This window comes from Myxocyprinus asiaticus, chromosome 29 (assembly GCF_019703515.2).
Source record: "Myxocyprinus asiaticus isolate MX2 ecotype Aquarium Trade chromosome 29, UBuf_Myxa_2, whole genome shotgun sequence".
Lineage (NCBI taxonomy): Eukaryota > Metazoa > Chordata > Actinopteri > Cypriniformes > Catostomidae > Myxocyprinus > Myxocyprinus asiaticus.
The window spans coordinates 8,090,326-8,234,504 of record NC_059372.1 but is presented as its reverse complement, the minus strand read 5'-3'; the positions used below and the strand labels follow the sequence as shown (position 1 = coordinate 8,234,504).

The window sequence follows — 144,179 nt, the reverse complement described above, 5'->3', positions numbered from 1 at the left end:
AGCAAGGCAAGGTTACATGTATCATTCCGTTAATGCATAATACCCAATTATCTTAAATTAGGTGAATTATGCAAAAGAAAATTAGAATTTGGACAGATAATTTGGCCAACTACTGCATTAATGCCAAACCCAACTGTCAAGTGTTTTGCCCTATTAAGCAAACATTAAAAATCAATTAATTATGCTCTTACTATTGTGTTTGATAATTATGATGGTAATTACACCTACAGTGATTTCTCATCTAAGTCCAAATTTCTAATTTTTGTTCCTTTGTGAAATTTATAAAAGTGTAATGACACAGTGGCAGTTATGAAACAAGTCACACAGCTTACTTACACAACTACAGTGTGTATGTGTGTTTCTAAAGACAGAGACTTCAAAACATGATCTACTTTGGATTTTTCTTCATACATGTGTGTCTGAGACTAGAATACATGGATATACTGTACATGGTAAATTATTAAGGTCAAACAAATTATGCCCCTCTGAAAGCCTCTCATTCATACGTATCTAACCAAAATAGGCTGTTGGTGTGTACTATGCAAGGACAGATATGCAACTGTTTGAGTCAAGTGCAGGGGTGGAAAGAGTACTGAAAAATAATACTCAAGTAAAAGTACTGTTACTTCTTAAAAATTTTAGTTTGAGTAGAGTAAAAGTACCTGTCCTAAAAACTACTCAAGTAAGAGTAAAAGAGTAGCTCATTTAAAAGTACTCATGAGTAGTGAGTATTGAGTACTGAGTTGCAAAAGCTATGCCCCTTTATAATAAAAACTTGATGCTGCAATTTAAAAATGTAGCACGCTGCACACATATTGTAATTTACATTCCCTTTTATGGCTGTTTGCCAGAAAGAATAAAAATATAGGTATTTTATAGGTGTTTGTGACTGCCAACTTTTAAAATACATCACTTATCTATGATACTGTAAACACTGCATGAATCTGACTTAAAAAATAAAATAAAAGGGCAACATGATTACAGAAATGAAAAGATAAAAACGTTATTTTCAATATCATAATGTATGAAACAATTACATTAAAATCAGTTTACGTGCAAGGTCTAAATTTCCCTTAATGCCGACTGAGAGAGTTATTGTTGCACATAAAACGTGTTCAAAAAATGCAATGAATGCAAAAAAAAAAAAAAAAAAAAAAAAAAAACATTAAAAAAGCTGGGTCACTTGGCACAATAGAGGCAGTAGAGCAGTGGTTTGGTACAGGGGCCACATCGGGCTTTAAAGGGATAGTTCACACAAAAATTAAATTAAATTCTCTCATTATTTAGTCACCCTTACGTCATCCCGGATATGTATGACTTTCTTTCATCAGCAGAACACAAATTAAGATTTTTAGAAGAATATTTCAGCTATTTTGGTCGATACAATGCAAGTGAATGGGTGCCAAAATTTTGAAGCTCCAAAAATCACATAAGTCAGCAAAAAAGTAGCCTAATCCATGTGACTCCAGTGGTTAAATCCATGTCTTCAGAAGAGTGAGAAACAGATCAATATTTAAGTAAATTTTGGCTAGAAATTCTCCTCCCTGCTCAGTCAATCTCCATTTTAACTTTCACTTTCTTCTTCTTTTGTTTTTGGTGATTCACATTCTTCATGCATATCGTCATCTACTGGGCAGGGAGAATAATTTCTAGCAAAAATTGACTTAAATATTGATCTGTTTCTCACCCACACCTATCATATCACTTCAGAAGTCATGGATTTAACCACAGGAGTCACATGGATTAGGCTACTTTTATGCTACCTTTATGTGCTTTTTGGAGCGTCAAAATTTTGGCATCCATTCACTTGTATTGTATGGACCTACAGAGATGAAATATTCTTCTAAAAATCTTAACTTGTGTTCTGAAGAAAGAAAGTCATAGACAGATGGCATGAGGGTGAGTAAATTAATTTTCATTTTTGAGTGAACTATTTATTTAAGTAGCACATGGGGGGCCACATTGTCCTCCTTTTGAGATACAATGTTCTACATTGATTTAGTTCTTGTATCTTTTAAGCCCAGCAATAGTTGTGTTCTCATTCTAATGCATGATGCACAATTTTCAGAAGTTTGTGACTGGTAGAATATTCTGCCTGAAGTATTGCTCTACAAAGGTTGATACTTTTCTATCAGGCATTAGAAAAAACTTCATAAAGGCTAAGCATAATTATAAATTATTTTATCATCTCTACTTTCCTGGTAATTTATTATACAAATGAACACTCTCTACATCCGGGGTCAGTATTATTAAAAAACGAACATTATTTAAAAAAAAAATATTATTATTACATTTATTACATTACATTAATACTTTTAAAGCTACTCAAGTTATTCAGCCAAAAGTAGTGAGTGGTTTTCTCGTTTCCTTGTTATTGTTGTTTGATTAATAGTCTTTATATGACATAGCCTACTAAACAGTGCTCAATTCGGTTACATGTATACTTCATGTCTGACATTTTGATGCAAATATGATTTTTGTCCCACTGTTTATGTTCACTTTAGACCAAACCGACTGCTTTTACATTAATGCCTCACCAAGACGGGCATTGGCAGAATTATAAAGTGTATTTGATCATTTATGCGTGAACCCGCATTAGCGCACAAACATTAGCCGCCTGTCAATCAAACAGCATGCCGCTACAGACGTCAGGAAATAAAAAGTCAATCTTTTATATTTTATCTAGATCAACCAATCAGTGGTGCTCTTGCTATCGCGATCGATGTAATGAACACCCCTGTTCTAGACGTAGAACATGGGCTAAATATAGAAAATTACTCAAAAGTTTATCATCGATATCGCGGACATCTCTCTTCTTTTTTTTTTTTTTTTCAGATAAACATCAAGATTGTTTTATCGCCAAGCCCTACTGATAACATTGCCTTAATCTCTCACATCAACCCAATAATCTCAGTGATAGATAGCTAAATTACAGGCTACGTTATAGACACACATAATTTAGTAAGCAGAAATATGAAATTTACCTCGATATGTTTCTTCAAATTAGAGGCAGGATTAATGCTGATATCTGGCTTGAGCAAGTTAAACTCACATGACACAATCAAGCAATTGGCCTTTATCACTGCGAAAAGCCCTTTCAGGTGCCGAAGAGAGGTATAACAAATGGTGCCGTATCTGCAGCTACTGTTCAAGTTTTTTAAGTGTGATTTGATTGGATGGGAGTCACGAGACTCTCCCTGGCCAATCATGTTGATAGATAAAAATAAATTCAGGACGGGGAAGTAGCGAACACAGACGGTGGGAAAATAGCACAGTAAAAGTACAGTTACAGCACTTAAAATGTACTCAAGTAAAAGTAAAAGTATACCATTTTTAAACTACTTAAAAAAAGTACAATTATTGGGAATAAGTAGTTAATTACACTAACGTGAGTATTTGTAATTCGTTACTTTAAACCCCTGGTCAAGTGTGCATGTCAGCTTCCCCAGAATACATTAGATTATGTTTTGTTCTGTTGTCCATTTCAAGCCCATTTCATTTACCAAAACAAAAACTGTACAACTCAATGAAGGTGGAATTAAATATATGAGACATTAACGGTGCTGTATATGATTTTTTCATGGAAAGGTATTCAAAAAAATGTTTTACTCCCTGAAAGATATTATTGAAACAAGTGTCGTGAGATATCTCACCGGTCTCTGTGACATCTCTAGACTCTGTAAACAGCAAACAAAAGTGACGCTTTCTGCCTGTCAATCATTTTGCGGTTCTCATAGTGTTGTAGTTGCAGCGAATTATTGAGGCTTACTGCCATTTTTATGCCATGTTGCTCATAACAGTTGTCAGTTGAGGGTGCTATTTTGCTGCTGTTGTTTTTGACAAACGTTTCTGCTCAATGTCAGTCTCAATAAAGCTCATTTAGTTTCTTTGGAGTGCTGGTTTTGGAAAGAGGGGGCATGGTGGAAATTCTAGAACACAAATATCGCTTACAGCACCTTTAAGCAACCAGTCTCTTACATTAGGGTAATAACTAAATGCTCTCTAACAGTCAAACAAGATTAACATAAGCAATAGTTCCTCAACTAAACAATGTTAATTAGTCCTCCCATGATACAGTAGTATTAACCAGCCACCGATCTCTGCATGTATAAACATACAATAAGAACTACGTTATAAAATGTTTTTCTAATTTTCAAATAACTTCATTTGTATTTATATTTATACAGTACATATGTGTGCTCATAAGCTGCTTATTGTGAAATTGCTCAGTTACAGTTCTGCCTATCAGTTCAATTATTCTAAATATCAATTATACTACCAGAGCAATTATACTAAAACTGCAATTTGTATTTGTTTGTATGGAGACTTTTTAATGACCTTCAAATGCTTTCAAAGGTTGCTTTTCACATTAACCTGTGTGATTCACCTAAAATTCTTCCCTCCCATTTATTATTCATGTGAATTCTTTACACTTCAGCTAATTATGTGGATGGGTTGGGGATGGAACTGTGTATATATACCAGGCTTTTCCAGAGAGAATTTTACAGCGAAAAAAAAGAGCTTGATCTATCAAGACTTCATTTTCACTGACTTTAGTAAGTGTTCTCGAAGAACAATTACTCTGTTAACAAACAGGGACAAGGCACTCTTCAACCTCAGACAAGAGAAAGAACTGCTAACATGTAAGTAATCAGCTTTAAAATGCTTAAATAATCTTTTTGAGTCTTAAATGAGAAGCTAAATGCAATTTATTATATATTTTTTGTAATATTTAAAGCATGAATGGTTAACGTATTAATGGTTATCCACCTACAGTATGAATAGACAACAACTAATACCTTCCTCTCATGCTTTTTGTTTTGCACCTCACAGCATGTCTATTGTAAAGTGTGGCGTGAACAAGAACTTCTGCTCTATTGGCCGTTTCCCAGCCATTAAACTGGAGTCTGGCCATTTCAGGAGCGGGCCGTGCTACATGCCGGTTTGCGATGACCCTTGCGTGAAGCCCTGTGAGAGTCCTAGTGTGAAGCCCTACGTGAGCGTTTGCGAGAAACCTTGCGCAGACCCTTGCGCTAAACCTTGGGTGTACCCTAGTGTGAACCCTTGCAACTATATGACACCATGCCATGATTATGACTGTAAGGAAGTTTTCCTTAAGGATTGTTTTGATGATTGCCATGGCAAGCAAGTCTGTGGAGGTAAGAGCACTGCATGATGGAAAATGTGTTCTTTTAAGCATAGCATTTAACTAGAAAAATACAAATCGTCAGGACAAACTTTGAAATTGTCTTGAAAAAACCCTGGCCTGAAAACTTAAACAGTTTTTAAAGCTTGAAGTTTTGGAGGTTTTACAAACCCAGCGGTCAGACAAAGGCAGAATAGCAGAGGGAAAAGAAAGACAAATAGGTAAATCAATGGATGGATGGATTAAGGCCTTGCACATATTTGTGTTTGACAGTTTTGAAAGTTGGAGCTTCAAATCATTCTGATAAAGTATTGGCCAATTTGAACAGCCCATTTATAGGATTGTATGCCTCTTTTAATGTGTGTTACAAGAAAACCATTAGTCCGATCAGTTAGAAAAGATATAGCACACTAAGTCAGAACAGGCTGAAGGTCTGTGCCACATTTGTTAGATGTAGCTTGAAAGCTCTAGGAGGAGTTAGAGTTAGAAATGTTGGTCTTGGTTGAGGGATTTGGGAAAAACCATAAACTAAGTGTGGGGTTTGTTTTCTAAAGCCAACATAACTAGGCACTCTGACTAATTAATTTCTTCTTTCTGTTATTCAGATGTGGCACTACAGGTACGATGTGTTGACCTCATCAAATCCTGGAAGTGTCAGAATCGACAGGAGCATCACACAGATTGTTACCGTAGTGATCACCTCATCATCCGAAGAGGACAATGTTTCCAGATGTGGATTGAGCTGTCCAGGCCTTTTAATCCAAAGACTGACCAACTTCACCTGGAGCTGAGACTTGGTTAGTTTATGCCCCATTAAATCTTTGTGATTAGTTGCAATCTTGCTATTAAATCATGTATACTGTGACTCATCCTGAGACATTGTTAGATATAGTAGATAACAACAACATGTGAACAGAGTTTAGTACATTCAAATACATTAAAAACATTGGTAAGTGGCTAAATCAACATTAAAATGTTTACTTTTTTTTAAAGGCAAATCTTCACTATTACATTTTTGTGTTTGTTTTACAGGTAATGTTCCATCAATATGCAAAGGCACTCTGGTGATTGTTCCAGTTGTGGACGAATTCAAGAAAAATCGCTGGGAGGCCAAGATTGTCGAACGGGCACAAAATCGAATCAAACTGAGCGTTTACTCCCTTCCAACTGCTTCTATTGGACGTTACAGGCTCACTATTGTCACGTGTGGCCCAATGGGTAGAGCCACTTCATTATGCAACCCTTGCAATGACATTTACATGCTGTTCAACCCATGGTGTAAAGGTATGGATGAATAAAGAGCTTTTTCATTTGTGGAAAAAAAAAAGTTGAAAATTCTTGAATAAGAGCAAAATTAAATGAAAATGAAAAGTTAAAATTTTAACACACTCTCTCTTTTTTTATTAGATGACTCTGTGTACCTGGAAGATGAAGCACGGAAAGTTGAGTATGTTTTGAATAGCATGGGCAAAATCTACTATGGAACAAAGCATCAGATTGCTACCAGAACCTGGGACTTTGGTCAGGTACAAATTATGCTTTCAATTACATATAAATGCAGGGTTTGACATTAAGGTTTTCAGTAAGTAAAGTGATGGGTTACTTGTCTGAAAGCCTAAGTCAATTTTTCGAGAAAATAAAAAATGGAAATGAGGCATCAGGAATATAAAGTCAACCATAGTGATCCAGAAATGATGCATGATTTTCACTACATGACTTTATTAGATCATACTGATTATAAAGTAAGGTGTTTTTACATTCTCTTTGCTTTTACAGTTTATTTCTGGAATTGCAAAAAAACATGAATGTGAAAACAAAGTGAACCTGGAGCATAAGCAAACCGGACAGCGACTAAAATTGAATGAAATTAGTGATGCATATTGTATGAACAACATAGTCGCTCCGGCAGAAATAATTGAAATAAATACCCCAGCGTCCTCTACTGGCTGTCCAGAATCAGTAGTTGCAGCGCATTACACTATTTCCCGTGACTGTGATTCCTCTTTAAATACATTTATGCCTCATCTGTGCCTCATTTAAAATGTCTGTTTCATTGCACTTTTTCTATGCTGCGTTTACAGCATAATATGACTTTAGTTGTCCGATCAGACAACCCTATTTGATGTTTCAGTTGTCCAAAATTATTTATTGGTTTGGCTGGACAAGGGACGACCATTAATGTCAAGCCCTGGAATGAATGAACAACAAAGATATGAAGTGAAGTATATTTTTCTAAAGTGCTAAAACACAAGTGTAGCATGGTTTTTTCAGGATCACCCCATTTTTATATTTAATTTCAGGCATTAAATATATATATATATATATATATATATATATATATAATTCCAAAATCATACATTTTAAGATAAAGATAGCATGGCAGTCACACTGTCTTAATCTTTAATTTTATTCCTTTCTGATCTGTTATTCTTAGTTTGATGAGGGAGTCTTGGCAGCGTGTTTCTTTGTGTTGGAGAAGAGTGGTGCTCCTTGCTCAGGATGGGGAAGTCCCATTAACATTGCCAGAGTGGTATCTGCCATGGTGAGTCTTCACTTTACTTTCCTTGTGTTGACATCCAGATTTTCACACTTACATAGCTAGGGGTTGGGAACCGAGAACCGGTTCTTGTTCAGAAACGGTTCCATTAAAAGAAAATAAAAAATATCCGAATCGTATGATTTTCATGACTTTTGGTTCCGTTAACTGTTCCCAAATGTGCAATTTTCAGCCAATGCAGATGGGACGCTGTAATAAATACTCTGACCGTGTTTCCTTCAGAGCAATTCAATGGCAACACTGCCCCGCTACTGCATCTACAGCATGAAACACAAAGTGCTACTAGTGTACTAATGACTCAGTCGAAGTAAATTTGACTGAAGTTATGACTTTCATCATGTGTGACTCAAAATTAAATAAGAACTGTTACTGTGTTTTTGTAATGGTGTACTTAATTGAGACTTCAACAATGTATTGTTAAAGATGGGACTACACATTTCAAGAATTTTGTTTTTTTTCTAGTTACGGTAGGATCAATTATTGGAGTGCATTAATGCCTTAAAAAGTCTGTGTAAATACACATTTTACAAGAATTTTATTACATTTATTTCTGATTTGTTATATCTGCTCTGAATCTGAAATGATCAAATCATTTGGCAACAGGATGCTAAGGGCTGCATGCAATTTACAGATTATTCCTTAAAAGTACTATAAGGAACTGTAAAAGAACCGGAATAGTTAAGAGGAATTAGAATCATTGAATTCCTTAGGATTCCCATACCTACACCTAGCCAAACAAACTGCCTGATTGGCTCACCAGAGTGCTGTTGTATGCTGATATCAATTTTCATCTTTTATTGGTCTCCCTTTGACAGATTAATGCCAATGATGACTGCGGTGTGTTGATGGGTAACTGGTCAAACTGCTATAGTGCTGGAGTTTCTCCTACATCTTGGTGTGGTAGCAGTCCCATTCTAAACCGGTACCACAAAAGTGGAGGAATACCTGTCAGATATGGACAGAGCTTGGCCTTCGCCGGAGTCACCAACACGGGTAAGTGTTTGCGCAAAATGGACAAGGAGAAAAGGCTATAAGAGAGCGATGTGGTGTAATTCACGTACTTTTTTTTTTTATATCTTTCTCATAGTGTTAAGATGCTTAGGCATTCCCGCTCGTCCCGTCTCCAACTTCTGTTCTGCTCACGACACTGACATTTCTATGACAGTAGATGTTTATTTTGATGAAAACTTTGAGTTAATTGATCACCTAAACCGTGATTCAATCTGGTAAGATTATGTGTGAACCTAATCAGCTATAGCATCATTAGGGCCCAAGCACTGAAGACATCTTTCTTCTCCTTTTTGTGTAGGAACTACCACGTGTGGAATGAGGCCTGGATGACCCGGCCAGACCTGCCAGCTGGGTTTGGAGGTTGGCAGGTGGTTGATGCCACTCCTCAGGAGACCAGCCAGGGCTTCTACCGCTGTGGCCCCACCTCTGTTGCTGCAGTTCGTAGCGGGCAGGTCTTCCTCAAATATGAAACGCCCTTTGTTTTTGCTGAAGTACGTGAAATCCTTACTCATAATGATATATTCCAGCATGTATGGTTTTGATGTAAAACATGATAATTATGATTTCAGATTTTGTAATTTTCACAAAAATCTGTTTTTATGTCCTCATCCACAACTCTCACCCTCTTTATTTCTCAGACCCTTAAGCTCTTTATTTTTGTCTTACCATCTCTGTCTCACACAAACACAGTCTCACTACATTGATTTATATATTGTAGATTTATGCTGAATTTTTATTTTCTTGCTCTAGGTGAACAGTGATATAGTCTTCTGGCAGCGGACAGCTTGTGGAACCTTCACTGTGGTCCATGTGGACAAGAACGCAGTGGGTCACTGCATCAGCACGAAGGCTGTTGGATCAGACAAACGTGTAGATATTACACACCACTACAAGCATCCAGAAGGTAAATCGTCTCTCACACACAAACACACATCTCATACACATCTGACATAGGAACATCCAGGAAATCTCAGCTCCAAAAAAGGTATTTAGACACTCAAGCCACTTAGAATTGAAGGACAAACACACTTTTCAAGCCAAGCATTTCACAGAAAAAAATCTTGTTAGGTTTCAAATAGATATATTGTTCAATATACACTCACTGAGAACTCACTACAATTGTACAGAGTGGTTATCTGCGTTACCATAGCCTTTCTCTGTCATCTCGAACCAGTCTGGCCATTGACCTCTCTCATCGACAAGGCATTTCCGCAGAACTGCCGCTCACTTGATGTTTTTTATTTTTTGGCACCATTTTGAGTAAACTCTTGATTTTCTGTTGTGCATAAAAATCCCAGGAGATCAGCAGTTACAGAAATACTCAAACCAGCCCAGCCAGATGGTTGATGTGAACATTAACTGAAGCTCCTGACCCGTATCTGCATGATTTCATGCATTGCACTGCTGCCACACGATTGGCTGATTATATAATTGCATGAATAAGTAGGTGTACAGGTGTTCCTAATAAAGTGCTCAGTGAGTCTATATATATTGAACAATATATCTATTGCTATAGAAAAAAAGTATTTGGAATCTTTCTGGTTGTCAGACGTTAGTGGAACATGTCCATGGTTATAGACTGGTTAAAAGTCAGTGTTTTACTTTCTGTCTTTATAGTTTTTATTTCAACTTCTCTTTCCTTTCAATCCTACCAAATCCATCAGGCTCAGAGGAGGAGCGCAATGCTGTGGAAACAGCCATTCGCCACGGCTCCAAGAGATGCATATACCCACTGACCTGCGCTGAGGATGTAGTCTGTGAAGTCACCATGCAGGGGGATGGACCATGTGTCGGCAAGGATGCAGTTATTTCCATTGCCCTGAAGAACAAATGCAGCTCGCCTCGTAGCGTCACCCTCCACAGCCATATGGCAGCCATGTACTACACTGGAGTACACAAGGCCTTGGTGAAGAAGGACCAGACATGCTTTGAGCTCAAGGCTTGTGAATGTGAGGAATGAGAGAAACTCGAAATCAAGTGTTACAAAAGGGGGAAAACAATAAATGACCTAATCATATAAAATCATGTTACTATAACTACATTTTTGCAAAATTATTTTTTCTTGTAAATATCGCAGCAGTTTACTGGTGTATTGAACACTAGAGGCTTACTTTCCATATCACATTTGCTTTTTATGACATTAATGGTTAGTTTAAGGTTTAGTGGATGTAGGTCGGTTATGTTGATTTAAAACCCAAAAGAGCATGAACCTGAAACTCGCTTTTAGTGCCACAAATTGGACTTTTCACCTCGGAACTGCTGCGATACGCGTAATGAACCAGGTAATGTTGTTTTGCAAAAATTTTGCCGCAGTTACATAATTTTTATTGGTTCCACTGTGTAAGTTGGAGGCTTGGGATACTTCTACCTGAACAGTATGAATCGTCTGGCCATTATGGTTACAAAAGCTTCACAATCAGATTGCAGTTTTGTGAAAATATATTTTTAAAAGCAAACTTACAGAGAATTACTATTTATCCAGTATTTCTCTCTTTTCCATCTTCAGCCAAGATTCTGGATTGGACCCTGCGATATGAGGATTATAAGACCCACCTAGTGGACCATGCAGCCATGATGCTTACTGTCGCTGGACAGGTCACTCAGACTAAACAAGTTGTGGCCAAACGGTTCAACTTTAGACTGTGCACTCCCGATCTTGTTATCACTGTGAGTTTGAACAACAAGTACTGTATCTTTTAAAACTTTCCCTAAACTAAGATTTCACCTTCTGGTGTTCATTTGCGTTTAGCTTCAATCAAGAAACACAAGTTTTAATGCGGCTTGCATGTGACTATCTCTTTCAGCCTGCTTGTGATTGTGTGATGGGCAAAGAGGTGCCAGTCAAAATCACATTCCAGAACCCACTGCCCTGCGTGCTGAAGAACGCGATTTTCCGTATTGAGGGACTGGGACAGAAGCACTGCAGAATGATTAACTATGGGTAGGACACAAGAATATTTTATCAATTACACTTTCATTTTGATCATTTTGTCAAAATTTGTCAAAAGGGAATAGGATGTGTTACTATTCAATTTTAGTGGTATATAATGGTCTTTGTCCCGCTCTTTCTCAGTGACATTGCAAGTCTGGCCACAGTGAACCTGACGGAAACATTTCTTCCCAAGTGTCATGGCCCACACAAACTTCTGGCATCCCTCGACTGTCCTCAGCTGACTCAGGTGCATGGAGTCACCAACATTGTTGTCAAAGAAAAGTGAAAACGCACAAAAATTACCAAAGGAGAGGAAGCTTCCTCAATGAAAACCTTTGATTGTGCTTTTCACATGTATTGATACCAAATGGTGCATTTAATCGTAGTCTTGGCTCAGTCATTTAATCATTGTTGATTCATCAGTTTATTTGTGGAAGTCATATTTTGGGATGTGGGATTTATATAGTTCAAGGGAGATTGCAAATTTTCAATCATTCTAAACATTTTTGTAATCATTCTAATAATTTAATCATTAACTTTAATGCTTAATTTTTTATTTTGTTTGCATACTCAACCTACCAAACTGAAAATGTGTGGTTGACAAATTTTCTCATTTTAGCTGCATTAATAATCTGTCCTTCATGTAGCATCAATAAAGTCTTTTAATCACAGTACATCATGTGTTGTTGTTTGTGATGCGTAATTCTGAATCCATAGTTCTCCATTCAAGTTTACAGTATTAAAGTACAATTATCATCATGCTGAATAATCCAGTTTTGTTCTGAATATGTACACACTGTAATTGCTGTAGTTAATGTTACAGTACACTTCTAGATTTTTCTTTTTCTAATTCACTTAATGGGAGGTTTGACCGAATGGATCCTTTAAACAGGTGTATTTAGTGTAAATCTTGCAAACTTATTTATTTTTTATATTTTTTAGTGTTCATTTATAACATTATGCTTTGTGATATATCACCCTGGAATTATTTTAAAAGTACTTGTTACCACAGCTACAATGGGGTTTCTAATACAGCTGATGAGGGTAGTGACAGTAAATCTGACATCTTCTCTCTTCTGACAGTTGTAATCCATCGCTCTCTTTTTTTTTTCTCTCTCTCTCTTCTGGAAAAATAATAGTGGATTTTTTTCTTTTGCTGTCAGAGCAAACGGGTTGGCAAAAATAATATTCCATTCACCCCTATAGAAGTTTACCCTGCAATAGTTTACTTATTCCAAACTCTGGTCTAGGAGGGTCTGGTCTTGACCACAACTATCAGACATATAACCATATATTTAAATTTAAATAAATAAATAAACACTATTTAACATGATTTGTGTCTTCCCCTCACACACAACAATCATACATCTTCAGAAAACTTGGGAATACAGAGAGGTCTTATGTACTACTTGCTTATGTTATACAGAAACAAAATGAATATGGGTTTGGACAACCTTAGGGTGATTTAAATGACATTTTCCATTTTAGGTGAACAACCCCTTTAAGACAACAATACAAATCCATAAAAGGTGCTTTTTTTCATTTGTCAAGAATGAGGCACCCCAAAAATAAATAAATAAATAAATTCCAAATCAAGCACTGCCATTTAATAGCACAAATTAAGCACAGAGTAGTGGAAGATGTTGAGAGAATATACAGATGCAAGCAGTAATAATGGCAAATATGCTAATACTCATTTTATACTTCTGGACCTGGTTCTTAGAGGGTCTGGTCTTTACCAGTCTGATAGCTCTGATATCAGCCATTTATATATATATATATATATATATATATATATATATATATATATATATATATATATATATATATATAAACACATATTGTTCAATCACTAGTCCATTTGACCCATGCACTATATTTCAAGTCATACAGTGACTTTGTGACCAAGGACGACTGTAAATTTTCACTGAAAGTCGCTGTTCACTGACTTTTGCCATAGCTCTACAGTCTCATTTGTGTTACAAAGGAGCATATCCTAGTTTGGCAAATTGCGACCAATACCACTCTGAATAACTGGCATCAAACACGTTGTGCCATGTCTTGATGTGGCATATTTAATTATACACAAAAGTGAAAGAGATACAGTGGAGATTTAACAGTGAATAATTAACAAAATAAAATAAATAAATAAAAATACTCTGACACACAATCACACAGCTCCAGAAGACTTGGGAGTACAGAGATGTCACAGCTTAGCTGTCATTGACACACAGGAACTAAAGGACTGTTGAAAGCAGCATGTAACCTATCCATCTTAATTTGCAATGCAGAAGCAAAGGATTGCATATCCTACAAGTGTGATGAAGTTCTATCAGGAAGATGTACAGACTTGAGTACAGTTTTAGATTTAGACATTTATTTGATGAATATAAAACAGGAATGTCATGTCTCTCTTTGGCGTAAGCCCCGTCTTGCGGTCCGAAGAAGCTGTACTTGGAACTGTCAGGTCTTGCTGGAGATAGGAGGCAGGGGCGAGGAGCCTACCCCTGTGCAGGACGGGACTCAACTAGTGGTGGTGGGGTGGTGGAGGTTACCATGTTAGCACACTGAAACAGCAATGTGATAGATTGTGAGCAGACTTATAAAGCAGTGGCTTACATGTGATTGGCTAAGAATATTGTCATTAGCCACAGTGTTAAAAACTAGAAGGAGAATAATACCAGAATTTAGTGGTGTGGGCTTATAAACTATCACACAACCCCCCACAACAGCAGAATAATGTAGGAAAAATGTAGGATCCCTTTCTAATGACAGTCTAAAATCATTCACTTGTTGCTGTGTGTTGTAATAAAAAGAGATAAAATTAAATCTGCTTCATGTCTCCATGTAAACCTCCATTCATACTTGCATAACCTCTGATGCTCAAACATAGACTAAAGTAAGTGAAAGCTGCGTTAGTCATTACAAACAAGGCTATTATGTTTCGAATTTTAATTTAGTTTTTATTTCTACTTCATTTTCAATCTGTCAATTCAATTTAATTTAGCTTTATTTAAAATTATCCCTATCTAAAGAAATAATAGTCTATACTGAGATTTCTTACTAAATCTTTTTCCTCTATCTGCTGACTGATTTGAGAAAATACAGTACATACAAATGAGTCAACACAGTAGTTATTAGCACTCGCTGAGAAGTTACATCTCACGATTTGACTGCAAATGCTACATCCAAAAACACTGGAAAAGCCCATTGATAATATTAGGGCCATGTCGTCACGAACATGATTTTCTAGTTAATTTGCGGGAAACCACACAATGCAGGGCAGTTCTGCATGCTGCTTATGTACCTAAATTCCTGATGTGTCGGTGTGCCGCAGAAGATAAAAAAAAAAAAAAAATAATAATTGATATTTGCTTGAGCAGCAGCCGCTTTGGTCTGCAATCAGTTTGAAATCTTTTAATACCAACCAAATAAAATTTCAATGAGCTTCTTTAACCATGAAAACATGGAGAATAATAATTTTGAGTCATAAATTTAACAGAATTGTCCTTCAAAATTGAGATGTAGGCTAAAAAAAGATGTGCATAAGTTACCAATAATAGATTTACAATACAAATTTAATTAAACTTAAAAATAAAAACATCATAAACAACTAAATTAATCTTGTAACGTGAAGTTTAGCTTCATATACAAACTCTGTCATTGAATAATACATTTATTTTATAGTCTATAATTAAATGATAAACAAAACATTTTACTGCCCAAAATATCCTAATATTTAATTGTGCATGGTTGAATTTTGTGAATGTTGGACAAATGCTGTAAAAGAATGTATTTTAAGCAGCTTGTCAATGCTATGAAAATAGTCAATCAATTATAAATAGGTGCTGTTTATCTGTTTAGAGATGCTGTCTGCTTTAGCAATAACGCTTTTTCCCCTGACTATTTAAAAAGTTACACAGTTAATTCATCAAGCTATTATGGACCAGTTCAAGCTGACAACACTGCATGGACCACAAGAGACTACAGAAGCCTACATGTGCAGATACATAACGCCTAAAAATACTTAATATCCAATATTAATACTATTTGTATTTATTTTTATTTTGATATGCTGTTTTTAGTAAACTGTGAGAGACATAATGTGTATGACTTGACTCAATGAAGTTCTAGATTTTAAGTTTTTAACCACAATGAAACCGCAATGCGAGCACCGTCTTGGCTGCACAAACGCCACACGCAATTTTATCAGTTCCCATGTCGTGTGAAACTGCCTTGTTTAGTTTCTATTACATTGGATACATACCCGTCTTTATGTTTTCGTCATGCCAGCCACCTTGGTAGTCAATGTTACACAGTAGTCTCTGTAGTAACATTCAAGCGTATTGGTTGACTGATGATTATGCCTGTGCACATGAGTATGTGTTATCGTATATTTTCATTTAATCATTCAGTTAGTCTATTTTGATGATTGCATTAACATGCATGCAATATACAATGATCTAAAAATGACAATGTGTAATCAATGTACTACGAATAACTGCATTATGAATGTTATTCATTATGTTAGATATTAAATCATTCATTTATTGATTTAATTATCATTTACTCAGTTTAATAATCAAAGTGCAAATCAATGGAAAAATGCAGCTTGGCTTCTCTAGGGAGAATTACAGTCTCTCTCTGTGTCTCCTTGTAAAGGCCCTTTCTGTGAATGATTTTAATAGAATAGAGTCCAACAATGCATGATTTGGTGCAGACAATATGTGGAATTGGGAGTATTGGGATGAATCGCGATGCTTGCATCAAGAGAAATAGGGAGTATTGGGGTGAATCGAGATGCATGCGTCAAGAGGAAGTCTCAAGGATGAAAAACACCACCTATGGCATCACACACTTCTTCTCACAGGCATGTGTTGTGTGTGACAAATAAACTGAAATAAGGGAAATCATTTAATATACTAATCAAATTAATGCAGAAAGTAATGATTGTTAGTTAATATAAAATATGTAACCATATGAAGTGATTACAGTGTGTTTTATGCATATAAAATAAAATAGTTATGCTTTTGCCACCACTGAAGTAAGTTAAGCCAGGATGTCCTGTTAGAAGGTGTGATGACATAAATAATCAAGGCATAATATTTTATTGGATGATATCATTGGATGATATCATGGGTTAATTTTTGGACAAAGAGGCCATCCTCAAAGAGAACAGACACTGTATAAAAAGGCATGTTCTAAAATGTAACTTCAGATGCTTCATGAACCATCTCGGCTTTGTTAATTTTAGAATAGAGTCTAGTTTTGGAATCAGAACTTTGCGCCTCTGAGAAATCTTTGACTTGACTGAGCTTCAGTGGCGGTTTTGGGAAATCTTCCACGACAGTGTGTGTGCGTGTGTTTGCTTAAACACAGTGAAACAACTCTGGCTATGTCTACGAATTCAGGGGCTAATACAGCTGCATGCAGACAGAAATGTGTTCATTAATTTCTGTTTTGTTATTTTATTTTATTTTTTTCATTGCATCACAAATGTCATGGACTTGGCTGGACTCGGAAAAAAATCCCAAAGGCTCGAGTCCAAGTCAAGTCATAGAAAAAATGCATCCGTGTCCGTGACAAGTCCAAGTCAATTAAAATTGGACTCGTGACTCGGACTCGAGTCCGAGTTCAAATTCGAGTACCCCAACTCTACTACTTGCACTGAGCCTCATGACGTACTTCCGCTTTGATATAGTACGACCCACTAGTTTCCGGTTACATGTGTTTACATGTGCTGTAGAAGTTGCCTAGTTCCCGAAACACCACTTAAAATGAGTGTTCAAATGAGGATTTTAAAGTACGGATCTTTTCAGTGTTAGGAGAAGAAATATTCTGAACATTACCGTTCACAGCTTCTTCAAAATTCAGTGGAAGAACAGTTTTCAGAGCTTTAATTCAGCCCGAGCTGATTTGAGAATGTAATGGCTGGTATATACTCCAATCCAAGCACATTTCACAGTTTCTCTTTACACAGAGGTCTGTAGCAGACATTTAACCACAGATCAGCTCAAAACGCAATGAACGCATGCATCACCCTGTTTTTATTAAAAGTGTTTTAATCTTTATTTTCTGTCACTGTTTCACTGCTAAGTACTGTCTATTGATAAATGTTGAAACGCAAATGCATAAGAAGTGCTGCTAAAGATGATGAGTTATAACGTTTGAAATAGATTAATTATATGTATGGTTAAATATATTTTAGCGCAATAATTTATTTATTTATTTAATTTGATAATACAACTGCTTCATTCTGTTCTGAGTGATTTTTAAAGCATGGTCACAGTAAGATAACGGCTAATCTATTTATAAATAAATACATCTGGGACATTTATCCAAAGAAAGTCATTTGCAAATCGTTGTATGGTGGAAGTTATCATTGAATCTCAACTGGTATGAAATATCATCAATATCATCAACAGCCAGACTGCTCCAGGTAATACGTATATGTTTGTTTTATTATTCAGGAGCTGAGTTTATCTACATTTGGAAAGGAAAAAATTTCAGCAAATTATAAAATTGAGACGTCACGTTAGCACCAAAAAAATGATTTATTGATTTAATTAACTGACAGCCCTAAAAAAAAATTAAAAAAAAAATAATAATCTGCCTTCCCATGAATAAATCACTGTAACCGGAAACGCCTGAGCCACACTACATAGAATGTGGAAGCAGTTGTGCAAGAAGTCCATAAAGGTTCACGCTGAAGGCACGGTCATATTTACCTTTGCACGGTGAAATTCCGCGGGCGAATAATTTTTTTTCTTTATTTTAATAAACAAGTATTATACAAGAACAATGCAAACATGATCCATGCCAAGGGAACCACATCACATCAGCCAAATAATATCATAACCAAATATAATATCTTGCCAAAAACAAAAAAGTCAAAATCAAGCAAGAGACAAAAAAAATAAAATAAATAAATAAAAAGAAGATACACACAGCACCCACACAAGTCATCTATGCCTGGAACCCAAAACATTAATAAGGAAATAATCAATTACCCATAATCAATTACCCAAAAACACCAAAATGTAAGCACACATTCCAGGTCTTAATAGTTTTTTGTTTTTTTTTGTTACAGGAGGTGGACAGATATTTGCCGCATAGACCAATAGGAAGTTGATTGGTTTGGAGTGACCTCTGTGTGGGCGGTGCTTCGTATACAGCTACACTAAATATTCACAGTGGACAAGGATATCATTTTAGCAGTGAGTTTCTGTTCAGCTTTACAAAGAGGCTTTTTTTTGCTGGTTTCACACACTCAACGTCTGCCCACACTTCCCTCGTGGAATTTCACCATGCAAAATGTGGCCGTGCCTTAAATTGAGCATCATCATAATTTTGTGGAGTTATAAAACTCCACAAGGTGATGTTAAGTGGAGGGAAAAATGTTTCCTATCTTACACAACCATTTGCCAACATAGTTAATTTTTTCCATGGAGCTTATGCCACATTAATTTTCATGGTAAATTAATAAAATAGTTTAAAAAACACTTATCGTAATCGATATAAAGATCGACATGGGCGGGCACTTGACAGAGCGAAAGCATTTGAATGGTGATTGACTTTTGCTGGAATTATCTGACTTTTCAAATCCAGACATAAATTGCGTAAGCAACAATGGTCAAGTCATGTTTGTCTAGAGTGCTATGAATCTCACTTAAGGAAAAGTTAACACAAAAATAACAATACTCTCCTTCATTCCAAATCCAAACCTATTTACTGTTAGCTGTTTTTTTTTTTTTTTTTTGGTCAGGGGAACACAGAAGGAAACATTTTGAAGAGTCTTCACACAGCATACAACTTGCATATACAGTGCATCCGGAAAGTATTCACAGCACTTCACTTTTTCCACATTTTGTTATGTTACAGCCTTATTCCAAAATTGATTAAATTCATTATTTTCCTCAACATTCTACAAACAATACCCCATAATGACAACATGAAATAAGTTTGTTTGAAATCTTTGCAAATTTATATAAAAAAAAAAAAAAAAAATATCACATGTACATAAGTATTTACAGCCTTTGCTCAATACTTTGTTGAAGGACCTTTGGCACCAATTACAGCCTCAAGTCTTTTTGAGTATGATGCTACAAGCTTGGCACACCTATTTTTGGGCAGTTTCTCCCATTCTTCTTTGCAGGACCTCTCAAGTTCCATCAGGTTGGATGGGGAGCGTCGGTGCACAGCCATTTTCAGATCTCTCCAGAGATGTTCAATCGGGTTCAAGTCTGGGCTCTGGCTGGGCCACTCAAGGACATTCATAGTTGTCCCGTAGCCACTCTTTTGTTATCTTGGCTGTGTGCTTAGGGTCATTGTCCTGTTGGAAAATGAACCTTCGCCCCAGTCTGAGGTCCAGAGCGCTCTGGAGCAGGTTTTCATCAAGGATGTCTCTGTACATTGCTGCATTCATCTTTCCCTCGATCCTGACTAGTCTCCCAGTTCCTGCCACTGAAAAACATCCCCACAGCATGATGCTGCCACCAACATGCTTCACTGTAGGGATGGTATTGGCCAGGTGATGAGCGGTGCCTGGTTTCCTCCAGACACTTGCCATTCAGGCCAAAGAGTTCAATTTTTGTTTCATCAGACCAGAGAATTTTGTTTCTCATGGTCTGAGAGTCCTTCAGGTGCCTTTTGGCAAACTCCAGGCGGGCTGTCATGTGCCTTTTACTGAGGAGTGGCTTCCGTCTGGCCACTCTACCATACAGGCCTGATTGGTGGAGTGCTGCAGAGATGGTTGTTCTTCTGGAAGGTTCTCCTCTCTCCACAGAGAAACGCTGGAGCTCTGTCAGAGTGACCATCGGGTTCTTGGTCTCCTCCCTGACTAAGGCCCTTCTCCCCCGATTGCTCAGTTTGGCCGGATGGCCAGTTCTAGGAAGAGTCCTGGTGGTTCCAAACTTCTTCCATTTACGGATGATGGAGGTCACTGTGCTCATTGGGACCTTCAATGCTGCAGAAATGTTTCTGTACCCTTCCCCAGATCTGTGCCTCGATACAATCCTGTCTCTGAGGTCTACAGACAATTCCTTGGACTTCATGACTTGGTTTGTGCTCTGACATGCACTGTTAACTGTGGGACCTTATATAGACAGGTGTGTACCTTTCCAAATCATGTCCAATCGACTGAATTTACCACAGGTGGACTCCAATCAAGTTGTAGAAACATCTCAAGGATGATCAGTGGAAACAGGATGCACATGAGCTCAATTTTGAGTGTCATGGCAAAGGCTGTGAATACTTATATACATGTGTTTTTTTTTTTTCGTTTTTTATTTTTAATAAATTTGCAAAGATTTCAAACAAACTTCTTTCACGTTGTCATTATGGGGTATTGTTTGTAGAATTTTGAGGAAAATAATGAATTTAATCCATTTTGGAATAAGGCTGTAACATAACAAAATGTGGAAAAAGTGAAGCGCTGTGAATACTTTCTGGATGCACTGTATTTCAAAGTGACCACTTCTGTAAAGCTCCAAAAATGACAAAAACACCAAAAAGCACCATATAGGTAGTCCATACAACTCATGTGCTATATTTTATTCAAGTCTACATGAAGCCATACAATGTACTTTTACAGATGGCATCTCCATAGCATCATCACGTAATGATTACGTTTACAAATATAATAACATAATAATAATAACACAAACAACTGGCATACAAATAAGCATACAAATATACAAACAATCAAAATCACAACAATCAAAATTACAGGCTCTACAAAATCACAAGAACAATTAGGTAAATATAGTCATTGATTAGACATAGGCATATGCCGTCATGAATCAATATCAGTGCTCACAGTTCAGCTTCCTTTCAGTATCTTTTGCCAAATGTGCATACTGGCAGAAATGTTTGAATAAACAAGTCAATCTACTAAAATTATCTGGAGATAATGTTTTGATATGGACAGGTCAAAGTCTTAATTTTAATTGTCTAGATGCTAGTTTGTAAATCCAAACACTTCTCATTTGAATAATTAATTAGGTCTGGACTACATTAATGCCCAACACTCTCTGATGAATCAGTACCAGTCTTTCTCCAGCAGACCATGTCATTCATGAAACAGAGCAGTTGATTTTCAGATTTATGGGAGTTGACACCATGTGTGAATGTCTGTTATGGGTCAAATACTGTAAAGAGATGGAGAGAAAGATCATACTGTCACAGTCTGTCTCTCCCATTTTCTTCAAAGACTCTTATTTTGAAGTTTTCCTCTGCACTACATTTCCCATAGTTCACTTCCCTCATCACTCCCACCTGTTTCCAATCCTCCTCACCTGCCCTTCATTTCATTATTAGTCATTGTTTGTATAAATACCTTCTAGTTCTATTCATCCTTTGTCAGTACTTGAAGTGTTATGTTGTGAAGTGGTGCACTGAGTTAAGCTTTGATGTTTAGATTTTTTATTTGTTCCATTCCAGCATTTGTTCCACTCCAGTGATTACTATTGTTGAGCCTTGTGTTTGTTTCCACTCCAGCATTTGTTTCCACTCCAACGATTGTGATTAAAGGATTTAAAGTTTTTATTCCTGCGTCTCCTCTCTTCAACTCTGAAGACACCAACAATAGAGAAGGACTGACCCAAAGCAAAAAATACTGATTTATTTACCTCAAAGTCTTCCTCTATTCCAGTGACCCCTCAAATCCTCCTCTTCCACTCATCCAGACCCACATAAATCATGGAGTTTACCGGATTATTCATGGTTTATTTAAACAAGACTTTCCTCTCCTGGACTATACCGCCAAGTTCTGTCAACTCGCTAATTTCTCCACTATCTTGGACCCCTACCTTTCTTCCATCTACGGAACGGGCTTGAACTTTAGTCGTCCAATAGCCCTTCCGCAAGTGGAGAACCTTTCCTTTTTGGAATACATCTGAGCCACACTCTTCATCCATTACCTCTCAGTATCATCCATTTCCAAGGTAACACCTTCCACGACCCCTGTCTCTGTGCCTTCCATGCCCCATATCTCCAAGGTAACTCCTCTCCATTCTATTCCCCTAAATAATTATTTTTTTTGGGGGGGGGGCTCATCCTCTCCAAGCTCTGGTGGTCGATTTCCCCGCCGCAGTTAGCGGTAGCGACGACGGAGGTTGAATTTCCCCCGTATTCTGTGAATTATGGCAGTAACCCCGGGCCAGTGCCCAAGCCTGCCATGGTTAACGAGCCAGTGCCTGTAGCCCCGGCCGTCCCCGTTTCTACGCTCCCTGCTAGCCGGAAGAGAAGGAAAAGCACTCCTCTTCCCCAGTCTCTGCCCATGCTCACGACCACAGAGGTCGATTCCCTAGTCTCAGTTTGTACTCCTCCATGGCTCTGCCTTCCACAGCTTTGTCCCTTAAGTCTTTCCTGGCCCCACCTTCCTTGGCTCTGCCTTTCATGGCTCTGCCCCAGAGTCTTCCTCGGTTCTGCCCGCTTCCCCAGAGTCTCCTTCTCCAGCGGTTCTGCCTCCCAGGCCTCCTGACCCAGTCCCTGCCCTGTGGCTGCCTCCCAGGCCTCCGGATCCATTCCCAGCCCTGAAGCCGCCCCCTAGACCTCCTGATCATACTCCTTGGATCCTTAATCTTTGTCATCCTACCCTCATCTGTCATTGGGTGCCAGGAGTTGCCCTTTGGGGTGGGGGACAGTCTGTCTCCCTCATATTCTTCAAGGAATCTTAAATTTGAAGTTTTCCTCTGCGCTACATTTCCCATAGTTCACTTCCCTCATCACTCCCACCTGTTTCCAATCCTCCTCACCTGCCCTCCATTTCATCATTAGTCATTGTTTGTATAAATACCCTCTAGTTCTGTTCATCCTTTGTCAGTCCTTGAAGTTACGTTGTGTAGTGTTGAGTTAAGCTTTGATGTTTTAGATTTTGTATTTGTTCCACTCCAGTGATTACTATTGTTGAGCCTTGTTTGTTTCCACTCCAGAGTTTGTTCTACTCCAACAATTGTGATTAAAGGATTTAAAGTTTTTACTCTGCGTCTCCTCTTCCACTCCAAGACACCAACGTTACACATATGAAATTAAACACTTTTACAAAACACTTAAACTGTCACATTTGACACAGTAGCAAAACAATATTACTTTATATATTAATATTTTCATGTAAAATGAATCTGTCTATTAATTGTGAAGAAATAAGCTAAATGCTATTTTTATTTTTTTGTAAACTGACAAAAGCAAATGTTGAACACATTAAATCAGTAACTCTGTTTTTTTTCCAGTTTATAATGTGAATCCTCCAGTAGATCAGAGAGCAGCTTCACATCTGACCTGCTTAGTCTATTTAGTGAAGCTAAAGTGGCACAGATTTCTTTTATAATATTACAGCCAGACAACCTGCAGAGAGTATAGAGCAAGAATAACCCCTTTGCGCTTGTAAGCTTTATGTCCAAGTCAAATGCAGTGTGAATTTGTGCAGCAACAATGTTAAAAAGAAATGATGCATTTTTGATCTGATCAGTCCATATTTGTGAAAATTCTGAGATGACGTGTAGCTTCAATATTTTTAATGTAGACTGCCTCAAAACTTTGTGACATGACATGAAACTGGGTTTCAGCCAGTGTAGAGATGGTGTTAGTGAATATATAGTTCAACCAATAATGAAAATACTCTTATTTACTCACCCTCATGCCATCCCAGTTGTGTATGTTGTTTTGATCTGCTGAACACAATTAAGATTTTGAGAAAAATATCTCAGCTCTGTAGGTCCATACAATGCAAGTCAACAGAATCCACAACTTTTAAGCTCAAAAAGCACATAAACATAGCATAAAAGTAATCCATATGACTCCAGTGGTCAAATCCTTGTCTTCAGAAGTGATATGATAGGTGTGGGTGAGAAACAGATCAATTTTTAAGTCCTTTTTTAATATAAATTCTCCTCCCTGACCTGTAGGTGGCGATATGCACAAAGAACGTGAATCGCCAAAAACAAAAGAAGAACTCTAAGAAGAGAGAGTGCTTAGGAGGGCTGTTTAAAAGTGGAGATTTATAGGAAAAAAAGGACTTAAATATTGATCTGTTTCTCACCCACACCTATCATATTGCTTCTAAAGATATGTATTTAACCACTGGAGTCGTATGGATTAATTTTATGCTGCCTTTATGGGCTTTTTTAAACTTCAAAGTTTTGGACCATGTTTTGAGATATTCTTCTAAAAATCTTTGTTAGTGTTCAGCAGAAGAAAGAAAGTCAAACACATCTGGAATGGCATGTGGGTGAGTAAATGATGAGAGAATTTTCATTTTTGGGTGACCTATTCCTTCAATGTCCGCTCAATGACATGACACTCATTTTCTTTTTTCTTTTTTTTTTTTTTTTTTTTGGTCAGGATCTATTACGTTATTCTGAAATACATAAAAACTTGAATACTCCTCCACTGCGATGAACATGTTTTCAATTACTTAGTTCAGTCATTTAGATTGATTATTGATAAATTACTGAAAAAAGAAATGTTGGCATGAGTAGTTCAGAAAAACTCTTTTATTATTATTGCTAAATAAATAACCAATGTGTCTCCAAAATTATTCTTGCTCAGACTGAGTTCTTTCATGTGTGATGAGTTTGTCTTCAGTGCTGAAGCCGGAGTAGCACAACTTTCCTCTGCAATATTGCAGTTACACAGCCTGCAGGGTGTACAGCAACAATAATCCCTAAGCTTTTCCTGTACAATATAGGGTGTGTGAGACATTTAATCCTGTGAAATAACGTTTAAAGTGTCCTTCTGTGTACGTCTTTATTGTATGTGCTTGACTTATAAAATCAGGTAGGTAATTTACTCTAGTTTCTTCAGTTTACAATGTGGATCCTCCAGTAGAGCAGAGAGCAGCTTCACTCTTGAAATTCCTGGCTTATTCTTGCTCAGATCCAGTTGTCTCAGGTGTGAGGGGTTTGATTTCAGAGCTGAAGCCAGAGCAGCACAACACTTCTCTACAATACTGCAATCAGAAAACCTGCAAAGACAAGGAGAAACACCACATTTTGAAAGGGGTGCACCAACACACTCTCACAGCGAAATCGTCAGAATTCGTACAACTTTTCTAAATTTGGCTAATTCATATGATATCACATTTGAATTCCTATGACTTTCGCTACAGCCAATGATGTCGCTGGACATCGTTTCCATCTAATACGCGACAATTGCCTGCTTCTGTCACACACAACAGATTCCCATCATGTTTACACACTCTGATGTTTGGTTAAGTTTAGATAAGGGGTTTGGGTAAGGGCATATTATTAATAAGTATGTCCTTAACGCCTCGTGCTCGGAGCTCGCGCATACTTCCGCATTAAACATCCAGGAATTTGCGTGTGATGAAGTCGTACGAGTTTATACGAACAACATTGTGCGAGACCATACGAAATAGCCAACTCGTAAATTATGTAGAATTTTTCATGAGATCGGGTTGGATGCACATATGATGTGTTTAAAACTGCCTTATTGCCATGATATGTTCATGTAATTAAATTATCATAACATTACCCTCAAATGTCTATGATTATGGCCCTGACTAGCACACTTACTCCAAACCAAACACTTGCTTTAAAAGAAAAAAACCTACTCTCTACTGGTTGGTTCACAGTTGCTCATTCACACGATCTCTGAACTAGTGTTGGGGACTAGCTGACTAAAAGTAGTGACGCTAGTAAACAAACTAGCTTTTTCAGGAGCATGACAGTAGCTCAGCTGCTTTCAAAGTAGTAAAAATCTACCGTTAGCTACTAGTAACAAGCTACTTTTCCAATAAGCAGTAGTATAGTGCTAATATAGTAATATACAATAGTTAGCTACTTTTTAATATTAGCTGTAAAGGCCAAAGCCTACTTCGGTTTTTCTTGTGCCTCTGCATCTCGCCCACCATGCACGTGACACAAATTTCCCCTTACAAAAATTGAGAGTTCATGGCAAATTCGCCACTGATAATTTTCACATGCAAATGAGCTTTGCGGCAAACTTGCGGCAAATAGTCTATTTGCCAAAAGGTGTGCCAGAGGTTCACCACCACCGACGAAGAGCTGCAAACTTTGCATTTGCAGTAAATCAAAAGCTCATTTGCATGTGAAAATGCAGCAAATTTGCGGCTAGTTTAGATTTTTTGTAAGGGTCATCATCAGTGCAGTATGCTGCCTAGTTTTGTTTTAGAAACACGTACTATCTGTGTCTGTGCGCATTGTCTGCACATGTGCTCACGGTCAAGAGAATGTACTTTGAAAGACTATAGCGTGATCGACCGTGCACGAGATGTACCAGCATATGGAAAAACAAAGCATAAACTAGTCTTCTGTGTACCTATAGCTACTTTTTTAAAGGGCAGCTTCACTCTAGTTGAACTACTTTAAACTCTGAGCAGCTTTTAGTTTGGGAATGTTTCAAATTAGCTTCCCCAACACTTTTTCGGGCCAAGTTTGGAATTTAATATTGCTTAATGATTCTTATGTTATAGTCTTCTTATGATTGTCTTTAAAGTCTTTAAAGAATGAGTCATCTTTTTAAGATGTGTAAGCAACACCATTCACTCTAGTTTTTCCAGTTTACATTGTGGATCATTTAGCAGAGTAGAGAGCAGTTTCCCTCCTGAGTTTCCTGGTTTATTTAGGGTCAGATTCAGCTCTTTAAGGTGTGAGAGGTCTGATGTTAGAGCTGTGGCCAGAGCAATACAGTCTTTCCTGTTAATACTGCAGTTAAACAGCCTGTAGAGAGATGGAGAAAAACTATTCATATTTATACAATAAAAGCAATTTGAACAATTGTGACCTTCATAAAGTTATTAAAGAAACATTCTAACTAAACATTCCGATCTTATCTTAAGACTCTGTATGTTTCGGGTTCAGCACAAATTCATCTCAATAACATTTTTGCCGTAATGGTAAATACCACAGAGACACACAAACACACACAAATGACGTAAAAAAGGCACTCACAATGGATCTGAATGGGGCCAGTCCATAAACATTAAAATATCAATTTTTGGTGAGAACAGACCAAAATATAATTTTTTACTATAAACCTTGTCATCAGCAGTCTCCTCGGCAATTATGATTTCAAGCTGGATTACACTTCCTAGTGCCATCTAGAGCTCTGCCCATGTGTCAAGTGCCAGGATGTGTAATCAAGCTTTAAATCATGATCGTGCCTAGAGACCACAATGGTAAGATGTACAGTGAAAAGAGAATTACATTTTGGTCTGTTCTCACCCAAAACCAATTGGATCGTGACATTGATTAAACAATTGGAGTCTTATGGATAACTTTTATGAATGATGAATGAATGAATGAATGAATGAGCTTTATTGTCAAGTATGCTTACACATACAAGGAATTTGTCTTGGTGATATGAGCTTCCAGTACACAACAATACAAAAACAGCAACAAGGCTTTTAAAAAATAATTAAAATTGAATAAAAAATAGATAAATATTGAAAAGAAAAAAGTATATATAGAATACACAATAGACAATATATACATACATACATACATATACATACATATACACACACACACACACACACACACACACACATATATATATATATATACACATACATACACACATACATATACATACAAATACACACACACACACACACACACATATATATATATATATATACATACATACATACATATACACACATACACACATACATATACATATACATACATATACACATATATACATATATGAATATATATACATACATATACATACATACATACATACACATATACATAGTGCAAATCTAAATACAAATCGGTTATGTACAGTGCAAGGGAATGTAATGGCAGAAGAGGTAGGATGTGTTGGATAATATAAAAAGACTAAGCTGTGTATTGCACATTAATTATTGCTCAAAGGGGCAGTTTTCAATCAATAATCCTCTCAGCAGTCTGAACTGTCCTTTGTAGTCTTCTGATGTCTGATTTCGTAGCTGAACCAAACCAGACAGTTACTGAAGTGAAGAGGACAGACTCAACGACCGCTGAGTAGAACTGTATCAGCAGCGCCTGTGGCAGGTTGAACTTCCTCAACTGGCGAAGGAAGTACAACCTCTGCTGGGCCTTTTTCGCAGTGGAGTCAATGTGGATTTCCCACTTCAGGTCCTGTGAGATGGTAGTGCCCAGGAACCTGAATGACTCCACTGCTGCCACAGTGCTGTTTATAATGGTGAGGGGGGACAGTGTTGGGGTGTTCTTCTTAAAGTCCACTATCATCTCCACTGTTTTGAGCATGTTCAGCTACAGGTTGTTTTGACTGCACCAGATAGCCAGCTGTTTAACCTCCCTTCTGTATGCAGACTCATCATCATCTCGGATGAGGCCGATGACAGTGGTGTCCTCTGCAAACTTCAGGAGCTTGACAGAGGGGTCCTTGGCAATGCAGTCATTGGTGTAGAGGGAGAAGAGTAGTGGGGAGAGCACACATCCCTGGGGGGCACCAGTGCTGATTGTACAGGTGCTGGAAGTGAATTTCCCCTGTCTCACAAGCTGCTACCTGTCTATCAGAAAGCTGGTAATCCAAAACAGATAGACGTGGGAACAGAGAGTTGGTGTAATTTAGTCTGGAGTTGGTGTAATTTAGTCCGCTGCCTTTATGACCATTTTGGAGCTTGACAATTTGGTCACCATTACTTGCATTGTATGGACAGACAATAATTAGATAATATCTAATTAAAATATATTTGTTTGTGTTCCGTGGACAAGAGACAGTCATACGAGTTCCTTTAAGAAGTTTACCAGCATTAAATCGTCATGAAAACAAAGTTGAATTTTGGATATAACTTTACACACATAATGTTAATATAAGTAATAAAATTGTTAACATGTATATTATTTACATCTTGTGGCAATACTTTTGAAACAGCGTGTATACCTGTATTAATGTTTAGGAATTGTCCCCATTCACTTCCACAGTAAGTGCCAAACTATAACTGTGATTTTTTTTTTTTTTTTTTTTTTTTAAATAAACGAGGGACGAGATTAAATTATTTTTTTGTGGTAAACAGCATTATGCCACAAATGTTGACAATTGAGCTTATCTTGTACTGAACCTGGAACATTGTTTTAATACACATTATATTGTACAGTTTTTGTAATATGGCCCCTGGTCACTATTCTCACTGAATATGTTTTTTTTTATTTTATTTTTTTATTTTTTATTTTTTTTTATATAAATATAAAAATATAACATTTAGTAAACTTAATGCCAAAAAATAAAAATAAAAATCGGTAAATGGGGTAAGAAAAATAAACTTGTTTTCCCTTTGAATTAAGTTTATTTTTCTTACCACATTAGCAAAAACAAAAAATATTTTTTTAAGCATAAACCTCACTGAATTTAGATTCTCAATTAAATATATCTTTTTTTAAGAATGTTTAGACATTTTTACTGGAAAACAAGACAAAATACTAACTAAGAAAATTATTTTAATATTTATAAATATTATTGTCATTATTTTGTTGTTGTTGTTGTTGTTAATTAACAGAGAAACAGAAAAAGAACCAAATGTTATCATTTTAGCAATTCAAATGTACAGTATAATTAAACAACACTCACTGTAGTTTCTCCAGTTTACATTGCGGCGTCTTCAGTAGAGCAGAAAGGAGTGACACTCCTAATTGTCCTGGTTTATTGTAGCTCAGATCCAGTTCTCTCGGGTGTGAGGAGTTTGACTTCAGAGCTGAAGCCAGAGCAGTACAACCCTTTTCTTCCATACTGCAGCGAGATATTCTGCAGATAGCATATGGAAAGACCACTCCTTTACTTTTAATGGCAAAGTATTAAATATGAATGTTTTGAGAGAGAGAGAGAGAGAGAGAGAGAGAGAGAGAGTTTGCAGGTTTTACCTAATGACCAAATGTCCCCACAATATAGTAAAAACTGAAAACACAGGCTGTACATTGTAGGGAGCAGCCAACAGTCACCATGAGGAAAATGGCTTAATTAACATACTAAATAATGTCTAGATGAAAATGTAAAAATGCAGATTAATATACCCAGGTGTAACCTTTCTCAGAATATTCTTACTTTAATGTCTCTAGTTTACAGAAAGCAGCTTCCCTCCTGAGTCCTGCAGGTTACTGTAACTCAGATTTGAAGAATTTGAGCAGAGCACCGTGGCCAGTGCTGAACAGCTATTCTCTATGAGATTACAGTCACTCAGACTGTGAAATAAATGATCAAATTTGTTTAAATAAAAGTCAACATTTTAGAATTATGTGAAAACACACCAAAATAAACTGAGATGTGCAAAATCCATATATGTAATAAATGCAATGCATACGGTGCCATACAAAGGGGGAGTGATCGAACAGCAAAACTTTCAAGGTGGACTTCATAAATTAAACAAATACAAGAGTTCTGATTTGTTGTCTCAACATACACACCTTAAAAATGGAGTCATATAAAATTCATTATATTTATGAACAGGTCAGCATTACTTGAAATCTCAGGGGGGGAATTCAAGTAAATATTTTAGCAAAGGGGCTTTTTGGGATCCTCTGTTCTAAAAATGAGACTTTTCTCACCTCAGTCTACTGAGCTAAATTTAATAGGAGAACCCATTGATTTTTCACTCTTCATGGACACACAGCTGTGCTCATAAAATGCTCTCTGATTCAAACTAAACACAGAGAAAAATGAAAACAATAGACTGCACCCACCTTAAATAAAAAAGAGCCTACTGAACTGAATGGATGACCCATTGACTCTTCACTCTTCATGGACACAAAACTGGGTTCAGGAGATGCTCTCTGATTAAGACTTAACACAGACAAAATAAACAGTGCAATGAATGTTTGAAGCTTTGTACACTTTTGCTGAGAACAACAACCTTAAAGCACTAGGCTGTCCTCACCTTACATCATCAGAAGTGTCCTCTATACTGATTTTAAGCGGAGGACTCATTGACTCATCCTCACTCTTCATGGACACACAACTGGATTCAGGAGATTCTCTCTGATTCAGGCTAAACACAAAAGGAAACTAATTCTACAATGAATTTATGAAGTTTTAAACATTATTACTGAATCACATCATTAAGGACCTATACTGTCCTCAAACATAAAGGACTAAACTGTCCTCAACACTGAAGCACTAGACTGTCCTCAACCCTAAGGCATTAATAGTTCTTTATCCTAAAGCATTAGACTATCCTCAACCTCAGACCATCTTCAATCTAAGTCATTAGACGTCCCTCAAAACCTTAAGCACTAGAGCGTCCTAAAAAAGCATTAGAACGCCCTTGGTCCTAAATTATTAAACATCCCTTAACCCTAAAGCACTAGACCATCCTCAAACCTAAAGCACTAGAACGCTCTCAACCCTAAAGCACTACACTGCCCTTAAACCTAAAATACTAAACTGTCCTCAAGCCAGAAGCACAAGACCACCCTCAACCTCTAAAGCACTAGACTGTCCTCAAGCTTAAAGCACTAGACCACCTTCAAGCCAAAAAATTACTAGACTGCCCTCAACCCTAAATCACTAGAGGGCCCTCACCCCTAAAGAACTAGACAGTTCTAAACCCTTAAGCACTAAACTTTCCTCAACCCTGAAGCACTGAAACCATCCTAAACCCTAAAGCACTAGACTGTCCTCAAATCTAAAGCACTAGATTTTCTTTAACTCTAAAGCACTAAATCATCCTCAAGCTTAAAGAACTAAATTGTCCTCAACCCTAAAGCACTAGACTGTCCTTAACCCTAAAGCACTAAACTGTCCTCAAGCCTAATGTATTAAATTGTACTCAAGTCTAAAGCACTAGACTATCCTCAGGTCTGAAGCCCTAGACTGTCCTTTAATCTGAAGCATTAGATTTTCCTCAAGCTTAAAGCACTAGACTGTCCTTAACCCTAAAGCACTAAATTGTCCTCAAACCTAAAGCACTAAACTGTCCTCAAACCGAATGCACTAAATTGTCCTCAAGTCTAAAGCACTAGACTGTCCTCAGGCCTGAAGCACTAGACTGTCCTTTAATCTGAAGCACTAGACTATCCTCCACCCAAAAGCACTAGAACTGTTCTCAACCCTATAGCAGCAGGATTCTCAACCCAAAAGAACTAGAACACCAACAACCCAAAAGCACTAGCTCTAGACACTCCTCAACCCTAAAACACTACACTGTCCTCAAAGGACTAGAACATTCACAAATCTAAAACACTACACTTTCCTCACCCCAAACACACTAGACTGCCCTCTCAACTCTAAGGCACTTGAGAATCCTCAACCCAAAAGCACTAGATTGTCATCAACCCTAAAACACTAATCTGTCCTCAACCCTGAAGCACTAGACTGTCCTTAAACCTGAAACACTAGACTGTCCTTAAACCTGAAGCACTAGACTGTCCTTAAACCTAAAGCACTAGACTGTTCTTAAACCTGAAGCATTAGACAGCCCTCAACCCTAAAGCACTAGACTTTCCTAAACCCTAAAGCACTAAACTATCCTCAAGTCTACAGTACCAGACTGTCCTAAAGCAAGAAGCACGAGGCTGTCTTCAACTCTAAAGCACTAGACCGTCCTTTAATCTCAAGTACTTGACCGCCCTCAACTCTAAGGCACTTGAGAATCCTCAACCCAAAAGCAATAGAATGGCCACAACCCTAAAGCACTAGCACTAGAATGTCTTCAACCCTAAAACACTACACTGTCCTCAAACAAAGCACTAGAATATTCTAAAATTTAAAGCACTACACTTTCCTTATTTCTCATGCACTAGATTGTCCTCAAGCCTGAAGCACTACATTGTCCTCAACCATAAAGCACTAGATTGTCCTTAACCTTAAAGCACTAATCTGTCCTTAATTCTGAAGCACTAGACCACCCTCAACCCTAACGCACTAGACAGTCTTCAACCCTAAAGATCTAAACTGCTCTCAACATCTAAACTGTCCTCAACATTAAAGCACTAGACCACCCACTACCCAAAAGCACTAGAACCGTTCTCAACCCTAAAGTAGCTGGGTTCTCAACCCTAAAGCACTAGCACTAGACTGTCCTCAACCCTAAAACACTACACTGTCCTCAAGCATAAAGCACTAGACCATCCTCAGCCCTGAAGCAGTAGGGCAGGGCTAGTTAACTGGAGTCCTCCGACTGATGTTGATAAAGTCGCCTTGCAGTCTGAAAACACCAGAATGCTCTTTGCAGTGAGTTTAACAACATACAACAGAATTCAGCTGTCATCAGCTCTCCGGACCGGAGCACGCACATTTAAGCCTTGTCTAACCATAGTTCAGTACACTGCTTTGCAAAACATAGACCAGCATAGTTTAGGTGAGCAGCTGAAATTGTTTAGGACATCTGCTTTGTGCATGACATGAGTAATTCTTCCAACAACTGTTTACAGACAGATTGTTTCACTTTTAATTGACTATATCACAATTCCAGTGTTTACACACACTAAGTTAACTGTGCCTTTAAGCAGCATGGAAAATTCCAGAAAATGATGTCAAGCCTTTAGGCAATTAGCCAATTAGCTTCTGATAGGCTAATTGGAGTCAATTGGAGGTGTATCTGTGGATGTATTTTAAGGCCTACCTTCAAACTCAGTGCCTCTTTGCTTGACTTCATGGGAAAATCAAAAGAAATCAGCCAAGACTTCAGAAAAAAAAAAAATTGTGGACCTCCACAAGTCTGGTTCATACTTGGGAGCAATTTCCAAATAAAATAAAAAATATTTTCCATAAAAAAGACAGACTACAGTTTGCAAGTGCACATGGGGACAAAGATCTTATTTTTTGGAGAAATGTCCTCTGGTCTGATGAAACAAAAATTTAACTGTTTGGCCATAATGTCCATCGTTATGTTTGGAGGAAAAAGGGTGAGGCTTAAAAGCAAAAGAACACTATCCCAACCGTAAAGCATTGGGGTGGCAGCATCATGTTTTGGTGGTGCTTTACTGCAGGAAGGACTGGTGCACTTCACAAAATAGATGGCATATATTATGAATTTTGTGGATATATTGAAGCAACATCTCAAGACAACAGCCAGGAAGTTAAAGCCCAGTCGTAAATGGGTCTTCCAAATGGACAATGACCCCAAGCATACCCCCAAAGTTGTGGCAAAATGGATTAAGGACAACAAAGTCAAGGTATTGGAGTGGCCATCACAAAGCCCTGACCTCAATCCGGTAGAACATTTGTGGGTAGAACTGAAAAAGCATGTGAAAGCAAGTAGGCCTACAAACCTGACTCAGTTACACCAGTTCTGTCTGGAGGAATGGGCCAAAATTCCAGCAACATATTGTTAGAAGCTTGTGGAAGGCTACCCAAAACATTTGACCCAAGTTAAAAAATTTAAAGGCAATGCTACCAAATACTAACAAAGTGTATGTAAACTTCTGACCCACTGGGAATGTGATGAAGAAATAAAAGCTGAAATAAATCATTCTCTCTATTATTATTCTGACACGTCACATTCTTAAAATAAAGTAGTGATCCTAACTGACCTAAGACAGGGAACTCATTGACTCATCCTCACTCTTCATGGACACACAACTGGATTCAGGAGATTCTCTCTGATTCAGGCTAAACACAGAAGAAAATGAACACTGCAATGAATCTATAAAGTTTTAAACATTAGTAATACACCACAACCCTATAAAGCATTAGACTGCCTCACCTCACATCATCAAATATGTCTCCTGAGCTGATTTGAAGATGTCAATGGTGTGGTTCCCTCAAGGGGATGTTTTTTGTACCTCTAGTTAAAATGTATAAATCGTTTTGGGTGCTTAATTGTACCCTAGGGACCATTTCTATGTTTGTTTCTCTGGGAACAAAAAAGTGTACCTTTTGTCTCCTTAAGGGTACAAATACAGAATGTACACAAAACAAGTGTACCACCTCAGTGACAGCTGTGTACCTTAAACGGAACCTTTTTTTTTGTTGTTTTTTTTTTGTTCTGAGAGTGCACAGAGATGCCATCACAGGTGTCAAAGTAGCATTGCCAAATCATGCCAATGTGCATATTAAACAGTGCTAAATCAAATGGTCTACACTAATATACTGTATATATATAAAAGATATACACATTTCAAATTCATAACAAAGCTCTGCTTGAATTACACATCATAAATAGAGGGTAACAGTGACTGCGCACTTTTTCAACAGTCTTTGTTCCAGAAGTACTTCTACAATTAAAAAGAGTCATAAAGAGCCATGTACCAAAACTAAGCAACTCTGAGGTAAATCACAACATTGATTTAAAGCAAACATTCACACAACACACAACTAAAATTTAACTTAATTTAAATGAAGTGAGACTATAACGCATCCATAGTGCAGAACGCAAACAGATTTGTTTTTACTATATTGGTGAGGACATACTACAGTATGTCTTCCATTGTTTTCATATCAGGCTAATAATATTCTCCCAACCCTATCCCTAAACCTAACCATCACACAAACCTGTGCACACCATGAGATGGTAAGATCAGCATCATCTGACCCATTTTTAAGCATTTTTTTTTATTAGTGAGGATACCTAAAATGTAATTGTTCACACTTTTACCATATTATCCCAATCATGCACTAGATTAGTGATGACATTTGGCCCTCACAAGTTCAGACAAATCTGTAAACATATACAGATTAAAGAGTCGGACCCCAGTGTGAGAAAGTTTATGCTAGAATTTGTATGTTTGAAACAAAATGCTTACTCTATGTCTTTTCTTTGTAACAGCATGGTCAGGTTTGACTGTAAGCATATTGTGGCCTCAAAGCAAAATCTGACACTTCATCACAAGTGGTTTAAAAACAAATGCTACAATTCTTCAAATAATTTTCCTTTACAATTTCTAAATACTTTATACAGTATATCCAATGCATAACTTTAAGAAATTAAATTTGTTACAACACTGGGTTATAGAGATCAGCCAGTGCGTGGAGTACTGAAGCCATCTACATGTTATAATTGTCACGTTCATGTAATTGTTATTTTTATTCAAGTAGACACCAGCAGATACCCCCAATACATTACATATTTTGATATTATGGCAAGCTTTCAATTAACCCTCTGGAGTCAGAGGCGCTGGCACAATCACTTGGATTTTTTTCTAATAACAACTTCAACGACTTAAAATACTCCGTCACTGATGGTCATACAGATAAGAGGAAGACATCATTCAAAACTGTAAAGGGTCTTCTTTTATTTATGTCCACTCACAATAAAAACAATATGTTGTGCTTTTGTAAAATACAGAAAAAAATCAGGATGCACTTTCTGCTGCTTAAATCTCAGTTTACTTTTGCTTAGAGCACGTCACAAAAATGAACCAAATCTCAGCTTATAATTGTCGCACAGACATTAGAAATATGTCTATAGAAACCTTGAAATGTCTGCTTTTAAATGAACCAATTCAAATCCAAAACTAATATTATCTGATTATGTAATGCATATGAAACTCAAGAGAGGTACTCTCGTACAGCTCATTAGCGCTGGTCCAGGCAGGGCAATTTGTGGAGACTGCTATTCATATGGTAATGATCTGACACCCCCATCAATGCTGTAAAAATGACATAAAGCTTCATCAGATTCATCGATTTTCTATCGCTTTTGAATGATGGCACACTATACACGCGATGAAGCTCTATAGATGATCCTGAACAGTGAGGAAGAATTCAAATTTCATCAGAAGAAGATCAAAACTCTGATGAGAAACGCTTGCATTTTAAATATCGACTTCATCCAGTGGAGGGTATCATTTCTGATGAGTAAGTGATTTGTTCATCTAGTCTTTGTTTACGAACTGTGTGATAATAGGGTACAACGGGGCAAAAGGCTCTGCAGGGTAAAATGCTCCTTTTATTTTATTTTCTCTCAAAACTCTAAATAGCATAATGTTTATTCCATACTATATATTATCCCAATCACAATGGAGGTTTATTTGTTTATAGAATACTTGAGAGGTAATGAAATGTCAGATATGATTGAAATGAACAAGAAATGGCACACCAGCACACTCTTTTCTAAATTTTTATTTTGAACAATCTTTACCTTCATTTGTTCCTCTAAATGCTGTCTCAAACATATTATGCCATATAACTACAGTATTTCCTAACTATTTACACTGTTTCATGAAAAAACAGTTACATCCTATACACATTTGATTAAGGGTTAACTAGGACATTGTAAAGTTTGTGATTGGACAGTTCAACATGTATAATCACTCTTATACAAGGTTATTGCAATATTAAAACACAGAACTAAACACAAATCCCCCAGAAGTAATGAGAAATCAGAGTCTTTTTTATTTTTTTTTTTTTTTTGGGGTCCTTTGATTAACTAAAAAGGTTTCAGTTGTCTCTGACTACAAAGTTTGCAACTCCATGCACCTGAGTAAGCTGAGGACAGTCGAGGGTTGCAAGAAGTTTTTGAAGGCCGCACCGCATGGGAACAAACTTCTCCGTCAGGCATACTTTAGCTTTGCCTGAAATATCGCTGTGTAAATAGGGGAGAGAGATTATGATTATTATGAAATATAGTTGTTTCATGATAAAAATTATTATGTAAACTCTAAGACTGCATAGCAACACAGTGCACCTTCTATTCATAACTTTATCTTTCATTTGTATTAGTTCAACATTGTGCTCATCAGCGTTAATTTAGTTCAATCAGGGAAATGAATGTCTTTTTTTCTGTCTTACCCATAATTAATCGTTCTGACATGCTGTATTCCTAGTCCCTCAAAACGTAGAACCACATTTTTTAGGACACAAGACAGTGGGTTCTGGAATGTGATTTTGACGGGCATCTCTTTGCCCACAATGGCATCGCATAAAGGCTGAAAGGTAAAAGTGCATACAAGCCACATTAGCTAACATCAGACAATCGGGCAAATCATTCTGAATACGAATTTTAATTCACACAGTCAGATGCAAATTTTTGAGTGGCAATAAAGTAGAAATAACCTAAAATCTAATAACCACATTTTAGCACAACAGAACTTCAGCTGCTCAAATGAGCAGAAAAATATGGTAATCGGCTGGTGAAATGTTCAACAGAAGTCATTTAAACTCACAGTGATAATGAGGTCTGGTGTGCGAAGTCTGAAGTTGAACTGCTTGGCTAGTATTTGTTTGGTTTGAGTGACCCTTCCAGAGAGAGTGAGTGTCAATGCCACCTGGTCCACTAGCTGGTCTTTATAGTCCTCATACCGTAGGGTCCACTCTAGAGTCTGGACTGTAGAGAAAAGAGATTAATACTAAATGAATATTAGGGCTCAATGCACAAGTAACCAATTCAAATTGACAGTAATCATCATTATTACATTTGTATGTCATTACTGCTTATATTATGTGTTGCCTCTACTGATCTGATAGCAGTTTTCCTGTTCTTCTTATATAGGATAATAAATATAGATAGCCTATATTAGGGCTGGCAATGTATATATATATATATGGGTCACTGACAAATAAGGTTGTCCGAGATGATCAAAATAAGACATCTTTTCAAAATCTAGTTTTGAAAAACATGTCAAGTTTCTAAAAATGTTTTATTTTTTTATTTTTTTATTTATTTTTTTTTGGTCAATTTTGTTTCATACATTTTTTGAAAATAATTTACATTATTTTATATATATATTTATATATATATATATATATAAGATTTATTGGATTTTAAAATGTCAAGTGGTGTAACCATCAAGTATACTTTCAAAAAATACTTAAATTACACCTTGAAAATACTTGAGTGTACACAACATAATCTACTTAAAAAAAAAAAAAAAAAAGGTTCTAAACATTTTTTTTTTTTTTTTTACAAATATCATACACTTTTGAGTCACGTATATCAAGACGTTTTCTTAGGGTTTGTTCATTTCATTTCATAAAACTGTCAAAAAAACAGATTTTTTTTTTTTTTTAAACTTCACACACAGTCATGAGAAGTGTAAAAGAGGATTCTCTTTTTACATTTTTTTTTATTTTTATTTTTTTTAAGAAGTAGTAACAAAAGATTATTCCAAACTATATATATATATATATATTTTTCTAGAATTTCAGCTTTTAATTATATTATTATTATTATTATTATTATTTTGGTAACACTTTGCAATAAGGTTGTATCGTTAACATTAGTTACCTACATTAGTTAACATTAACCAACAATAAACAATATTTTAACAGCATTTATTAATGTTAATTAATGTTATTTTCTACATATACATTTTTTAAATTAAAAGTTGCATATGTTAACATTAGTTAGTGCAAAATGAACTATAAATGAACTAACAATTTTGATAAATTAATAGATTCATAAATGCTGCAAAAAGTCATTGTTAGTTCATGATACCTAATGCATTTACTAATATTAATAAATAACACCTTATTGTAAACTGTTAATTTTATTTTTATTTTTTACTGTCAGACGGTTACACCACTTAGACATTTTTCTTTTTGATCCCAAGAAATAATATCAAAACAACTTTGAAATAAGAAATAGAAAAGTATGTTAATCATAATATATATATATATATATATATATATATATATACTGTATATGAAAAGCTTTGGCCAAGCTTATATTATTCCTCACCCTCATGAGGCTTGAGGTCAGTGCATGTCTGGTCCTTCTTCAGTAAGACTTTGTGGACTCCAGTGTAGTACATGGCTTCCACCTGGCTGTTGAGGGTAACACTACGAGGAGTAGTGCATTTGTTCTTCAGAATGACAGACAGCACAGCATCCTTGCCCACACGTAGTTCATCCCCCTGCATGCCAACTTCAAGGGTTACATCTTCGGCATAGTAAGAAGAGCTTGTAGATCGCTTGGCGCCATAATTGCAGGCTGTTTCCACAGAAACACGCTCCGCCTCTGTACCTGATCAAAGTGGCCAAAAGTTAATAGAGCACAACAATTGGGTTCTGGAAGTAAAAATCCCATCTATTTTCTCCATAGGCAAATTGATTTTTAACAATAACTTATGAACCTCCAAAGACAGACCTAGCGCGAGCTCAGAGGTTGTTAATTGATGGTATATGCTTCTGTTGAAGCCATCAGTCTGCACTATTTCAACTTCATGTTTTAAAATTTTGTTTAATAGTGGAATTCCTGGTGAAGAACAACACTAGCTAAGATCCAACAGAGAAAGATCCACCAATCAGAGAACTGCGTCCAACAAGCTCAGCAGCAACCGTCCACTCCCTTGACGCACTGTGAATAACGCAATAGAGTCGGTCTCCATACACTCTCAAACTACTTGTGATTGTGAAGTTTTATATTTTTCATTGTTTATAATTCAATAACATAATTTGTAATGCTTCATTAGACTGTAGTTCATTTCCTCATTAAAAACGGTAAGTTGGTTTGGACATTTTTTCTTATGGAAAAAAAATTACTTTTTCAGTCTACATTTTTCCATAGGGATTTCATAAAATCCTTTTTGTTTTTGCGCTCTATGGAAAAGTGGTTGTCATATGCTATTTTTATCATTTCATTTTTTCCCCCTTAGGTCTACCCATAATGTTAGTCGTGATTTCATTTTTCACTTCCAATTTCCACCCTCTTTCTGACCCTTAGAATTAATGCGATAGATTCATATAACAGTCTGCACTGAAATGTGCCACTCAAACTGTTGAGGTCAGATTAAAATGGATTTTGTTAAAAATAAACCTCAGCTGCTTGTTTCTAATGTTGGGATCCTTCGGAAAGGACCTGCATAGCGGCAGGTGCTACACACAGCCAGAACAGCTTTTAAGGTTAAACAGACTTTCCAGTATTTTCTCTCATTATTAGTTCTTCTGTTGTTTAGGACTAATAGTATCTATCCGGCTCTCTCCTTATTAGCCTACTTCACTGCGACTGAGCGGACAAAGTGTCCGATTCCCTATAGGCATTGTAGAAGTGTAAACATGGACACTCATGTGTTAATGTATTTATTTGATGTCAGGAAGTTTCAGAAGTTTGCAACGAATGGTTTTTGCACCTTGTTTTCAAAAAATGCTCTCTTAGGACTGGGGAGGAAGTTTTTAGTTCTGAAAGAAGATCAATGAAATTTGATTCCTCATGATACGACCCCTTTAAAGTCTGTTGGTGTGCAAATTTAGACAATTCCAAATTTTCCACAAATTAAGACCAATTACCAAAAAAATGCTGAACATTCTAACTTTTTAAACTAATTTCAGAAATAGGGACTCAAGTCATCAATAATGCTATAGCTTCTCACGAAGCTCATTTATATTCTGCCATTTTCTATATATTTGCGAAATGTGTGACTGTTAACATTCAGATGTTTTAAGAAATGAGTATTGTGTGACGTATACATGTGGGTTTTTACCTTCTGGGTGCTTGTAGAGGTTTGTGATATCCACACGGATGTCTGAGCCAACAGCTTTGGTGCTTATGCAGTGACCGACTGCGTTTTTCTCAACCCGAATCACAGCAAAGGTGCCGTTAGATTTGCGCTGCCAGTAGACTTTATCGCTATTCACCTAAAACACAAAGAGCCAAACATTCAGAAGTAACACTACATGGTATTATAATGTATTATATGCAAGAGAAGAGAAAGTTCATTGTCTTGTATAGCAAAGAGCAACATAAAGATTCTTAAAAAAAAAAAAAATTATCCACCGAAAAAACAACAACTAGTCCTTTAAATTAAAGGATAGGGATTAACATACTTCAGCAAAAACAAAGGGTGCGTCATATTTGAGGAAGACCTGCCCGCTGCGCACTGCAGCTACAGGGGTGGGGCCGCAGCGGTAGAAACCCTGGCTGGTCTCCTGAGGAGTGGCATCAACCACCTGCCAACCTCCAAAACCAGCTGGCAGGTCTGGCCGAGTCATCCAGGCCTCGTTCCACACGTGGTAGTTCCTACATGGAGAGTAAATAAAAATAGAAAATAAATAGGGGTAATTTTGATTTCATGTTTACTTGACTTCTTTATAAATGGATTAATGAACAATTGTGAAACCACAACCTTTGTGATGCCATATAGACTTCCTGTGGTGTCATGAATGCAGTGCAGTATTATAAATACAATTGATAGAAATTTGATACTGATCTTACCAGATTGAATCACGGTTAAGGTTTTTAATCAGTTCCAAATTCTCGTCTAAATAAACATCTGTTGTCAAGGAAACATCTGTGTCATGAGCAGAATTGAAGTTTGAGACCGGACGAGTGGGAATACCAAAACAACGCAACACTGAAAGAAAGATTGCAAGAAGAAAAAATATATTAAATATGTGTTTGTGTGTGTGTGTGTGTGTGTGTGAGTGTGTATCTATCTATCTATCTATCTATCTATCTATGAGTATATATATATATATATGTGTGTGTGTGTGTGTGTGTGTGTGTGTTTTCTTTAGTAGATAGTTTGTATTAGGGCTGGGTATTAATACAGATTTCCTGATTCATAAGATTTTGATTCGATTCTGATTTTGATTCAATAAGAATCTATTTCAATTCATTTGCGTATATTTCAGTTATAATGTCCATTTTGCTTACATATAAAAGAAATTCTCTCTCAGCTAATGCTGTTAATTATACAGAGGGCCTTCTAACTTTGTACATTATGAAAATATTAATTGTACATATTTTATTTTATCATGTTTTTCATTCTTTTAGTCACATTTTAGCTTTTTAAAATGTACAAATTTAATGTATTTCATTAATAAACATAATGTTTTAAAATTGCATATATATATATATATATATATATATATATATATATATATATATATATATATATATATATATATTATATTATATTATATTTTACATGCATAATTTGTACTGTTTATTCATTTGTAGAACAAGTGCTAAAACAGTGCTGACTAGTGGCAGTTCAGCAAGTCTCGCAGAAGTGTTTTTAACCTATGGTATTCGGTCATTTTTACCGAAATACATTTTCCTTATTGGTTTCCTTTATCTGAGAAGACTTGCCGACTTTTCCTCCATTTGCCATTTGAACATAAAAAAAGATAAATAATAATCATAATAATAATAATAACATTTGGGCTTGATATGATAAGTCTAAATTGACCAACCACAAAACAGACTAATTTTTTTGTTTTTTGATTTGTCAAATACAATTAACAAATCAGCCAAAATGCGAAAAAAAAAAAAAAAAAAAAAAATGACATAAGTTACAAGGTGAGACTAATACATCCCCAGTGCAAAACATGCACACCCACTCACACACAAACACACTTACACACAAAACTGGTAAGACAATAGCCATCTTTTGGTCATTGTTGGCATTAGAAGTCACATGTTGTTTTCTAGCTATCTGACTCTCTCTCTCTCTCTCTCTCTCTCTCTCTCTCTCACACACACACACACACACACACACACACGTTTGCAAAATCAATTTTTACTATAGAAAGCTTGAAATTGCAAAATGTTTACTCTGATTCTTCTGTTTTATACTCTAATTGAATTTTCTGAATTTTCTCTTTCTTTTCTGTTAATTTTCAGAATATTAAATTAGATTGTTTGAAATAAATTATTGGTAGAAAAATGCTTATTCTGTGTCTTCTCTTTGTAACACCATGGTCAGGTTTGATTGCAAGCATAATGAAATTAACTGCAAAAACTGACACTTCAAATCAATTTAAAATGCTAAACATTGACAAATAATAGTTTGATAATGTCTAAATATATATACAAATTCATATATTGTGATAAAAATATAAAATTAGGTTACAACAAGCCATCAGACTACACAGTAGATGGCTACATGTACTGTATATGCAAATTAATGGTACAATTTAGTAATGTACATGTAAATAAGATCAAAATAGCCTTCTTTCCCAAAAGAAATGCATAATTGTATTGTTCTTACTTCAGAGAAGAAGAAATGGTATCATTATCATCATTTTAAAAAAAAGGGTTACACATCTGATCCTTCCACGTGAATACCAAGATTTCGTCTTTGGTCAAACCAAACTTCCACTTTTACAAACTTTTCAACTCACGATGAAATGATCTCAGAGCTGTACTTCTTTGCCACTAGACTACTCAGTCACGTGAGTGAATCTCAACATTTACCTGCCAGTGGCTAGTCATAGACATTTTTAGTGGCATTGCGCAAAATTTGGTGGCATATGCATGTGATTTATTCGCGTCGTAGAGTGTTGTGCATTGAGTTAAAGATAAATCTTGGGATTTTAAGAATCGATATGAGGATCGTTCACATGAAGATCGCAATTAATTGGAAAATCACTATTATTACCCATCCCTAGTTTTGAACTGCACACATCATTTACATTAGCATGGGGCAGAGTATCATTCTTACATTCTTACATCATTCTGATTTAAACCATGTAATGCTGCAAATGACCAACCAAATGGCGAGTAACCAAAGCATATTTTTACTAGCATTTGATGCTTGGCAAGTGTTAAATGAGGAATTCACTGGGAATAAGGTGAATATATATATATATATATATATATATATATATATATATATATATATATATATATATATACATAAATTATCATAAAAACATACATGTGTTGAGTACTCCAGCAAAAACCCAGCACTGTCCATATTTAACAGGTATTCCTCCACTTTTGTGGTACTGTTTCAGGATAGCACTGCTACCACTCCAGGCTGTAGGAGATGTTCCACCTTCGTAGCTACTTTGCCAGTTACCCACAACCACACCACGGTCATCATTGGAATTAACCTGCCATATTGACAAAACGATATTGTTATCTGTTTTATGAACTACAGATCATTACAATTAATCGACCATCATGGATTTCTACAAACTGAGCCAGTACATTATGAAAAATGTGGATGTTGGTAAAAAGACTTACTATAGCAGATGCCACTCGGACCACATTAATGGGGTCTCCCCATCCAGAGCAAGGACCACCACTCTTCTCCAACACAAAGAAACATGCAACCAAAATTCCCTCATCGAACTGAGAATCACAGATCAGTGAGATCAGTGCGAGCAAATTAGAGAAAGGAAAAGTTGCCATGTCTTGTCTTGAAAATAATGTTAAAGAGTTTAGTTTTTGTAAATGCAATATATATACAATACTGTATCTCAGCAAGTGGTTCATGAACCAAAAATGGGTTGCAAGACTTTTCTGATAAGGTCATGCACAGACAGTAAGAAAAAATAAATCCTAAATGCAAATTATAAAAGGCAACTGAACATATAATTGTGCATAGTTATGATAGCAAAATAATATATAATAATAAAAACATTTAAAAGGGAAGAGAAAATGCTTCGGATATTTTTTGTCGTTGACGTCAAAGACTGTGCATTCAATAAAACTCTACAGTTTGTTCACACAAAATCATCACTTGGTAGAAGCTAGTCAAATTAGGCAGATGCCAATGTTGCTTGACATGCCCTCATCCTTGAAAACCATTAATAAATCTAGGCAAGAAGAAAGAAAATGCAATCCAGGCTGCATTACAGGCTCATTTGCAGTGAGGATAAACATGATTAACTGACCACACTGTTTTCTACAGTGAAAAAAATTCAAAGCCCACCCCAGCACCCCTCTAGATATGGCCCCTGCAGTAAAGGAGGTTTCACAAATGTAGTCTGCTACTTTTGTGATTTAACATGAGAAAAATAAATAAATAAATGTGTTGCTTTTTCTGACATATATGAATGAAATGTGGCTCTTACTTGACCAAAGTTCCATGTTCTGCAACCAATCTGTTGCTTCGTTCCATAGTACATTCTGCCCATGTCATTCAGCACATATTCAACTCTCTGTGCATCGTCATCCATGTACACAGGGTCATCTAGTAGAGAGAGAGTGAGAGAATTTAATTTTTGTGTGTTCCAGTGGTGGATTTATGCATGGGCGACATGGGCAGCTGCCTGGGGTGGCATCTTGCCAGGGGAACGGACCCACCCCCTCAAAAATCACTAGGTGAAGGTTTTTTTTATTTATTTTTTATTAATTATTATTTTATTTTTTTTAGTGTCTTAGTGCCTTATGTCCTACAAAATGTTTTTTTTTTTTTTTTTTTTTTTTTTTGTCTCTCTGCAAATTATTATTATTATTTTATTTTTTCTGGGCAAAAATGTTTGTTTGTTTCCTCTGATTTATTTATTATTTTTTTAATTTTTATTATTATTATTTATTTTTATTATTATCATTATTATTATTTTCTCTCTGAATTATTATTATTAATTTTTTTTCTCTGATTTATTATTATTATTTTTTTCATGTGAAAATGTTTGTTTTCTCTGGAGAAAGATTTAGATAAGATTAGATCTTTTTTTTTTTTTTTTTTTTTTACTTGCAAGATAACAATTAGCGTGTGGTACCAACCTCAGCCACCAGGTGCCACTATCAGTAAGCATGAAATCTTAAGCTAAAAAGGCGACAGAATGTGGTGAAGGTCATGAAACAATCAGAAATAACTCCCGTTGTCACACTTGACAACGAATGCCATATGAAACATATGTAACCTGAGGTATTTCATTTCATTGTGGGATTTCATGTATTAGAAGACTCTCTAACATTATACTTTTTTTTTTCTTGATTAAGATTTGCAAGACATTCTTGTTATTGTATTATACAATAAATTCCAACAGCACTGTCAATTGATGAGAAACATTTTCTCTTTTTATTTTTTTTTATTTTTTTTTAGAACACATGAAGTGTCAAATGTGTTTGTGCATTTATTCTCAGCAATTTTGTCTTATTTTCAATTGTATTATTTGTATATTGCCATTACATCAACCTCCATAGGCAGTTCACAATGTTTTGAAACAAAGCATAAGTCTTACTTAATTCTATTTTGCTTAAACACCACCCACCACCCATTATGTCCATCTTATTATCTTCAACTTCATACGTACCTCTACACCAGGGGTTGAACAGCACGTAAATGTCATTGTCGGGCATGTACGGAGAAGTTGCCTTTCCCCGTGGGCAGTTTGTTACGACAGTGAGTTTGTATTTTCCAATACAAGCAGTTGGAAGGGAGTAAACCGACAGTTTGATTCTGTTTTGTGCCTTTTCGACAATCTTTGCTTCCCAGGAATTTTTCTTGAATTCCGTAACTAATGGAACAGTCAAAAGACTGCCCTTGTGTACTGGCAAGACGTTACCTGCAAAACACACATAGAAGAGCAAGAAATGACTGATATGTGATATGTTGACCAAATTTTCACTTTCCCCTTAATACAACTTCTCAATAAAAACAACAATGAGCATTCTGCCCGAAATGTCACTTGTGGCAGTTTGTGCAAATACAGGACATGTAAATACAAAGTGTATACAGTGATCTGTCTCAGCTGACCACTTGTGATCAGATCATCTGAAACGGATATTGATTTCAGGTGCAAACAAACAGGGCCATGGTGGCTAACAAGATGGAAACAAATAATAAGCACTGACCGAGTCTCAGCTCTAGGTGAAGTTGGTCAGTCTTTGGATTAAATGGTTGGGATAGCTCAATCCACATTTGAAAACACTGTCCTCTACGGACAATGAGGTTATCGCTGTCGAAACGATCTGTACGATGATCCAGACGATTTTGTCCTTTCCTGGACTTCAAGAGATCAATAGATCGTACCTGCAGTGTCGCATCTGAAACAGTGAAAAAAAAAGAAAAAAATAATTAGACTTAGACAAGGATGTATTTCTGGTCATAAGAGTGCAGTCTGAAGATGTGCTCTTACCATTCACTTCTACACGTGATTCCCTGAGAGAAAGAGAGAGAGAAACAGTAAAACATGATCAGCGTATAAATTTACTAACACACAATATTCCTTAATGACAACTTTCAAGCTTATCAGCTTAACAGTAGCATGCTTTTGTATTTCACGAATGAAATACCAGTGTACTGTACACAAATAAGGTTTTTGCGTATTTGCACGGTTTTTAAATAATTTTTCTATGCAAACATGCGCTAGACAGATGTCTTTGACCGTTGCTCCATGTCTCAATGTTCATGCAGGAGCACCACTTTTTTTGGGTGCTGTGTCAGTGTAAAAAAATAAAACGTTTTGAGACACTGGCGACCTTTACGATCCACAGTTTTCTTGACCAACCACTGAGTGGCGCCATTATGATTCTGATTGCCGCTGAACTGTTTTCTGGTTCCGGTCTCCATTAGAAGTAATGTAAAAACTACCAAAACAAGTGATCCACACAGAGAACAACAACCATTGTAAGTGTTAGTTGGTGTAAAAATTTGTTCAGACTTGTACAGTTGTCATAACAACTCGTAGTAGTTAATGAAATAAGCGTAGCTAACCTCGGGCCATTGCTTCATGTTATCAACCCACCCCTTAAACTTTTACGTGCAAAAATATGATAGCAACGGTACTACGGGGTTAGGGTTTTTTTCAAATCCCTAAGTAAAAGCAATAGTAGCCTTTGCTTACCCAAGCTAGCACAACTAAAAATGTTTCTGGGGTTCTTTCCAACACCTTAACAAAAACAGCCTCCAAAATCTGGATACTGTACAAAATAAAACCAGATCTCAATCAATTAAAATTGTCTTTGAGTTGTCTTTGAGATTACTTACATGTTCACAGTTCCTGTCCCTGAATGTGTTCGAAGAATGTCTCGTCCCTGTTTGATAACAGTAATTGTGTCCAAAGAAACTGAATTAATATCCCAGGTGGAAATTCTCAATGTAACTCTTCTTTCGCTCTGAAGTTTCTCTCCTTAGCAGCCCAATATATTTACCTGCTCTCCATCTCCACCCCATCCACAGCTCATAGATGAAGAGTGTCAAGAATTTCCCTTAATTGATGCTTACATGATGCATCAGTAATACATCTTATACAGTGTCACTTAAGTCAAGACGTATCACAAAGGAGGTGTAATGGGAAGTAATGACTGTAAAGCACAATAATGACGTGAAGTTCTTTATTTAGATAATTATTTAAACATATTAACTTCTCAACTAAATTCTTGGTGTAATTACTTTGATAAACTGAACCGTCATGTTGGATATGTATAAAAAGCAGGGCATGTTATTTTTAGTGAAGTGTGTAAGTTCTTTACCACTGGTGTCGTCAAAGAGAACTGCAAAAATAACCAGATAGGTAAAGTTTATCAAGACAAACTCTGATAATGGCTTGACAAAGCCTTGTCTGAAAGTTTAAACTAGTTTTAAAAGTTTGATGGTTATACAGACATTACAGTAAGACTGTAGCTAGCTAGCTAGCTGGACAGATAGTCAGTCAGATTGTCAAATAAATGAGGGTTTGTTTACATTTGAATTTTTCGACAGTTCAAGTTTGAATTAAAGAACATTCCGTTGGCCTATCTGAACATTCCATCAGGGTAAGTCTAGGAGATTTTTCCCATTTTGATCGTCCGCTGTGCGCAAACCGTAAGTCCGATCAGTCAGTAAAGACATAGCACACTATTCCAGAACAGTCTGAAGGTCTGTGCCAAGTTTGGTGGATGTAGGTTGAAAGCTCTAGGAGGAGTTATAGTGTTAGTCATTTTGGTCTCGGTTTAGGAATAATAATAATAATTTAAAAAAAACCTTAACCAAGTTTGTAGAATAACAGAATGTTGGCTTTGTCGAGCCAACATAATTAGTTTTAAAACAGGTCTCCTCAACAATTTAGCATTGGTTGAATGAACAGATCGTCCCGCCGCAAACTCACACCATTGGATAAGACAATTTTGCTGTAACATGTCACACAGCTACAGTGTTTACACTCTTCGAGGAAATCAGCATACAAATGGGTTATTTATTGGTGTCTCTCCAAAGTAAGCTGGGACAGGAGAAAGCATTTTAACACTGAATAAATGACGCAGATCACCTTTAAGGTAAAGAAACACATGGCCATTTTGGGCCTGAAACACACATGCATCAAAAGTTTTCAGTGGAACACTCAAGCACACCCATTGGCAGGCACAATCCAGATAAATGATGCACAGACATAATTATATATATAATTCAGAATTATTTTCATAATTGCCATGACTTAGTGACAAGTGCAAAACCGGTTGATCTGTTAGTTTAGACGAAAACATCCGAAGCATCCCGTGTGCTGAGGTGATGGACCAGATGCAGTTGATGGCTAAAAGTATCTGGTCAGATTATTTCCCTGTTCTCTAGTTTGGGCTAGGTTTGCCAACTGTCCCATATTAGCCGGGACATCCAGTATTTTGGCCAAAATGAAGACATCCCACACAGTCCTCCAATTGTCCTATATTTTAGCAGTGAAATGCTTGAGGAGGGAAATCACAAATGGAATAATAGCCACTACTGTTTTAATATGACAGGGTCATCGGTCGTCAGTCGTCACAATGAAGAAATGAGAACGCAAATACATGAGACTGCATTTGAATTATTTGCGTCCACAAATAGAAAACACCATTTTAAGTACAGTTTGCATTTCCTTTTGAATAGTTCAGAAAATTCCATATTGAAGCTAGTCTAATTAGACATGCTAACATGGAAAGGCTGTGATATGCTTGAAAACCATGAACATAACTATTTAAGGTAAAATAAACCCAAACTATCTTAAATACGGGTTCACTTGCAACAAGAATAAACATAGTTTGTGAAGACCACAATGTGTTTTGTGCAGTGAATTATTATCTTAATAAATATTTAGAATACATTTCAGTGTTTGATTTTAAAGACATTTTTTGTAACTTTTGAACGACTTTGACTTTTGTAAACAAATATGGTACTGTGTTGGGTTGTGTCCTGAAGCAAAACCAGTTGAGAACTGGTTAGGTGACCAGTCTCACTTTTTTTATAAGGCTTCAAGATGAATGTCAGATTTGTTAAACTCATACTTCTCTGGCATAAATCAAACTAGCTTACATATATGTTTGACATCACAGCAGCATTCAGCAGCTTGTTTTGGGCTAACATACATTATATGACTACACAGAGGAATGGAGAGCTATGTACAGTATTAATGATAAGACTTTTATATCAGTCTAGTGTCTGACTCAGCCAATCAGGCACACTGTCATTATCATTCAACAAATCATTTGTCTCAATGTCTTTGAGCTGGAACAAGTAATAAAGATGGAATGTGTAGTAAATTACATTCATTGTCAGTACAGTGTCTCACTGATACAGCAATTACTTTAACAAGCAGTACTGCATCCCTACATATTTTGCATATAAGTAGTGCAATTGCATTTTGGCAGGCATGTTACTGTTAATTGGATTAGTAAATGACGGTTTAAAGTGAAATAGCTGTTAATTAACGTGGATCTATTTCTAGTTGTCATAGAACCATAACTGTATTGGTATACGACAGTATATATAGGGGTGTAAAGTAATAAAGTAAAAATACTTAAGTTTTATGCTTAAGTATTTTTTTTTTTTTTAGATTTGTTCTTTACTTCAGTGCAATTTAAATGGAAAACTTGTACTTCTACTTAATTACATTTCCAAAGAAAAATAGTACTTTTTAATCCTTACAATTTTATTTAAACTTGAAAAGTACTCATTACATTTTTGCAGATCTTCTTTTTTTTTTTTTTTTTTTTTTTAACTTACTGGACTGAAGCCACCTTTTCATTGCATCTGACAAACAACAGATGACAGACCAGAGGCCAGTCATTTCAAATGGAGTGTCGCATGGTGGCTGTGTGGAGTTCTGACCATCTGCAGAGTCAAAATTTCAGATCTGATTTGAGCTTCAGATATGTTGAAATATTTGTGCGAAAGACCGTATGTAACCGCCTGACTGAATGTGGTGTATTCATTCAAAACTATGAGCATGAAGCGATGAACACTGTGGCCAAAAGTTTGGAATAATGTACAGATTTTGCTGTTTCGGAAGGAAATTGGTACTTTAAATCACCAAAGTGGCATTCAAATGATCACAAAGTATAGTCAGGACATTACTGATGTAAAAAACAGCACCATCACTACTTGAAAAAAATCATATTTCATCATATCTAGACAGGCTCCATTTCCAGCAGCCATCACTCCAACACCTTATCCTTGAGTAATCATGATAAATTGCTAATTTGATACTATAAAATCACTTGTCATTATATCAAATACAGTTGAAAGCTATTTGGTTCATTAAATGAAGCTTAACATTGTCTTTGTGTTTGTTTTTGAGTTGCCACAGTATGCAATAGACTGGCATGTCTTAAGGTCAATTTTAGGTCAAAAATGGCAAAAAAGAAACAGCTTTCTCTAGAAACTCATCAGTCAATCATTGTTTTGAGGAATGAATGCTTGAAATTGTAAAAAACAAAAAACAAAAGATTTCATACAAAGGTGTACACTACAGTCTTCAAAGACAAAGGACAACTGGCTCTAACAAGGACAGAAAGAGATGTGGAAGGCCAGATGTACAACTAAACAAGAGAATAAGTACATCAGAGTCTCTAGTTTGAGAAATAGACGCCTCACATGTCCTCAGCTGACAGCTTCATTGAATTCTACCCGCTCAACACCAGTTTCATGTACAACAGTAAAGAGAAGACTCAGGGGTGCAGGCCTTATGGGAAGAACTGCAAAGAAAAAGCCACTTTTGAAACAGAAAAACAAAAAGAAAAGGTTAGAGTGGGCAAAGAAACACAGACATTGGACAACAGATAATTGGAAAAGAGTGTTATGGATCTTAACCCCATTGAGCTTTTGTGGGATCAGCTAGACTGTAAGGTGCGTGAGAAGTGCCCGACAAGACAGCCACATCTATGGCAAGTGCTACAGGAAGTGTGGGGTGAAATGTCACCTGAGTATCTGGACAAACTGACAGCTAGAATGCCAAGAATCTGCAAAGCTGTCATTGCTGCAAGTGGAGGATTTTTTTTATGAGAACTTTTTGAAGTTGTTTAAGAAGTTCCGTTTTTTTTTTTTTTTTAATTGTAATAGTAATTTATCATGTTATTAATGTCCTGACTATACATTGTGATCAGTTGAATGCCACTTTGATGAATAAAAGTACCAATTTATTTCCATAAGAGCAAAACCTGTACATTATTCCAAACTTTTGGCTGCCAGTGTGTGTGTGTGTGTGTGTGTGTGTATATATATATATACATATATTAATCAAATGTATAACCATTACCTCTGTTATTCATCAAATAATGATTATCAATTATCCAAAGTATAACCATTACCCTCAAGCAGTGTTGGGGAGTAACTGAATAAATATAACGGGAATACGTATTTAAAATACAAAATATAAGTAACTGTATTCCACTACAGTTACAATTTAAATAATTGGTAATTATAATACAGTTACATTCAAAAAGTATTTAGATTACTGTAGAGATTACTTTGCATTTTATTGTCATTTTTTTCATTTAATATTTATTCCTTTCAGATGGAAAACATTTATACATATAAATGATGTGATCCAAAGTGCATTTGAACAGCGGTGAAACACTTTCTTATGATGTGTTACATTCATACGAGCAGACAGAGAAGTAAGTTTGAAGTAAGTTTGAAGCAGAAGAAATAGAAATAAACCTTGTCTAAATTGTCAGCTTTACGCTAAGCTAAAATGCTATTTCTAGCCATTTTACATGCACATGTTACCAGGCACATTAATATTTTTTTATCAAGAATATTCATGTTGGATTGTAATTATTTTTTTTTCTAGTAAGACCTTTAATATTAGGGCAAAAATCATATTCTTGATAATAATTTTTGTATTGTTTTCCTGTAAAAATATCTAAAAATCCTTAAAACAAGATCAATTTGATTCATCTTGTTTTAGAAACAACACTGCATAAGATATTTAGGTTTTTCAGAGAATGTATTTTTAACATGTGTATTTTGTCTTACTGTACTGGCAGAGTTTTTATAGTCAAAACAAGTGAAAAAATCAACCAGTGCTGAAGAAGTAATCCAAAGTATTTAGAATACATTACTGACCTTGAGTAATCTAACAGAATACATTACAAATTATATTTTACAGCATGTATTCTGTAATCTGTAGTGGAATACATTTCAAAAGTAATCCTCCGAACCCTGCCCTCAAGTTTTTCCCTTTAGATAATCATTCACTCATACAGTATTTAACCATCAAGCCGTTGTCCTGTCTCTGTTATCATCAACCACTGAATTATCACTCGTTGTATTATCACCTTGTGGCTATGAAAATGGTGTCCATATTTCAGTGTGGCACATTCAGTTTTATTGGTTGCTACGTGAATAAGATGAATGCTCGATTAGATTTCATTATTTTGCAAAGACAAAAGATGGCTGTTGCCTGGTCTTGTTAGTTTTGAACACATGAGAACGCGAGTCTCTACCAAGTATTTGAATTCAATGCACTTGGAGAAAGGACATGGCTTCCACCAGAATAGTGCAGCTGCTGTGAGAAGCAGCAAACGAGCTGGAACGAACTCCTCTAAGTGTGCAGAAATGCATTAATGCATTATTCGATTTCTCGGTTGTTCGTTCAGTGTTTGCTCACATCATGTTCACATTCACAATCGTGTTTACTGCATGTACATTTGTAGCATTCAACAGCCCACAGACCAATGAAATTGAATGTGCCACACCGAAGTACAGCCATCTAATTTGCATTGCCACAAGGTGATAATACAACGAGTGATAATTCAGTGGCTGATGATAATAGAGACGGGACAACAGCTTGATGGTTAAACATCAGGGTAATGGTTATACTTTGGATAATTGATAATCATTATTTGATGAATAACAGATATAATGGTTATACATTTGATTTGATCAAATTATCCATTATCAATTATTATATTACCATTAACCAAATTTGTCGCATTTTGTATGCCATAAAGTTTGCTGTTGTTTCTGCAGAAAAAAATACATCAACACAAGTATCCTTTTAAACATCTTTATTTTCATGTATTGTTTCTTTGCACATTTAGCATACATTTTCAGTGAATAATCAGGTGCTTCAGTAAATAAATCAAGCCCAACAATATCTTTCTGCCTCATTCATCTGGATAAAGAACCTTTGTAGTGCAAACATCATATTCCAACATTATCTCAACATAATGTCAGTTGTATGTGCAGTGATCACGAACTGGCTCACAGCACACCCCTTCAGGATCCAGATTAACCACTGGAAAGCGTCCAATCACCTTGTTTCTACTTGGATGCATACCATTACAATCACCTGTTATATCGTTGATGACAACATTCTTGATGTCATCATCATGGCATGATGTCAGGTAATTGCAAGAGCTGGGCTCACACACCGGCCCATGGCACGCCCCTTTCAAATCTTCAGAATCCAGTTCAATCACTGGAAATCGCCCGATCATCTTGCGTCCACATGGTCGCATGCTTTTGTGGTCATCTATAATATCATGGATGTTAACATCCTTTTTGTCAAGACATGGTGTGACATCGTTGCAAGGGTTAGTGCAAGAGTTTTCACTAACCGACACGAATCTTGTGACTTTTCCGCAATCGTCCTCACAATCAAGGCATGGTGGGACGAAGGTGCAAGGGTTATTGCAAACTGGCATGGAGCATGCAACTTTCCTGCAATCATTCTTATAATGAAGGCATGGTAAAAACGTTGTTACAAGGGTTAATGCAAGCATGCACGCAGCATGCTATATTCTTGCAGTCGCAATTATGGCATGGTGGGATGTAATTGCATGGGTTATTGCAAACCGGCACGCAATATGCCACTTTCCTGCAGTCGTCTGACTTCACCTGAATGGCTGCAAAGCGTCCGATAGGGCAACACATATCCACTGACTTGTCACAAGGCATATTGTAAGCTGCAAGAAATAAAAATAAGGAGTGAGAGAAATTTTCTGAGAGAATGAGTGGCACAAAACAGTAATCTTAGGCTTTATCTCCCACAAGTGGTTTTTAAAACTTTCTCCTATTCCAACTTTATATGCTAGGATGACTAAAAATAAGCCATCCGTAGGTTAATTCATAGATTGTGGCTTTGTGACACTGTCAAATATTGCTCTTTTTATTTGAACATCCTGTCCTCCTTCCATCAAAATATGCAGATCTGAAATGTAGGTAGCAATCTAATGCATTTTAACCCTCAAAGATGTGCTCGTCCATAGACATTAAGTCTCATTTTCAGTTCATGCACCACCCCCCTTGTTTCATCGAATATCTCGGCCTCTGAGTGGACTAGTAGCTCAATCTAGGTGTCATTAGAAAGCTGAGATTCCTCTTTTCCATGATATATAACATTTTATCATCAATAGTCGATAACATATATTTCTGATGATTTCTTAAAATGCTTTAACTTCTGGACTGCACATTTGATTCTGGACATCTAAGATATAACATTGGATTATTCAAACAAGCAAGCTGATAGACAAGTAAAAAAATGGCTAATTTTGTAGAAAAGAGATGTTTATGTCACAAATATTTCACTTCGTGATTTTTCTGAAATTATTTGAACTGTGGTATTAAGGCAACAAAATAAACTGTACAGTCTCATTCCCAAGAAAGAGAGTTTTAATTTGATATGTGAATTCTCCTTTTAAAATAAAAAAGTGCTATTTGAAAATGATGTCTGAATTTAATACTTACATGTTTTGAGTCCTTTGTCCTGATTGAGTTTGAATAATGACTGCTGGAAGCAGCTCTTCTGTCGTTCTGATGTTTCTCTCTAGAGCAGACCGATATATATTCACCTCTGTTTCTCCACCCCATCCACAGCTCATACAGTAGATGAAGAATGTAAAACCTTTAATTGTCTATGAATAATTAGGGAGGGGGAGCTTGAACAGAGTCTCAGAGTCCCTCCTTTACAGATAGAAAGACAGATCTGTTTACATTATCACTCTCAAAGATTACAGTAACATGAACTTGTGAGAACATGTTTGAATGGCTTTTATCTGTCTGTCTGTCTGTCTGTCTGTCTGTCTGTCTATCTATCTATCTATATATCTATCTGTCTGTCTGTCTGTCTGTCTGTCTGTCTGTCTATCTGTCTTTCTTTCTATCTATCTGTCTGTCTGTCTGTCTATCTCTCTGTCTGTCTATCTATCTATCTAACACTGTGAATGATAGTGCATCATTGTCTGTTTTTGACAGACACAGAGTGCACACAATAATCAAAGTATTATATAATACATATTAATCTATACACAGTTGCTGTACTAGTCATGCTTGACTCTACTTACTTATTCAGAGTGCTTCATCAATCATTTAATCAGGTGACATGTTTAATTGCCATCAATTCCAACACCTATCTGTTTACCTCAGGACAAACAACAACATCAAGGTAATAAAGATGGAATTTGTAGCAAACCACTCCACTGAATGATTCAGTCTTCAGGCAAAAGGGCCAACTATGTTCAATACTGTATCTCACTGTAACAATCATTAAGTAAAGACACACCAAATCCCCACATTGTCTGCATATATGTAATATAATGAAAGTCACATGTAGAGTTCAGTAGAGAAATGTGCTTGCATTGTATCAAGATTGAAGATTTGTTTTATTTTTTTTATTGAATATTGATAGAGCAATATCATTTCATAGTAATCAATAGCAATAATAACAGAAGGTTTTATATATATATATATATATATATATATATATATATATATATATATATATATATATATATATATATATATATATAGAACATCTTGAGATGTTATGAAATGCCAAATGTGATTGAAATGGGACACCCTTATCTTAATTTGTTACTATTGAAAAAGTATTCTGTGGTCTCAAAATTATATATATATATATATATATATATATATATATATATATATATATGTAGAGGCACTTACAATGGAAGTGATTGCATTTACAATTAAAAAGTATAGCAACAAGACTTAAACAATGTGTATTAACATGATTTTGATATGATAAAATCACTTACTAACCTTTTCTGTGTAAAATTATATCTAATTTTACAACGATGTGGCAACAAACCCTAAAATTACTATAAACACAGACTTAAACAACTTTACAGCTCAAATAATACACATGTTTTTAACAGAAGTGTATTTAATGCAAGTGCTTTTATAAAATTATACATTTTTATCAATTTAATTAAAAAAAATTAAAGAAAAGGAGGGACGAGTTAAATATATATATATATAAAATGTAAATAATATTTCACCACCAAAGTCTGCATTTGGGACATTGATTCGTTTTAAAACTTAAGGGGCAATATGTAATTACTACAACTGTGGCTTTTCTAACTAAGAAATGAACTCAGAATATAACCGCAGAATTTTGGGGTTCATCGTTTACAGATGTGTGAAGAACTGTGCCCTAACATGTTGTTTATTTTTTTAATCGTTATACACTTTGGGAGCAAAAAAATAAATTTAAAATACAATTTCTTTAAATATTTTATTTTCATCAGTTTTATTACAACAAATTTACTTTAAATAGTACATTTCCTTTCAACTTATTTTCAAAAATGTATGTCCCATACTTTGAGCTGCACTACCATATTTAATTGATATTTGCATCCTTAACAATGAAATGCAGATAACTACTTGTGTGATTTGAAACCTAATATCATTTTCATAGATAGTTTCATACCGTGACTGTTTTATATTAATTTAAAAAAAGGACACACTGTATGTTAATAATCTTATTTGTGCTTTAGCAGTTTGCTGTGATGATCTGATTCATGTCGCTCTATCGAGGCACAGCACGTATCTGGAAAGGTTCGGGAGCAGACGTGATGGCAACTGTTCTTTTCAGACTCAGTGTCTGTCCCTCAGGTGGCAGGAAGGTAAAATGCTGCATCATAGAGATGAAGAGGAGGAAGAGCTCCATACGCTTTGAAAAAAAGTCATTTTTGATCAAATCTAGACAGGCCCCATTTTCAGCAGCCATCACTCCAACTCCAACACTTTCTTTTGTCAAAGAAACTGGACAACAGACAATTGGAAAAGAGTGTTATGGATCTTAACCCTATTGAGTTTTTGTGTGATCAGGTAGACTGTAAGGTGCATGAGAAGTGCCCGACAAGACAGCCACATCTATGGCAAGTGCTACTTGAAGTGTGGGGTGAAATATCACCTGAGTATCTGGACAAACTGACAGCTAGAATGCCAAGGATCTGCAAAGCTGTCATTGCTGCACACGGAGGATTTTTTTTATGAGAAATCTTTGAAGTAGTTTAAGAAGTTCTGGATTTTTTTTTTTCAAATTGTAATAGTAATTTATCACATTATTAATGTCCACACTATACATTGTGATTAGCTGAATGCCACTTTGGTGAATAAAAGTACCAATTTATTTCCATAAGAGCAAAACCTGTACATTATTCCAAACTTTTGGCAGCCAATGTGTGTGTGTGTGTGTGTGTGTGTGTATATATATATAGTAAGTTTGAAGTAAGTTTGGAGCAGAAGAACGTCATGGTTACTTGTGTAACCTCCGTTCCCTGATGAAGGGAACGAGATGTTGTGTTGATGTAGTGACACTAGGGGTCACTCTTGGGAGCCCGAGATACCTCTGGTCTTTGATAAAAGGCCAATGAAAATTGGCGAGTGGTATTTGCATTCCACTCCCCCGGACATATGAGTATAAAAAGTAGCTGGTATGCAACCACTCATTCAGGTTTTATGCTGAGGAGCCGAGACAAGGTCCGGCCATTTCAGCGGGTAGTTCAGCATTGTGGAAGGAGGGACACAATGTCTCGTTCCCTCCATCAGGGAACGGAGGTTACAGAAGTAACCATGACATTCCCTGTCTGTCACTCACTCGACGTTGTGTTGATGCAGTTACACTAGGGGTCCCTATACGTAACGCCACAACTGGCTGAACTGTGTTACGTGAACTGGTGGTGTGTTGTGGGCAGACCACTGTGTGCCTCATAGCCAGCACACCAGGTCGACACGTAACCTCCCCCAACATAGTTATTAGTGTCGAACGGCCCTATGGGGACAAGTCGACTACCCAAAACATAGAGACAGGCTAACCCAGTCGTGGCCGCTTTTCCCCTTCTTTTTTCCACTCCCTAAAAAAGAAGTGGGATTATCCGACTGGGCCGCCAGGTCTGGTCAGGGGGGTGTCCCTCCCAAGGGGAAGACAGCACGGAGACCACACCTCGCCCAAAGAGAGGGGAACACCTGCCCGTAGAAACAAGATGTCGGTCCAAGGGCTGAAAAGACGGTGACAGACCGGTGTGATGACCACGTGATGTGTCCCGCCGTGCCATGCCCATCTCGGGACTCGAGTCTGAAGCCAGTGCTGAAGCGGTCTCATATGCATCAACCCGAGCGGGGTGGCCACCGCTGAGGATGCCATATGCCCCAGGAGCCTCTGAAAAAGTTTCAGTGGAACCACTGTTTTCTGTTTGAACGCCTTCAAACAGGCCAACACCGACTGGGTGCGCTCGTTCGTGAGGCGCGTTGTCAAAGAGACTGAGTCCAATTCCAAACCGAGAAAAGGAATGCTCTGAACTGGGAGGAGCTTGCTCTTTTCCCAATTGACCCAAAGCCCTAGTCGGCTGAGGTGTGAGAGCACCAAGTCCCTGTGTGCGCACAACATGTCCTGAGAGTGAGCTAAGATTAGTCATTCATTGAGATAGTTGAGAATGCAAAGGCCCACCTCCCTTAGCGGGGCAAGGGCTGCATCTGCGACCTTCGTGAAGATGCGAGGAGACAGGGACAGGCCGAAAGGGAGGACCTTGTACTGATATGCCTGACCCTCGAATGCAAACCGCAGGAAGGGTCTGTGTCGAGGAAGGATTGAGACATGGAAGTACGCGTCCTTCAGGTCTACCGCCGGGAAACCGGCCAAATAGAGTGGTGGACGGTGGCCGTGATGACGGCCGTGCACACCGGATACGTGACCCAGGGAACAAGGAAACCGCTCTTGCTGAACTCTTGAGTGCTGCAGCCACTTGGGCATAGGTGCACCGCGAGCACCTTTATCCACCGGGGGATTGCCGAATAGCCCTTGGCCACCCCACCATTGAGGGTAGCGAGGGCGGGGAAGCTGAAAAGATCGGGACCGGGCAGTAAAAAATTGCCTCCCACGACCATGTCAGCTCTTCATGCACTTCCGGGAAGAAAGGAACGGGGGTGGGGCGTGGCTTTGAGTGGCGCCACAAGCCCAGGAACCAATCAACGAGCCGCAAGGGTTCAGGGAAGAGCGGAGGGTTCCACTATAGCCGGCGCTCGCGGCTGCCCGGGAAAGCATGTCATCATCTCCGTGTCAACCTGTGACTGGGCAATCATCCCCGAAGGGAGGAGCCCAGCTGAGGCTTCCGCGTCCGACTGGACGAGCCCAATCTCCGATGCTGCGCTCGAGAGCTCATCACTTTCGCAGGCTCCGAATAAGAGGTCAAACTCGCCTTGAGACGAGCTAGCGGACTCATCTGGAAGCACTATCGGGGCAGACGAGTGTGCTGGGGAATGGGAGGTCCGCGGGGGGATACCCGGCGGAGGCGGTCCCATTGGGGTCCCCAAATCGCCCCCAGTGCTAGCCGCGCTGGCCTCATACACGTGTACATTATTCCAAATGAGAAGTAATCCTAATTTTCATTGGCCTTTTATCAAAGACCAGAGGTGTCTCGGGCTCCAAAGAGTGACCCCTAGTGTCACTACATTGACACAACGTTGAGTGAGTGACAGATAGGGAAACAGAAATAAACCTTGTCTAAATTGTCAGCTTTACGCTAAGCTAAAATGCTATTTCTAGCCATTTTACATGCACATGTTACCAGGCACATTCATATTTTTTATCAAGAAAATTCATGTTGGATCACAATTTTTTTTTTTTTTTTTGTGAGACCTTTCATATTAGGGCAAAAATCATATTCTTGATAATAATTGTTTTATTGTTTTCCTGTAAAAATATCTAAAAATCCTTAAAACAAGATCAATTTGATTCATCTTGTTTTAGAAACAACACTGCATAAGATATTTAGGTTTTTCAGAGAATGTATTTTTAACTTGTGTATTTTGTCTTACTGTACTGGCAGAGTTTTTATAGTCAAAACAAGTGAAAAAATCAACCAGTGCTGAAGAAGTAATCCAAAGTATTTAGAATACATTACTGACCTTGAGTAATCTAACAGAATACATTACAAATTATATTTTACAGCATGTATTCTGTAATCTGTAGTGGAATACATTTCAAAAGTAATCCTATGAACCCTGCCCTCAAGTTTTTCCCTTTAGATAATCATTCACTCATACAGTATTTAACCATCAAGCCGTTGTCCTGTCTCTGTTATCATCAACCACTGAATTATCACTCGTTGTATTATAACCTTGTGGCTATGAAAATGGTGTTCATATTTCAGTGTGGCACATTCAGTTTTATTGGTTGCTACGTGAATAAGATGAACGCTCGAATAGATTTCATTATTTTGCAAAGACAAAAGATGGCTGTTGCCTGGTCTTGTTAGTTTTGAACACATGAGAACGCGAGTCTCTACCAAGTATTTGAATTCAATGCACTTGGAGAAAGGACATGGCTTCCACCAGAATAGTGCAGCTGCTGTGAGAAGCAGCAAACGAGCTGGAACGAACTCCTCTAAGTGTGCAGAAATGCATTAATGTATTATTCGATTTCTCGGTTGTTCGTTCAGTGTTTGCTCACATCATGTTCACATTCACAATCGTGTTTACTGCATGTACATTTGTAGCATTCAACAGCCCACAGACCAATGAAATTGAATGTGCCACACCGAAGTACAGCCATCTAATTTGCATTGCCACAAGGTGATAATACAACGAATGATAATTCAGTGGCTGATGATAATAGAGACGGGACAACAGCTTGATGGTTAAACATGAGGGTAATGGTTATACTTTGGATAATTGATAATCATTATTTGATGAATAACAGATGTAATGGTTATACATTTGATTTGATCAAATTATCCATTATCAATTATTATATTACTATTAACCAAATTTGTCGCATTTTGTATGCCATAAAGTTTGCTGTTGTTTCTGCAGAAAAAAATACATCAACACAAGTATCCTTTTAAACATCTTTATTTTCATGTATTGTTTCTTTGCACATTTAGCATACATTTTCAGTGAATAATCAGGTGCTTCAGTAAATAAATCAAGCCCAACAATATCTTTCTGCCTCATTCATCTGGATAAAGAACCTTTGTAGTGCAAACATCATATTCCAACATTATCTCAACATAATGTCAGTTGTATGTGCAGTGATCACGAACTGGCTCACAGCACACCCCTTCAGGATCCAGATTAACCACTGGAAAGCGTCCAATCACCTTGTTTCTACTTGGATGCATACCTTTACAATCACCTGTTATATCGTTGATGACAACATTCTTGATGTCATCATCATGGCATGATGTCAGGTAGTTGCAAGAGCTGGGCTCACAAACCGGCCCATGGCACGCCCCTTTCAAATCTTCAGAATCCAGTTCAATCACTGGAAATCGTCCGATCATCTTGCGTCCACATGGTCGCATGCTTTTGTGGTCATCTATAATATCATGGATGTTAACATCCTTTTTGTCAAGACATGGTGTGACATCGTTGCAAGGGTTAGTGCAAGAGTTTTCACTAACCGACACGAATCTTGTGACTTTTCCGCAATCCTCCTCACAATCAAGGCATGGTGGGACGAAGGTGCAAGGGTTATTGCAAACTGGCATGGAGCATGCAACTTTCCTGCAATCATTCTTATAATGAAGGCATGGTAAAACGTTGTTACAAGGGTTAATGCAAGCATGCACGCAGCATGCTATATTCTTGCAGTCGCAATTATGGCATGGTGGGATGTAATTGCATGGGTTATTGCAAACTGGCACACAATATGCCACTTTCCTGCAGTCGTCTGACTTCACCTGAATGGCTGCAAAGCGTCCAATAGGGCAACACATATCCACTGACTTGTCACAAGGCATATTGTAAGCTGCAAGAAATAAAAATTAGGACTGAGAGAAATTTTTTGAGAGAATGAGTGGCACAAAACAGTAATCTTAGGCTTTATCTCCCACAAAGGGTTTTTAAAACTTTCTCCTATTCCAACTTTATATGCTAGGATGACTAAAAATAAGCCATCCGTAGGCTAATTCATAGATTGTGGCTTTGTGACACTGTCAAATATTGCTCTTTTTATTTGAACATCCTGACCTTCTTCCATCAAAATATGCAGATCTGAAATGTAGGTAGCAATCTAATGCATTTTAACCCTCAAAGATGTGCTCGTCCATAGACATTAAGTCTCATTTTCAGTTCATGCACCCCCCCCCCCCTTGTTTCATCGAATATCTCGGCCTCTGAGTGGACTAGAAGCTCAATCTAGGTGTCATTAGAAAGCTGAGATTCCTCTTTTCGATGATATATAACATTTTGTCATCAATAGTCGATAACATATATGTCTGATGATTTCTTAAAATGCTTTAACTTCTGGACTGCACATTTGATTCTGGACATCTAAGATGTAACATTGGATTATTCACACAAGCAAGCTGATAGACAAGTAAAAAAATGGCTAATTTTGTAGAAAAGAGATGTTTATGTCACAAATATTTCACTTCGTGATTTTTCTGAAATTATTTGAACTGTGGTATTAAGGCAACAAAATAAACCGTACAGTCACATTCCCAAGAATGAGAGTTTTAATTTGATATATGAATTCTCATTTTAAAATAAAAAAGTGCTATTTGAAAATAATATCTGAGTTTAATACTTACATGTTTTGAGTCCTTTGTCCTGATTGAGTTTGAATAATGACTGCTGGAAGCAGCTCTTCTGTCGTTCTGATGTTTCTCTCTAGAGCAGACCGATATATATTCACCTCTGTTTCTCCACCCCATCCACAGCTCATACAGTAGATGAAGAATGTAAAACCTTTAATTGTCTATGAATAATTAGGGAGGGGGAGCTTGAACAGAGTCTCAGAGTCCCTCCTTTACAGATAGAAAGACAGATCTGTTTACATTATCACTCTCAAAGATTACAGTAACATGAACTTGTGAGAACATGTTTGAATGGCTTTTATCTGTCTGTCTGTCTGTCTGTCTGTCTGTCTGTCTATCTATCTATCTATATATCTATCTGTCTGTCTGTCTGTCTGTCTGTCTATCTGTCTGTCTGTCTGTCTGTCTATCTGTCTTTCTTTCTATCTATCTGTCTGTCTGTCTGTCTATCTCTCTGTCTGTCTATCTATCTATCTATCTAACACTGTGAATGATAGTGCATCATTGTCTGTTTTTGACAGACACAGAGTGCACACAATAATCAAAGTATTATATAATACATATTAATCTATACACAGTTGCTGTACTAGTCATGCTTGACTCTACTTACTTATTCAGAGTGCTTCATCGATCATTTAATCAGGCGACATGTTTAATTGCCATCAATTCCAACACCTATCTGTTTACCTCAGGACAAACAACAACATCAAGGTAATAAAGATGGAATTTGTAGCAAACCACACCACTGAATGATTCAGTCTTCAGGCAAAAGGGCCAACTATGTTCAATACTGTATCTCACTGTAACAATCATTAAGTAAAGACACACCAAATCCCCACATTGTCTGCATATATGTAATATAATGAAAGTCACATGTAGAGTTCAGTAGAGAAATGTGCTTGCATTGTATCAAGATTGAAGATTTGTTTTATTTTTTTTTTATTGAATATTGATAGAGCAATATCATTTCATAGTAATCAATAGCAATAATAACAGAAGGTTTTATATATATATATATGTAAATGAAATGCCAAATGTGATTGAAATGGGACACCCTTATCTTAATTTGTTACTATTGAAAAAGTATTCTGTGGTCTCAAAATTATATATATATATATGTAGAGGCACTTACAATGGAAGTGATTGCACTTACAATTAAAAAGTATAGCAACAAGACTTAAACAATGTGTATTGACATGATTTTGATATGATAAAATCACTTACTAACCTTTTCTGTGTAAAGTTATATCTAATTTTACAACGATGTAACGATGTGGCAACAAACCCTAAAATTACTATAAACACAGACTTAAACAACTTTACAGCTCAAATAATACACATGTATTTAACAGAAGTGTATTTAATGCAAGTGCTTTTATAAAATTATACATTTTATCAATTTAATAATAAAAAAAAGAAAGAAAGAAAGAAAAGGAGGGATGAGTTAAATATATATATATATATATATATATATTTATTTATTTATTTTTTATTTATTTTTTTTTTGTGTCGAATATTTCACCACCAAAGTCTGCATTTGGGACATTGATTCGTTTTAAAACTTAAGGGGCAATATGTAATTACTACAACTGTGGCTTTTCTAACTAAGAAATGAACTCAGAATATAACCGCAGAATAATGAGGTTCATCGTTTACAGATGTGTGAAGAACTGTGCCCTAACATGTTGTTTATTTTTTTAATCGTTATACACTTTGGGAGCAAAAAAATAAATTTAAAATACAATTTCTTTAAATATTTTATTTTCATCAGTTTTATTACAACAAATTTACTTTAAATAGTACATTTCCTTTCAACTTATTTTCAAAAATGTATGTCCCATACTTTGAGCTGCACTACCATATTTAATTGATATTTGCATCCTTAACAATGAAATGCAGATAACTACTTGTGTGATTTGAAACCTAATATCATTTTCATAGATAGTTTCATACCGTGACTGTTTTATGTTAATTAAAAAAAAGGACACACTGTATGTTAATAATCTTATTAGTGCTTTAGCAGTTTGCTGTGATGATCTGATTCATGTCGCTCTATCGAGGCACAGCACGTATCTGGAAAGGTTCGGGAGCAGACGCGATAGCAACTGTTCTTTTCAGACTCAGTGTCTGTCCCTCAGGTGGCAGGAAGGTAAACTGCTGCATCATAGAGATGAAGAGGAGGAAGAGCTCCATACGCTTTGAAAAAAAGTCATTTTTGATCAAATCTAGACAGGCCCCATTTTCAGCAGCCATCACTCCAACTCCAACACTTTCTTTTGTCAAAGAAACTGGACAACAGACAATTGGAAAAGAGTGTTATGGATCTTAACCCTATTGAGTTTTTGTGTGATCAGGTAGGCTGTAAGGTGCATGAGAAGTGCCCGACAAGACAGCCACATCTATGGCAAGTGCTACAGGAAGTGTGGGGTGAAATGTCACCTGAGTATCTGGACAAACTGACAGCTAGAATGCCAAGGATCTGCAAAGCTGTCATTGCTGCACGTGGAGGATTTTTTTTATGAGAAATCTTTGAAGTAGTTTAAGAAGTTCTGGATTTTTTTTTTTCAAATTGTAATAGTAATTTATCACATTATTAATGTCCACACTATACATTGTGATTAGCTGAATGCCACTTTGGTGAATAAAAGTACCAATTTATTTCCATAAGAGCAAAACCTGTACATTATTCCAAACTTTTGGCAGCCAATGTGTGTGTGTGTGTGTGTGTGTGTGTGTGTGTGTATATATATATATATATATATATATATATATATATATATATATATAAATGTATAACCATTACCCTCAAGCAGTGTTGGGGAGTAACTGAATAAATATAACGGGAATACATATTTAAAATACAAAATATAAGTAACTGTATTCCACTACAGTTACAATTTAAATCATTGGTAATTAGAATACAGTTACATTCAAAAAGTATTTTGATTACTGAAGAGATTACTTTGCATTTTATTGCCATTTGTTTCATTTAATATTTAGTCCTTTCAGATGGAAAACATTTATACATATAAATTATGCGATCCAAAGTGCATTTGAACAGCGGTGAAACACTTTCTTATGATGTGTTACATTCATGCGAGCAGACAGAGAAGTAAGTTTGAAGTAAGTTTGGAGCAGAAGAGCGTCATGGTTACTTGTGTAACCTCCGTTCCCTGATGAAGGGAACGAGACGTTGTGTTGATGTAGTGACACTAGGGGTCACTCTTGGGAGCCCGAGATACCTCTGGTCTTTGATAAAAGGCCAATGAAAATTGGCGAGTGGTATTTGCATTCCACTCCCCCGGACATATGAGTATAAAAAGTAGCTGGTATGCAACCACTCATTCAGGTTTTATGCTGAGGAGCCGAGACAAGGTCCGGCCATTTCAGCGGGTAGTTCAGCATTGTGGAAGGAGGGACACAATGTCTCGTTTCCTCCATCAGGGAACGGAGGTTACAGAAGTAACCATGACATTCCCTGTCTGTCACTCACTCGACGTTGTGTTGATGCAGTTACACTAGGGGTCCCTATACGTAACGCCATAACTGGCTGAACTGTGTTACGTGAACTGGTGGTGGGTTGTGGGCAGACCACTGTGTGCCTCATAGCCAGCACACCAGGTCGACACGTAACCTCCCCCAACATAGTTATTAGTGTCGAACGGCCCTATGGGGACAAGTCGACTACCCAAAACATAGAGACAGGCTAACCCAGTCGTGGCCTCTTTTCCCCTTCTTTTTTCCACTCCCTAAAAAAGAAGTGGGATTATCCGACTGGGCCGCCAGGTCTAGTCGGGGGTGTCCCTCCCAAGGGGAAGACACCACGGAGACCACACCTCGCCCAAAGAGAGGGGAACACCTGCCCGTAGAAACAAGATGTCGGTCCAAGGGCTGAAAAGACGGTGACAGACCGACGTAATGACCACGTGATGTGTCCCGCCGTGCCATGCCCATCTCGGGACTCGAGTCTGAAGCCAGTGCTGAAGCGGTCTCATATGCATCAACCCGAGCGGGGTGGCCACCGCTGAGGATGCCATATGCCCCAGGAGCCTCTGAAAAAGTTTCAGTGGAACCACTGTTTTCTGTTTGAACGCCTTCAAACAGGCCAACACCGACTGGGTGCGCTCGTTCGTGAGGCGCGTTGTCAAAGAGACTGAGTCCAATTCCAAACCAAGAAAAGGAATGCTCTGAACTGGGAGGAGCTTGCTCTTTTCCCAATTGACCCAAAGCCCTAGTCGGCTGAGGTGTGAGAGCACCAAGTCCCTGTGTGCGCACAACATGTCCTGAGAGTGAGCTAAGATTAGTCATTCATTGAGATAGTTGAGAATGCAAAGGCCCACCTCCCTTAGCGGGGCAAGGGCTGCATCTGCGAACTTCGTGAAGATGCGAGGAGACAGGGACAGGCCGAAAGGGAGGACCTTGTACTGATATGCCTGACCCTCGAATGCAAACCGCAGGAAGGGTCTGTGTCGAGGAAGGATTGAGACGTGGAAGTACGCGTCCTTCAGGTCTACCGCCGGGAAACCGGCCAAATAGAGTGGTGGACGGTGGCCGTGATGACGGCCGTGCACACCGGATACGTGACCCAGGGAACAAGGAAACCGCTCTTGCTGAACTCTTGAGTGCTGCAGCCACTTGGGCATAGGTGCACCGCGAGCACCTTTATCCACCGGGGGATTGCTGAATAGCCCTTGGCCGCCCCACCATTGAGGGTAGCGAGGGCGGGGAAGCTGAAAAGATCGGGACCGGGCAGTAAAAAATTGCCTCCCACGACCATGTCAGCTCTTCATGCACTTCCGGGAAGAAAGGAACGGGGGTGGGGCGTGGCTTTGAGTGGCGCCACGAGCCCAAGAACCAATCAACGAGCCGCAAGGGTTCAGGGAAGAGCGGAGGGTTCCACTCTAGCCAGCGCTCGCGGCTGCCCGGGAAAGCATGTCATCATCTCCGTGTCAACCTGTGACTGGGCAATCATCCCCGAAGGGAGGAGCCCAGCTGAGGCTTCCGCGTCCGACTGGACGAGCCCAATCTCCGATGCTGCGCTCGAGAGCTCATCACTTTCGCAGGCTCCGAATAAGAGGTCAAACTCGCCGTGAGACGAGCTAGCGGACTCATCTGGAAGCACTATCGGGGCAGACGAGTGTGGTGGGGAATGGGAGGTCCGCGGGGGGATACCCGGCGGAGGCGGTCCCATTGGGGTCCCCAAATCGCCCCCAGTGCTAGCCGCGCTGGCCTCATACACGTGTACATTATTCCAAATGAGAAGTAATCCTAATTTTCATTGGCCTTTTATCAAAGACCAGAGGTGTCTCGGGCTCCAAAGAGTGACCCCTAGTGTCACTACATCGACACAACGTCGAGTGAGTGACAGATAGGGAATCAGAAATAAACCTTGTCTAAATTGTCAGCTTTACGCTAAGCTAAAATGCTATTTCTAGCCATTTTACATGCACATGTTACCAGGCACATTCATATTTTTTATCAAGAAAATTCACGTTGGATCACAATTTCTTTTTTTTCTTTTAGTAAGACCTTTCATATTAGGGCAAAAATCATATTCTTGATAATAATTGTTTTATTGTTTTCCTGTAAAAATATCTAAAAATCCTTAAAACAAGATCAATTTGATTCATCTTGTTTTAGAAACAACACTGCATAAGATATTTAGGTTTTTCAGAGAATGTATTTTTAACATGTGTATTTTGTCTTACTGTACTGGCAGAGTTTTTATAGTCAAAACAAGTGAAAAAATCAACCAGTGCTGAAGAAGTAATCCAAAGTATTTAGAATACATTACTGACCTTGAGTAATCTAACAGAATACATTACAAATTATATTTTACAGCATGTATTCTGTAATCTGTAGTGGAATACATTTCAAAAGTAATCCTATGAACCCTGCCCTCAAGTTTTTCCCTTTAGATAATCATTCACTCATACAGTATTTAACCATCAAGCCGTTGTCCCGTCTCTGTTATCATCAACCACTGAATTATCACTCGTTGTATTATCACCTTGTGGCTATGAAAATGGTGTTCATATTTCAGTGTGGCACATTCAGTTTTATTGGTTGCTACGTGAATAAGATGAACGCTCGAATAGATTTCATTATTTTCCAAAGACAAAAGATGGCTGTTGCCTGGTCTTGTTAGTTTTGAACACATGAGAACGCGAGTCTCTACCAAGTATTTGAATTCAATGCACTTGGAGAAAGGACATGGCTTCCACCAGAATAGTGCAGCTGCTGTGAGAAGCAGCAAACGAGCTGGAACGAACTCCTCTAAGTGTGCAGAAATGCATTAATGTATTATTCGATTTCTCGGTTGTTCGTTCAGTGTTTGCTCACATCATGTTCACATTCACAATCGTGTTTACTGCATGTACATTTGTAGCATTCAACAGCCCACAGACCAATGAAATTGAATGTGCCACACCGAAGTACAGCCATCTAATTTGCATTGCCACAAGGTGATAATACAACGAGTGATAATTCAGTGGCTGATGATAATAGAGACGGGACAACAGCTTGATGGTTAAACATGAGGGTAATGGTTATACTTTGGATAATTGATAATCATTATTTGATGAATAACAGATATAATGGTTATACATTTGATTTGATCAAATTATCCATTATCAATTATTATATTACCATTAACCAAATTTGTCGCATTTTGTATGCCATAAAGTTTGCTGTTGTTTCTGCAGAAAAAAATACATCAACACAAGTATCCTTTTAAACATCTTTATTTTCATGTATTGTTTCTTTGCACATTTAGCATACATTTTCAGTGAATAATCAGGTGCTTCAGTAAATAAATCAAGCCCAACAATATCTTTCTGCCTCATTCATCTGGATAAAGAACCTTTGTAGTGCAAACATCATATTCCAACATTATCTCAACATAATGTCAGTTGTATGTGCAGTGATCACGAACTGGCTCACAGCACACCCCTTCAGGATCCAGATTAACCACTGGAAAGCGTCCAATCACCTTGTTTCTACTTGGATGCATACCATTACAATCACCTGTTATATCGTTGATGACAACATTCTTGATGTCGTCATCATGGCATGATGTCAGGTAGTTGCAAGAGCTGGGCTCACAAACCGGCCCATGGCACGCCCCTTTCAAATCTTCAGAATCCAGTTCAATCACTGGAAATCGCCCGATCATCTTGCGTCCACATGGTCGCATGCTTTTGTGGTCATCTATAATATCATGGATGTTAACATCCTTTTTGTCAAGACATGGTGTGACATCGTTGCAAGGGTTAGTGCAAGAGTTTTCACTAACCGACACGAATCTTGTGACTTTTCCGCAATCGTTCTCACAATCAAGGCATGGTGGGACGAAGGTGCAAGGGTTATTGCAAACTGGCATGGAGCATGCAACTTTCCTGCAATCATTCTTATAATGAAGGCATGGTAAAACGTTGTTACAAGGGTTAATGCAAGCATGCACGCAGCATGCTATATTCTTGCAGTCGCAATTATGGCATGGTAGGATGTAATTGCATGGGTTATTGCAAACCAGCACGCAATATGCCACTTTCCTGCAGTCGTCTGACTTCACCTGAATGGCTGCAAAGCGTCCGATAGGGCAACACATATCCACTGACTTGTCACAAGGCATATTGTAAGCTGCAAGAAATAAAAATAAGGAGTGAGAGAAATTTTCTGAGAGAATGAGTGGCACAAAACAGTAATCTTAGGCTTTATCTCCCACAAGCATTTTTTTAAATGTTCTCCTATTCCAGTTTTATATGCTAGGATGACTAAAAATAAGCCATCCGTAGGTTAATTCATATGTTGTGGCTTTGAGACACTATCAAATATTGCTCTTTTTATTTGAACATCCTGACCAGCCCGACACAGCAACACTGGCTTAACCAGTGGTGTTAGTTTGGTATGGGAATGTCTGTTTGTTTCTTATTAGTGGAAGATGATTATTTTAGTATAGTGATTCAGTAAAGATTCGGTAAGATTCGGAATGTTTATTCCCTGATCTACAAAGACAATCTTTTCAACTAACATTGTAAGCATGTAATTCATGTTCTGTTTGTTAAATCTCCCTCCAAACAGTCTTATTTTATTTCACTAGATGGCAACAAGTACTAAAAATGTTTGTTTTTCTTCTATCACCTTCCATCACTATATGCAGATCTGAAATGTAGGTAGCAATCTAATGCATTTTAACCCTCAAAGATGTGCTCGTCCATAGATATTCAGTCTAATTTTCAGTTCATGCACCACCACCAATTTAATACTTACATGTTTTGAATCCTTTGTCCTGATTGAGTTTGAATAATGACTGCTGGAAGCAGCTCTTCTGTCGTTCTGATGTTTCTCTCTAGAGCAGACCGATATATATTCACCTCTGTTTCTCCACCCCATCCACAGCTCATACAGTAGATGAAGAATGTAAAACCTTTAATTGTCTATGAATAATTAGGGAGGGGGAGCTTGAACAGAGTCTCAGAGTCCCTCCTTTACAGATAGAAAGACAGATCTGTTTACATTATCACTCTCAAAGATTACAGTAACATGAACTTGTGAGAACATGTTTGAATGGCTTTTATCTGTCTGTCTGTCTGTCTGTCTATCTATCTATCTATCTATCTATCTCTCTGTCTGTCTATCTATCTGTCTATCTAACACTGTGAATGATAGTGCATCATTGTCTGTTTTTGACAGACACAGAGTGCACACACAGTAATCAAAGTATTATATAATACATATTAATCTATACACAGTTGCTGTACTAGTCATGCTTGACTCTACTTACTTATTCATGAAGTGCTTCATCAATCATTTAATCAGGTGACATGTTTAATTGCCATCAATTCCAACACCTATCTGTTTACCTCAGGACAAACAACAACATCAAGGTAATAAAGATGGAATTTGTAGCAAACCACTCCACTGAATGATTCAGTCTTCAGGCAAAACGGCCAACTATGTTCAATACTGTATCTCACTGTAACAATCATTAAGTAAAGACACACCAAATCCCCACATTGTCTGCATATATGTAATATAATCAAAGTCACATGTAGAGTTCAGTAGAGAAATGTGCTTTTTTTTTTTTCTGGTTGCAGTGTATGAAGATTGAAGGAATTTTTTATTTTATTTATTTTTTTAATATAATTTTATAGAGCAATATCATTTCATAACAATAAATAATAATAATAATAACAGAAGGTTTTATATAGGTTATATATATATATATATATATATATATATATATATATATATATATATATATATATATATATATATATATATATATATATAATTTTGAGACTACAGAATACTTTTTTAATAGTAACAAATTAAGATAAGGGTGTCCCATTTCAATCACATTTGGCATTTCATAACATCTCAAGAACGGTATTATATAAACAAATTAATCTGCATTGTGATTGGATCAGTCAAACTGAGCCCACTTTGAACATTATTCATAACAAATCTATTCTTTTAATGGGGGGCTTTTAGCCCCTGCAACAGGGGGAGATTTTTTACCCCAAAAACGTCATGGTACCTGTGTAACCTCCGTTCCCTGATGGAGGGAATGAGACGTTGTGTCAATGTAGTGACACTAGGGGTCACTCTTGGGAGCCCGAGACACCTCTGGTCTTTGATAAAAGGCCAATGAAAATTGGCGAGTGGTATTTGCATTCCACTCCCCCGGACATATGGGTATAAAAGGAGCTGGTATGCAACCACTCATTCAGGGTTTATGCTGAGGAGCCGATATAAGGTCCGACCATTTCAGCGGGTAGTTCAGCGTTGTGGCAGGAGGGACACAACGCCTCGTTCCCTCCATCAGGGAATGGAGGTTACACAAGTAACCATGACATTCCCTGTCTGTCACTCACTCGATGTTGTGTCGATGTAGTGACACTAGGGGTCCCTATACGAAATGCCACAATTGGCTGAACTGTGTTACGTGAACTGGCGGTGTGTGGTGGGCAGACCACTGTGTGCCTCATAGCAGCACACCAGGTCGACACGTAACCTCCCCTAACATAGTTATGAGTGTCGAATGGCCCTTTTTGGGGACAAGTCAACTACCCAAGAGATAGAGACAGGCTTAACCCAGTCGTGGCCTCTTTTCCCCTTCTCTTTTTTCCACTCCCTTAAAAAGAAGGGGGATTATCCGACTGGGCCTCCAGGTCTAGTCGAATAAAAAACAGGAGAAAATAAAATCAAAAAGGACCTTTTACCTCAGGGGGGCTTCAGTCCCATTGGACCCTAAAGTTTGAATTATAAATATTTAAATTTAAAATATTTGTAATTATCTTATGTTATTTTATATTAATATATTAATAACATTTTAAACAAATGACATTCTAGCTGCTCCCCGCCATAAAATATTACTGGTACACACAACTGCCATCATCTGTTTCTTTTATTATTTCTGTAAATTGCATTAACCCAAAAACAAATATTAATTATCAACAGATTTTTTTTTTGTTTGTTTGTTTTTTTTTACTGAATTACACTATTGAATTTATGATTACATTTAACATTTATATTCTGTAATATCATTACTTCTAATTAAACATCAAGTCCTCTCCCATCATCACTAAAATGACAAACACTCACGTTCACTTATGTAACACGGTAAAGATTGAACTGATGCAGTATTTTTATGAAAGCTGTAACAATTAACATGTGCGAATCATCCTAAACACTAAACCCTCTCTTTCATTAGACAGGAAATTCTTCACACTCTTCATCAATGAGCTGTGGATGGGGTGGAGATGCAGAAGTGAATATATACTGTCCTGCTCAGTTCAGAGACATCAGAGCGAAAGAAGACTTACTCTGAGGACAAGAACTGAGACAAATCATTATTTAAAACCACTCAGGACAAAGGGCCGAAAACGTGTAAGTAATAAACTTACTTTCACTTCTTATCTTGTTTTATTTGACAATTATCATTGTCTCTGTCATTCTCTTTATCCTCTTTGCTTCGAAATGATGTGCATTGTGAAAAGCGCTATACAAATACATTTACATTTATGCTTTTGGCAGACACTTTTATCCAAAGTGACTTACATTCAGTGCATGCAGTGTAAACATTTTATCAGTTTGTGTGTTCCCTGGAAATCAAACCCATGATCTTGGCATTACAAGCATCATGCGGAGCCACTTTATATTAGGTGTCTTTAACAGCTATGTAAGCATTTTATACAATGTACTTATTATGTATATATGTGCTGTTGCATTGTACTTACATTTAAAGTACCTGAATTTAATTACATCTTTAGTTACACTGTTAACCTTACCCTAAACCTAATCCTTCCCAAACCCTAACTCTAACCACTAACCCTGACCCTACTCCAAAACCTACCTGTACCTCAACCTCAGTAGCAGCAAATGTGAATCTTGTGAGAATTTTGCAGAACAACATGTAGTTACACTACACTACATGGTATTGCATTTTAATGTTAGTACATAGTTTTTAAAGACACCTAAAATAAAGAGGGACCCGCCATGCTCTACCAGTTGAGCTACAAGAACCCCAAATAAATAAATGATTCTCACTATCTCTCTTACGCCTTCTTTCTTTTTTGCAGCTCACAATATGCCTTGTGTAAAGTCAGCAATCAACAACAGCTGCAACGTTGGTCGTTTCCCAGCCAATAAATTGCCGTCGAGCGATTGCGGGAAAGTGGCAGGTTGCAGGCCTGTTTGCAACAATCCTTGCAGTTACTATTGCAACTGTGTCACAGCATGCTGTGATTATGGATGCAAGGCTGTTGTCATCCAGAATGACTTCAAATGCAGAGGAGCATGTGGACACCAGGTGTATGGATGCTTCAAGAATTCACGCCATGAGTCGGTTTGTCGGCACGGCGCTTGCAACTACCTGACATCATTCCATGATTATAGCATCAAGGCTGTTAAAAAAGAATGCCAATGCAGAGGGCCATGTGAAAATGAAGTGCATGACTGCTTCTCAGTCATTAACCTGGAAGCGTCCAATAAGTGGAAAGGGGTGCGCTGCGAGCCAACTTTGGACCACTGCCCTTGCCAGTAACTGACATCATGCCATGATTATGTTTTATTGTGATGCTGAAGTCAACAATGAATCAGAAAGTTAACATTGAGCTTAATTATATAGTGAAGCGCAAAAAATCAAGATAAACGTACAAATGTCAAATAAAGATTTTACAAAAGATATACGGGAGTGAATGGATTATTTCTGTAGTAGTAACAAACACTAAAGTGTTACTGCACATTATATAAATCTCTGTGAGAACATATCTTGCATAGAGTGTGACAATGTATTCCTTTTTTATTTATTTATTTATTTTTTTTATCCCCTTTCCTCCCCAATTTGGAATGCCCAATTCCCACTACTTAGTAAGTCCTCGTGGTGGCGTGGTTACTCACCTCAGTCCGAGTGGCGGAGAACAAGTTTCAGTTGCCTCCGCTTCTGAGACCGTCAATCTGTGCATCTTATCACTTGGCTCATTGTGCATGACACCGTGGAGACTCACAGCATGTGGAGGCTCATACTATTCTCCGTGATCTACGCACAACTCACCACACGCCCCATTGAGAGCGAGAACCACTAATCACGACCACGAGGAGGTTACCCCATGTGACTCTACCCTCCCTAGCAACCAGGCCAATTTGGTTGCTTAGGAGACCTGGCTGGAGTTACTCAGTATGCCCTGGATTCAAACTCCAGGGGTGATAGTTAGCGTCAATTCTTGCTGAGCTACCCAGGCCCCGACAACGTATTCCTTAAAAGAATAGTTCACCCAAAAATTATAATTCTGTCATTATTTTCTCACCATCATCATTTGTCCAATGTTGGGGGAAAAAACTTTATATAAAATTATAGCTTCCTGAGCTACAAGCTACTCATAACTTCTCATAAACTCAATCGACAGCATTTGTGGCATAATACTGATTACTTCAAAAAATAATTTAGACTCTTCCGTCCTTTTATTTAAAACAAAAAGCAAAAGTTTGGGTTCCAGTGAGGCACTTACAATGGAAGTGATTGCACTTACAATTAAAAAGTATAGCAACAAGACTTAAACAATGTGTATTGACATGATTTTGATATGATAAAATCACTTACTAACCTTTTCTGTGTAAAGTTATATCTAATTTTACAACGATGTAACGATGTGGCAACAAACCCTAAAATTACTATAAACACAGACTTAAACAACTTTACAGCTCAAATAATACACATGTATTTAACAGAAGTGTATTTAATGCAAGTGCTTTTATAAAATTATACATTTTATCAATTTAATAATAAAAAAAAGAAAGAAAGAAAGAAAAGGAGGGATGAGTTAAATATATATATATATATATATATATATATTTATTTATTTATTTTTTATTTATTTTTTTTTTGTGTCGAATATTTCACCACCAAAGTCTGCATTTGGGACATTGATGCTATTATTAGAATTTAGTTTTAAAACTTAAGGGGCAATATGTAATTACTACAACTGTGGCTTTTCTAACTAAGAAATGAACTCAGAATATAACCGCAGAATAATGAGGTTCATCGTTTACAGATGTGTGAAGAACTGTGCCCTAACATGTTGTTTATTTTTTTAATCGTTATACACTTTGGGAGCAAAAAAATAAAATTAAAATACAATTTCTTTAAATATTTTATTTTCATCAGTTTTATTACAACAAATTTACTTTAAATAGTACATTTCCTTTCAACTTATTTTCAAAAATGTATGTCCCATACTTTGAGCTGCACTACCATATTTAATTGCTATTTGCATCCTTAACAATGAAATGCAGATAACTTCTTATGTGATTTGAAACCTAATATCATTTTCATAGATAGTTTCATACCGTGACTGTTTTATGTTAATTAAAAAAAAGGACACACTGTATGTTAATAATCTTATTTGTGCTTTAGCAGTTTGCTGTGATAATCTGATTCATGTCGCTCTATCGAGGCACAGCACGTATCTGGAAAGGTTCGGGAGCAGACGCGATAGCAACTGTTCTTTTCAGACTCAGTGTCTGTCCCTCAGGTGGCAGGAAGGTAAAATGCTGCATCATAGAGATGAAGAGGAGGAAGAGCTCCATACGAGCGAGCTGCTCACCTGGACACATCCTCTTACCTGCAAATCACAGGCTCTGGATCAGTACTGGTAACAAAGTAAGCTTTAATAATAGAGATGCATGGATACACTACTGTTAATATATTTTTACAGTGACATTCCTCACCATGACCTACCTACTGAAAAAGGGATAAAATGTTCTCTCTTCAAAAATTTGCCATTTTCATCCAGAAAGTGTGCAGGATTGAACTCATATGGAGTGCTGTACTCTTTCTTGTCTTCTAAGATTGGCTTGAGCATTGGTAGCACCATTACACCCTGTCAACAGAACAACACATTGCCACATGATATGTATGTTATTCTATATATATATATATATATATATATATATATATATATATATATATATATATATATATATATATATTTTTTTTTTTTTTTTTTTTTAAATACTTTTTTACATTTTTACACAGTTTAGCTATAAGAATTCTACACATTTACATTCTTCAATCATACAAAGAATGGTAGTACACTTGTCTCAGTTTTTCCGGGAAAAGTATTTATTTGTTCAGGAAAATATTTACAAAAATTAATAATTCCTTATTTGCAATGCATTTGGGTCAGATATTATAATATCAAATGGCTGCATCTCACAAAAACATGTCCAGGCCACATTTCAAAAGGAAAAGGGAAAAAATAAGATATTATGTTTTGCATTAAAATAATAATAATAATAATAATAATAATAATAAAGCCTGTTTTAGGACCATTCAAATTTGCACTGTGACATTTACCCCCCTAATTCTCACTGAAACAATAAAATAAAAATCTCATTATTACTGTAATGTAAAACAAGAATGATATATAGTATTATTTAAATTGTAAAGTATTTATACATAATTCTAGCATTTGTTGTACCAACTTTGCATTTATGCTTAATAAAATCATTGTCTTTATTTAGTAAAAAAAAAAAAAATTACAATAACGAAAATCTTCATTGAGATTAATGGGGCAAAATGTGTGTGTGCACAATTGTCATGAAAATAATGAATGAAAAACTTTTTTTTATTTTTTATTTTTTTATTTTTTTTTAGTATTGTCTGAAACCAGACCTAGATAAGTTTTCGTGGGATTCCCCCGTATGCTTGTTAACTTGAGAGCCACATCTCTCACCTTTGGAATGGGACATCCTGCCACTGTGGTGTCTTTGCTGGCTATTCTCGGTGGAATAAAGGCAAGAACATTCGCAAACCTCTGAATCTCATGGATCACAGCATAGGTGTACGACAGGTTAGTTCGGTCTTCCATCAAGGGCTGCCATGTCTGTCCTATCACCTGATCAATTTCAGATTGGACTTTCTCTGTGGTAACAAAGTAAACATGATGATTATGGACACAAACACAGATTTGCCTTGCAAGTAGACATATAAACAGAAATTATGCAGCTTCTCATTTATGAACCACTCCACCTTGCACTTCTGGATATTTGGCCATGTAGAGTATTGCCCAGCTGAGAGTTTTAGCAGTGCTTTCTGTGCCTGCTCCAAATAGATCCAATACACAGTGAATGAGGTTTTCCTCTGTGAACTCGGCTGCACTATCTTTACACTGGGATTAAGGAAAAGATTAATATTTACTCAAACCTTATGTCATTCCAAAATCATATGCAATTATTCTGTCTTTGGAGCACAAAAAGATCAATCTTTATCCAGTTTTTGCTATACAACAAGCTTCAGCGTAGGGGGAGATTATAAATTTATCAGTCTACAACGGCTTAAATTTCAATCTGTTCCTCACACAAAGCTACCATATAGTTTAAGACGACTTGGAATACAGCATAAAAGTGTAACGGACTACACTTATGGTGCTTTGCTGCCTTGGGCCTGCCAGAAAAGTCACCTTCTCGATTTCATCCAGATAGCAGTCAATGTAGTCTCTGGGATTGGACGGGTTTCTGTCCTCCTTGTGTTTCCTGATTTCCTCCTGAAAAAAGAGCTTCAGCTTAGAAAGGTTGGCAAACGCAGTCTGGTGTTTTCCCGGCAGCAAGGACATCAGAGTGGGAAACTCGTTATACAACTGTTGAGAGAAAAAATGGTTATCACCATGTTACATTGCTACAAATATTTGTAGTAAGATTTCTAGAGCAATTTAGTGTGCCCTAAAGTTTGCCCAATTAAACTGCAATGTTAGTACATTTAAGATACCCTGAAAAAAAATAAAAAATAATAATAATAATTTACTAGTAAGTTTTTGCACGCATTTTTCCTAAGTAAATCCTAATGATATAAAATTAAGTAAAATGTATTTAACTTCATGACATATTGATCAAAGTGAGTAAATTTAACTTAAACATGCTTGTAAATACTGTAACTTTTACTTACAAATCTGATGTACATGGTACTTAAAATTATTAACATTTAAATTAAAATGAAAATTTCTTAAAAACACATGTTTAATCATGCACCACATTACATATGGAAGCCTCACACAGGAAAGCTCAATGCACACTAAGTAGTCTACGAGACAACATCACCTTGCATTACTGGCGAAAGAAACAAAATAAAGAGCACGCAGAACTCAACACTTGGTGCACAAATCACAATGACGGTGGCAAAATTAAAAATAAAAACATTGTAAATAAACTTGCAAACAGTGAAACAATGCAATCTCTTTAGTTATTCAAGCCCGGTGCATGATGGGAACACCAGCTTTGAAAAGTTAAGTAAAATTAACTTATTATATTTACCAATGAAAATTTCTTAAATTAGCATATAAATATGACAAGGTTTTCTACTTTAGGACTGAAACATGATGACACATTGTAAAGATAACTATCGATCATAAAAAATATTTACTTATAAGCTAGAGCATTCATTTTTACATGTTTGAATGTTGAATTTGTTTAATATTTTAATTTTCAATCTTAAACTAACTTATTTTTTCAGTGTATTAGTACATTTCAAATATGAATTTTTAGTGCATGACCTGTGCACAACTAAGTGATTCTAAACAACAATCAATATTTTTTTATAATTCTCACTCATTAAAGTCAACATGAAATCAAAATGTATTTTCTTTATACATCTTCCTGGTCTTATTGTGAACTAATGAATAACTGGTGCATGTTATTCTAAAGAAAAAAAAATCTTTTTAACCTTTCTTCAAATTATAATAACTTGCTCTGCCTCTGAAACGATCCTTTTCGGCTGACATCACGAATCCCTCTCACTGCCGATGGATAAAATCAAAGACCCCCCTATTGAAAATCTCATTTTACTTTGAAATACATTCGATTACGGAAGTAAAATGGATTTCAAGTTGACTTTAAAGCAACAGCAGCTTTTGAAAATTACAGCAAATCTTAGGGGCAGATTCACTAAACAGTTGCGCAACTTATTACTGCGCACTAACCACCCGCAATCATGTTTAGCGGGCACAATCAGCGCTGAAATTGCGCTGCATCTTCAATATTTAAATGAATTCATTGTCATTCCTTTCCCTGCAAACACGCCTCCTTTCTGTGTAAATTAGGCTCATTAAAGATTGCGCTTCATTCACAAAACTCCATGCAATTTACCCTGCACAGTTTACTTCGCACTATTACCGCCAAATGAAAGTAGGCTGCAAATTGAATTGATGTTTCTGAACATTTTTGACCAATCATTTCAGCAGTAATTATCAAATACCCATCATGATGTTGAAGAGCGTTATAACCTGGCATATATCCAGATGCGTGGCATCATCAAGTGCACGTTCTGCATGTTTAAGAGATGATCCAGGTGTCCGGATCAAAGTGAAGCTGTTCAGTCCATGCAGGATGGGTCAAATGTGGTGGTCTGCAGCATTCTAGTCTATGTTGCACTCAGAATCGGACCGCAAGATCAGAATTGTGCATGCAATTTGCGTTCAGCAGCGTTTTTGTAGGTGCATTTGCACCGTTGCCTGATCTGCATAATTCCTTTAGTGAATCGGACGCTGAACGAACGCAGTTACCGCGTGCAAAAAAATGGCGCTTTAAGTGGCCGCAATTCATTCTTAGTGAATCTCCCCCTTAGTATTTATATAGTAAGTTGGTATCATACCCGACCCCAATTATTGACAGGGAGCTTGAAGATTTCATCTGAATACTGCAACAGCTGATGAAAATGATGGTTGTCGTAATCAAACTTGTAGCCAAAAACCAGACTGCATATTACATTACCCACTGCATAGGCCAATATATGATGAGGGTTGAAAGGCAAACCTTGGAAAAGAAAGGAAAGTCACCAAGTACTGTTGCATACTGTACTTTCCACTCTTTGTAGAGGGCAATATGTACTCAACATACGTATACTACATGGCCAGACGTTTGTGAACACCTGAACACTATACTTGTGTGCATGTTAAACATTTAATTTCGAAACCACTGGCATTAATAGGAAGTTGGTCCTCCCTTCCTGCTATAAAAGCCACTTTTCTGGGAAAGCTTGGCCAAGAAAGCATGTAACTTTTGGCCATGTAGAGTACATGTAGCTCTTTTAGATGTGATTAGGAAACGGACCTTGTTCACTCTGCAGAGCATCACAGACAATGTGACACTCTTGCAGGATGGAGTTTTCTAGAGTTTTCTTGCCCACACCAAAATACTTCAGTGTTGACAGAGCAAAACGCCTCTGTTGACGCCACATGTGCCCACCAGAGAAGATCAAACCTAAAAAAAAAAAGAGCACAATCCATGATTACAAAGGGACGATAATATAACAGATTACTGCCGTTTTTTATTTTATTTCATTGAACAATTAATTTCTGACGGAGAGCCTTTGTCATGGTGCATTTCCATAATTAAGCTACCAAAATATACGTTTTTTTTTTTTTTGTGCCAAAAGAGTTACAAATTAATCTTTCATGACCGTTTTCCACCCTCTTTCTGACTGTTTAATTCTCTATCTCTTACACCAGATTCACACATCCTCCGTGAGCGAGGCGTGAGCGGCGCGTTTTCGTTTCTGCGCCCATATTAACAGATTACACCATTCCCACTGCAAGCGTAAATCGTGAGGTGACGCATCCCAGAAGCGTCCCAGATGCGGCAGTGAGCGGATAGTTTTGGCGTTGAGCCTATTTTTGCCACGCAACTCATGCTGAGCTCAGCAGCTCTGGGTGCAGTACAACATTAAAATAATCAGGAGATTATAGAAAAGACACAAAAGCAAATCAAAATTATTCAAACCGAACCTATAGTACACTACAATTTATATGTCTGCATGCAAGTAAACTCAATAAAATAACTCTATAAAGGAAATAATTAATAAACTGCCAGACCTTTTGCCATTCTGTGTATATAGGTGTACAGTACTGACACAACATTAACCAATCACAACCAAGAGTGCTGATAAAGATGAAGTGCACATGACTGCCCGCTGTTGTCCTTGAAGCAGCAATAACCTCAGCTTCTTATGACCTTATTAAAGAAAAAAACTGGCGTAGGACCCGATAGATAACTTTATTTTCTGCGCCGAGGTACTGCTATTTTTCGTGGAAGAGATGCGGCCAATGTGAACATCCAACGCGAACGCCCCGCCTACGCGCCGCTCGCCGACGTTAGAATTAAACAGTCTAAACCTATCATATCGCTTCAGAAGATAAAGTTAACCACTGGACAATGGCAATCAGTCCTTAGATTTAGAATTTATAATGTATAATTTAATTTTAACATGGTTGGCAGTGATTGGATGATGCTGGCCATTACTTTGAATAAGAATTAATTATGATCATTTTTGATGTAATATCTGTAACGTCTCGAAAATAGAAATGACCTACACTTCTGGAAACACAATAAACAATTAGATGAAGAAAATCTGATTTCTATAGCTTGGTATTATTTCAAAATTCACAGTTTAGTCCCACTGTCCACATATGCGGACATTTTCTTTTTTTTTTTTTTGCATGTTTATTAGGTGCTACTAGTTACAAATGAAAAAGGGAAATGGAAAATGCACACAGCAGTCACACTTGGGTCTCAGGTTAAAAAGTCATATTGGGCAGTGCTGAATGTGTATACTGTGTTGCTGTCAGTGTATGTACCTTTCCCTTTACAGATCCTGTCATTTACATGGAAGAATGGTCTGTCTGTAAAGATGTCCGCCTGTTCCACAAATGCCTCTTTGAAAGTCTCATATCCAGTGACCAGTATACAGGGTTTTTCTCCTAGGTACAGCGTGCTCACGTCTCCATACTGCTCAGCAATCTGACAAACATGATATAAATTTACAAAAAAACATGTACACAATTGTAGTAGCAACAAATTAGACACGTGTCCAAGAAAAACATACTGTACACATACCTTTGGAAAGAACTCCATTGGATCATTAAAGCCAATTTTCATAAAATTTCCAATTAAAGGCAGAGGGAAAGGGCCAGGGGGCATGCTTCTTGAATAAACATCCCTCAGGTGTTTCACTAAGAGCAGCACACACAAAAATACCAGGATTCCTTGTACATCCATCCACTGGTCCATCAGATGTGATAACGCTTGCAATGCTGATGCCATTCTTGCTTCTACAAAAGAAACCATTACACCATTGTTAGTGCATTTAATAGACTCCAGTGGTTAAATCCATGTCTTCAGAAGTGATATGATAAGTGTGGGTGAGAAACAGATCAATATTTAAGTCCTTTTTTCACTATAAATCTCCACTTCTTCTTCTTTTGTTTTTGGTGATTCACATTCTTTGTACACTTCACCACTACTGGGCAGGGAGGAGAATTTATAGTAAAAAAAGAACTTCAATATTGATCTGTTTCTCACACACAACTATCATATCACTTCAGAAGATAAAGTTAACCACTGGAATCTTATGGATTACTTTTATGCTACCCTTATGTCCTTTTTGCTTCAAAAAGTTACCCATTCACTTACAGAGCCAAAATATTCTTCTAAAAATATTTATTTGTGTTCAGCGGTAGAAAGAAAGTCATACACATCTGGGATGGCATGAGGGTGATTAAATGATGAGAACATTTTTGGGTGAACTATCCCTTTAACACACAAACCTCAATAACAGTGACAATCAAGATACCTCATTAAATTAAAAGATGAGCTCTTAACATTACCACACAACAATATACTAACAGTGATAAAACAAACAAACATACAATAGAGAATCAAGTAAAGACTTTGAAACCTACCTTGCGTGTTTTGAGCAGTGACTGCTGGCCAATAATGTTGCAAGTGAGAATAAGATCAGTGTGTTTCTCTATGTGGTTGGTGCAGAGATATATTGAATGCTGGAGAATTTTGTCACGCCAACAAAACTGAGATTATGTCTTATGACGAGCTTTTAGTGAATAGACCACACTGGTGGTCATAGCGGAACAATTTCAATTCCAGATTCTTAGATTTTGAAAGAGTTGCGTCATAGGGCCACAAAGTTCCCAAACTGTACAGAAATGGTTCAAATTAAAATCACATGTTGTAAATTGGGCCACTTTTTTGGACAAATGATTTAGAGCAGCATTGAGATGTCTGTGCACATAATGCTCAGTTTACAAAGGTGCATCTTTGGTGTTAAGTCTCGTCTCTTCTATCATTCTATGTTAAAAATATGTAACAAACAAACATACAAACAAACAAAAAGATGTTTTGACCCAGGAGATACAGTATTTAAATGTAAAAACCACTGTGGGCCAGTGAAACTGGACAACAATATCCTTGCAAACAAAGAAAAAATTATGTTAAAATTATTATGTTAGATGTAAAGGACATCACTGAAGTTAATTCATGAAAAAGAGCAGAACAAATTTCTGTGTAAATCACATTGCATTCAATGTCACATCCAATGCAACAAATCATTTTACGAATGATTTACACAGAAATCTGTTCTGCTCTTGTTTCATGAATAAGACCCAGTGTGTGTTTGTGTGTGTGTGTGTGTGTGAGCGAGAGAAAGAGAGAGCTTTTGTCTAGATTACACCTTCGGCACATTCTCTCAACCAACTTTCCTTAACAAATTTGTTAATTACCCAGTACTAGCAATGTCACGGCCATGGGTTCAGTTCCCAGGGAAAACACATTTGGATAAAATGTATATGAATGCACTGTTTGTTGCTTTGTATATATATAAAAAATGAAATCTTAATGCATAAATGCTAATGTTGATGTATGAAGAAATTCATGTGTAGGAACCATTTATATTGTTCTACTAATATCAAGCATTTATTTACAGCACAAACCTTTGGCTCATAAAAAAAAACGAATTCAGTTAAGCGCATCCACACTTTTGGTAGTGTAAATAGTCTTTGTCATTTAATCAACTAGGTTATTTTGCAAATCTTTTTGGAGATCATAATATTATTCATGATATGTTACTTCACAGATGTTCTTATGTGTCTGCTCTACAGTGATTGACTGTTAAATCTTAAGCTTATTTTACCTAATGTTTATCAGAATTTACCATAATAAAGAAATATATTAACTTACTAAATTAAGTAATAAAAGTAAAGCGATAAACCAGTTATAATAAGTAATATGTTAACTTACTACATTGCTATATTATAGTGAATTATAGATAAACCAATTACGTTATCCCTAAACGCAACAACTTACTAGCTTTTACAGTGACTTTTATTACTTTATTATCAGATAACATGTTCCAAACACTCGTTATAGAGCCAGACTTATCTGTTTCTATAAGGGAAAGTGTATGTTTTTTAGATGCTATTACTGGTCATTATTTCGTAAATGTAAAAGGGAACCATTTCCACATAATTACATTTATTTTTTTTCATCAAAAACCAATTTCTTTGAATGAATTTGATCAAGTCTTGTTAAATCTACTAGATCAAAATTTGTTAAATTCATAATTTTAATTATGAGTAGGCAACTTCATTTATACCACTTCTGTTTTTCACTGCAGCCTGCATGATATGTGCACATCCAGTAATACATAAGGGTTAGGGTTTAGGGTTAGTGTTGGGTTAGGGTTAGGTTTAAGGTTAGAGGTATGTTAAGTCAAGTCAAGTCTTTTTTATTTGTATAGCGCCTTTCACAACACACATCGTTTCAAAGCAGCTTTACAGAAGATCAGGCATTAACAGAAGATAAAACTGTAATATCTATAATGTCTTAGAGTCATCGTTGTGTAGTTTGATAAAATACGATTGTGAATTGTGTTTAAAAATAAGTAATTAAATAATAATTGAAGGCGACTGTGGCAAGGAACACAGAACTTCATAAGATGTTGGTTAATGGAGAAAAATCACCTTAGGCGAAACCAGACTCATTGTGGGGGCCAGTTCCCCTCTGGCTAACATCATGAATATAATGCCAATATTACATATGTATAGTGCAAGTCATGGTTTAAAATTATTAAACTAAGTAAGTGTTTAAGGGCCAGTGTTTAAAACAAAGGTTTTGTATGAACTGTAAGATTAATGACTAATGTCTTTGAAGTCCATCCTGGATTAACTGCAGAAGTTCACATAGATGCATTTGTCCTTGTTAGTTGGCTGATGAAGGGATTTGTTGGCAATTAATTTATAGTCTGTGTATTCCATTTTAAGAGTGTAGTCCATCATTAGACCAAGGTGATGCAGGCAGAGATCAGTTAGGTGCATCGCAGTTCAACCTGGCTGGTAATTTCGGTGAGGTCTATCCTAAGTCCAAGGTTCAGGCAATGGCATATGAAGTATCCCATGTCTTATGGTTGGAGTTGGCATCAGTTCATCCTCTGAAGTCCATCGTAATAGACTTTATAATAGAAGTTATTTTTGGCCAGCACCGGCTGCTATTAGTCATCATCACACAGTGACACGTAGCAGTGGATTCCAACACGAAGCAGGAAAGGAGCTGGATCCAGCTGGTTCTGGTGACCTCAGTATAGGAGTCCCGAGGTTGAGACAGGGAAACCAATAAAATAATATTAGCATAGATGTCATTCGATTTATTGTAGAATTATAGATCATGATCACTGCTTCTGGTTCCGGCAGACCTAACTAAAGCAGCCTAATTGTGAGTTGATGGATAAATTAGGTGTATACTTGGCTAAATAGATGAGTCTTTAGTCTAGACTTAAACTGAGTGAGTGTGTCTGCGTCCCGAACAGTGTTAGGGAGACCATTCCATAGTTTAGGAGCCAAATATGAAAAGGATCTACCTCCTTTGTGGATTCTGATATTCTAGGAACTATTAACAAGCCAGAATTTTGCGATCGTAATGAACGTGATGGAATATAGCGTGTCAGAAGGTCACTTAAGTACTGTGGAGCTAGACCATTCAAAGCTTTGTATGTAGTTAACAGAATTCTAAAATTAATATGACATTTAACAGGTAGCCAATGTAACAATGATAAAATGGGGCAAATATGATCATATTTCTTTGTTCTCGTCAGCACTCTGGCTGCTGCATTTTGAACCAATTGAAGTTTATTTATAGATCTTGCTGGACATCCTCCCAGTAATGCATTACAATAATCTAATCTTGAATGCATGAATTAGTTTTTCGGCATCAGCAACAGAGAGCATGTGTCATTATTTAGCAATATTTCTTAGGTGGAAGAATGCTGTTCTACAAACATTGGTAATTAGATTTTCAAAGGACAGATTTGTATCAAATATAACACCTAACTTCTTCGCTGAAGAAGACGATGTAACAGTACATCCATCGAGAGTCAAATTATATTTTAGCGGCTTATTTTTTTAAGTTTGTGGTCCAGTAATTAGTACATCTGTTTTGTCGGAATTGAGTAGAAGGAAATTTCTGGCCATCCAATCTTTGATTTCATTGATACACACTGCTAATTTGGAGAATTGTGAAATCTCATCAGGTTTTGAAGAAATATAAAGTTGGGTATCGTCGGCATTACAGTGGAAACTTATTCCACGATTCCTGATAATATCTCCCAGGGGAAGCATATACAAGGAGAAAAGCAGAGGCCCTAAAACTGATCCATGTGGCACTCCGTACTTTACTTTTGTTTTGTTTGACAATTCCTCATTTACATAGACAAAGTGGTAGTGGTCTGCTAAATAGGACCTAAACCATGCTAATGCAACTCCACAAATGCCAACATAATTCTCCAGCCTATTGAAGAGAATGTTGTGATCTATCGTGTCAAATGCAGCACTAAGATCTAAAAGCATCAGAAGTGAAATGCAGCCACGATCAGATGATAAGAGCAAGTCATTTTAAACTCTGATAAGTGCAGTCTCTGTACAGTGATGAGGCCTAAATCCTGACTGAAATTGTTCATATATATACTATTTCTCTGTAGAAATGAACATATTTGGGAGGATACTACATTTTCTAGTATTTTCGACACAAACCGGAGATTTGAAATCTGTCCATAATTAGCTAGTTCTCCAGGATCAAGTTGTGGCTTCTTAATAATATTAAGAAGAGGTTCTGAGATTACTGGGAATACCTCTTTTAAGAGCTTGGTTGGTATTGGATCTAACAAACATGTTGTGGCTTTTGATGTTTCAATACGTTTTGTTAGCTCTTCATGACCTATGACAGCAAAGGATTAAAGTTGCACGTGAGGAAAATTATGAGACACTGTTTTCTGAGGTACTGTGACAGATGATTGCATAATTCCATGCAATTCAATTAAATTTTATCAGTAAAGAAATTCATGAAGTCATTACTCTTGTTTTGCGACGGAATATCTGGTTCTGCTGAGGCTTTATTTTTATCCAATTTAGCCACAGTACTGAATAAACACCTAGGATTGTTGTGGCTATTTTCTATGAGTTTGCTCAAAAATACTGACCTGGCAGCTTTTAATGCCTGTCTGTAGCTACAGACACTATCCTTCCATGCACCGCGAAATATCTCTAATTTTGTATTCTTCCACTTGCGCTCCATTTTCCAAGCTGCTCTCTTGAGAGCATGAGTGTGATCATTGTACCATGGTGCAGGGCTTTTTTCTTTAATTTTCTTTAATCGAAGGGGGGGGGGGCCCGACATTATCAAGAGTACTAGAGATGACTGTATTTATATTTTCTGTTATTTCATCAAGTTCTTCTAGGCTTTGGGGTTTACTGAGTCAATGAGAAAGATCTGGGAGATTATTAGTGAAGCTATCTTTAGTGGTCGAAAAATAGTTCTACCTGAATGATAGCGTGGTGTAGATTGAGTGACATTAGCTGATTGCAGCAAATAAGAGACGAGGTAATGATCCGAGATGTCATCACTCTGCGGCAGAATTTCTATAGTATCAACATCAACTCCATATGACAGAATTAAATCTAGCGTATGATTATGGCGATGAGTTGGTCCTGTTACATTTTGTCTGGCTCCAAGAGAGTTGAGAATATTGATAAATGCTAATCCCAATGTGTCATTTTCATTATCTATGTGAATGCTGAAGTCACCAACAATTAAAGCTCTATCAACAGTAACTACAAGATATGATAAAAAATTTGCAAATTCACCAAGGAAATCAGAATAAGGCCCAGGTGATCTTTATACTGTAGCAAGGGTAAAAGACGACAGAGTTTTTTAATTTTTTTATTTATATCTATATCTGACGGTGAAGCATTATTAGTTGAAAAGACTAAAATGTATATCCTGTCCTCTGAGTAACACCAAAAACTTCACTGTAAATTGTAGCAACACCTCCTCCTCGACCCTTCAGACGAGGCTCATGTTTATAACAATAACCTGAGGGAGTAGATTCATTTAAACTAATATATTCATCCGGTTTAAGTCAAACAGAGTGCATCCAAACTATGATCTGTAATAATTTAATTTACAATTAGTGCTTTGGTAGAAAGAGATCTAATGTTTAGTAGCCCTATCTTTATATGATGTTTATCTTTAATTTGTTTGTTTTGCTCAAGTTTGACCTTAATCAAATTTTTTCTAATTGATTTAGTGAGGGTTTTGTGTTTGGTAGTTCGGGGAACAGACACAGTTAACAGTGTAACTACAGATGTAATTAAATGCATGTACTTTAAATGTAAGTACAATGCAACAACATGTATGTACATAATAAGTACATTGTATCAAATCCCATTCTATCAAATGCTTAAGTACATAGTAATTAAAGACACCTAAATTAAAGTGGGTTCATAAATTATTATTATTATTATTATTATTATTATTATTATTATTTTAAGAAAAGGAAGGATGAATAAGTGTTTATTGCATCTTTGACTTTTGAAATGAGATATCCTGCCACTGTGATGCACTGTTTCTTTGAGGGATAAAGGGAACAATATTTGAAAATCTTGTGATTCAACCAATTTAGACCTAACTGCAACATTTCTGGAACATTCTTTCAAAAAATGTGCCCTTTTTAAAAATAACATAATTTTGTGACCAAAATACAACCAGGATGCATTATAATGTTTAGGATATAGAAAATATAATTAGCTCAGTATTAAACAATAGAAGTCAATGGAAAGCCATCATCATGACAAAAACAGGTTGTAAACAGGTTGTACAGGTTTTACTATCCTTGTGGGGCGGTCCCCACAAGGATAGTAAAACCTGAGATCACCTACATTGTGAGGACCAGCCAGCGGTCCTCACAATTATGTTTTTTTGAAAATTTAAAAATGCAAAAAGTTTTCTGTGAGGGTTAGGTTTAGGGGTAGGGTTAGGTTTAGGGGATAGAATCCATAGTTTGTACAGTATAAAAATCATTATGTCTATGGAGAGTCCTCATAATGATAGCTAAACCAACATGTGTGTGTGTGTGTGTGTGTGTCTGTGTGGTCCTGCTGTAAACATGATCTTTCTCCACACTATAAAAAAAAACAAAAAAAAAAAAAACAGGACATGTGATATTTTATTGCATGCATGACAATAAACACAAAGTTCTCTCATTCTTAACCCTAACAAACATAAACTTGCCATGTGTGCCTGATAATTTCAGAAAAAAAAAATATATATATTTTATGTGATATGGTTGCTGCTGAACTTTGTAGATATCATATTTTCCCACCTCATTGTGGGACCACTAAAGGAGGACACGTTACTCCCAATATTCAATTTAGTGGTCAACAAATATGGGTTTTTCAAAGGTCAGTTCTTAAGCTGCTTTTTCACTGCATCCAACAAATGACAGACAATAGACCAGAAGTCATTTCCAATAGAGAGTCGCACGTGGGCTGCGTGAAGCTCTGAACATCTGCGGATGCAGAATTTTCAGATCCAATTTGAGCTTTGGAAATATGTTAAAGAGCTCATATTATGCTCATTTACAGGTTCATAATTTTATTTTGGGGGTCTACTAGAACAGATTTACATGCTTTAATGTTCAAAAGACACATTATTTTTCTCATTCTGTACATTGCTGCAGCACCTCTTTTCACCCTCTGTCTGAAAGGTTCTGTTTTAGCTACTGTCTCTTTAAAGCCCCCTTTTCCAAAAAGCCCAGTCTGCTGTGATTGGTCAACTGCTTAGAGCGTGTGTCGGAAATTTAACAGCACTTACTATAACCGAGTTTCAGCTCCCGAGGCTTCCTGAGCAGCACATTACTGAGGCGGGCATTATGCAAATGTGTTACATAGTGATGTAGCTATGTCACGGAAGTAATGGCTGGACTAGGCGTTTCAGGCAGTTCAGCAGCAGTGTTTTCTGTGGGAGAGGGTAACTCCCTTTGGCGTGGACTTTGTGCTTTGTAACTTTGCAACTTTTGCAGACATTTTACATGCACAAACAGCTATATTACACACTAAAGGAAAGGTAAAATCCTAAAAAGCATAGTAGGGCCTCTTTAAAATATTTATACTCATGCGACTAGACCACGACCGCTCAACCGGATGTAATGTATTCATTCAAAACTATGAGCGTGATGTGAGAAATATCAAAAATGTCTTAAACTGTACTCTAAACGCCTACAACATTGTAATTATAAATTTAATTAAATTAATCCATCTGCTCAACCAAATAACACAAAGTATGTCTGGTAGAAAACCTGGTAGTGTTTCACGAGTGCCTTCTTCCTTGCAACAAATACAATTCATTGCAAGCAAATTGAAAGTTCATCTCAACTGTAGTATGCGAATGTTGGCTATTAAAAAGATGGCTAATACCCCATGATTTGGCAAGGGCTTCAGGGACCCCATTCGGGGCCTTGTTGGGTGGGATACAGAAGCAAAAGACCATACTAGGTTCCTCTAATGTCCACTTGGTCCCTGAAACTGACAAGCAGAAGATTGGAAAAATTGGCAAATTGTGATTAGTGCAGTGAAATGAATGAATGAATGAATGAACGTTACATTTACAGTATATAGCGCTTTACTGACACTACTCTCAAAGCGCTTTACACAGTGAACAGGGGACTCTCCTCAACCACCACCAGTGAGCAGCATCCACCTGGATGATGCGACGGCAGCCATAGTGCGCCAGTACACTCACCACACTCCAGCTATTGGTGGAGAGGAGAGAGTGATTCAAATGGTAGGGTCAGAATTTGGTGTAAAGAACATCAATCAATGGCTCCATCATGCCTTCTGTCAACGGTTCAAGCTGGAGGTGTTATAGTGTGGGAAATATTTTCTTGTTACACATTTGCTTTCTTAATACCAACTGAACAATGTCACAGCCTTGTTGCTGACCATGTGCATCGCTTTATGGCCACAGTCTCTTCATCCTCTAATGGCTTCACCCACCAGGATAATGCACCATGTTACAAAGGAAATGTCATCTTAAGCTGGTTCCACACACATGACAATGAGTTCTGTGTACTCCAGTGGCTTCTAAAGTCACAAGATCGCAGTCCGGTAGATAATCTTTGGGATGCGGTAGAACTACATAAAGTATCTGCAACATAATATGCAGCCGAACAAATGAAGAGCAACTGTGTGACGCTATTAGGTCAACGTGGACTTGAATTTCTAAGGAATATTTCTAGCACCTTTCTGAATACAGGCCACAAAAACTCAGGCTCTTCTGGGGGCAAAGGAGTACATAATAAAGAGGACAGTGAGTGTATGGTTATGTTAGGAAAGGAATACTAGCTTACTACTTGCTGAATAGACTGTGAAATATACATTTTTAGTATGTAAAACAGTAGGCATTATTCCATGACAAACATTTCAAATAATAGTATGCTACATTATCACATTACTTCCTGATGTTGCATGTTTTATTCAGAGAGTGATGTCCAGTAATCATCTTTCATTCATCTTTCATATCATCTTGAGGGTGGTTTCACTCTTCTAGGTGTTCAACTTTTGGAGCTATTATATATAAAATAAAGAGGTGCAATGTTTAAACGACCGATTGCATAGCGGCAGATGATATCACCTGAATTAACAAATCGTGAAGAGTAACATGCAATATTATTTACATGTCTTCGATAGCGCACTGCAGATATATAACCAAACGAGGTCTGAATTTTGTCCGTAAACTGTCTTTACTGATTTTCTTTTATTTTATTTTTTTTTGCCTAAATACGGCCAAAAACATTGCAAACCTGCAATCAGCTATTGGCAAGCAAAGTAAGGGTAGGGCTGTAGCTAATGTGGTGAAAGGTGGTATCAATTCTTGGGGCCAACAACATTTTTTAAACTGTATTATTTCAGTATGAAATGGTCCCAGAGCAGTATACAGTCAGAGAGCCCAGAATTCCTTGCTACGGCCCTCAGGCTTTCATGAACAGCAAAACGGATAGACCATGTAGAATCAGTATGTATATGTAAAATTAACTATTTCAAAAGTACGGAGTCCCATTACTATGGAGCCCCTTAGAGGACAGGGTGAGAATTTTTCCTTCGCAATAGTTTGCGTTACCTCGCAATAAGTTTTGCATGCCCTTGCAACAGTTTTGTGTGCCCTCGCAATAAATTTACCATGGTTTTACTACAGTTACCATATTTTAACCATGATATTCGAAGTGAAACCATAGCGATAATACGGAAAACGAAATCTATGGTAGCAAAAACCTAAATTTTATGGGTATCTTGGTTTTACTAAGCAAATACCACAGTTTAACTATGGTTTAACTATAGTAATATTGTGCCAACACTTTTAAATAAGGTTACATTTGTTAACATTATTTAACAACATTATAGTTAACATGAACTGACAATGAATAATACTTTCACAGCATTTATTCATATTGGTTAAATGGTAACTTCAGCATATACTAAAACATTTTTAAAATCCAAAGTTGTATATGTTAACATTAGTTAATTCACTATGATCTAACATAAACTAACAATGGAAATGGCATTTTTATGAACTAACATAAACAAAGAAAATATTTTTTTCATTGTTAGTTAATGATACCTAATGCATTTACTAATATTAACAAATGTAACATTATAATACAGTGCTATCAATATTGTAGACTGTAGTAACCATAGTTTTTGGCAGAAAACATGTTTTTTCTATAGTAATATTGTAGTAACCATGTTTTTTTTTGTTGTTTTTTTTTTCTGCCAGAAACAATGGTTTTAATACAGTATAATGTTTCCATATAGTAACCATGGTTTTACTATATATTAAACATGGTTGATCTAGTGGCATAATTAAAAAATTATGATTTTTATTACCATAGTTTTTGTTTTCCTGTATTATTACGATGGCTTTACTACGAATATCAAGGATAAAATATGGTTATTTTAGTAAAACCATGGTAAATTTATTGCTAGGGAACGCAAAACTATTGCGAGGGCATGCAAAACATATTGCGAGGAAACGAAAACTACTGTGAGGGAATGCAAAACTTATTGTGAGGGAATGCAACACAATTGCGAGGGTACGCAAAACGTATTACAGGGGAACGCAAAACTTATTGCAAGGGAACACAAACTATTGCGAGGGGATGCAAAACTTATTGCAAGAGAACGCAAAACGTATTGCAAGGGAACGCAAAACTTATTGCAAGGAAATGCAAACTGTACGCAAAACATATTGCCAGGGAACACAAAACGTATTGCAAGGGAACGCAAAACTTATTGCAAGGGATGCAAACTGTTGCGAGGTTAACGCAAAACTTATTGAGAGGGAACGCAACACTATTACGAGGAAACACAAACAATTGCGAGGGAAAGCAAAACGTATTGCAAGAGAATGCAAAACTTATTGCAAGGAAACGCAAACTATTGTGAGGGCACGCAAAACGAATTGCAAGGGATGGCAAACTATTGCAAGGGAACACAAAACTATTTCAGAAAAATAAATCCCGCCCTGTCCTCTTAGGGGCCCCGTAGTTCCGTACTGTACAAAACGGTAAATGACTTTGCCTTTGTGGTGCAAACATTTTCAAGAAATAATCTGATATACGTTGTTCTGTCTACCCTTTTGTTGTTCTTACATTTTTGACATGACATTCTTACAACAGATTTGCAAGTGCGAGGGGGAAGGCGGGTCTACCTGCTCCTTGTAACAAATCAAAGTACCAAAAGCTTCCAGTAAATAAACACACACTTGGCAATGCAAAAATGACTAACACATTTATAATGATTCTAAGGTTGTTTTAAGCTATTCCTCCACCGACACGCATAAATGTGGGTCTGGCGTAGGGGGCTCGTGGATGCACGCACAAAAGAACCACTGCTGCAAAAAAAATCCTAGTGGAAACATTGAGTTGTGTTGCCTTTTAATGATTAAATGGAGAAGGGCAACTTTAAATAGGGTACATATACTTATTGTAGAAACATTGTCTTTATTGAGAATATCAGTCAAAATTGAGCTGTAGCTGCCACTACCATGTATAACAAACACTGGCACCATCTAGTGATGAAACCAGGTTTAGGAGTAGCATTACAGTTACAAGTAAGCTGATTCCACGGTGTAAGGTTACAAACATTCTACAATCGAGGCACAGCACATATCTGGAAGGGTTCAGGACCAAAGGAGACACTAAGAGTTGCTTTCAGACTCAGTGTCTGTCCCTCAGGTGGCAGGAAGGTAAAACGCTGCATCAGAGAGGTGAAGAAGAGGAAGAGCTCCATACGAGCGAGCTGCTCACCTGGACACATCCTCTTACCTGCAAATTAGGGACTGGATTAGTAAATCTGTTTGCTAATTGATAAACTGAGTAAACGTATATAAAAACAACAACAGAGACATAAAGATATACCCTAGAGGTCTTCGTGTTTTATCACCCACTTTGCGCACACGTGCACACACAATCCTTCATCTACGAGTTTGGAAGTCGTAATTATGCTGCTATGAGTATTCAAGTGATTGTGGTCAGATAAAATAAGTACATTTGGGTAATTTCATTTATCTCACTTCCAGACAATGACAAAAACAAATAAATAAATAAATAAATAAATGTAAGAGAAAAAAAGCAGCAAAAGTATGCACTGTAGACTGATAACAGAAGTGTGTTAGTGGAAGGAAACTAAGGACAATAGACATATGTTTAATTTACTTCTTTCAACCACTCCAACAGACATTATTTTCATTCTTTCCACTGACCACCAAACCACATAGGATTAGGGGACATCATAGGCCAGACTGATTGCACGGTAAAATCGCCGACAAGAGTTTGCATGTTTTGTCTGCTAAAATCAGTCTATACTTCTATGTATTTCTTTACTGCTCCCCTAATGGACGATGCTGGAACTACAGTTGTGTGCATGTGTAACAGTTCTGAGAGCAAAAATGCTTTCTTTCACTTCTTTGAATTGATGTGATGTGAAAGCATAATGTGTCCAATTTTAGGCAACATTTGAGTAGAAATTATATATAGTCGTAACCCAAACCCTAAACCTAACCAAAACAGTGCTAAGACCAAAAGAAGTGGCCCAGTTTTGGGGCATAAACATTGGCAGCATGTCTGGATTTCATAACATTGGGAAGAACTTTAGGTGGAAAAATATTCAGGACTAACACACTGATTTCCCATGTGATCATGTTGCATCGGTAGGGATGGATACATCTGCTGCCTTCAAAAACTGGCCACATTTGGATGTGCCTTAATGCTTTCCTATGTCTGTATACTGCCTACAAAGTCCGCATCTGTTAGGTTTAACACACAGCCAGGGTCACTTTTATGAGCCAGGATTGGAGTGCATGGCTGTAAAGACCTCTAATATACAATTTAGTGAATTTTGCCATTAAATACCTATTGAAAAAGGGATGAAATTATCCTTTTTAAAAAATTTGCCATTTTCATCCAGAAAGTGTGCAGGGTTGAATTCATGTGGAGTGCTGTACTCATTTTTGTCCTGTAGGATTGGCTTTAGCATTGGCATCACCATTACGCCCTGTCACAACACAAACACAGAGATGTTCTGACAATAAACACAAACTAAATGGCCAGCTGACCATGCTTAGTAACACAGATGTAAGTAACAATCTAAATGACCTTTGGAATGGGACATCCTGCCACTGTGGTGTCCTTGTTGGCCACTCTTGGAGGCGTAAAGGGAACAATGTTTGCAAACCTCTGAATCTCGTGGATCACAGCATAGGTGTACGGCATGTGCATCCTGTCTTCCAAGGATGGTTGTCGTGTCTGTCCAATCACCTGATCAATCTCAGACTGGACTCTCTCTGAGGTAAAGTAAAATAAATCAGATAGGAGGAATAGTTCACCTAAAAAGGAACATTATGTCATCATTTATTCACCTTCATGCTGTTCCAAGCCAAGATTTAATTTCTTTAGTAAATACTGCATCTTTTTACCCATACAATCAAAAGTGAATGGTTACTAGATGGAACATTCTACCTAACACCTCATTTTGTGTTCCACAGAAGAACGGAAGTCAAAGGGGTTTGGAACAACATGAAGGTGAGTAAATAATGGCAATGGGAATTTTCATTTTTGAGTGAACTATTTATTTTAACAAAATATCACAATCAAACTAGAGATACAGTGTAGACAGACATATCGGTTTTACCAATAATCGGTGCAGATTGTTTTTATTATTATTATTATTCCTCTGTGTTCCTCTGTGGCCGGCGCTGGAGGATTCTACAGTTAGAACGGCTTGGTATAACAGTGGACTCTAGAGGTGAAATAAAAACAATCAGGTGGGGATTTGCTGTATCTAACTCTTTCATCATTGACAATACTGTATTCATCCAAATTTGTATCTGCAATTCAATGCAGATTTTATTATTTTGATTAGATAATCAAGTGTTCTATATTTAAGCGAGGGTATGCAAAGAATAATGTGACTATATGGAAATATGCCCCATCAGACATGCATCATATACAGTGCATAGGCTATAAAATATATACGCTATAAAATGCTTAATTTGGAAAATACTTAAATATAAAGCATTGTAATGGAGCAAAGTCTCCGTCATTTCAATATAAGAGTCCCTGGTGTGTTTCGGGTTTGTTTGTAGTTAAAAGTTCTACGTTATGGACCAAATTTAAATTTTTTATTTTTTATTTTTTCTGGTTATTATTGGGATTTTTGGTTGAACAATAAACTGCATCTGGGATTTTATTCATTTTTGACTCTTGTAGCATCTTTGTCTGTGCTTGTCCTAGTAAGTAAAGACTAAGACAAATCATTTTTAACATTCTATGAATCGATGTTAAAAACTATTGGCCAAATAATCGGCTATCTACCTTACTTATCGGTATCACCTAAATCCACTATCGGTCGACCTCTAAATCAAACCTTCTTTTTACCAAGGACAAGTAATGGGAAATGAGCACTGACATCACACCTTGTACTTCTGGATACTTGGCCATGTAGAGTAATGCCCATCTGAGTGTATTAGAGGTGGTTTCTGTGCCTGCTCCAAATAGATCTACCACACAGTATATCAGGTTTTCCTCTGTGAACTCGGCTGAACTGTCCTTACACTAGGAATGGAAAGATTAAGAAGAGAATTCACATGCATGTAGAGACAGGGATTACAACACTGGGACACTTTAATAGGATAGGATAGGATAGAATAGGACTTTAGTTGTCCCTTTGGGGAAATTGAGGCGTTACAGCAGTAGACATAAATTACAGAATAGGGAAAAATAAACAATAAATATAACATAGTACAATACAAATGTATATATATATATATATATATATATATATATATATATATATATATATATATATATATATATATATATATAAAGAAATATTAAATGTATATACAATTATTGAGAAAAAAGTAAAATAATAATTAATATAATAGAGCATGCTCTTTAAAACACTCCTAAAGTCAACATGAAACGGCCTTCGAAACCATCTTCCATAATTTGACATATTTCTAAATGAAATAAGATATTCAATGAGACAAAAACAAACATGTAGGGTGAGACTTGATTTTATTCATTTGAAATTGACTGGATGGTGAAGTGTTCTCTATAGATACAATTATGCATTTTTGGGTTTGTCAAAGCAGCAGCTTTTAACATGCCGTTTTATTTTTATTTTTTATTTTTTTTATGAATAATAATAGGATTAGTTCAAGTTCTCATGAAAGAGATGCATCTTTAGATGTTTCTTGAAAACAGTTAGAGAATTAGCTGCTTGGGTGGAGTTTTGAAGGTCGTTCCACCACCGACGAACGGTGCAAGTGAAATTTAAGCAAATGCATGAAAGAAAAATGTGAGGTTGTTCTATATGCGAGCAACCAATAGCAACCAGTGCAGTTTGATGAAGAGAGGCGTGACATGTGCTCTCGTGGGCCGGATAAAAACCAAATGCGCTGCCGTGTTCTGGATTAATTGCAAAATTTTAACTGTACATTCAGTAAATCCTGCCAGAATAGCATTGCAGTAGTCCAGTCTAGATATGACAAGAGCTTGGACAAGAAGTTGAATAATAATAATAATATTTGACTACAATACCATCATATTCAATAATCAAACTTAATAACAACTATTTTAAATTACTACATGGGCTACAACAGCAGAAGTTACTTTGTGCATTCAAAATTAATGTAAAGATATAATTTAGAATCCATTATTTTTATTCGCATATCCTTTCACAAACAGCCAGCATGTGCTGCAGGGGTGGCAAGATGGGGTCTCATTAGATACATTAGATTTTAATAGACATGGTGGTGTAAGATATTTTTTACATCATATGTTACCTCATATCTGTCACAGCAATTGCACTTTGGATATTAAAAACAGCCGTTTGTCACAATAACACCAGGAACATGTATTAAGAAATTAAATATGGTTGTTATTGTGTTCACACTGACTTTAAGAGTTTAGGTCTCAAGTGCAGAATTTGTGATATTTGTTTGTTGGCTATTTTAAAATGAAGGGGCATTTATTAATTTGACCAAAACATGTCCTGCAACATTATTTCCTGATGATCGACACCACTAGGTGACACTAGCTCAAAACATGTTAATGATTAATCTACCTACAGGACACTTGTGAATTGCAGGTAACCTGGATGGCATTTAGGTGTTTTAATTGAGTGGGATTAAGACTAGAAATGCCATTGGATTAGATTTGTGAGAATATTTTTACGTGTCTACTTGGATCCTGAATTATTCCTTCACCTTCTCAATTTCATCCAGATAGCAGTCAATGTAGTCTCTGGGATTGGATGGGTCTCTCTCCTCCTTGTGTTTGTCTATTTCCTCCTGCATGAAGGGATGAAGTTTAGAGATGCTGGCAAATGCTGTCTGATGTTTTCCTGGTACCAAGGACATAAGGGTGGGAAACTGGTCATATAACTGTAGTGAGACAAAGACATTATATATATACTGTATATTTATTATATAAACAATTATAAATGTATAATTCTGTGAAGTTGCAACTACAACCTAGTGTATTGACGTATGAACATATTGCAGTATCCAAAGAACTCAACAGAGTTTTGTGTCAATACATTTTAAGTTTGGACAGTTTAGGAGCTGAAATTAATTTAGACTAAATTCTAAATACATTCTATTTTCTGTTCTAATTAATATGCATAAAAATAGGAATGACTTTTACTGCTTTCATTTACATAAATCCTTAACACTATATCTTAAGCTTGTAATTGTGATTGCACACCAGTTTCGTACCAGACCCCAGATAGAGACAGGAAGCTGTAAGACATCATCCAAATACTTCTGCATCAGATGAAATTGATGATCATCATACTCAAACCTGTGGCCAAACACCAAGCCGCAGATTATATTAGCCACTGCATTGGTCAAAAGACGGTGAGGATTGAAGGGCAGACCTAGAAAGAAAAACAGAAAAGAAAAGAACAAGTTGCAATATGAGATTTAAGAACAGATAAGTGTTTAAATATATATATTTAAAGGGAAACATGAGACAAGATGAACTCTCATATGGTTTTAAACAAGATTGACCTTCAAAAAGACACTTGCACTTGCAGATTGTGGCCTAAAGAGGGCAGCATGTACTTGCAGCTCTTCAAGACATGAATATGATTGTTTTTAAGTATTTATGTATACACTCAAATAATATTTTAGCCTATTTTAAAGATTTATGCATTTAAATTTCATAAAACAAATTCCATGAAAATGAACCGTGTAATGTTTAACAAATTAAATTAATTAATTTTATTTGACTAAAAACTCAATTAAATTGTATATAATTTTGATATAAAAACTGAAATGCTTAAATTGTGCTCACTGACCTTGTTCAGTCTGTACAGAATCGCAGAGAAAGCGACACTCTTGCAAGATGGAGTTTTCTAAAGTTTTCTTCCCCAAACTGAAATACTTGAGTGTTGTCAGAGCAAAACGCCTCTGTTGATGCCATATGTGCCCATTGGACATAAATAGACCTATACAGATAAGTTGTAGAGAGCAAATCATGTTTAATTTTTAATTTTCTGCAATACCATACACAAAAACCCTTTTCTATTTTATCAAAGCTGCCTCTTTGGAACCATAAAGCTTAAAATACAGATTTGGCTACAAAAACAAAGTTCTTCAAAAAGCAACTAGGGGTTAAGTTATGGAACTACAAACATTTGATAAACATAATTTTTTATTTGTAGATAACATCTTGAAGATTAGCCCCAATGTTGTAGCAATTATAGACTATATAAATTAGAGATTCAAATTATTATCAATAACAATCTTAAAAGACTTTAATTTTCACTCACGACTGTCTTCGTTAAAGGAATGTTTGTTCGTAAAAACTTTACAGCTCTAATATAATACTCTTTTAACAGAAGAATTAATGTAAATGTTTTTATAAAATTAAAAGCTTCACATTTTCCCTTTAAACCCTCCAAAAATTGGCCCCATTCACTTCCATTGGTAGTGTCTTACTGTAACCCAAATCTTTCCTTTTTTGAAAGTAAAGGAGGAACGAGTCGCCACAAATTATGCCACAAATGCTTACAATTTAGACTAACTTGTACTGAACCCGGAATATTCCTAGTCATTTCATCCAACACAATTTAGGATCCAAACTATACTTTTTATATGAACACCACTATGCTAATAACTACAGATGATCAGCTTTTTCGAAAAATCCGACAACGCACGAAAACAACGTTTACATGATATTTGAAATCAACGGTTTATTGCCTTTGACATAAAAACTTATCCAAATACTGCTGTTTAACACATACTTCAACTCAACTGCTACAGCTACACATGGGGGCACAGTTTGATATCAAATCCTGTGATTCCACCAGACTACTGGAGCGCAAATAGTTACTTAGTTATCCAATCTCTTAATCCACTAAATGTCTAACCCGTTAACCAGTTTAATGTCTCTGCCCCATCGCGAAAAATTGAAATATGCCCGCCTTCATTTGATCAGCAGTTGACCCCAATGTCATGGCTCTCTTGAGTTTGGTCTGAGCAGTAGTGGGCAGAGTTAGTGTAAATAGCTTCTGCCAACAAGATGGGCTATTTGCACTTCTGGTTGGTTGTGTTATAATGTGTTTGTACCTTTCCCTTTACAGATCCTGTCATTTACAGGAAAATACGGTCGGTCAGTGAAGATGTCCGCCTGCTCCACAAACGCCTCTTTGAAACTCTTGTATCCAGTGAGCAGTATACAGGGTTTGCTTCCAAGGTAAATTGTGCTTACGTCTCCATTCTTCTCAGCAATCTGACAAGCATGAGATATGCATGTTAAGAATTCAAAAAGATTAATTTTACTAATTTGTATTAAGGCAGCGGGTGTCCAAATGCAAAAACTTACCCTTTGAAAGGAGCCCAGTAGATCTCTAAAGCCTAAATTTATAAAATTGCCAATGATAGGCAGAGGGAAAGGGCCAGGTGGCATTTTTGGCATCTTTGAACAAATATCACACAGGTGTTTCACCAACAGCAGCACAAACAGAAATATCATGATTCCTTGTACATCCATCCACTGGCCCATCAGGTGTGATAACGACTGCAATGTTGAAGCCATTCTTGCTGATACAAAAGAAACCATAACATAAATGAAAGAGAATAGTGACTGAGGCTGTCATTCCCTAACATTTAACATCTACCTTTGTTTTCTACTGAATAAAGAAACTCATATGGGTTTGGAACAACAAAAGGGCAAGTAAATGATGACCGAATCTTCGTTTTTGGGTAAACTATCCCTTTAAGTTTCAGATACTGTATGTAAAACTAGGACATGGAGATACAGCTAATTGATATTCAAGTCTCACTGTCGAGTCAATATCTGAAAAAGCCATTAGCATCAAGAAATGAAATTACACCCTTGACCTTGTATGCGGTCCTGCTGCCGGTTATGAATTCTCATTGCTAAGCTTTTGTTCATCACCTTAGAGATATGCAGAGGTAATGGCCTAAATATCTGCCAATGTTTACATTATTTTAAGTGTTTATTGTTTTTGCAATAAGGCAAGGCAAGATCATTTAGTGTAGCATACACAACAGTCAGAATGGTTACTCAGAATGGTGCCAAAAGCAAAAAACATCCAGTGAGCAGCAATTCTGCAGATGGAAACACCTTGTTGATGAGAGAGGTCAACGGAGAATGGCCAGACTGGTTCAAGCTGACAGAAAGGCTATGGTAACTCAGATAACCACTCTGTACAATTGTGGTGAGCAGAATAGCATCTCAGAATGCACAACACGTCAAACCTTGAAGTGGATGGGCTACAACAGCAGAAGACCATGTCGGGCACTTTATTAGGACCATAGTGTTAGATACAGTGTAGATACACATAGACAACAAATATAATATAATTTAATATAATCTCTTAATATAATCTCTTAATAAAATCTCTTGTTGTGATGAACATTTGCAAGGAGCTATGATGAAACTGTGTGTCGTATTCTGAAACTATATTCTCCCCGATCAAACATGTAACCACACTCTCTCACACACATAAACAGTAAAATCTCAGTTCACTCACAGAAGTTACATATGTTTCATGTTGTGTTGTGCCAAAGTTCACCACAGTTTGCAAAATACTGTCAACTTATAATAATTAAGAGGAATTGAAAAAGAGAGAATACTTACTCTCTGTTACAGCTGAGCTCCAGACATTTGGATTTGGCTTCTCAATGCACTTGAGCTTGAAAACTCCACACTGTAGTTTTTTCTAACAATAAAAATAGTGAACCCACTCCTTGTGAGCCAATGAATGAGCTCCACTGGAATGCTGTTATGTAATGTGCTTACACAATGAGAGTTTGCTGAGGGAGTGGCATTGAATTGCTCCACTCAGTTTTTTCTTGGTAACAGCTCTTCCGAAGGCCCTCCAATCAAATTCTGGAAGGTCTTGAGAATGAACAGTGAGCAAGTAGATGTTACATCAGTGTAGTAGTTCAGAGATCATAAACTTGTTATGGTTTTATGCAGCATGCTCTTAAAAATGGGAAACGCATTTCACTTCATCTAATACTTTAATATTTTTTCCATACGACTTGTAATAGGGCTGTAGGGAATGTTCGTTCCATTTTCATTAATATTTTCTTACAGATGTCCTTTTTCATTAATTACAAGTTGCTAGGAACTTGTCATTTACTAAGGTGGCCTTTTGTGGAGTTTGTGTAAGATTAAGGACTTTTCAGAACATGTCTTATTCTACAATGTTTATAAAAATGTACTGTTATTGTTACATGATGGTGCATGACCGACACATTTATCTCAACAGAGCTACTACATAACTACTACACTTTGGAAGTATAGAGAGCAAGATAAGAAAATAGGAAAAGACCAATATATATATATATATATATATATATATATATATACACACACACACACACTGTATACTGATTTATTTGATTATACACTATTATAACCACCTGGCTAATATGCTGTTGGTCCTCCACCAAGCCAAAAAACCTCAATGGCACATGCCCAGTCCCCCTGGATGTGTACCTGAAGAGAAGCCCACAGATTCATTTAAGAAGCACGCAAACATCACAGACAGGCAAAGAATAAACTTCAAAGCGGCCTGAGGCAAGGAATTTTAATGTTTGTCTGGAAAAAGAAAGTCTGTCTGAAATTGAAATGTTTTGGTGCGATTGATTGAAATGCAGTCGGCTGGTGCTTTACAGCTTGATGTTCCTTTCGGTATTAGATAGTACCAACCTGGTCTCATGGAAACACGTTACTATACCTACATTTTTGCCAAATGATTTTTACATGGTTTGTTGTACATATAGTGGCAGTTTCATGGTGAAATGAACACAAGAGGCGCTACAACAACAATGACTTTAATTCCCTTTCAAACAAATCACTTACTTTTCACCCTGTTCCTCACACAATGCTATCTCATGACATCTAAACACTTATATAGCGCATGACTTGTAAGGCGATACATTATAGTTATATATTTATAATTATAAGATCTTTGTTCAAAGTGGCTCCCCATATGAACTCCTCTAATGTATTTGATGGTGATGAACAGTTATAATCTAAACATTTGTACTGCCTATTAATGATAAAATTTGTGTTGCCTATTACTCATAAAATAGATGAAGTCATCTTAAAATATGGTGCATATTTTTGTCTCGTTGTTGAGACGAAAAGGATAGATGACTGCAAGTGCAAATGTAAAATATCTTGTATTTATTGGATAGAAATTGAGTGTACATTTATATTTCATGTACTGTTACATAAGGTATATTGTCTTCAATATTGTCTAAATTTGAAATGGAAAATGTGTGAACCATAAGTAGAATCACAGCGAGTCTGCATTTTCAACACTGATTTTATGTAGAAATCTCTGGAACTGTGCAGAATGGAATTATATATGTTAAAATGTGTTAAGCAGAGCTGAAAGAACATTCTTACTTGCAACTGAGAGCATTATAAAATTAACCAAAACATATTTCACTTTTATCTTTGAGTAGGAAAAAAATCACAAAGTGTTGCAGTTTAAGAATTGAAAGAAATGGATGAAATTTGGCACATTTCTTCAAATTGTCCTGATGCCCATGTGTACCAAGTTTTGTGAACTTGTGATATTGCATTTACAAGATACAGGCAAATTAGTCACTATAGGCAAAGACCGAAAAAGGTATTGTCCCGTATACACCAAACAGTTCGATACATTCTTTGACAACTTTTTGGTAGAAGTGTCTCTAGATGATCTTCACAATTTCCTGTGAATCAGACAAAATATTAAAATATGACATTAAAAAAGTAGGTCAAAGAACCATCTAAATTTTTTTCTACAGCCCATTCGGTAATGAAGTTATAAGCAAAAATTGTAATTATCTTATCTAGTGCCATCTACAGTCATCTGTGGGATCCTACCTGGTTTGGGATTTCTGCGCTTTACAGTCTTCAACTGCCGGTTGTAGGGCAGAAATATCATACTGTATTAGAAAATCTGAACACAATAGGGTTCCAGTATCTTAAAGGGGTCATGTCATGTGGTATCAAATTTTCCTTGATATTTTGACATTTAAGAGGTCATTCTACTCTAAAAACATACTGTACATTTCAGAACTTAAAACTTAATCCCCAATGCAATAAAAGCATTTATTGAAACCAAACTGCAAAAATGCCCCATTCTCTAATTCAGCGACTTCCCTACATCACTAGGGGGGCCATTAATTCAAGACTACCACTACAGCAAAAATATAAATAAAAAATAAAAATCAACGCCTACTTTTGTCCTTGGTCCCGCCCACTGGTGTTTCAGTTAACTGAGAGAGAGAGCAGGACAAACAGGTCTAGTGTGGCCTCACTATTCCTGAACACCAAAGAGTGTTTCAATTATCAGTGGACCTCAAGGAAGATAATACAATTATATATATATAAAAAAAGAGTATGCCATGACCCCTTTAATTGCTTGCAGATTAGATTAATTACTTATCAAAAACACATTCAGTAAAGAGTCTGTAATTAATATGTGAGCTGTAGCTCAGTGTTCCTTTGGGAAATGAATAAACACATTATACGCACTGGCACTGGAACAGGATTCAAGTGAGTTGCAATCACAAGAGTTCCTGCTCAATTGGTAAAGTGTAGTGCTCATAACACCAAGGTTGTTTGTTCAATTCCCAGGAAAAGTGTTGGGTAGTAATGGAATACATGTAATCAGGATTACGTAATATGATTACAAAAATCAGTACTTGTAATTAAATTGTGTCCTCAGATTACAGTTACTTTATGGATTACATATGGATTACATTACAGTATCTATCAGTCTTGACTTTAAAAGAGGCGCACAAATGGCTAATGTTCATTGAAAAGAGGGTGAATTGGTAGTTAATACACTTAAAATTAGATATTCATCAAAACATGCAATAAGTAATCAAACAGTAATCAGATTAGATTTATTACAAAATGTAATTTAAAAAATTTTATTACAGAAGTGTAATTTGTAATGAGTGCCAGATTAAATTTTTTAAGGTAATCTAGCCAACACTTATTAAGTATTTACCATAAATGCACTGGATGTTCTTTTGGATAAACGCATCTACCAAATACATAAATGTTAATATACAAAGAAGCTGAATTTGTTGATTAAAATTGTACTCTATCGAGGTACAGCACATATCTGAAAGGGTTTAGGTCTAGAAGTGACACTAATGGTTCCTTTTATACTTAGCGTCTGTCCCTCAGGTGGCAGGAAGGTAAAATTCTGCATGAGAGAGTTGAAGAAGAGGAAGAGCTCCATACGAGTGAGCTGCTCACCTGGACACATCCTCTTACCTGCAAATCAGGGGCTAGATCAGTATATATAGCTTATAATAACAATAGATCTGCAAGGATCTACATAGTCCTCATCATGACTGAAAATGGTATGAAACTTTCTCTCTTCAAAAATGTGTCATTTTCATCCAGAAAGTGAGCAGGGTTAAATTCATATGGAGTCCTGTATTCATTCTTGTCCTGTAGGATTGGCTTTAGCATTGGTGTCACTATCACTCCCTGTCCAAGGATAAAGAAGGAAGTTTTGTTAATAAACACTGAGTAAGTTGTAGTCCCATTCAGTTTCAGGTTAAAGGTGCAATATGAAACAATTTTCATATAATATTCACCTTTTTTTTTTTTTTTTTTGCCAATGCGTGAACGGCTTGTAATGCAACTTAAAAGATGAGCCCTTCCTGGACTTCATAGGTTGCCTATTAAAGCCTGAAGACTGATTTTCATGCGAAGGCAGCGGGTCGTTTTTGCTGGGAAAATCCAAAGGATGTGACTTTTATGCGTGCTCCTGAGAGCCTTGCCTCAATGATTCTCTTCCGCTATTCAACAGCGACAACAAACTGCAACACTAGGTAACGTTATCTTAGAGATGGAATCCGGTAAAAGGCCGGCTCCCAGCACAACACCGACTCCTACACAAACTCTGAGTAAGCCAAAAAATAAATAAAAATAAAATGTATCTACTGAATCCCATCTGGCTAAGCGGGAACGTGATTGTGGTCGAGCGAAAACTAGAGTGAACATCGGCAGGACATTTGATTCCTAGAGGGACCTTCGTTCGGTTTTGGGGATCAAAACCAACCCTGAATTGCCGTTCTTCTTATTGGACAGGTAAGCTTACATAACTGCAAAGCATGTGAAATATAGTGCCATAAGGATTGATCTGTGTAATTTTAGCTAACTTGATCTTGCCTGCTAATGCTGACAAATTGCAAGCTACCTATAAATAATTTCAACGATCTTCTCTTTATACTAAAGTTCAGGTATGCTGATTCACAGTAACTGTCATAATCAATGTTAATCTGTAATTATTCAGCAAGGTAAACTACAATAACACATGAAATGAATTCTAGACAATGTTCAAGATAATACAAAAATACCCATTCATTAGTGTAACATAACTTGGTTATACAGAAAATACGTATATACAACCTATTATTATAAAACAATAGCGCATCGATATATCAAAATGACAGTTGTGATGGAATCACATCAATACTGAATTGTGTCAACATATTTATAATGTACAGTCTATTTTATAAACAGTTACTGTCATCATCCACCAAATTAAGCTAACTGCTATTGATAAAGCTGACTAGCTAGCTAACGCCGACATAGGCAATCGTATAAATGCAGTCAATGTATCATGCAAAGAAAAGTGATTACTTCAAACTACAGTCTCGCATAGTCAGACCTATATCCACACTTTGTTTTAGCCCTGTTCCAGCACTGGAGAGTCAAATATAATATACACTCTCAAAGTTTGTAGTAACAAATCATAACTGTGTAATTTTAATTATGCTACCTCATCTGTCAGCATGATGCCGGTGAATCACTTTCAGTCTCTTTGTACGTTACGTCATTGTTTTGGTCGATGCTCGCTCGCTCGCGGCCCTATGGAGTGTCTGCAGTTCACTTAACGGCCACAGGTGTCATTATTAACAAGGGTTTCTGAATCTAACATACTGCACCTTAAAGCTGTTTTGTTTAAAACTTTCTGTACAACGTATGCATGTATGCAGCAATGTACTGACCTTTGGAATGGGACATCCTGTCACTGTGGTGTCCTTTTTGGCCATTCTTGGAGGCATAAAGGTAGTATTGTTTGCAAACCTCTGAATCTCATGGATCACAGCGTAGGTGTGGCAGGTTTGTTCGGTCATCCATCAAGGGTGGACATGTCTGTCCAATCACCTGATCAATCTCAGACTGGACTTTCTCAAAATTTTTCGAAAATAATATAGAAAGAAGAACATGCATTGCCATCAGGTTACAGCAGTTTTTACTGAGGACAAGCAAAAGGAAGTGATCCTTGACATCACACCTTGTACTTTTGGATACTTGGCCATGCAGAGTAATGCCCATCTGAGCGCATTAGAGATGGTTTCTGTGCCTGCTGCAAACAGATCCACCACACAGTGTTGGTGTCACCCTTCAAAATCGATTCCTTTTTAACTTTCTGGTTAGTGAGTTTAGGCACGTTATTTTCACACTGGAACACTGGAGACTTCTTGCTAAACTGCAGTTAAAGTTGCCAAACTTTAAATTAAGTTTGACCTTTTAAAAGACAATTGTACTTGTAAAAAGTTTGGTCTGTAGACAACAAAAAATAATGCATTTCAATCAGTTTGCAGATTTTTAGTAAATTACTGGCATATTCTGCTTGTAAAGAGAAATTTGGTGTTTGGCACTAAAATGGTAATGACTTAATTTTAACCCATACAGAAAATGTAACGGAAATGTTGGCTGATATAAATGCTGTAAATGACAGTATCATTGTCTTAGATATGTGGACCATTTTTAGCAGCGTTCAACAGTATGTTCAGCAGTATGTTCGACTAGAAAATGCACAATATGTTGATTCTTTGAGAGAAGTTCTTGATGAAAGAGGATGTCCTGCTTTGAAAATTAATGCTCGCTGTCTTTGACTAAACTCTGAAAATTAATATGAAAAGACACGATGCTCATGCTTGTGTGACGCTCCTGTTCTACCCGTTCTGTATGAGACTCAAACCGGCGTCTCCAGTATGGGAGGCGGGTGCGCTAACAAGGAGGCTAAAGGCTACAGCCTCTAGTGTCAATAGCTAGTGCACCTCTTGAGGTCAGGAGAGTGAGGTTTATACACATTGCACAGCTATCTATCAGCTGGCCACCTTTACACTCACACCCCTAAACCTCACTCCCATCCGGGTCATGGCACCATTATGACGCTCCTGTTCTACCCGCTCCGTACGGACTCGAACTGGTGTCTCCGGCATGGGAGGCGGGTGTGCTAACAAGGAGGCTAAAGGCTACAACCTCTAGCATCAGTCGCTAGTGCAACTCCTGATGTCAGGAGAGTGAGGTTTATACACATTGCACAGCTATCTATCAGCTGGCCACCTTTACACTCACCCCCCTAAACCTCACTCCCATCCAGGTCATGGCATCATTATGACGCTCCTGTTCTACCCGCTCCGTACGGACTCAAACCAGCGTCTCCAGCATGGGAGGAGGGTGTGCTAACAAGGAGGCTAAAGGCTACAGCTTCTAACGTCAGTCGCTAATGCACCTCTTGAGGTCAGGAGAGTGAGGTTTATACACATTGCACAGCTATCTATCAGCTGGCCACCATTACACTTGGATGAAAAATCAACCCAAAGATAATGTGTAAATGAAAATGGACTCTAACTAGTGTTTAAATGAAGAAAGAAAAAAAAAAAAAACAGGCACATTTTTGGACTTATATAGTGCTTTAATGATGAATGATTTTACAGTTTTTAACAATTTCATTACGTATTTATTTATGTTTTTAAATATTTATGTCATGATTTAATTTAGAGTAATTTGGTCAGAATGAAAGAAATCTGTATTGTCAGATGAGTTGTATATTTTGCATTAAAGCAATGAGTCTCCTATCATAAATAAATAAATAATATTAAAAAAAAAACTTTAAATGTGATATATGCTGTAGGGCAGATATGTGTAATATTTGTGTATAAAGGGAATATTTGGTTAAGAACTTGTATTTCCATGCCTGTCTACACCAGGAGGTGGTGCTAATTGCTCAACGGATTCTATTGAGAAGTCCACACCAAGGACCTTAAGGAATTGCAGTTGTTTTCTAGTTGTTTGCATTTGGGTCTCACATGTGCAAACATGATTATTTATAAAGGAGGATGCAAAATGTACAAAGTCGTGTCCCGACTGCCAATTAAACCCTCAAAAAGGAGAATTTTCTAAGACTACCTTCTCAATTTCATCCAGGTAGCAGTCAATGTAGTCCCTGGGATTGGATGGGTCTCTCTCCTCTATGTGTTTGTTGATTTCCTCATGCATGAAGGGATGAAGTTTAGAGATGCTGGCAAATGCAGTCTGGTGTTGTCCTGGGAGCAAGGACATCAGTTTTGAAACTGATTATATAACTGTAGAGAAAAAAATAAATTCCCAGTATTAACTGAAGCTTTAACTTAGCACCTGTCAACTAGAGATCGACCGATATGGCATTTTTTTTTTTTTAAATATCACCGATACCGATTGTTTTAAGTGTCCGACAACTGATGTGATTTTATTATTATTATTATTATTATTTCATATCAGTTTTTTCACATAATGAAAATTAAAGAACCGATAACCGACTGAGTATAAAAGTGAGAGTATCTGTAAAAAATATCGGTCAAACTGATTATCGGTCTATCTCTATTGTCAGTCCACAAAGTTTGGGTCAATTCCAGTTCAGTTTGACTTATTTACATTAATTCAGCAACTGAATATTCATTTTCATATATTTATTTTTTCGTAGCATTTTAATTTTTTGCTTACTGGTTTTGTGTGTGATGTTCAAATGTAATTTTTAATTTCAGCACATGTATTCACACTGTATCAGCTGAATTAAAACACAAATTATTTTAAATTCCTCATTTGTTAAGCAGTAATCTTTGAACATGAAAGAACAAAGCGTGTTATTGTATTAGTATGCAGGCTACATACCCAACCACAGTTAGAGATAGGAAGCTGAAACGTCATCTATGTATGTATATATACTGCTGCATCAGATGGAATTGATGGTCATCATACACAAACCTGTGGCCAAACACCAAGCCACTGATTATATTAGCCACTGCACTGGTCAAAAGATGGTGTGGATTAAAGGGCAAACCTAGAAAAAACAAGAAAAGAGCCAATTGCAATATTAAGAGATTTGTGAACATTAAAAACGACCTGCACAGGATTTCAAACATCTGTTAAAATTGCTTTATCCTTTCTAGAATATATTAATTTATGAAAAGTGAGAAATGATCAACCGGCATGAGGCTTTAAAAAAACTGACCTTTAAAAAGACACTTGCAGGCAACTTGCAATTTTTGGCCTGTAGAGGACAGCATGTATTGCAAACATGTCTGATAAAATGACGCATTTCAATCAATTTGCAGATTTTTAATAAAATGTTGCAAATCCTGCTTGTAAAGAGAAATGTAGTGTTCGGCGATAAAATTGCACTCACTAACCTCATTCAGAGTCGCAGAGAAAGTTTTTTCTTTTCCACACCAAAATACTTGACGCCACATGTGCCCATAAGACATAATCAGACCCTTCATGTTATAAATTCTCACAGAATTATTTTACAAATTTGTATATGGGTGAACTCCCGTATCTCACAAGCTAGCTAAAAAATACATCAGTGAAAATATACAGATGGTACAATGTCTTATATGTACTAAATGGCTAAAGGTATGTGTATCAAGTCCAAACATTAACACTTACCATTTGAAAGAAGCCCAGTGGATCTTTAAAACCTAAAGTCATAATGTTTCCAATGACAGGCAGAGGGAAAGGGCCAGGCGGCATGTTTGGCATCTTTGAACAAACATCACACAGGTGTTTCACCAAAAGCAGCACACAGAAATATCATGATTCCTTGTACATCCATCCGCTGGCCCATCAGGTGTGATTACGATTGCAATACTTATGTCATTCTTGCTGATACAAAAGAAACCATTAAATACAGTACAACTTTTGCAGCATTACTCCTTAAAATCGAATGTTGAGGCGAGAAGGTCAGAAGACCTATAAGAAATTTTTCCCGCAAGATGCTTTTTCAAAGTCTTCAATGTCAGCTTCAATTTGATGAAATAAACATATTTTGCATTTGAAGGAAATTGTCTAAAAATCCTATAAAAATTTGGATAACAGATTTGGACAAATCATTGTTGGGATGCAGAAAATATAAAATGGATTCCCTAAAATAATATATATATATATATATATATATATATATATATATATATATATATGTATATATGATGTTTTTGGGTATAGTTCACCCAAAAATGACGATTCTCTCATTTTCTCACACTCGTGCCAACCCAAACTCGTATGACTTTTTTTCCCCCAAGATAATTTGAAGAATGTATGAGGAGATTTTGTCCATACAATTTAAGTCTTTGGGGTCTTAAACTTTCAAGCTCCAAAAAGGACATAAAGGCACCCTAAAAGTAATCCATACGACTCGAGTGGTTTAATCCATGTCTTCTGAAGCAGTACAATCCCTTTGGGTAAAAAACAGAGCAAAATTTAAGTCCTAATTTACAATAAATATTGATGGCTTGCATGTTTGGGATACATAGGAATGTACCACATCTGCCCAAAAGGTTGATGATAAACACTAGAAAATGAAAATTCAACGTCCTATTGATGTATGAGGATACCGGGATTGAGTACCTGGCAGCGTTTAAGAATCACCATCCCGAAATCTGCACTGCATGTGTTCCAATTGGGCTGGATGTCAAGATTTATAGTGAACAAGGACTTAAATGTTGGTTTGTTTCTCACCTGAAATTGATTTTATTGCTTCAGAAGACATGGATTAAACCACTCGAGTCGTATTGATTCCTTTTATGTTGCCTTTATGTTCTTTTTGGAGCTTGACATTTCTGTACCCCATTGACTTGCATTGTATGGACAAAAAAACTACATACATCCTTACAAATATCTTTGTTTGCATTAAGAACTGTTTGAGAAAATATGGCTAGTATGCTAAGAAAATTCTAGTGAGCATCTCTGATTAATTCCAATATGGAAATGTTGCTATTTTCAAAACTAATGGCAGGTAAAATTCCGGGAGATGTTTCATCCCATATCTCAGGAATAAGGAATTGTATAACAGACTAGTCATGCATAATAGTCCTGCATTTTCAAACACTGCATTTAAAACTAGGACATGGGGTACGGTACAGGTCAGAGGGAAAATACTTTAAATTATCATACAGTTCTCACAGAGGAACCCAAACCTGAAAAATCAATTTGTGCGAGAAATTATATTACACCCTTGACCTTAAATGCATAATGTTGCCAGTAATGACACAGCGTCTATTGCACCTGATGTGGATGAGGTGGCAATGGCCTAGATTCGTAGATTCAATGATTACATTATTGTCAGCAGGCAACTGTTTTTGTCAGTTGTTTTTAAAGTGGTTTTACAAAATTGTAGATGTTTCTAAAGGGATAGTTAACCCATAAATGAAACTTCTGCCATCATATTGTTCCAAACCCACTTTCTTCCATTCGTGGAACACAAAAGGAGATGTTGGGCAGAATGAGCCTCAGTCGCCATTCGCTTTCATTAAATGGAAGATGCAGTACAAGTGAATGGTGACTGAGACTAACATACTGCCTTGCATCTCCTTTAGATTAGACTGTTTGTTCAACAGTCAAAATAACATCATACAGGTTTGAAACAACATGAGAGTGAGTAGCCTAAATTTTGACAGAATTTTGATTTCTGGGTGAACTTTCCCTTTAAGTGTCCTTCACTTAAGCTCTGTGTGTGAAAGAAATCTGGCACATCTTTCTAGTGTAACTAAACATAATAATCAAGTACCAGCAGAATTGATATTAGGTCAGAAAAAATGTCCATTTTAACAATTAATCTGGGCTAATTACAATCGCTCTCCCTTTGCCTTTATGGTTGATCACATTTAAGGCTTACAGAACAGTGTATATCTCCTTTAGCTAAAAACACACTTCATTAATTTTAATAAGTGAGGGGAGATAATTGGCTGCTCTCACTGTCGCAACAAACTGCAGCGGATTGGATTGGACTGAGAAGTGTGTTCTAAACGCAACATTCACACATGCACTAAATTACATACTAACTTAATATTCTGCTCCTTGCTTGCAGTGCACAATTGCATACAATCATGCCATCCCCAACCCTAAACTCATACTTAATAATGCAGTATACTTCATTTATATCTATTTACACAGTGCAACAGATAGCTTGCAGTGTAGCAAATTCAGCAATGATTGTCAAACTAAACTGAAAGTGAATTTCACAAAATTTAGGGTGAATTCAGGTCAATTGGGCTACTTGTCCACAGTCATCTCGATGTCAAAAACTGGCCCAATTTACTTGAATTCACCCAACTTACATAATGTTTTATGTTACCTAAAAACAAACAAAAAAGTTTATCCTTTGGTAGGTGAACAAAACTTTTGCCAACTAATTGTTAGTTTGATAGATACAGTCTAGCTGGCTAGTTTAGTCAGAGTATTTATTTACGGGCTCTAAAAGTAACCTTATAGATCGCTTCCATTATAATCAGTGAAGCTGCACATTGCTTGCAGTGTTAACAGATTTATTAATTATCATGGGAGCAACCTTCCTGAACTTTTTGTTAAGGAAATAATTGTAAACATCTAAACTACGATATGCTTTCATCGCCTTTTTCGTTTAGACGCACTCAGTGATCTGGATAAGTTACTTCAGGTAAACGTTAAATGTCCTTTAAGAAAAGTTGTTGCCTCAAAGTCATATTTAAAGATCCTGTAATGACACCTCATTGTTTATTTTCAGTTTTTGCATATATCTTATTTGTTCCGTTTTAGCAAGACTTGAAAAGTACAGGCTTGTCATTTGCTTTGACAGTTCTGGGTTATAAAAATGCTGCTACAGGTGTCATGCTGAAATCTGACTCCCCGCCAAAAACCTACTCCATGCTACCTGATTGGTCCCTATCCATAAACCCCACCTCTACACTTAACCCTAACCCTATCCATCCCTAAAGCCCATCCCTACACCTACCCCTAACCATAACCATACTAGGGAGTCAGAAATTGGCAGATTCTGCATGAAGCCATGTCCCAAATGCTTCAGAACCAGACATGTGCAGTAGCGTTGTAATTCCTTTGTTATTGTTTATGTCAAAGAAATGGTCTATATAAATAATATATAAAAGATCAAATTGTAATTTTGGGTGAACTATCGATACCTTTAGGCACTGTATCAGTAATGTCAAAACTTTGGGTGTGTTTAAAATCTTACTGAGGACCGTGTATTTAACATGAAAACTTCATAACTTTGTTGGCTTGCATTAAATAAACATTCTTGATATTGACTTTTTATTGGTTATAGTTTAACAGCCTAACATAATTTCAAGTGGGTAATATTTTGCCCATCGCACTGAGGGGTCGTTCACACCGAATGCTTTTTTGCGTCCGTCTGCACTGTTTTCCAATAGTTTTCTATGTAAACATGAGCTTGACGGACATTTTACTGCCTCCCGGTGTTTTTTCAGTGTCTCGTGCAAGAGTGCTTCATTTTTTAGATGCCGTGTCAGTTAAAACAGAACTTCAACTTTTCAAAATGCACATCTCGAGACACCTGAATTAAGCCTAGAGTTTACTTTGGTTAGACGTGAGTGCTAGGTGTCTGTGTTTGCGTGCCGCAAATTTCGTCATCAGCAGAGTGCTCAAGCACTGAACGCGTGCGGCCTGATTTTTCTTAAGGCCCAAGTATAGCCAACTTCGGTTTTCCGCGTTGCTGATAGCTCCGTGCACAGTATGCATGATGCAAATTTTGTCATCAGCATGGTCTGCGTGGACTGTCCGCATGTGGCCAAGATTTTCTTGACACACTGACATTTCTCGTCTGTGTGCATCATTGGCGAGTATCACAAAGAGAATTGCAGGGCACGATCCTATAAGAAACTCAGAAAAACCAAGTATACCCAGGTCTTAACCGTGCATACTCTGAACACGCAGTACGCACATGCGCCCGGAATGATTTGCACTAATTAGTGGGTCCGCAAGGTGGCAACACTAACAGTTGAGCTGTTGCTGGCATGAAGAAGCGCTAGAAGATTTAATCACTGCTAAACGACCGGAGACAAAGGTAGAAAAAAGAACAGTGGATGTGCAGGTCAATGTGCAGGTATATATATATACTATGGTCTGTTTGAATACTTGATTCTGATTGGCTGGAATGTGTGCAGTTCAAACCGCTGAATGCATAGGTAGTTCCGGTCAGTTTTAATCACCGTTCGATATTAATATTAATGTGCTGTTTGTAACCCTAGCAACATAAAATTACAGAGCAAGCAGCGAGCTTTAGCAATTGAAAAATGTCCTAACCACGTTCATCAGCATAGCTAATATAATGTAATTCAACTTGTTTTGTAGGGAGGGTGAGAGAAGGAAACCAGGATCTATTAAATGCATCTTTCGTTGTCCGGCAAGGCGATGCAATATGATTTAAACTGTAATGTGTTGTGTATGTTATGTGCTGAAGTGCTGCCTATAGCCACTAGTCAGACATTTATTAAGGTGACCTTTTGAGGAGTTTGTGTATGCAGGACATGGCAGGAATAACAGGAAAAACAGGCTATTCTTTGTGTTTTTCTCCAAGTTTGATAACATCTGTTCTGTTAACTTAACCTGTCCAACACATATATTACAAAAGAACATTTTTTGATGTTTAATGATTTGAATGTGACTTCTGACATGACGTAATTTTTGCAGTATAAAAGAAAAGTTGTGGTATATCAGGAATAACTGGGTCACTTTCCTACTTCTATTCATCTTTTTATCTTTATTTAAAAAAAAAAAAAAAGATAGAGAGCAGGGGAAGTTAACAGAGGTACACTGTACAGCAAGGTGCTGTCAATGCCAAGATCATGAGTTCAATTCCCAGGAAACACACAAATTGATAAAATGTTTGTCTTTAATGCACTTGGCAGTAAGATGCTTTTATGTTTATATTAACATTAATGCAACTGTTATTTTTTGCCTTTTTTGTCAGTTTGAAACAGCTGAGAATATTCTGGCAATTTTCAAAATTGTCCCTTATTGTACATTTTGAATTTGAAAATCTATCCATTCAGATTTTCTGTTTTTAAAAATGTGATATTCTGAAAGCTCTGTTTTGATAGCAACAGAGGAAAAACTACTTAACAACAAGACCTGAACTTATAGCCCTTAGATGTAAACAGGACATTTTTTTTTTCAACACATATTATACACTTATATTATCAAATATCATTTATAAGCGTGTATAACTGGTGTTTTTTACATATTTGTTTTTTTCAGTGAGCAGTGTTTGTGTAGTGTCTCTCTCTATTATAAAGTTTTCGATCACACTGCCTCAGATGAAAAGTAAACAAAACACTGTTGTTGTTGTTTGTTTGTTTGTTTGTTTGCAATTCAGTGAGGATTAACTATTTTCATAATCGTTTTGTCAAGTAGCATAGTTGATTGCAGAAAACCTAAAGGGGAGTTGTGAATAACTGCACATACTGTGCAAAAATGGAAAACCCTGAAATTCTTTAAAAATATAAACATAGCAGGGGAAGTAGGAAAAAACAAAAGCTGAACACTATTCTAGATTCACAGTGCATGTCTCCACAAAACAAGAAAAATATTGTGTGATAAGACAGCCATGATTGATAAAGAAATGTCTCGACTTTCTGTGGTTCACATCCATTTTTGAAATATATAGTCTGTAACAGCACTCTGATAAAGAGTTTTAAGAATGTCATGTACTTCATTTGTAAATGATTCCCTTCTTTCTAAAGTCTCCCAGATACGTCTCCTTTTCCTCATCCCCAGTTAAGTCTTCCACCAAATGTCATGTGACTTCATTGTTACAGCTCTCTCAGCATTACAGATGCTGATCAAACTGAAGCAAACTTGCTTTTCTCCTTATTATAAAGGGTTGAATCAAATTAGTGGCTGTTTTTCTTAAATTTAGGTTCCACTGTAATCTTCACGAGGTATCTGCAAGGTTTCATCGATGGTCACCACCAGTTCTTCTGGCTTAATGGTGCTCGTGGAGTCGGAGTGATTGTAAATGATGCAGTGTGTGTCCACTGGACGAGGCAGTTCGTTCATTTCATTCATGCTGATGCAGTTTATGTCACGCTTGTTCCTCCTGTTGTCTGAACGTGGCATGAATGCCCACTCTGGTGAAAGACAAAGGTTAATTGTTAATTTGTGAATATGTTACTATGTCTTATTGCTTTAGTGTTATTAATTATGCACTAAAGAAATCCAAAGCACCTCATGTTCAGCCAATATGTGCTGCTCAAAGAGGAGAAAAAGTTGGATAAAGGATAGATATGTAGCTCTCAACTCAGGCCACAGCAAATTTCCAAAGAAGTCGCAAGATGGCAAAAAAAAAATTTCAGCGTGGAAGTTTCAACACAAGCACCTTTGCCAATATTGCAGAAGAAATACAAGATAAAATATCATTGCCTGTAAAGGAGGACCTTCAAATATTGTCTTGGACAATGTTGAACCTTGTAGTTACAATAGCACTATTACGAATCTGTCTGGACAGTGACAGAATACATAGTATTTTTACTCAAATCCAGGTAAAATTATGTTTTGTTTTTGATTCATATGGTGTACAATTCAGAGAATGACAATAATTAAAATTTGGCGTCAGACTCAGTGTGAGTAGATTTGCTGTAAAATAGTTTGGAGTGAAAATTGGTTTACCATTTTTATGAATTTCCCACCAAACAATTTAAAAAGAAAAGAAGAAAAATCAGACCATTGCAGGAGGATATTTCAGACTCTTTCAGATTATTTGTGGCAAAACATTGTTCATAATTATTGAAAAAAGTATTCAAAAATATTTCACAAATACTTTGCTAGAGGCTGAATTAATCTATTGAGTTCAGAGTCAGTTATTTAAAAAAAAAAAAAAAAAAACACTGTGAAACAGGTGAGAGGTTAAACCATAGTACTCTGGACCGACAAAGGTACAAAGATGTCTTTGTAAGAAGTTTGCAAACAACTTTTAATGTGATGTTCAACCTGGTCTCAGAATCACAATACTATACCTACCTTTTTGCAAAATTATTTTTACATGGCATGTTGTACGTAGAGGCGCTACAACAACAATTACTTTTATTCCCTTTTACACAAATCACAAGTAAAACGGCAGATAATCAGTTATGTTTTACCCTGTTCCACACACAATGCTTTCTTAGGACATCAAAACACTTTTACTTGTTCATGACTTCTGTGGCAATACATTTTAACATTTGCATTCCATAAACAACTACATTTGCAAGCTTGTTTGGGCACGATCAAATTGTGCGGTAGCTCAGCTGAAAAAGCGTTGTACTTGTGATGCAAAGGACCAGGGTATGAGTGCTAAAGAGCACGCAAGTCGACATGTGAGATGAAAGTGTCATAAACGCACTACAAAATGATGTGGTTGCTTTAGCAATTGTGTTTTTCATCTCACATTTGCTTTTTATAACACTATCGGTTAGGTTTAGGCTTAAGGTTTAGGGTAGGAAGGTCGGTTTTGTTGATTTTAAACCTCATCATTTTGGGAGGGAATTTATCTCGCTTTTAGCTCCACACAGTGGTTATTTCACCTCGGAACTGCCGCAATATGTGTAATGAACCACATAGTATCATTTTGCAAAAATATCACCACAGTCACATCATTTTATGATAATATATGACAAGACATTTTGACTTGCACAGACATATTATGCAATTATTCACACATTCAACATATTATTGAGGGGTAGTGGTGGCTCAGCAGTTAAGGCTCTGGGTTACTAATCAGAAGGTTGGGGGCTCAAACCCCAGCACTACCAAGATGCCACTGTTGGGCCCTTGAGCAAGGCCCTTGACCCTATCTGCTCCAGGGGTGCTGTATCATGGCTGACCTTGCACTCTCTGACCCCAGCTTAGCTGGGATATGTGAAAAAAAGAATTTCACTGTATATGTGCAAATGTGTGATAAATAAAAGTAATTAAATTACATTAATTATTATTCAAACAAAGACAAAACTCAAGTTATGATAGGCCACAACTTGATTAATAGGTTTGATTTCAAGAGGTTGAGAAGATTTTGATGTCAAGATAATGAAAAAGTAATATTTTGAAACACTCTTGGATGAATCTCACAAAACCTTCAGGTAAAACGTCAGTCCAAAACCAAAATAAAAGAATAGGAAATAATGTTTTTCTTAGAGGAAATGAAGCATATTTTAGGACCTTTTTTTTTTTTTTTTTTTTGCATTGTGACATTCTTTTCCCCATTTTCATTCCTATAATGCAAAAACATAATGATATATTATTTAATTGTATAGTATGTATATGCCTACATTATGGTAATGTTTATTGTACTGCATTTAGTGTTAATTTGTTGATTTTAAATGATTTGTTATAAATACTGTAAACTCATTATTATGTAATACAGTAAAAAAAATTCTATTACAGTAATGAGAATCTTATAAATTACCATTGAGAATAATGGGAATTAGAAAAAAAATTAAAAAAAAATAAAATAAAAAAACTATTTGGGGGACAAATGTGCTTAACTGACATGAAAATTAAGGCTAAACATCTTAAATAGGATTAATTTTTAAAACACACAAAATAAGACTTCTTTTCCTTTTGATTTTGTGGTGAAATGTTTTCATGAGTTTCACCTAGATATTGATTAATGCAGAGGTCACTAATTAATGCACATCCTCGCCACACAACTTCATAAATAAATAAATAAATTGATATTTCAATTAGGAACCAATTACAGCTTTTTTTTTTCTAGTGTTTTGCAACACACATATATATTATATGTGACCTCCAGCTGTTGTCAGATTAATCCTGAGTGTATTAATCAGACACTTTGGAGTTTACCTACTGCAAATTAGGATGCTACACTAATTGATTAATTATTCCAACAACCCTAATGTACCATTTTATTATTCTAATCCCTATCATCTAGCCAGACAATGCTGCACTCCATCAAACTGAACACTCATATTTTTAGACCCATGACAGAAACAGAAACCACAACCCTTATTACTGTGCTAAACGCATTCGTCGTTGACTCCAAAAGCTCCAGCATCCTGGAATTAAGATGAGAAGATACAGCAGCAGCGTCAGGGCTCCTCCGAGCAAGACTAAAGGGTTTGAGTAAACAAAAGTGGCTGATAAGCAGAGCTGTGTGATGGCATGAAAACTTTCCGCATATAAATGTATGCCAATTAGATTGAGCACAAAACTGCTTCACTGATTGGCGAGGAGAGGAAGAGACAGCACGACAAAATTATCAGGATTTGAAAAGGGGGTTTATATCATTGTAGAGGAAGATCATCACATGCTGTAAGAGACCTATACTCTTGTATATATTCTGCATGTGTAAACTTGCACATGCATAAATGATCTTAAATGGTAATAGCAATTTTATGAATTCATCCTTATAATTATGAAATAAATATTTAATATAAAATATATTAAAAGTGGCTTCCCTGTGTATACAATAAGATGTTACAGACATTAAAGAATGTGTTTCACTTGTAAAGTGAGAGACAGACAGAGAGAGCACTTGCTTTCTGTCTGACCATGGAGAAAGAACTGGTACAGTGGGAATCTCACCAAGAAGATTATCTTCACATTTACACATCCCAGGACTTTTCCAAATACACAGAACACCGTCTACAGCACCAGCAGGGAGCAAGAGGGCTATTGGAGTAATCTCTTTTGTATTGTTGAATGCTACATGTCCTTTTGCTTCTCCAGTGAGTGTGTGTGTGTGTGTGTGTGTGTGTGCCCTGCCTGCTTCGTCGCTTCAGGTAAACGTCAAGGTCTTTGAAATACAGAAGTGATGGGCTGAGGAAAAATTAAATGTACTTCTTTGTTCTCTACCCTTTCCGGATGCTCAGCCCTGATGTTTGCGAGAGGCAGAAATAGATGAGATTACTTTTACTTTGGTTTGCCTGACATTTTCCATATTGCTTTATAAATAAAGAAGACACACTGTAAAAAGAAAAAATGTGCAGTTACTTCAAAGTAAATTCTTGAGCCGACCTTTTAAAATCACTATTGATGATGTAACTTAAAAGGATAGTTCACCCAAAAATTAAAATTCAGTCATTATTTACTCACCCCTGTGTTGTTATAACCCCATATGACTTTCTTTTTCTTAACACAAAGGGAGAAATTGTGAAAACATTTTGTGCTCATTGATGTCATACAGTGGTTACAGTGAAGCACATATAATGGAAGTGAATGGGGCCAAAAAATGTGAAGCTTATAATTTTATAAAAGCCCTTACATTAATTGTTCTGTAAAAACTTGTGTATTATTTGAGCTGTAAAGATGTTTAAATCATTGTTTTTGCAGGATAACAGGATTTACGGCGTTTTTGTCATCATGGCAACACAGTTGTAAAATTGGATTTAATTCACACAGAAAACGTTATTAAGCGATTTTATCACACTAAATTCATGTTACCACACTGTGGAGATGGGGGCATGGCCGAGCGACGTCTGTGGAGAGCGAGGATGGGAAAGGAAGAGCGGTAAGGATTGACACCTGTGGGACATTATCTCTAACAGCTGTTTTGTGTTGCAGTGAGAGCTGGAGAGAGATAAAAGGGCAGTCCAGACTGCCGAGAGAGGAAGAGAGTCGAGCTTGAAGCTGTGTGTGTGTGTTGTGCTGAAAAGCAAACCGTGTGTGTGTGTGTGTATGCTGAAAAGTGTTTTTAATAAAGAATTACGTGGACTGTTCGCCTGGCCCCCACTTCCTCCTTCCAAACCGTGCAAGAGATCTTTCACAGTAGTGCAGAATCCCGGGAATTAGGGGGAAAAAACGGCGTCATGGAGTCTTCGCCACTGGCCGAAGTGACTAAGATCCTCGCCGGCATCCACCAAGCCCAACATCAGGCTCTGCTTGAGCTGTGCGTGGAACAGAAGCAGCGGTTCCAGGTGCTTCTCCAGGCTGACCAACAACTCCCTACGTCCAACCTCCTGGTGTAAGAGGACTTGAAGGAAGCCATCTTGCAATGGGTCGGCCGCAGCCGAAGGTGGCTGCTGGCTGAAGAATGCGACGCAGAGGAAGTGCTTGATCTGGTGGTACTGGAACAATTCATCACCCGGCAACTGAAAGGAATGGTGGAGTGGGTCCAGTGCCACCGACCGGCATCGCTGGATGAGGCAGTCCAGTTGGCTGAGGACCATATGGCTCCGTATCCGGGGCCGGCGAGCCCTCTTCTTCTCATTCTCTCTCTCTCTCTCTCTCTCTCTCTCTCTCTCTCTCCTCCCTCCCCATCCTGGTTAGCGCCTCCAGCCATACATTGCACTCTCATACCCGTATTTTCCGTTTATCAAAGATCGGCTGTATAGAGTGATGCAGGACACTCAGACAAAGGAGGATACAACCCAGTTGTTAGTCCCGAAGAGCCGTCGGGAAATGTTATTCCATACGGCTCATTATAATCCGATGGGGTTCACTTAGGTCAGGAAAAAACACTGAACCATCGAACCATTTCTATTGGCTGAGCATTCGCGGGGATGTCCGCAGGTGGTGTGCAGCATGCTGTGAATGTCAGCTGGTGAATCCGCCGGCCACCCCAAGAGCGCCATTGTGCCCCCTTCTGTTGATCGAGGTTCCCCTTCGAAAGAATTGGCATGGACCTCGTCGGGCCATTACAGCAGACGGCACTTGTGCATTACTTTGTGTTGGTTCTGCTGGAATATGCAACGCGATATCCAGAAGCAGTGCCTCTGCGCAACATTTCAGCATGAAGTGTTGTGGAGGCACACTTCAGAAAAATCTCCCGAGTGGGGATTCTGAAAGAAATCCTCACTGATAAGGGCACTACGTACCAGCGTTTACCACCCCCAAACGGATGGCTTGGTCAAACTATTTAATCAGACCCTAAAGAATATGATTTGTAAGTTTGTACACAATGACACTTGGAATTGGGACAAGTGGCTCGAGCCCCTATTATTTGCAGTTCGAGATGTCCCGCATGCCTCCACTGGTTCTCCCCATTTACCACCTCAATCTCCTAAAACCATGGAGAGAGGCCGTTCCCGTGACTTTGGCGATGGTGGTTCCGGAGAGGGAGGAGCTCGGGCCGGAGGTCAACTTAAAAGCCACCGATCGAGTCACCTGATTCACTTGTGGAGTCCACCTCTCACCATCCCAAGTCACGGAGGTTGCCAGGTTGCAAGGAGAGTTCTCAGATGTGTTCTCGCCTCTCCCCGGTCATACGAATCTCATAGAGCACCATATCGAAAAACCCCAGGGGTAGTGGTACGCAGTCGTCCTTACGATTACTTGAGCACAAAAAAGAAGTGGTATGGAAAGAATTAAAGGCCATGCTGAATAAGGAGTTGATAGAAAAATCCCACAGTGACTGGGCCAGCCCGGTGGTGCTGGTTCCTAAGAGAGATGGCTCGGTCCGGTTCACCATCATTATCACCATCAATGGAGCATCGGTTGAGAGAGTCAGCAGCTTCAAGTTTCTTGGTGTCCACATCACTGAGGAACTCACATGGTTCATCCACACTGAGGCCGTTGTGAAGAAGGTTCACCAGCGCCACTTCTTCCTGAGACGGCTGAGGAAGATTGGAATGAACCACCACATCCTCACGCGGTTCTACATCAGCACTGTAGAGAGCCTCCTGACTGGCTGCATCACTGCCTGGTATGGCAACAGCACCACCCTCAACCACAAAGCCCTGCAAAGGATGGTGCGAACTGCCAGACACATCATCGGAGGTGAGCTTCCCTCCCTCCAGGACATCTATACCAGGTGATGTGTGAAAAAAGCTCAGAGGATCATCAGAGACTCCAGCCACCCGAGCCATGGGCTGCTTTCACTGCTACCATCAGGCAGGCGGTATCACAGCATCAGGACCCGCACCAGCTGACTTCATGACAGCTTCTTCCCCCAAGCCAGCAGAATTTTGAACTCTTGATCGATCACGATACATATATCAGCACCGCACTTTATTAGCCTCAGACTGGACTCGCATTTTATACTTCTCTTAGTATTGGGGGGGGGGTACAGTGTATTTTTTTCTTGTATACAGTCTTCTTATTTTGTGTATATTGTATATTATTATTATTACTTTTTATTTATTTTTTTGTATACAGTCTTCTTATTTTGTGTACAGTGGTGTGAAAAAGTGTTTGCCCCCTTCCTGATTTCTTATTTTTTTGCATGTTTGTCACACTTAAATGTTTCAGATCATCAAACAAGTTTAAATATTAGTCAAAGATAACACAAGTAAACACAAACTGCATTTTTTAAATGAAGGTTGTTATTATTAAGGGAAAACAAAATCCAAACCTACATGGCCCTGTGTGAAAAAGTGTTTGCCCCACCTGTTAAAACATAACTGTGGTTTATCACACCTGAGTTCAATTTCTCTAGCCACACCCAGGCCTGATTACTGCCACACCTGTTCTCAATCAAGAAATCACTTAAATAGGACCTGCCTGACAAAGTGAAGTAGACCAAAAGATCTTCAAAAGCTAGACATCATGCCGAGATCCAAAGAAATTCAGGAACAAATGAGAAAGAAAGTAATTGAGATCTATCAGTCTGGAAAAGGTTATAAAGCCATTTCTAAAGCTTTGGGACTCCAGAGAACCACAGTGAGAGCCATTATCCACAAATGGCGAAAACATGGAACAGTGGTGAACCTTCCCAGGAGTGGCCGGTCGACCAAAATTACCCCAAGAGCGCAGCGATGACTCTTCCAAGAGGTCACAAAAGACCCCACAACAACATCCAAAGAACTGCAGGCCTCACTTGCCTCAGTTAAGGTCAGTGTTCATGACTCCACCATAAGAAAGAGACTGGGCAAAAATGGCCTGCATGGCAGAGTTCCAAGACGAAAACCACTGCTGAGCAAAAAGAACATTAAGGCTCGTCTCATTTTTGCCAGAAAACATCTTGATGATCCCCAAGACTTTTGGGAAAATACTCTGTGGACTGACGAGACAAAAGTTGAACTTTTTGGAAGGTGTGTGTCCCATTACATCTGGCGTAAAAGTAACACCGCATTTCAGAAAAAGAACATCATACCAACAGTAAAATATGGTGGTGGTAGTGTGATGGTCTGGGGCTGTTTTGCTGCTTCAGGACCTGGAAGACTTGCTGTGATAAATGGAACCATGAATTCTGCTGTCTACCAAAAAGTCCTGAAGGAGAATGTCCGGCCATCTGTTCGTGACCTCAAGCTGAAGCGAACTTGGGTTCTGCAGCAGGACAATGATCCAAAACACACCAGCAAGTCCACCTCTGAATGGCTGAAGAAAAACAAAATGAAGACTTTGGAGTGGCCTAGTCAAAGTCCTGACCTGAATCCTATTGAGATGCTGTGGCATGACCTTAAAAAGGCAGTTCATGCTCGAAAACCCTCCAATGTGGCTGAATTACAACAATTCTGCAAAGATGAGTGGGCCAAAATTCCTCCACAGCGCTGTAAAAGACTCATTGCAAGTTATTGCAAACGCTTGATTGCAGTTGTTGCTGCAAAGGGTGGCTCAACCAGTTATTAGGTTAAGGGGGCAATCACTTTTTCACACAGGGCCATGTAGGTTTGGATTTTGTTTTCCCTTAATAATAACAACCTTCATTTAAAAACTGCATTTTGTGTTTACTTGTGTTATCTTTGACTAATTTTTAAACTTGTTTGATGATCTGAAACATTTAAGTGTGACAAACATGCAAAAAAATAAGAAATCAGGAAGGGGGCAAACACTTTTTCACACCACTGTATATTGTATATTATTAGGTGTATATTGTTTATTGTGTTGTGTAACAGATGTGTAAACTGTGTTATGTGTAAATCAGATGTTTATTGTAATTGTCATACTGCTATGTTGCTTGGAACCACACCCAAGATTTCACCCACTGTTGCACTTGTGTATATGGTTGAGTGACAATAAAGGGATTTTATTTTATTTTATTTTATTTGATTCTGTGTTTATTATAGTAAAGTCAATGCGGTGTCTAAGTTTGATGCGTACCCAATGCCTCAGATTGATGTACTGCTCGATCGGTTAGGCAAAGCTCACTTTATTTTGACAATGGGTTTGACGTTATAGGAGGGATATTGTAGATCCCCTTAACTCCCATGTCCCATGAAAAGATGGCATTTTCCACACCGTTCGGACTACACCAATTTATGACGCTTCCGTTCGGTCTGTTCGGGGCCTTGGCTACGTTTCAGAGGCTCATGGACAGAATCCTCAGACCGCACACTGCTTACGCCACTGCCTACCTAGATGACATCATTATTTTCAGTAATGATTGCCACTGGCACCAGCAGCATCAGAGGGCTGTCCTGAGGTCGTTGAGATGGGTGGGACTCATGGCAAACCCAAAGAAGTGCGCAACTGGGCAGTGGAAATACGGTATCTGGGCTTCCACTTGGGTCATGGGCAGGTGCGGCCCCAAATTGATAAGACCGCAGCGATTGCAGCTTACCTGAGTCCTAAGACCAAAAAGGAGGTAAGTTCCTGGGGATGGCTGGCTATTAACATAGGTTTGTGCCTTATTCGACCATCACCAGCCCGCTGACTGATCTGACTAAAAAGGGGGCACCAGATCCGGTCCAGTGGACAGAGCCGTGTCAGCAGGCGTTCACACGGGTGAAGGCTGCACTTTGCGGCAGGCCGTTATTGCACTCTCCTGACTTCACTCTTCTTTTTATCTTACAGACGGACGCATCGGACGGGGGGTGGGAGCGGTACTGTCCCAGATGGTGGAGGGGGAGGAACGCCCAGTGCTGTATATTAGTCGTAAGCTCTCACTGAAAGAGACTAAGTAGAGCACAATTGAGAATAAGTGTTTGGCCTTCAAGTGGTCAGTCCTCACCCTCCGATACTATCTGTTGGGGCGTGCTTTCACCCTCTGTTAGGACCACGCCCCACTCCAGTGGCTCCATCGCATGAAGGATGCCAACACATGGATCACCCATTGGTATCTAGCTCTCCAGCCTTTTACGTTCGAGGTGGTCCACAGGCTGGGGGCGCGAATGCCTGTTACGGATTTCCTCTCCAGAAATGGAGAGGAAGTAAGTGACAGGCCGGATGGCTTCCCAGCCTGACTCGGGCGATGGGGGTATGTGGAGAGCGAGGCCGGGAGAGGAAGTGGGAAAATTATCTCTAACAGCTGTTTTGTGTTGCAGTGAGAGCTGGAGAGGGATAAAAGAGCAGGCCAGACTGCCAGGAGAGGAAGATAGCTGAGCTTGAAGCTGTGTGTGTGTTGTGCTGAAAAGCAAACCATGTGTGTATGCTGAAAAGTATTGTTAATAAATAATTGCATGGACTGTTCAACTGGCCAATTTAAAAAAAAAAAAATGGAGGAACAAGTCAAAATATATATATATATTTTTTTTTTTTTTTTTTTTTTTTGGTAATCAACATTATGCCCCAAATGCTTTCGATTGAGCAAAACTTGTATTGAACTTGTTATATTCCTTTAATATGACAGAATCAGCCTGACTGCATTAAAGGATTAGTTCACCCTAAAATGAAAATTCAGTCATCGTTTACTCACCCCTGTGTTGTTATAACCCTATATGACTTTCTTTATTTTTCTAAACACAAAGGGAGAAATTGTGAAAAAAATTTTGCGCTCAGTGATGTCATACAATGGCAGTTTATGGTGACCAACTCTTCAAGCCTCAAAAGAACACAAAAGTATAATTCAGAAGTCTAATAAATTATTCCATGAGACTTATTTTGAAAGAATACGTTAAGATTTGATGAGAAACAAACTGAAATTTAATGTATTTTTTACTAAAAATGTTCACTGACCGTTGATCTCCTGTGCGCATTCATGATAGGGCACGAGAGCAACAGTTCACGAAGCCCCCTCGTGACATTAGGGAGTTCAAACGTAAACTCATTTTGTTATTCTAAAAACAGGTCCACCACAGCGATAACGACAACAGAACACAACACAGCTGCACACAAAACAGAGAACAGAACATACTAAACATGTCTGAAGAGTTTGTGGTCGAAGAATTTATACATTTCTATGCCCAGCCTTATTTCTCAGTGAACATTTTCACTAAATAATACATTCAATTTTTGTTTGTTTCTCACCAAAACTTATTGTGTGCTTTCATAACAAGAGTCTAATGGAATAATTGATTAGACTTCTGAATTATACTTTTGCATTCTTTTGAAGCTTGAAGAGGTGGTCACCATAAACTGCCATTGTATGACATCACTGAGCACAACATTTTTTCACAATTTCTTCCTTTGTGTTTATAAAAATAAATCATGTCATATAGGGTTATAACAACACAAGGGTAAACAATGACTGTAATTTCATTTTTGGGTGAACAAATCCTTTAATGCAGTCAGGCTGATTCTGTCACATTAAAGGAAAATAATGAGTTCAATACAAGTTAAGATCACTTGAAAGTGTTGGTGGCATAATGTTGATTACCACAAAAATTAATTTTGGCTTGTTCCAAAAAAAGAAAAAGAAAAAAAGAAGCAAAAATATGGGTTACAGTTAGGCACTTACAATGGAAGTGAATGGGGCCAATCTGAAAACATTTAAAAAACTCACTGTTTTAAAAGTAAAACTATATGTGTGTTAACATGAATTTAGTGTGATAAAATCGCTTATTAACTTTTCTGTGAAAGGTTATTTGCAATTTTGCAGCTCTGTTCCCATGACGAAGTAACGCCATATATCCTGTAATCCTGCGATAACAATGATTTGAACAACTTTACAGCTCAAATAATACACAAGTTTTAAAAGAAGAATTAATGTAAAGGCTTATATAAAATCTTAAGCTTCACATTTCTGCCTTTAACCCTTCTAAAAAATTGGCCCCATTCACTTCCATTGTATGTGCTTCACTTTTTTTTTAAGAAAAGGGGGGTTGAGTCAAAATAATTTTTTTGATAATCAACATTATGCCACAAATGCTGTCGATTGAGTTCAACTTGTATTGAACCCATAATATTCCTTTAAATAATATTTTTGTCCTGAATTAAATCAGTTCAATGTTAGATGTTACCACATCAGGGATATTTATCTGTTCCCTGAACATTTTAGTGTACAATTAAAGGCAGATTATAATCAATTTCCATTTAAAGACATTTACTGTATATTGCTGATATATATCCACCTTATTCCTACACCTCGTGATGCTTTGCACGAAATGTGGGAGGTACTTCCGCTAAGAAGTAAACACAGTTGCAGCTGCATCGTACATTCACTAATTTTTTAATAATATTAATAGGGTTCAAAACAGTGTTACTATGAATGCAAACTTTAATACAGTGAAAAAGACACTCTATTAGCATTAGCAGCTTATTTTGAATGGCCATGGAAAATGAAGCAATGTGATAACAATTTTACCTGGTCGCAAAAAGTAGTCCGTTAATTTACCCAATGAACTTTCACCTTTTGCTGACCCTTTATGCTTCATGAGCTAATGTGTGCTTCTAAATCACTTGCACCTTTATTAGCAACTGACACATAAGTGCCAGCTTTGTCATACATTCTGCTTCCCACGGATTTCGACCTGGACGAAAGCATGGGAATTTTTTGTGCAAATCTTCTGTAAATTTGCACTTTTGTTTGGGCATTGTTTCCACTCAGCTGTCATTTGCTGCTACTGTCAAGCAACTGTTTGATGCCGAACACAACAGCGCTTCGCGTGTGACAGGCAGGAATTTGGCCAGTAGTTGCTGCAAGCCTCTTATAATCGACCAGTTGGTGTGCGAGAAGGCAGGACTTACAAAGAGGGGTTAAAGCAATGCAAATATGCGTGCACACACAATTAAGTACTAGACCAGATGCACATCATAATGCAACTAAAGTCGAATCCTCGTCATTTTTGCAAATTTAGAAATCCCGGCCGGACGCTTTTTTAAGGTTAGAAAAAGAGGACATGTCCGGGAAAAAGAGGACGTATGGTCACCCTAATCAGAGTCATGAACAGTTTAAACTCTTGATTTACTGCAGTGGTTGACTGACAGATGAGTTGTACTTCGCTGTTTCCTGGACGGTGTTTACAGCGTTTCAAATCCGTTTTTGACTACCTCCATATGTGTTTTTTGATATTCAATCACAAAAGGTTTTGCACCCCATTTACACCTGTATATAGTGCTGATCACTTGTCATCGGATCATCCGAATTACATCCTAATACCAGCTGAAAATGGGGTCTAAATGAGCGCTGCCTACATTAGCGAATGTTACAGAACGACTTCCGGCGGAAGTTCATCCCATATCCGTTTCCCCAGTAAGACCCCTTATCTGTAAGATAACACTGTAAAAATGTTTTACTAAAATATATATATATAACCGTTTTGTTTTGTTTTTTCATCTGATAACATCTAAATTAACTGGTTTTACTCAATTATAATTATTATTATTAAACCCTGACTACATTAAGTTACAATAACGAACGTAATTTTTACTAGTCAGGTGGAAATAGCTACTTAAACAGCACATTTTCACTTTTTAAAGTGTAGTAAACCTCTAAACAGGCTACACCTTATCCTTTCAAGTAAAATAAATGAAGGAAAGAATGAATGGATTACCAACACACAGAGACACATACACTTTAATTTCACATTAAAGGAATGTTTCCGGGTTCAGTACAAGTTTATCTAAATCAACAGCATTTGTGGCATAATGTTGTTTACCACAAAAATTCATTTTGACTCGCCCCTCCTTTTCTTTAAAAACAAAGCAAAAATCGAGGTTACAGTGAGGAACTTTTTTAAAGGGTTTAAACAGAAATGTGATGCTTACGATTTTATAAAATCACTTGCATTAATTATTTTGTTAAAACTTGTGTATTATTTGAGCTGTAAAGTTGTTTAAATTGTCATTTTTACAGTCGTTTTAGGGTTTGTTGACATTCATGGTAACAAAGTTGTAAAATTGGCTATATCTTTACACAGAAAAGGTTTATAAGTGATTTTATCACACTCAAATCATAACACACATATCCTTTATGTCTTGTGGTTATACTTTTGAAAAAGTGAGTATTTTAACATTAAAAAAAAAAAAAAAAAAAAAAATTGCCCCCCATTCACTTCCATTCCTTTAAAATGACCCTAGTCTTCATGTGCTGTTATATTTTTGGATAATGGCTGCAAGACATTTAGAATAGATAAACAGATGACATTTAAATCTCTAATAACCTCTAAACAGGCTACTACACCACATGCTTTTTAATTAAATGAATGAATGAATGAATGAATGAATGAATGAATGAATGAATGGATGGATGGATGGATGGATGGATGGATGGATGGATGAATGTGTAAGAGAAAGAGATTCATTAAGGGACTATAACGAGAGTCTATTAGCACTCACCAATACATTCGTGAACGAGATCTTTCACCAGATGTCCGACGATCGCGTACGCCACGGCGACCACCACCAGCGCGGCCATGACCAGGTAAAGCACCGACTTGGGCAGCAGTATTGAGTCCCTCGGCGGAGTTTTGTAGTCCGTGTACTGCAGGTCATTCTCCGAGTATGAGTACTGGAAGACATGCTCCATCCCGGACGTGTGATTTGAGTTGAGCGGCGGGTGACTGGCGCTCATCCCGCTCAGGTCGGGTTCAAGAGAAGTCACCATGGCGCTCGTTACCGCATCCACCTGATCCATACTCTGATGAACAAATCCCGCTGATTTATTCACAAGAGGCAATATCTGAGAGAGAAAATAGCTCCAGTCCTTGGTCGCCGTTGTGTTGCATAAAACCATAATGCCTTTGGACGCTAGCTTATCACTTCTGGTGGAAGTGACCTCCGGCATCACCAATGGATGTAGCTTGCGACCAACTCTTTAAGTTAAGTTCAGCTGATCCAAATTTTGATATAACTTTCTTCAGACTTTAGTATAACAGTACTAATAAAATCAGTTCCCTGTGGAATGAATTTACATTTCCCTGATTAATAAGAAAAAACGTGCAACCAAATGTTTAAATGGTCTGTAAACATACATACCTGCGTTTCGTTCCATTCTATTTAAAGCATTCCCAAATTCAATGACGTTTTTCATGTAAGTAATTCCACATAAAGATGATTTTGCAACGATCATTTGCGTCCATAAAAAGTCCTTAAGTTTAATAAATATCCCTCAGCAGATTTTTGTCATATGTCGTCGCAAACAGGCTGAGAACCCCATCAAACGAGACTCACCAACCAAATGTTAACATTAACTACAACAAATTTTAAATAAACAACCAAACATTCTTAGAACGTTCCCAAATTCAGTATTTTCGACGTTCATTTGAGTCCATAAAAAGTCCTTGGGAGTGATAAATATCATTCAGAAGGAATGAATGAATGTGTACAGGTCGTTTAAATTCATACGTCTTCTTCTATTCAGAACATTCTCAAATTCAGAGATGCTCTCTGATATTTTAGTAGGTCATTTGAGTCCATAAAAAGTAATTACGAGTGACAAATATCCTTCAGAAGAGTGTACAGGTCGTTTAAATTAATACGTCTTCTTCTATTCAGAACATTCTCAAATTCAGTGATGCTCTCTGATATTTTAGACGGTCATTTGAGTCCATAAAAAGTAATTACGAGTGACAAATATCCTTTAGAAGAGTGTAAAGGTCGTTTAAATTAATACGTCTTCTTCTATTCAGACCATTCACAAATGTAATGACGCTCTCCAATATTTTCGACGGTCATTTGAGTCCATAAAAAGTCCTTACGAGTGATAAACATCCTTCAGAAGAGTGTACAGGTCGTTTAAATTAATACCTCTTCTTCTATTCAGAACATTCTCAAATTCAATGACTCTCTCCGATGAAATATTTCCACATAAACAGGATATTTTCGACGGCCATTTGAGTCCATAAAAAGACGTTAAGAGTAATAAATATCCCTCAGCTGACTACTATCGTCGCCTACACGTCAAACACGTTGAAAGACCGATCAAACGATGTACCTTGAACGCGTCAGCATTTTCCTCACCAGCTCCAAAAACGCGCGTCATTTTTTGTATGCGAGAGGAATCCAAAGCGAGCGCGCCAACGCTCAACATCGTAACGACGGTCGCCTGAACGAGTCTGCCTTGTGTTGACTTGGAAACGGGGTTTTTGGTGTGGTTTTTGCATCCTTTCCTCGCGAGATGTGTGACAGTTTAAGGTAGTGTAAGGACGCCGCGCCAAACCAGGGGAATACTGTGCAATTTCTCGCTCGCGCTTGCCGCCTCTACTGAAAGTGCGCGCTTTCCAGTGCTGAAGGGAGCGTGGCGGGAAATCCGTATGTAGCCTACTTGAAAGTCTAACTTTGACACAGCAGTTCAAATATGAGCTTCTGGGTAACTTGTTTTTAGTACAATGTTCTTCAGGAAATGTCTATTTAATTGTTGACTAATAGGTTGAGCCGTAGTTATTTATTTATTTATTAAAGCTTAACAGTTCATGCTTGTGAAGGACAAGGTTGAAGGAGACGAGGTAAAGAAAGGAGACGTCACTTCATGTTTTGTCTGCGCTGCTCTTGTATAAATAATCATACTGGCTGATTGTATACTGGGATTTAACCTAATGATTGTAAGTGGGTTGATGGTTGTCACACGTTTTGCTCAATATTTCTCAGAGCAGTTTTTTTTTTTTTTTTTTTTTTTTTTTTTTGTCATAAAGTCTTGGCAACAAAAAAGCCTTTTAATTTTTCACCATTATTGCCCAAGGGAAAATGATAAACGTTGACATATATGCAGATTTCATAATGGGAAACTGCCATAAAAGCCCATTAAAGACGTTTCAGATCAATTTAAACAGTATGAAAAAGCAAAAATGGAGAAAGTACCTAAAAAATACAATAAAATAAAATAAATAAATATTTTTGGCCAACAGAAATTGTATTTAACCTAATAAATTGTCTAAAAATAAATAAATAAAATAAAAAATACAGGTGACAACTAGGGTCAGAACTTTTCCATTGAGGGGCAATATTTGCCTCCTGGATTGGATTTTAAAGGGTATTTTGTACCCTTATAGGGCATTTTTTATAACCAAATACAAAATAATATAATGTGTCATCTTTTAATTAAAATACTTAATCGATTAACATAAATTCTTAAAATGAATTACTAGATTGAGAATTTATAACCTCTTAAGCATAAATTAAATCAACATATCATAATTTATACAATACTATGTATAATTAGGCGTTAATAAAGGAATTCATTTAAGGGGCATTTATTGCCCCTATATTTTCAATTTCAGGGCATTTTTTGTCACTTTCAGTGGCATTTTGCCCTTAGCCCCTCTTAAGTTCTGACTCCGGTGACAACTTGCCCCACCTGACATTTAGGTCAATGAAAAATACCATTGTTTTGAGAAAACAGTTTAAACCTTGGGCTTAAATCTACTGTATATTTATTATAGTTGATGCTTGCCTGAATGTATGCCAGTGTAGTTTAATTGTGTTCACTTGTTTACCCAACTGCTATTACACAAATTGAATGATACTGGGATTTTAGTTTGGAGGATAGAATTCATAAAAATATCTCAATTTAAGAAATGTTTGAACAAGGTGTTTGAAACCAACATTGACTTTTGACAACTTATGACTCAAACCTTATTGTTACAAAGAAATTGTGACAACTTCCCATTGTGACAAAAAGCCCCAGCCTCTCCTATACATAATCCCCTATATATAATCACCATCACCAGCAGGGTAATAACGGTGGTCCATGACCTCAAAACCCACCAAGATAAACCACTGTGTCACTATCTCACCCACATTCCATCAATTACTATCTGTGCACACCACAAAAGCCACGTGCTCCCTTTTCTGATCATGTCTCGAGATATTCTCCAGCCCGTGCTGATAAGAGGCGAGGAGATGGAGCAGAAACATCCTCCGTGTCCTGACCCATGCTGTATGACTCCTACATCTGGAGAGAGAGAGAGAGAGAGAGAGAGAGAGAAGAGAGTGTGTGTGTGTGTGTGTGTGTGTGTGAGAGAGAGAGAGAGAGAGAGAGAGAGAGATTAGTGCTCTGTGACCAACTTTCTTTACAAGACACAGTAACAAAAAAGTGTAACCCCTTTACTCAAACCCTAAACCTAATCATGGAAGAAAGAAAACATCAGTGTTTGGAACAAAACAAGGAAAGTATTTTACAGGACACTGATATACAGTACATAAGTCATTTCTATTGCATAAAGTAATATGAAATGAGTAACCAAATTTGTTCACAGATGTTTCCTTTCTTAAAATAAATGCTGGATAGGAGGCTAGCTAAAATTTGATGCCTCTGTTGTGTTGACTTGAAATTTTGATTGTTGGTTGATTGGTCTCAGTGGGAATAAATGCCATACCTTATCATACAAGCCAAGCAAAATGTTTATGATTTCCCCATCTCGAACAAATTATTACAAGTTGTCATTAAACTATATTGGAATTTGTATTAAGGCCAAGACTTTGGGATTGCTACAGTAAAATCTTGGCCAATGTGCTCTTAAGAAAAAGGATTTTTGCTACTTGTTCCCAAGCAACACAATTCTAGAACATATTGTCACAGCTTGATTTCACTGCATTCTATCAATTAAAATTAGTAAAATGGAAGTTTGCTCCATTTAAGTTGGGACTACATGAGTTAGTGTGTAATGTTTGGTTATGTTGAGATTTAGAAGAGTTTCTGTTGGGATGGAATTTGGGGGGTTACCATTATGGTGAAGAGAGTAGCTTGTTCTAACGCTGAGGATGTGTAGATGTCTCACATGAAATAGATTGCTTGCTTAGTTGAGCAACTGCTGGTATATTGTATATACACATAGGATTTCAGAGACAAACCAAGAAATACCATGAAACAAAATTCAAAATATTTATTGACCCTTTTCACAGACCTGTTATAATGCGTTTCTGCCTTCTTTATCAATGCAAATGTAGCAAACATTTTTATATTTCCAATTTGAAAAATATTTAGTGTAAATTGATAACATTGTAGTGTACATTTATAACATCGCACTTTGTATTATATTACCATGGAAAAAGTTTTAAAAAATCAGTTACCATAGATGCGATGAAGCTTCTAACACAGCAGCTGAGAGAGTGACAGAAAGTTTTCCTGCACTGTATATTTTTATCATCTTTTGCAAAGCTGTTAAAGCGTAATCGCTGATTTTTTCTTTTGCTGTTGGAGCAAACAGGTAAGCAAAAATTTAAATTTTCTGTGGTCCCCCATTCACGCAGATGTGTAAAAAGGGTCCATTGCTAATAATTACTGATGTTTGTGCTGTTGTTTTCCCACCAAAAATTATATCACTTCCTAGAGGAGAAATCATTAAAGGAATGTTCCAGGTTCAATACAAGTTTAGCTCAATTGACAGCATTTGTGGCATAATGTTGATTACCACAAAAACTTATTTCAACTCGTCCCTCGTTTATTTAAAAATATCGAGATTACAGTAAGACATTTACAATGGAAGGGGGCCAGTTCATAATGGGGCCAGTTCATAAACATTAAAATACACATAGTTTCAAAAGTACAGCCACAAGACGTAAATAATATGTTAACATGATTTTAGTGTGATAAAATCTCTTAATCACCTTATCTGTGTAAAGTTATCCAGTATAACAACATTGTCGGTAAACCCTGTAATCTGGTAAATTACTCATATTTATTACACAAAAATCATGTAAAATCATGTCAGTGTGTATTTTAATGTATATAGACTGGCCACATTCACTTCCATTGTAAATGCCTTACTGTAACCACATTTTTTAATGTAATTTTTTTAAACGAGAATATCGAAATAATATTTTGTGGTAATCAACATTATGCCACAAACGCTGTTGATTGAGCTAAACTTGTATTGAACCTGGAACATTCATTTAAGAAACTAGGGGCTATATTTTCATGAGTACGCAATGTCTTATCCAATTTTCGTGAGAGCGCTAATTCTAAACGTGCGTTTCCACTGGCCCGTTGGAAGTTGAGCGCTACACTCTCGAGGTTGATTGTGGGATTGACAGCGGCACCGAGAAAGCATTGAGGGTGGTCAAGAGCGTCAAAAATGTTGAAATTCCTGTGCTTTATGCAAATGAGGAACGAAAAACTCCGGGTGGGAGCCAATCACTGTGAGCTGAGAGCAGAGTCGACTATCATAAGTGCTTCAACATATGAAGAAAATGCTGCAGTTTCTGCTGAATTCAGTGTTTTAATTACAAATGGGCTTCAAATGATGATTGCACGCATTCGTTGTGACAATATTGTGATTGGGTGAGCAATAGTGAGACTTCAAACAGACTTAAATGTAGACTGCTTGCATTCATTGTTACAGTATTGTGGCTGGATGAAAAAGCACAATAAATCATCACAGTTTTTATACACTGGGCATTTGGAAATAAAGTTTGCATCTTTCTGACTGTAATCACGCATTTTATGAGGATTATACTGACCATGAACTGAAAACAGTCATGGGCTGAGTTCGAAATGGCATACTGCGAAGAAGCTTCTACATACTTAGAATGTAGTAGCTTCTACATGAAGCTACTACATACTGCTCTTACTATTTCTACCATAGACTGACGTGGCAGAAGCAGTAAGAGTAGTATGGGAAGCTCAAATTCACTGTAACACGCCCCAAAACGGCAACTCTCTGGCACTGAGAGCAGCTTTGAGCTGAGTTTTTCCGTGCCAGTGGAAACATACGGTGAGTGCAGTTTTCATGCCAGAGCAAAGCGCAACTGGGCGTGGGTGGGAGTGTTTGCTCTACTGTGGGTGTAGGCTTGCAAACTGTGGGTGTATTATATGTAAATGAAGTGGTGCAAAGTGCAATTTGCTATTTACCTAAGAATTTGGTCGTTTCTTTACCACTTCTTAACTCAGCGCAAAGTCCAAATTCAGTTCCTGCATTTGCAGTTTGGAGATTCCACCAGCAGGTGGTAATAAAGTTAATGTCCAAATTCTGAAAGTACAGAACATTAAACGATGTCCCTTCTATTGCTTTTGAAGCGGTTTGTTGAAAAAAATAAATAAATAAATTATGAGATTTGTGTTAAACTTTCTAGAGGTCATGGTTTATTTTTTCAATTATTATTATTATTATTATACATATTTATTATGTTTAATTTTGACTAGTAATTTTCCACCAGTTGTCATAGAATGATTTTTAAGTCACTACAAAAGTTGGCGGAACAAGTTGGTGAGGGTAAAATGCTTGAATTTAAATATTTCTTTTTGAACCAGTTAGTTATTTTTATTATATTTTTGTTTCATCTGAAGTGTAATTTGAATTTAGAAATATTTTTGGTTAAATTTTTTCGTGTTTCAGTAAATGAATAAAATTTTTCCGAAAATCGACCGCTAGAAGTGAAGTGCGCGCCGATACAATCACTGTTTATATTAACCATGATTTGTGTGTCAGTAAATGAAAATGATTAATAATAATTACCTAATTTAATGGCGCATACTTCCAAATTCTGACGAGAATCACATTTTCCATGCGTACAAAAGGAGCGTGTCACTGTCATAGAAATATGTCTGACATTCACCAAGGACACAGTTAATGCACAGAAGAACGTCATTTTCAATTCTTCTAATACATTGTATACAGTCCATTCACACTGCCAACGTCTTATTAATGTGCTGTCTTTGTTTAAATCGTTGATGCTTGAGGGAATGGACTATATAATAGGATGCAGACGTTGAATAACCGGAGAAGAACCTCAGAATTAAATGGCTCTTGGTCACACCATTTGCGCGTTGCGCGGGCGATTTCGTCAAACCCACTTGCACCTAGACTTAGCGCTTGCTTGTACGAAAATACCAAAACTTCACGGCCATGCCCATTGACTTTGTGCTTATGACTTAAGGCATTGTTTTGCGCATAACACTTGCGCTCTTAAAATAGGGCCTTAGATTTTGTGAGCATTCCTTTAAGGAATTTTACTAAAGACTAATAGGATGGAAAGCGATATTGAGGACATAGGAAAAACCAATAAATTGATTTCCAATTAAAATAATATTCCCAAGAAAGCATGCTTTGTTTGAAATATTTTGATTAGATAAAAGCTCAAATCTTATCATCAGCTCAAACCAAATGTATTGAAAAATCATCCCTGTGTTCACAAATGTGATACTGATATAAAGGAAAACTATTACTAATATGATTTCACATTATTTGCTTATGAAAACATTACTTTTATGACTTCCAACAACTTGATATAAATTCAGTAAGCAATGGTGATTACATGTCATAACAAGATTACAACCAACACTACCTCATCACCAAGCTTTCACCAAGGGAATATGGTGTTGAAAAG

The 144,179-nt window shown here is 37.1% G+C and overlaps 5 protein-coding genes and 1 pseudogene across 8 annotated transcripts; 1 reads left to right on the top strand and 5 right to left on the bottom strand.

Annotated features, from left to right (window-relative positions):
• The first annotated feature begins 4,462 nt into the window (after positions 1-4,462).
• tgm1l3 (transglutaminase 1 like 3) lies at positions 4,463-12,312 on the top strand. Its single transcript, XM_051662902.1, has 14 exons — positions 4,463-4,643; positions 4,834-5,159; positions 5,752-5,943; positions 6,179-6,430; positions 6,554-6,672; positions 7,581-7,688; positions 8,519-8,696; positions 8,791-8,929; positions 9,013-9,205; positions 9,465-9,618; positions 10,379-10,663; positions 11,221-11,381; positions 11,519-11,655; positions 11,788-12,312. Exons 2-14 carry the CDS (start codon positions 4,835-4,837, stop codon positions 11,930-11,932), a joined length of 2,388 nt encoding a protein of 795 aa, XP_051518862.1. The 5' UTR covers positions 4,463-4,643; position 4,834; the 3' UTR covers positions 11,933-12,312.
• A 25,385-nt stretch (positions 12,313-37,697) lies between these two features.
• Positions 37,698-49,231, bottom strand: LOC127420539 (protein-glutamine gamma-glutamyltransferase K-like). The gene is made up of 14 exons (XM_051662903.1): positions 49,122-49,231; positions 48,271-48,293; positions 47,987-48,178; positions 47,446-47,697; positions 46,258-46,376; positions 45,425-45,532; positions 45,114-45,291; positions 42,665-42,803; positions 42,277-42,469; positions 41,934-42,087; positions 40,193-40,477; positions 38,679-38,839; positions 38,305-38,441; positions 37,698-38,098 (listed from the first exon to the last, which is right to left on the bottom strand). Coding segments are annotated over exons 1-14 (2,088 nt in total). The 5' UTR covers positions 49,124-49,231; the 3' UTR covers positions 37,698-37,953.
• A 29,289-nt stretch (positions 49,232-78,520) lies between these two features.
• Positions 78,521-86,492, bottom strand: LOC127420549 (cytochrome P450 2J4-like). The gene is made up of 10 exons (XM_051662923.1): positions 86,383-86,492; positions 85,538-85,752; positions 85,279-85,441; positions 83,756-83,905; positions 83,298-83,458; positions 81,115-81,291; positions 80,685-80,823; positions 80,389-80,576; positions 79,392-79,533; positions 78,521-79,275 (listed from the first exon to the last, which is right to left on the bottom strand). Exons 2-10 carry the CDS (start codon positions 85,742-85,744, stop codon positions 79,100-79,102), a joined length of 1,503 nt encoding a protein of 500 aa, XP_051518883.1. The 5' UTR covers positions 85,745-85,752; positions 86,383-86,492; the 3' UTR covers positions 78,521-79,099.
• Positions 86,493-97,721: 11,229 nt separating this feature from the next.
• Positions 97,722-106,610, bottom strand: LOC127420545 (cytochrome P450 2J4-like). 4 transcript variants are annotated; one of them, XM_051662914.1, is made up of 10 exons: positions 106,491-106,610; positions 105,210-105,427; positions 104,954-105,116; positions 103,681-103,830; positions 103,097-103,257; positions 102,587-102,763; positions 100,790-100,928; positions 99,471-99,658; positions 99,228-99,369; positions 97,722-98,141 (listed from the first exon to the last, which is right to left on the bottom strand). In XM_051662914.1, the coding sequence occupies exons 2-10, from the start codon at positions 105,420-105,422 to the stop codon at positions 97,963-97,965; spliced, it is 1,512 nt and encodes a 503-aa protein (XP_051518874.1). In that variant the 5' UTR covers positions 105,423-105,427; positions 106,491-106,610; the 3' UTR covers positions 97,722-97,962. The 4 variants fall into 4 exon arrangements, with proteins under 4 accessions (XP_051518874.1, XP_051518876.1, XP_051518875.1 ...); XM_051662916.1 differs by having other exon boundaries at positions 102,587-102,670; XM_051662915.1 differs by having other exon boundaries at positions 105,210-105,423; positions 106,491-106,522.
• Positions 106,611-107,795: 1,185 nt separating this feature from the next.
• LOC127420196 (cytochrome P450 2J3-like) lies at positions 107,796-114,242 on the bottom strand (annotated as a pseudogene).
• A 6,465-nt stretch (positions 114,243-120,707) lies between these two features.
• Positions 120,708-137,946, bottom strand: LOC127420553 (uncharacterized). The gene is made up of 3 exons (XM_051662927.1): positions 136,893-137,946; positions 136,254-136,811; positions 120,708-122,077 (listed from the first exon to the last, which is right to left on the bottom strand). Exons 2-3 carry the CDS (start codon positions 136,699-136,701, stop codon positions 121,863-121,865), a joined length of 663 nt encoding a protein of 220 aa, XP_051518887.1. The 5' UTR covers positions 136,702-136,811; positions 136,893-137,946; the 3' UTR covers positions 120,708-121,862.
• Positions 137,947-144,179: the final 6,233 nt, after the last annotated feature.

Bases quoted from the DNA above. Each gene is read 5' to 3' on its own strand.
- tgm1l3 (XM_051662902.1), top strand. From the start codon at position 4,835: ATGTCTATTGTAAAGTGTGGCGTGAACAAGAACTTCTGCTCTATTGGC. The intron at 6,673-7,580 runs GTACAAATTATG...TGTTATTCTTAG, and splicing joins GAACCTGGGACTTTGGTCAG to TTTGATGAGGGAGTCTTGGC. The intron at 8,697-8,790 runs GTAAGTGTTTGC...TCTTTCTCATAG, and splicing joins CGCCGGAGTCACCAACACGG to TGTTAAGATGCTTAGGCATT.
- LOC127420539 (XM_051662903.1), bottom strand. The intron at 48,179-48,270 runs GTAAGAGCACAT...TCACTGTTTCAG, and splicing joins ATCACGTGTAGAAGTGAATG to ATGCGACACTGCAGGTACGA. The intron at 38,099-38,304 runs GTAAGACAGAAA...CTATTTACACAG, and splicing joins GTCAGAACGATTAATTATGG to CGATATTTCAGGCAAAGCTA.
- LOC127420549 (XM_051662923.1), bottom strand. From the start codon at position 85,744: ATGGCATCAGCATTGCAAGCGTTATCACATCTGATGGACCAGTGGATG. The intron at 83,459-83,755 runs GTCCGTTTCCTA...TTCTTTTCCAAG, and splicing joins TGCTCTGCAGAGTGAACAAG to GTTTGCCTTTCAACCCTCAT. The intron at 81,292-83,297 runs GTATGATACCAA...TTCTCTCAACAG, and splicing joins CTGTCAATAATTGGGGTCGG to TTGTATAACGAGTTTCCCAC.
- LOC127420545 (XM_051662914.1), bottom strand. From the start codon at position 105,422: ATGGCTTCAACATTGCAGTCGTTATCACACCTGATGGGCCAGTGGATG. The intron at 100,929-102,586 runs GTGAAGGAATAA...TTCCATTCCTAG, and splicing joins ATCTGGATGAAATTGAGAAG to TGTAAGGACAGTTCAGCCGA. The intron at 99,370-99,470 runs GTCATTTAGATT...GTGTTGTGACAG, and splicing joins CAGGATGTCCCATTCCAAAG to GGCGTAATGGTGATGCCAAT.
- LOC127420553 (XM_051662927.1), bottom strand. From the start codon at position 136,701: ATGCCGGAGGTCACTTCCACCAGAAGTGATAAGCTAGCGTCCAAAGGC. The intron at 122,078-136,253 runs GTGAGTGCTAAT...GTCTTTCACCAG, and splicing joins TCTCGTTCACGAATGTATTG to AGTGGGCATTCATGCCACGT.